This window comes from Rhipicephalus microplus, unplaced genomic scaffold (assembly GCF_043290135.1).
Source record: "Rhipicephalus microplus isolate Deutch F79 unplaced genomic scaffold, USDA_Rmic scaffold_15, whole genome shotgun sequence".
Lineage (NCBI taxonomy): Eukaryota > Metazoa > Arthropoda > Arachnida > Ixodida > Ixodidae > Rhipicephalus > Rhipicephalus microplus.
This window is the reverse complement of record NW_027464588.1, coordinates 22,296,429-22,440,607: the sequence shown is the minus strand read 5'-3', so window position 1 is coordinate 22,440,607 and position 144,179 is coordinate 22,296,429. Positions and strand designations below refer to the sequence as shown.

Below are 144,179 nucleotides of genomic sequence, written 5' to 3'. Positions count from 1 at the left end.
TTATGTACGTAGTACCGTGTAACATTAAAAGGTCATTGGTCATTTTCTTTTTCTTTTGGTCATCTTTCCTTTCATTTTACTTTATTCAGGAGGGTTTCGCAAGCGAGTGTGATGATGCTGTTGGAGTATTGGCTGGTGCTATCAGCCCAGGAGTGCTAAGAATGTTCTGCCTTTTGATAGTGAGCATTCAAAATTAATAGAAAGAGGAATTGATATCACATGTACTCAGGCCACCCTTCAGAAATCAGAAATCAGAAATCAGAAATTTTTATTAATAAAATTCGGTACAAGCGACAGGAATTTAGTATACAGAAGGAGGTCCCATAGTCAAGTGACTGTATCGGGACCTCCTGTACAAATGCAATGAGTTATTAAACACATTAAAGCATCAGCGTAAGTAGAGCGTAAGTATAAATCAAAGCGTACAACTGAACGCATAAAAAATAGAGAAAACATAATAAATAAAGGTGTGAAGTACAAAAAAAAAAAAAAGCGATAGAACAGTTTAACAATCTATATAAAAAACTAAATAATACAAAGAGATAAAAAAAAAAGAAAAAAAAATAATACAAAAAAAACAGACCAAACAAAAGCATACGTCAAATAAAACAAGCAGTAAGTCTTATGGTTAGTCCGCATGAAGCAAATACAATTTATACTGTTTCTTAAATTGATGAAATGAGCTGATAGATTTTATGTTAAGTGGAAGAGTATTCCACAATGAGATAGAAGTGAATTTAACAGTTTGTTTGCCATAATTAGTACGTATACTGGGTAGAAGGAAGTTGTTGTTTAGTGCAAATCGGGTATTACTATAAATAACAAGATCAGAAGATGGGAAAATGGTAGGGGGAAGTTGATTATTAAGAAGTCTGTAGAAAAAAATGCCAAGGTTGAATTTAGTAAGTTCAGTGAGAGTAAGGATGTTATTTTCATGAAGTAAAGTTTTAGCATTAGAAAAACGTGGGCTGGATGTAATTAGTCGAATAGCATGATTTTGGACGATTTGAAGAGACGAAATGTGAGTATTGTAAGTATTGCCCCAACATGTTATACCGTAGGTAAAATGAGAATGTACGAAAGAGTGATAGAGAGATAGTAATGTGCTGCGTGAGAAGTACGGGCGCGTTTTGACCAAGACTCTTATACCAAGACTCTTATACACAGAAGTAATATTAGCACAAGGGTGAGGTCAGGCTTAAAAACCAGATTAAAAGACTAAAAGATGCTGGATATACCAACAGAATCATCACACCCGTTTGCAAAACCCTCCTGCAGAAAGTAAAGTTAAAGACAGGACCAACAAAAAACAATGACCAAAACTTATGCATGTTATGCCACACCACGTGTCTCACAATTAAAAAAATTGCCAGCAGGTATGATATTAACGTGTTGTTTTCCACCCATTGCAAGCTTTCAAAAGTGTGTGTACTAAACAGCAACAGGAATAGTCAATCTTGCACCAATCGTCACGAGAATAGGTTTACTTAATGCCAATTTAACGTTTGTAGAAGTATTTTTCATCAGGTAAACCAATGATCAGTGCATCATTACACGTTCACTTATCCTTTCCGAGAGGGAGTATTTTCACAGTTAAGATTATTTTGTAGTGCTCACACGTGTCGTCGCGCATGAACACGGTTCTTGCACTCCGTATAAAAGCGCTCGTAGCACATTCATTAAGTTCAGTTGACAGTCGGTGCTCGTTCCTGTCCTTTCTGTCTCAAGTTGTCGCGTTGTGACTAGCACACAAGCACGATGAACGAACACGCCCAAATTAAGCTCTTGTTACGTAACACGTAGACCAAGTTTCGTGTAGAAAGAAGGAGCGGTGCTTTTAAAATAAAAATTTTCACATACAATGCCTAGACGGCATTCCAGGAAGTTTAGAAGGCAGCCACGTGACCAAATATTTTTCCCCTCCTAAATATTCCAGATACTCACTATTTTCAATGCAGCGCGAGTTTTTCAAATGCATTTGAGATGGTTGCCAAAATAGCTGGGACATTTTGCATAATGTGACCCAGCTGTGTCATTAGCCATAATTATACATTACTTCTTTTGTTTTTTGTGTGTCCTGACTCAGTTTTGTGTTCGTTTTTAGCTTATTTTGTTTCTGATCATTGTATTGGTTTTTTAAGTATTCGCTAAAGTTATATGTGCGAAAACCCGTATATGTTTGCATGTACATAATTTCTCATAACCAATGGTTACACATCCAGGAATAGAAAGCTTAAGCCACTGTGATTGTATACATTTAGTAGTAGTAGTAGTAGTAGTAGTAGTAGTAGTAGTAGTAGTAGTAGTAGTAGTATTTTTATTTACAGTAAGCCGCTTACAGAGCTCACTGCAGGGGCAAAGGGCTAAAGGCGAACAGCCTGACAAAGGCCCTTGTCACTCCGCAGTCCGTGACAGTGCAAAGCCTAAACAATATATATATTCAATACATTGGTTTCAATCAACCTGAAATTGTAAACACAAAATTCAAACATAAATAGCATAAGAAGTTTACATAACACATTTTAAGAATTAGAGGTCACTCTCGTTATAATTCACAACTAAACAATATCAATGAAACAACTCAAAAACAGACACAAAACACTATCCGTATATATTTTTGTGTGCATCACTTCTTGGGAACGATTGTGTACATGAAGGCGTATATAGTGAAATCATGGTGATTGTATATATTTGAAAGAATTATACGTATATAATTGCCTGTATTTCATTCCTATTAACCGATTGTGTACATGAAGGAGTATTAAACTGGAAACCACTGGAATTGTAGATACTTGAAAGAATTATAGGGATATATTAGCGTGTATTTCATTTGTAGTCTCTATGTACTTGAAGCAGTATACTAAACTGAAACCAGTGTAATTGTATGTTGCAAAGAATTGTCAATAAAGTGAAACTGAAAAAAATATAATAAACATTTGAGGTGTTGCATGTGTAGTGTACGTATACGTGAACAAGTTACACATCTGGTGAAAATGTTGTGTGGCAGAAGAAAAGTTTGTAAGTTTTATTTGCCTATTAAATAAATGCAATACGCAAGAGCATCAAGGCTTCGTTTTCTGTAACGCGCATTATGCATATACTGTGAAGTATATATAGATCCAGCACAAGTTCATACAGGATTGTACGTGTTTATATTTTTGCCCTGACGCAATGAATGGAGCTCGACAGGTGGCGCACTATTGATAATCAGGACCACTTTCTTCAAGTAGTGTGTAATCAGTGCATGCTGATATCTATTAGTGCAGCCTAAAAGAATACTGGCACCCCTGCCATGGGCACTCAACACCCTTGTGAACCCTTCTCGCACCCTCCTCAGAGGCTGCTAAAAAAGTGAAGGACATCGAAGGCACCCTTCCTTAAGGATGTTTTGTAACACCCTACAGTTTTTTACATGTACACCCTATTCTGAGGGTGCAAAGAAAAGCATTCTGTTCGAAAGGGGCTGAATTAACACCCTTAGGGTGTCGTCCACGGGACAAGCTGATTTACACCCTTCTTGGTGTAAAAATTTTTAAAGTGCACTTTTCAAAATTTAGGTGGAGGTCTAACTTCATCTGCATGTTCTGGTTGCATGACGCAAACTATAAGTATATATTTTGTTATACTAATATATTTTCTATTATGTTTTTTAGTTATAATACATCAAGAGAGTAAATAAATCTTCTTCATGGCACGTTCTTGGTGAACTCTTTCATGTAAATAGGAACATCATCATCATCATCACCATCATCCATAAAAACGCATGCTGCCATCGGTCGACCGGCCAGTTACTCTCATCGAGGATTGTAGCAACGCGCGTCGGGGCAGCTTCTCAAAGCCCGTCCGCTCGCCTGGCTTCCCGTGTTGCTGGTGTCGGCGCTGATTTCCTGTGCCTACTACGCCTATGTTCTGGTTTTCTGCCGGCTTATTGTCGGAGAGGAGAGCACAGCCAAGGCCGTAGCGTTCGGCGCCGGATTTTATCTGCTTCTGTCCATGTGCATCTGGTAAGTCGCAGAGTACCTAACCGGGACGTTCGTTTCTCTGGTGCTGTGCACATGTTCTAGGTGTCGCTCCTATAGGTCTTCTTGCGCTTTGTTTTGCGCGTGCATGTTTCTACGGGAGTGAGAATATTCCAAATAAATAAATACTTAACGCAATATATTTACAAATGTACACAGGGAGTCCTCCAGCCGAGAGGGTGGAACACCGCAACCAACAACAACACGAGTAAAATTGCAATCGTTATCTTCGGCGCCTCGATTGATGGAGCATTCTTTCTTGTTCGATTCGACTTTTAACAACGTTAACAAGCTTATGGCATCTGATATCAGAGTAACTTGAGGAAGAATGTCATTGTCAACGTCACATAGCTCATTGCCTTTGCTATACGAGAACGTTGAGATCAACTACACAGATCCTGGGGAACGTGGTGCGATCGCTTTCGCATCAGGCTGATCACCTGCTCTCGTACCATCACTGCGTTCGTACGGAGCAAAAGCTTAACTTCGTAACAAACTTTAATTTGCTGTGTCTCACCACCACCGTTTAGCATGCGCTTCAACTTCTTTCTTAGGAATTCAAATGAACGTCATGTTTGTTTCCATAGTCTTTGAAATCCAAACAGCCACCTCATAGATCATCTTTCCCCCCCTCAGTCAACTATACTCTGCACAAGTGTTTTGCGCTGTGGAATTTAGTATGATTTGTTCTTTACGTTGTACTGCTCACGTTTCATTTTACAGGTCGTACGCGACGGCAATTCCCAACGTTCCACCAGCGTACCTGTTGAGCGTGGACCAGGAGCAGGTTCTGGCCAACTGTCAAAACGAGCGCACGCGGCATGGTCTGCTCGAGATGCGGGCATCGCAGAAAGGCGTGTTCACTCGGGGGCCAGGTGGTTCCGCGCGTTACTGCGTGTTATGCCATCTCCTCAAGCCGGACAGATGCCACCGCTGCTCCACGTGCCGAAGGTGAGCCCGCGTACACTGTGCACTTGCACATGGAACGTCATCTGGTGGCTATAAAAGAGATTACTGCATCAATAAAAGATTTTGTTAGCGATGCATGTTAGCGATGCATGCTGCTTAAAAAAAAGAAGTCAAGAACCTACCCTTCGTGTGAGTCTCGTGCTCCTTTGATGTGAGAAAGCTTTCTGTTCATAAAGTTTTCTCGTTCTGAGGGGCATGTCACCTTTTTAGTCCTACAGTAAATGTGTATATGGACGCGTGCGTGAAATTAGTGACTCTTATAGAATGGTTTTCCTCTTTGTCTGTCATTCCTAAAGTGCCTACAGTACACATAACTGAGGATGAAAATGTTTTACGACCTCTCTCACAGTTTATCGATATGCCACAAACGCAGACCTGCTATAAATATTTTCGCAGATGCATCATCAAGATGGATCATCACTGCCCGTGGTTCAACAACTGCGTCTGCTTCAGCACCTACAAGTTCTTCTTGCTCACTCTCTTCTACACGGTTGCACTGTGCCTATACGGCTTGGCCACCCTGACAGCCCACTTGGTTGAATGGTGGTCGGACGCGTGGCTTCGGAAGCCGTACGCTTTCCACGTGGGCTTCCTCCTTGTCGTGGGCACCGTGCTGGCCGTCGCTCTCGGCTCCTTTCTCGTCATGCACCTTTTCATGGTGTCAAAGAACGAGACGACGCTCGCGAGGCTGCGCGACGCGACGTTTCAGAAACTCGGGGACTCGTTCGATCTCGGGAACCGCTACGAAAACTTCGTAGAGGTATTCGGTCCGCGAAAAATCACTTTGGATGATTCCAGTATTCACGAGTGTTGGTGACGGCGTCCGTTTCCCGACCCGGCTGCACCCCACGCGAGACACGGTGAGCTTCGGGCATCTGATTGATTGATATGTGGGGTTTAACGTCCCAAAACCACCATATGATTATGAGAGACGCCGTAGTGGAGGGCTCCGGAAATTTCGACCACCTGGGGTTCTTTAACGTGCACCCAAATCTGAGCACACGGGCCTACAACATTTCCGCCTCCATCGGAAATGCAGCCGCCGCAGCCGGGATTCGAACCCGCGCCCTGCGGGTCAGCAGCCGAGTACCTTAGCCACTAGACCACCGCGGCGGGGCCTCGGGCATCTGCCGTCATGGTGAACTATTCTGCGGCTACCTACTCGATGGGGTCATCCGGTTTCGATAGCAGAGCTGACGTCGTGAATATAGAACGATAATCGATTGAGGCCTCTAGAGGCTCCTCTAAGAAACGTAACACGACTGCATTTTGATGTTTTTTTCTTTTGAATTACGTTCCTATATGGCTCACAATAAGCACATTACGTGCTCTTTATTTCCCGAGTGTGGCGCTCCGTCTCCTTTTGTGCCAAGCTACACCACATCTTTTCATTATATTTATCTTTGTTATAATATTTTGGTACATCTGCGAATCGAATAAAGGTCTCTCATAACCTTTCACGCCCCCCCCCCCTCTTCCCCCTTCTACCGCTTACACCACCCCGAGCTTCACACAGTACCAACTGAGCACAAATAAGGATTAATTTCATTTAGTAAAAATGACACCTCATTTAGGATTCCCAAGATAGCCACACCACTATCTCGACTCCACCTCATATGTCAAACAGGTGCCATGCTGTGATCCTACGACATGCGCAGACCAGTACTCTACTCGTACGTAAAACCACCTTTATGATAGGCCGCAATGAATACAGAAATGCACAATGAACTTATATGAAGTGACTATTTAACAAAACTTTGTATATATATATATATATATATATATATATATATATATATATATATATATATATATATATATATATAGTAGTGAAGAGGAATGCCCACTACCCAAGCGACATGACACGTTCGCGCGAGGCGCGAGCTGGGACTGCCTGGTTGCTGCTGCGACGATGCCCGTTTATTCGGCCAGCTCTTGCTGCTTCTGTCCTGACGCTGCTACCTCTTATCGTCTTGCATTTACATTGTATTTTGGTGGAGGCTGCTGCGGTTTACGCCGACCATGGAATTGCGTAGCCGAAAGCTGCCGTCCGTCATGCCTGACGACGCTGTCTCCACTCCCCCCAGGCTTCGCCACCCAGGGGCTGTCCCGGTGCCCAGCTCCTGCGTGAATCCGACATCTTCAGCGGCACAGACGAGAAAGACGTTGAGGATTGGCTGGAATCCTACGAACGAGCCAGCGCTACCAACAAATGGGATGATGCCATGAAACTGGGTACCGTGATGTTTTATTTAACAGATGTCGCCAAGCTGTGGTACAGAAACCACGAGGCGGACATTCCTACTTGGACGACCTTCAAGACCTGCATCACAGCTGTTTTTGGACGCCCTGGGGTGCCCAAACTTCGCGCAGAACAACGCCTACGAAGCCGGTCGCAACAAACTGGTGAGACATTCACCAGCTACATCGAGGACATCCTCGACCTCTGCCGGCGTGTTGACCCGACGATGCTGGAAACTGACAAGGTACGACACATTATGAAAGGCATTTCCGACTACACCTTTAAAATGCTTCTCTCGAAAAACCCGGCCAGTGTCTCGTAGCTCATCGAGCTGTGTCAGAGTTTCGACAAACTCCGACGACAGCGTCTTCTCATGCGACACCCTAACGTCCCGGATGACACCCTCTCAAGCTTGACAACCACCTTTGACCATCACTCGCTGCTATCGCAGATCAAGTAGTTTGTTCGCGCTGAGGTCGCTCGTCAGCTGTCGCTGCTATAAACCGCCGGCCAACCACCATCACATCTGCCAGCGAACATTCTTGAGGTCATCCAGGAGCAAGTTTGCGCGGCTCTGCCACCTGCCCGTGACACTTTGCCGTTGTCGACCCCTGTGGCCTGTGCCGACGTGAATGCACCTCTAAGCTACGCTGAGGTTGCCGCAAGGCCACTTCTCCAGACATTTAGGTCACTACCATTGGCTGTGCCCACTCCTCGGTTCACTCAGCCAAGGTCCCTCCAGAGTAGTGGACAATGGCGTACACCCGACAATCGGCCGATATGCTTTGCCTGTGGGTTGCCTGGCCACATAGCGCGATACTGCAGCCGGCGTGTCCCTGCCTATCAGCAGAACTACCACCAGAGCTTTGAACCTGTCTCTTATGTGCCACAGCGCCCTTCGTTCGCAGGCTCTCAGCATCCCGACCAGATGTCATCGTACTCCGACCACCACCCACCTGTTAACTGCCGCTCGCCATCACCTCGACGCCGCTCGCCATCGCCGATGCGTCGTCGTCCGTCATCGCCGGAGCGGGAAAACAGATTGCCGCAGTTCCAGAGGCAGGAACTGCGTCGCCAGCGAAAAGACCAAGGCCTCTCTCTTCACCGACGAATGTACTGGGCGTATATGTGGACGGCGTCGCTGCACTCGCTCTCGTCGACACTGGTGCTGCAGTTTCAGTGATCAGTGCCAAACTCTGCCGCTTGCTCAAAAAAGTTATGACACCACAAGCACGTATATTGCTTCGTACAGTAAGCGCAGAGCACGTCACGCCGGCCGCTGCCTGTACTGCTCGCATTGCGATTGACGGCCTTATCTATGTCGTCGAATTACTGGTGTTAGATTCCTGCTCCCATGACCTCATTTTGGGCTGGAACTTTCTCTCCGCTAATAAGGCCGTCATCGACTGTTCGCGTGCTGAGGTGGCATTTGAAGTGTTTAGCGACACTACTTTACACGACGCTGTTGAAACTGGGGACAAACTATTTGTTGCTGAAGACGTTACGATACCGCCGCCCTCTTTCGCCCTTGCCATGGTGTCTTGCAACGTGCTCGCCGAGTCAAGTGCCCTTTTCACGCCATCTGCCGTTTTCGTTCGTCGCAAATGTTCGCCGCTACCTCATGCCCTTTTGGAACTTCATGACGGTGTGAGCAGAATGCTCATCTCGAATCTGCTGTCATCTCCTGTAACACTACTTCAGGGCGAGTGCGTCAGGCGTGTTTACAGTCTCGACCCTTCTGCAATTATTGACATGCCAACTGGTTCTTTCGCCAAACACGAAGTCGCTGGAATAACGTGTGCCTCTACGCCGCGGAACACTAGACCTGACATACTGAGCAGCTCCATTGCCGACACGTTAACCGTTTCGCAACGTGCTCAGCTTCTACGACTCCTGAACAAGTTCCGTTCTTCCTTTGACTGCCAGCATAGTCCCCTCGGCCGCACATCGGCTGTGTGTCACCGCATCGACACGGGCATCAATGCACCACTGCGCCAAAGACCCTATCGCGTGTCCGCGACAGAGCGCCAGGTTATGAGTGACCAAGTAGCTGACATGCTCAAGCGTGGCGTCATGCAGCCTTCGAATAGCCCCTGGGCATCTCCAGTCGTTCTCGTGAAGAAGAAGGACGGGTCAATTCGCTTCTGTGTTGACTACCGTCGTCTTAAGAAGATAACTCGAAAGGACGTTTACCCCTTACCGATAATCGACGATGCCCTTGACAGCCTCCAAGGTGCGGAGTTCTTCTCTTCTATTGACTTACGGAGCGGCTACTCGCAAGTCCCTATGGCGCCTGAAGATTAGCCTAAAACGGCCTTTGTCACACCTGATGGCCTTTACGAATTCCGCGTCATGCCTTTCGGTCTTTGCAATGCGCCCGCAACATTCGAGCGGATGATGGACAATCTTTTGCGTGGCCTGAAGTGGAAAACATGCCTGTGCTACTTAGATGACGTGGTTATATTTTCACAAGATTTTCCCACGCATCTCTGCAGGCTAGATGAAGTACTACAGTGCCTGACTAACGCCGACCTTCAGCTCAACCTGCAAAAATGCCGCTTCGGTGCTAGTCAGCTCACGATCCTCGGCCATGTTGTCTCTGAAGATGGTATTCTTCCTGACGCCACTAATCTTCAGACAGTTGCAGAGTTCCTAAACCCTCATCTCTGAAGGATCTGCGAAGCTTCCTTGGCCTCTGCTCATATTACCGCCGCTTTATTCAGAATTTCGCGATGATCACCGCCCCCTTGACTAAATTTTTACGGAATGACTCGAAAAGTTACACTTGGTCACCCGCCTGTGATGATGCCTTCAAAAAGTTGCGCCACCTGTTAACCTCACCGCCAATCTTGCGTCACTTCGACCTGGCTGCTCCGATTGAGGTGCACACCGATGCAAGCGGTGTTGGACTCGGCGCCGTTCTCGCGCAGCGCAAATCGGGATTCCAGGAGTACGTAGTCGCTTACGCAAGCCGTACCCTTACCAAAGCGGAGAAGAATTATTCTGTAACAGAGAAGGAGTGAATGGCAATTATTTGGGCTCTAGGTAAATTTAGACCGTACTTATATGGTAACTCTTTCGACATTCACCGATCACCATGCACTTTGTTGGTTATCCACGTTGAAGGACCCCTCCGGCCGTTTAGCTCGCTGGGCTTTGCGGTTGCAAGAGTTTGACATGCGCGTTGTCCACAGGTCTGGCCGATGTCACACTGATGCCGACGCGCTATCGCGTTCACCTGTATCATTCGACAGCTCTGCTTGTCTATCTGCCGTGGACGAAACGGTTGCGTTTCCAGCAAACTGCGACATGGTGTCTGAGCAACGTAAGGATGACTGGATCAACGCTCTTCGGCGATTTCAATCAGACCCATCGACTTCTCCATCTTCTCGAACATTGCGCCGTCAAGCGGTTCCCTTTGAGATCCGCGATGACTTTCTTTACCGCAGGAATTACAAGTATGACGGCCGAAAGTGGTTACTGGTCATACCTCGCCATCTTTGTGCTGCAATATGTTCAGATTTCCACGCTGACCCTCAGTGCGCCCATGCGGGCATCTTCAAAACATATGCTCGGCTTTCCTCCCGGTTTTATTGGCGAGGCATGTACACCTTTCTGCGCAAGTACATTCAGTCATGCCCGCAGTGCCAACGACGGAAAGCTCTGCCTCATCACACCTCTGGTCCGATCCAGCCAATCCAGCCCAGCCAGGCCTTTCGACCGTATTGGAATCGATCTGTACGGACCTCTTCCATTCACGGCTTCCGGAAACCGTTGGATCGTTGTCGCTGTTGACTACTTGACGCGATACGCAGAAACAGCCGCTTTGCCTGCAGCACGCGACGTATAATCTTTCCTCCTGCGGAACTTCATTCTCCGTCATGGCGCACCACGTGAACTTCTCAGCGACAGAGGACGTGTGTTCCTCTCTGAAGTCGTCAACGCACTCCTTGACGAATGCCGTATCATTCACCGGACTACCACCGCCTACCATCCCTAAACGAATGGCTTGACGGAAAGATTCAACCATACCATTGGCGACATGATATCTAAATATGTTGCCTCAGACCACTCCGATTGGGGCCTCATTCTGACTTTTGTAACATACGCCTACAACACTGCTCCACAGGCGACTACGGGCTTTTTACCATTTTTCCTGTTATATGGCCGAGACCCTTCCACCACACTAGATACCATTCTGCCCTACCACCCCGATTCCTCCGAGTCTACGCCAATCTCTGAAGCTGCCCGCTGCACCAAGGAATGCCGTAAGCTCGCCCAGTTGTTCACAACCATTGACAAATGGAGACAAAAATCTCGGCGTGATGACAACCACCTGTACCCTAACTTCGTTCCGGACACCCTTGTGTGGCTTTGGGTTCCAGCTGTCCCTACAGGTCTTTCTTCGAAACTTGTTTCAAAATACCAGGGACCCTACCGCGTTGTCTCACAGACTTCACCTGTTAATTACATCATCGAACCCGTGACGCCATCCACAGACCAGCGCTTTCGGGGTCGTGAAACTGTTCACGTACAGCGGTTGAAACCATATTAGAATCCGCTCGTACTCTGTTCTCCGTGAGTTGCCAGGATGGCTCTTTTTCTGACGGGGAGGATATGTAGTGAAGAGGAATGCCCACTACCCAAGCGACATCGACACGTTCGCGCGAGGCGCGAGCTGGGACTGCCTGGTTGCTGCTGCGACGACGCCCGTACATTCGGCCAGCTCTTGCTGCTTCTGTCCTGACGCTGCTACCTCTTATCGTCTTGCATTTACATTATAATATGATGTCACACAGCAAAGGACGAAGCAGTTGTCTATAAGGAAAACAAGTTTATTGGAGCGAACTTGTGCTGCCCTACCAACTGAAAGAATACACAGGCGGCGAAGCAGTGGTCGGCAAAACAACGTGCACGCTAGTGAGCGTCGGCGATCGAATGTCGCGGCATCGGCTGTGCGGGAATTTATATCCCTCGGCGCGAGGGTTTCTCGAATAGTCGAATTGTATCGAGAACGCTGTGATAGCGTTTGTTCGAAACGCTGTTTGTTCGGAACGCTCGAAGCGCTGTTCGATAGCGTTTGTTCAAAACGCTGTGATAGCGTTAGTTCGAAACGCTGTGATAGCGTTTGTTCGAAACGCTGTGAAACAGTGATCCGTGTTGCTGTAGCGTAAGATTCCTTGCATGAGCTCCGCAGTGAAGGTCGTTTCGCGGTCCGTGATTAGGACCTCGGGGGCTCCATGTCGCAGCACAATTTGGTTAATAAAGAACTTTGCAACTTCTTGTGCAGTTCCCCTCGGAAGAGCGGTGGTCTCTGCGTAGCACGTCATGTAGTCTGTCGCTACGACAATCCATTTGTTCGCGGATCGGGATGTAGGGAATGGGCCCAGGAGGTCCATTTCGATCTGTTGGAAGGGCCTTGTTGGGACGGCGATCGGCTGCAGAAGTCCGGCGGGTCTCGCCGGTGGTGTTTTTTGTCACTGGCAGTCACGGCAGCTCCGGACGTAGTGGGTGACATCGGATGTAAAGCGGGGCCAGAAATATTTCGCCTTGATTTTTGTAATCGTGCGAGCTGTTCCGAGATGTCCAGAAGACGGGTCGTCGTGGCACGCTTCCAAAATTTCGTCACGAAGGTCTGCGGGGATTACAAGTAGATAATTCGTTCTCGTTCCGGGGTTGAAATTCTTTTTTACTAGGATGGAGTTTTTGAGGCTGAACGCTGGTAAGTTGCGCTTGAACGCCCTAGGCACGGCAACGTTGCGTCCTTCGAGGTAGTCGATCATGGCGCGGAGGTCAGGGTCGGCACGCTGCTGGGCGGCTAGGTCGCTCTCTGTCACGACTCCGAAGAACGCGCTGTCTTCATCGGAGTCCCGTGGTGGTGGGTCGACGGGGGCGCGGGACAGGCAGTCAGCGTCGGAATGTTTCCTGCCGGATTTGTAGAATATTGTAACGTCGAACTCTTGCAGGCGCAAGCTCCACCGACCAAGACAGCCAGAGGGGTCCTTCAAATTGGCGAGCCAACACAGCGCATGATGGTCTGTCACAACCTTAAACGGTCTACCATATACGTATGGGCGAAATTTTGAAATGGCCCATATGATGGCCAGGCACTCTTTCTCGGAGGCAGAGTAGTTTCTCTCCTCCTTCGACAGACCACGGCTTGCATAGGCGATTACCTTTTCGTAACCGCTTTGCCTTTGGACGAAGACGGCACCCAAACCGATATCACTGGCGTCCGTGTGCATTTCCGTTTCGGCGTTTTCGTCGAAATGAGCGAGCACGGGCGGGTTTTGCAGGCGTTGTTGCAGCTCGCAGAATGCCTTTTCTTGGTTGTTTTCTCAGCTGAAAGGGGTGCTTTCTTTCGTCAGGCGCGTGAGTGGCTCTGCAATGCGTGCGAAGTTTGCGACGAAGCGCCGGTAGTATGCGCACAGTCTGAGAAACCTTCGCACACCCTTCTTATCTTTCGGCCTTGGAAAGTTCGCAATGGCTGATGTTTTTGCCGGGTCAGGTAGAACTCCTGCGGCGTTCACGACGTGACCCAAGAACTTGAGTTCCTCGTACGCGAAACGGCACTTCTCAGGCTTCAGCATTAACCCCGACGTACGAATGGCCTCGAGTACAGATTCCAACCTTGTGAGGTGTTCGTCGAAAGTCCGGGCGAATACGACAACGTCGTCGAGGTATACGAGGCAAGTGTGCCACTTCAGGCCTGCTAGCACAGTGTCTATGACTCTCTGAAACGTTGCGGGCGCCGTGCACAGCCCAAACGGCATCACCTTGAACTCGTATAGACCGTCAGGGGTAATAAATGCAGTCTTCTCTCGGTCTCTCTCGTCCACTTCAATTTGCCAGTGGCCGGTCTTCAGATCCATGGATGAGAAATACTTGGCGTGGCAGAGGTGGTCGAGGGCGTCGTCGATTCGTGGCAGGGGGTACACGTCCTTTTTAGTGATTTTGTTTAGTCTCCGGTAGTCAACGCAGAATCCTAAAGTGCAATCTTTTTTCTTCACGAGTACAACCGGCGCAGCCCACGGACTTTTTGATGGCTGTATTATGTCGTAGCTGAGCATGTCATCTACTTGAGTCCGGATGGCTTCACGCTCGTTTGAAGAAATGCGGTACGGTGACTGTCTGGTAGGTCGGGCTCCATCTTCGGTTATTATCCGGTGCTTCGCCAAAGGTGTCAGACGTAACTTCGAGTTCGAGGAAAAACACTCGCTGTAGCGACGGATCAACTCCAGTAATCTGTCCCGATTTTCTTGCGACAGCGCCGGGTTCACGTCGAAAGGATGTGGCAGCCTGGAAGCATCTGCGCATGCGCGTTCAAGGGTGGCGGCCGCGATCACTTGACTCGCTTCTTGCGTTTCTTCGAGGAACGCAATTGCAGCGCCCTTGTTTAGATGCTGGTAGTCCTCGGTGAAATTGGCGACCAAAACGTGGGATCTGCGTTCCTTAAACCGCGCAATGCCTCTTGCGACAGACACACCGCGGTCTAGAAGCAACCTTTGGTCAGTCTCCACGATAGTGTCGACGTCAGGAGCAGCACCTTTACAATAGACGGCGATCATCAAGCTTGCGCGGGGTGGCAGGGTGACGTGGTCGTCGGCGATCCTTACAGCAGCACGGTGTCCGAGGTTCGGCTGCGGCGTCGTGGAGTGATCGGAAGAAAACGTTATCGACCTGGTCTGCAGATCAATTATTGCGCCATTTTCCGTCAAAAAGTCCATTCCGAGAATTACGTCGCGGGAGCAGTTAGGCAAAATGACGAACTCCGCAGGGTACGTAGTGCCGTCTATGGTGACGCTCGATGTGCACATTCCACTTGGGGTCACGAGGTGGCCTCCTGCTGTGCGTATGTCGGACCGTCCCATCTGGTCGTAACTTTTTTCAGCTTGGACGCGAATGACCCGCTCATGACCGAGTAGTCGGCTCCCGTGTCGATAATGGCGACTACGTCAAGGCCGTCGATGAACAACTAGACGTCGGATGCCGCTTTCCTCGAATTTTGGGTGCGTCGGGGCGTCGCATCGTGGCTTGCGCGTGTTGATGGTCGGGCACTATGCGTAGTCATCGTCGTCTTCTCAGCGGCAGGCTTCGTCATTTCGGGTACGCGTCGCGCAGCGTAGCTGTCGTCGTTTTCGGGGGTCTCGTCAGGGTGTCGTCGGGTCGTCGGGATGAGAGCAAGTCGTGAATCATGGTATTGCGTCGTTGGAGGGTTTTCATTTTTTCGTCGTTGTGCAACTTCACCTCCAGAAGTTGCTGCTTTTAGTTTCCCCTTCGTGGGCTGGGGGACCTTCCACGGGCGAAGTCAGTATTGCTGCGACGGTTGGGGGATTGGTACGGGTAGGGCGACGGCGAATGGTTGAAGCGGGATGGTCCACGGCTGGTGTTCGACAGGTATTCTTCGATCTCAAATGGGCGCTGGCCGGCTCGCGGGCGGGGTGCGTCGACGGAGAAACCACGCAAACCCAGCCTCTTGTACGGGCAGCGGTGATAGACGTGGTCTTTTTCCCGGAAGGACCCATGGCGGCGAGGAGGAGTGTGTAATAGATCCTGATGTCGTTCCATGAGACACTTGGCTGAGTGATATTTGGTGATGGACCCCTATAATTCAAGAGATGTTCAGGCGGAACAATTGCCGGTCATTTATGCCAGGCTAACCTCGCCTTTGCAGCATATCACAACCACCATCTCCTCCATTACATCATACCGCTACCCGCGAGCACGTCAGCAGGGCTGCCCTCAGGCCACAGGATACCCAACCCATGGCCGAAGAAATGGAGGTTGTACAAAACGCCTGTTTGTCACTACCTCAATACTAAAGAATGGAGCGACGGGTGTAACCTCCAACCCACCCAAAACCACCTGAAGAAGGAAGCGTGTCAGACGCCCGAAAGCTACATACACGAAACATTGATGCACCACCTCTATCTAACGAAATATAAATAAACGTGCCCGCTCTGCAACGTACCGGATGTATCGCACTTGCTCTTGGAATGTCAATGCCATGCAAACAACACAATGCGACCGAAGAGGATGGTGAACTAAGCACCAAAAACGAATCACGACCACCTAATCGAAACATATGGGAGGCCAAGCTCGTCCTCGAGGACCCGGAAGACCAGTGACAACTCGTCGCCAGTGCCAAGAGGGCAGTCGAAGCCAGAGGTTTCCGGGACTATAGGGAACCCGTAGGGTGGTGGGCAACACTGCAGGTTAGTGCAACTATGTACTTCGTTCTGTCGAGCACTAGGCAAGACGTGCGACTGAACATGTTTAACCAGTGCCTGGCGGCTGAACTTCTCTGCCTGCCACAGCAGCGGCAGATGCTCAACTATTTCACCAAGGCTTTGGTGAATTAAGGTACGCCCCGGGGCCTTCGCAGAACCTTATGGGGCTACCTTTCCGGATGAGCAACCAGAAAGAACCGAAAACCACGTTGGTGTACTCCTCTACCCATTAAGAAAAACGGGTGGGTTCTGCGGTCGGCACTGGGAATCGAGCACGGTACCTCCCGCATTGGTAGCGGACGCTCTAACCATGTAGCCACCACTGAGGGGAATGACATCGGGCATCGCTTGGAACACTGTTTCGGCATTAAATGTTTATTTCTCTCTGTCTCTCGGGATCAATGGAAAATGCAAAATCTGGTTTCGAGGGATTTTCATTTTTCCGAAAAAATTCAAGCACTTCATCAGAGTTCCGAACCACAAAAGGATCAGTGGCATTTATAGCTACACAAATGTCGCTGGAGTAATCCAGAAGTTTCATTGTGCCGCTTAACCTCCTCTGTGACATTGTGACAACTGAACGGCCGGGAACATGGTCTTTATGAATTTTTACCGTGAAAAAAAACTCATAGGAGTCTTTGTTAGCAGCAAGTACTTTTTTCAGACATCACAAATTGAACTCATAGCACTATGCAGCTGTCTCGTGCCAGCGGCAAGTTAAATATTTATCAAGTTTTGTCCACATTTACAATACATTTACTTCTAGTATCATCCCCTATACTTTCCCTGGCATCATTATCTGTCAGTTCTCATTATTAATATGTGTTTGACAGAGAAAGCAAGCCCTTAAACTTACACTTCTTTCTTACGATGCCAGCGCCTGCTTTTTATTCTTGGCTTAGGCAATGTTTGCAGCTTTGAAGTGCTTCGGAATCGCTTCTTTTGCTTTCTCACAGTATATTGACATATATATAACGACAAATTCACCTTTTTAACGCCTAGCAGCCGGGAAAGCAAATATTTGCAACTGTAATATTCGTTCCGACGCTCTAATGATGCTTAAAAAAAACCGCGATGTGCACTTAGCACAAATTTAACAAAATTTGACAGTACTGTGGCTTGGCGACCCTTTACGGAGTAGGAATGTCCAAAGAAATGGAGCAGAGTTTGACATTGAGTGTTCCATTTCTTCTATCACAAAACGTGCTGAGTGAGCACTCTTTTTCCTGATGCAGGTGAAGGATCAGGAGAGAAAGAACTATTTACTGAAAAGCAGAGAGTTTAACCGGGATATGCGAATGGCTGACTCGGCGTGGGGAAGGGAATTGAAAGTAGGGAGAGAGAGAGAAAATCACATAAGGTGTTGAAATAGAATAAAAGATGATACAAGACGTCCTCGTCTCATGTGGACGCAGCTGTTGTTATCTTTTCAGGCCTCCCTGTGTGTTTCTTTGCACAACTGCATCAGCAAGAGAAATGTATATGCATATAATGAAGACAGAAGGGCCTTATTGATGCCTTTTTTTGCTGTCAAAACTTTACGTATGCAGACTTTTCGGGATACGACTAAGATAGGAAGTGTGCAAGCTTAGACGATGTCTATGCAGCTTTATTTTTTGCAGTAATGCGCCCAAATGCATTGTGACATTCACTTTATGAAGATAGTTTTTGTTTAAAACGTCTTATGTGACCATTTTACTCAAAACCGAGTTTCGCTTTACACATTTGAATTTCGTTCGTAAGAAACACTGGTCTGGAGGGCATCATTGCATGAAAGACCACGGTTTTTCCTATGGCTTGCGACAAAGTAGACTCACTGCTTTATTTTAGGCACTGTATTACTTTATTGATAAGCATTTTTGAGTACGGCGTAGCGGGCGGAACAGGTGCTTAGAGGACAGTTGATTGAAAGACAGGGCCTTTGAGATTTGTATTTTTATACAGGACACCGCAGAGAACACAGAGTTTCATACAGTAATACCTAGAGGGCAATCTGGCGATAGTGTCTACGCGGGCCTTTTCAGCAGCGCTTGTACCCTCGTGGGAGTATAGTGTACTAGAATATTCTAGTACACTATAATGGGACTTATGGGAAGTACAGGCTTCGGATCTGCTTCGAGTGGATCACGTTCTTGAAATTCCCGACACTTGTTTGCTGTATGTAAAACAAGGTAATTTGAATGCATGTCTAACCAAAACTCGCTAAATTTTTTCTACACAAACTTTATTGCAAAAGGTTCTTGTGACTAGGTGGCAAAAAGTAAAACCTGGACAAATTTAACCACTACGGCGCGCATTGCTCTGCCATAGCGTTTGAGATTTGGCATCAACAAGTGTAAATAATTATTCTTCAAAACATTTCAAAACGAACACTTTTGTTTTACCTTCGAAAGTACGTAATAATTATTTATGTAAATAACAGTGCAGTATTAAGTGAGAAACACTTAACGTTTTTTCTGCTGCGATGTCAAGTGGTCTGCCCCCAACGCACCTCTCGTTTTGTTGTGAAGTCGAATCGGAAGAGAGTGTTGGTGCGTCCACTTTATGTCGCCATTGTTTGCAGTTTATTCATAGAGAAAGGAAAAGACAAGAGAGGACACTCCGCGAAACCTGGCCTCAGGAAATGCGTCACGGCAACGTAACGAACTAGTGCTCTCACCAAACGTCAGAGGGCGCAAGCGCAAAAAAAAAGTTATAATCAATGCAACAGAATTGTTTTTACAAAATAATAATTATACGCCCAATCTGGTATGTTCTTCACACATAAAAACAATTTATTCAACACACCTTACGCGATTATTTTTCTGCAGCCGTACTGTCATAAACACCATCCACCCAGCGACAAGCCCATGCATGGGAAGCTTTCGTCGCTTTCGTCAACGTCGGCTGCGTCGGCGTTTTCGAGCGTGAGATAACTGGCGAGACACGTTTTCAAGCGAAGCTTGTTGAATGACATGTTGTTGGGCTTGTTGGGTCATTTTTTCAGAAAACGGTTACACCTGCGCGAATAAGACACCATGCAACAATCATAGAAAGATGCATACACACACGTTGCGCTTCGTGTGTGCGAGTTTGTTTCTTACGTGGCGTCTCATTCACGCAGTTGTAACCTATTATGAAGCTTGTAAGGACGGGGAGGTTCGCTAAAAAGAATTTTTGCGGCTCTATGCGGTGGCTAGACGGGAACATTGTGCAACGTATGCAGTATAGCAAAGGCGGCACGGCGTCAAGCCGAGGCGACGCGTGCTGCGTCTGCCATGGACGCGAGTGTCTGTGCGCAGAGCATAGCTGGGCAGCTAGGTCATAGGCTCGGTGCAAAACATTGAGAAGCGTTGGCTGGGCCTCGCATGCTTCACGACGCGTTTCCCGAAGGCTCGGAACACGAATAGTTCTTGGTGTGCCGGAGGCAAATCTGGACTAGCCAAGTGGCCATCATCTTCGTTTCTTCGCTAGCCTCGGTCCACTAGTGCAAGCTGCCCACAAATTTTTTTGACGTTTCCAATATAATTTTACCCCACAAATTTCAACTACGATTTTTCTTCCCAATTTACTGCTGATACTGCGTACGCACGAAGGTGTTCTAAAGTTCCCAGGCCGCGATACCATTGCATTACAAGGGATAGCGGCCTGGAAAATTCTGAAGATCTTTGTACGTGGTCTTGACGTCTATCTTTGTAAGTCAGAGTTTTATGGGTCAGAGATGTATCACTGGTTTTGTATTGGGCATCGATTAGCTAATCATTCAAAGGGGTTTGCTGGTACACTTATGACGTGCACATATCTTTTTTCGTAATTTGACAGCGAAGCATCCACTTACTAACATTTTCAGACCGCGCTGATGCCACCGTTCGGCCGTCCAAGCTAAGGCAGCTACTGCTGTGTATCGCGGTGCTTCAACAATGGCAGAACCCACAAGAAGCCTGGGACGAGTTTCTTCCGCATACCGTGGGATGGCAGGTGTGTTAAAGCTTTTGTATGGTTTGCATGTCTCTAGACTTACTGTTCGTACTTGCTCAGTGAGGGTAACAATAAAAAATCACTATTCAAGCACTTCCCCTTTCAGCTGATAGTTCATTGCCTATGCAGGATGAAAGCATGGATGCAGTATGGTGGACGCGATGATCTCCTTAGTAAGCCGGCCAGCCTATTGTAGGCAACGCACAGGGTTTGTAGCGACCATTTTACTGCTTAAAGTTTCATGGACCCTGGGCACACAAGGCTTACAAGAATGGCTGTTCCCAGTGTGCAACCAGCTGCACCATGTAAGTGATTGACTGAAACTCAAATATGTGCAATAGCAGCCACTTGTATTGAATCAGTGGCGACAGTTAACCGCGAAGATCTTTGTAGCCGATGGAGAAACCTCACTATAGAAGTAACACTTGGAAAGTTTGAAATTTTGTGAATTGTGGGCTATTACCTTCCTAACAGCAGCTTTACATTTCTGCCGTTTTTTGATGCTCTTGACCTGCGCAACTTGTTTTGAAAGACTTTGAAGGGCTATTTCACGTTATCTTCAAGCCTGAGTGCACATGTACATATACCTTTTATCGGTGAAAGCTGGCACTGTTGATAATTCCAAAAATCACAAATTACTTGTTTCCTAGTTGGTGCCTTCTCTTTTCTTCCACGTTCGACCAATTTATGCGTCTGAAAGAGCTGTTTAAGTTTCCCCATGCTACAAGCTTTGTAACTTGTACCAACTGCACATATATGCAGGTTCTCTGAGCGTCCCTTCAAGTAGTGACTGTGACATGGCTGCAGAAGCTGCACTGCAAGGTGCGGATGAGCCTCAGTTTGTGTTATTTTAAGCCTCTTGCTGACACATTGTCGTAATTTCATTTCTTCAGGACCTGCGGTAGAGGCTTCAAAAAGCGGCTCCTAAACATTGAGGTGCCCCGATGAGCAGGGTGCGTTCAGTGTCGCAATTTCTTTTTTTTACCCAAATTGACTGTTGACCAAACCTCTGCAGGTGGCAGCTCCCTTGTAGCTGGTGAAAGAATTTCTGCTGACTTCGTCTTGCCGGAGAAAACCTTAACCAGTCGTTCAGCTGTCACAAAAGGAACTTGTGTGACCGGTAAATTATATGTTCACTTCAACACCAGAGTGGATTGATATAGAGGCTTTCGCAGGCCGCTCGCAAGATTGTTCTGACAGCACTGTCCGAGGCACTGAACAAGCTTCAATAGACCCTCCAGAAGACGTCTCCGCCAACAGCTCCACGCCTGAGTGCCCAAGAGAAAATGGTGACTATGCTTTTATTGCAGCTGTTTTTAATGTGCTATTTTATGTTTAGGACATTCTGAGAAAACTATCCTCAAAAGGACACTACGTGTGCACTTACAAAATGTAAGGGTGGGCTCTCAGTGATTTTCATTTTTTTTGTGCATCGTCAACATTGTGAATGGTTTGTTTTTAGGTAGTGGAACCGAAAACTTTGCACCACAGAAAGTTGTGCACCATGGGTTTGAAAGAGCGAGAAAAGTGCTCGTATGGGATTAGTTGTTCTTCGCTTTTACATCCATTTTTTTGTTTATTGCAGTGCGTTTTTGTGTGCCAGTGACAATGTCTCCATCAATGAAGTACAAGCAAACCATTAAACATCTGCAAGCCAAAGTAGCAGCACAGCGGAAAACTATCAAAAGACTGCGGAGACAGCCTGACCAAGCACCGTCATCGACTTGAAAGGCCCTTGGAGTTATCGGACCGCACGTCACCGAGGAGGTTTTTAAACTTCTTTCTGCACATGTTCGCTTGAGGCCCAAACGCGAGGGCAAGCGTTTTCCCGTGTGGTTCAAGAAATTCGCTCTTTACTTAAACTTCCGAGGTCCGCGAGCATACCGATTTCTGGCTCCATATTTTTCTTTGCCCTTCCGGCGTTCATTAAGGAGGTGGCTAGCTAGCTTAAAGATGACTCCAGGCATAATTCCAGGAATCCTTTCTTCCATTGCAACAAATACTCAAGCTTGGAATGAACGGGACCGAGTGTGCGCTTTAGTTTTCGACGAAATAGCACTCAAAAAGAATTTGTACTATGATGCTGCAAGAGACGTTGTCCAGGGTTTTACAGATGATGGCACTCATCGCACTTCAACCATCACTGATCGAGCACTGGTTTTTCTTCTTGTTGGTGTTTTGAGAAAGTGGGTTCAACCGGTTGCTTTTACTATAGGGCACACATCAACACCATCATCTGTTATGCATAACTTGCTGGTGTCACTCATTTTGGAGCTTAGGAGCATTAATATTGCAGTGAAAGCAGTCATTTGGGACCAGGGCAGTTTTTTTTTTTTTTTATTTGAAACAAAACCCGCAGCGCCACTTAGGCATTATTGCGGGGGGCACAGAGCCTCATAAAATGAATCCGCAGTCTTGCGGCCAACTACATCGGCTGGTAACGTGTTCCATTCAACAATGGATTGCGGAAAAAAAGAATGCTTAAAAAGATCCGTTCTGGGGTTGTATGGCCGTACTTTAAATTTGTGATCATGACGGGAGGATTGATAATACGCTTTTTTTTAAATAATCTGAAGCATTAATGCCCGTTTTATTGTTATATATCGAATAAAATAGTTTTAATCTTAGATTACGTCTTCGATCTTGTAAGTATTGCCAATTAAGTTCTCTTTTCATACAACGGGAGCTTTCAGTTCGGCCATATTTTCCCAGAACAAATCTTGCTGCCATCGTCTGAATGCGCTCTAATTCATGAATATTCATGAAGTTCAAATGTAAGTCTCGCTAACCAACTAAGAGTGACTGTAGCAAAGCCTTTTTTGAGGTTAATGGTGAGCGGGTGTAATACACTTTTGATGTTCCGCATTTAATTAAAACAACGCGCAATAATGTCCAAGCACACAAGTTATACATTGAGGATGACATCGTTAACTGGTCGCACGTTGTAAGCCTTTACCAATCCTCACATGAGTTGCGGTTGCGATTGGCTCCAAAGTTGACGGAACGGCACGTTCATCAGAAACCTTTTTCTAATATGAAGGTGAGCAGAGCAACTCAGGTCCTCAGTGCATCCGTTTCGATTGCTATCGCGGCAATGGTGTATGTGAAAATGCTGCTTGCCTCGGCCATGACTACAGCTCAATTTTGTGATCGTATGGACAGGATTTTCGATGCCTTGAACAGCTCGAGTAAAAAAGAACTTCGCAAAAGCTGCGGCATGCAATCATGAAAAATGATTCAGAGCCGATTGACTTCCTCCGAGGCCAGCTTTCCTGGATTGCATAATGGTAGTTTGTTGGCAGACGTCAACCACAAATCATCGTAGGTTGGCAAATTACAATTCAGGCAATATGTCAACTATGAGACGACCTCTCCAAAATTACAATTTTGAATACCTGTTAACACGCAGGCTTCAGCAGGATCCTCTGGAGAACATATTTGGCCATATTAGGCAAAAACAGGGTTGCAACACCAACCCCAATGTAGCACAATTTATTTGTGGCCTGAAGCACATCTGCATAAGAAAACTCTTCAAGCTGTCAGAATAGAGAAATGTCGAGGATGATGAATGTGACCTCCTCCAGGAGCAGCTCTCGCCATTATCCCTTACCAGTGAGTCTCTTGTGGATAATGAGGAGTGTGCACAGCCACAGCCTGACTTTCCCGGTCTCCCCGCAGGGGCGCCTGCGTAAGTAGGCGTTTGGTGTGTAGCGACACCACGGACCCGAGCTAACGGGGGAGTTTCTACTCCCTCCCACGCCTAGCCGTGCGTGGCTTTGCCGTGTCCGGGGAAAAGGGGATACTGGGGGTTGAGCCGACGCTGGGTGATTGGACCTTTAAGGCCCCCCGGCAGAGACAACACACCCCTTTGGCCCCGGCTTCACGTAGACGGCACCCCTGGGCTGACCCACCCAGGGGAAATCGGCAGTCGCCTTTTCCTATCTCTCTCTTCCTATATCTTCGTCTTTTGTTCTCACTTTACATCTTTCCTGTCTTCTCCTCACTTCATTTTACTTCCAATTTTTCCTGGCGGCAAGGGTTAACCTTGTGTGGCTATCCAAACTAGGGTAAACTATATTGGGTTATAGTAACTGCGTACTGCTGGCGTTGCGCAGACATGCCCACATGCTCTGCCACGTACCCTCGTTGGACTCCGTGGTGGGTGGTAGGCGCCGTTACCGAAAAATACACATTTTCTCATGGGATCCCCGAACCCCTCTTTAACTGATCGTGCTTCGAATAGGGTACGCACCGATGCAACTTTCCTACTTTGGCCCAAAAACAGAGAAACTTTCCCAAAATACCATGTCCTCCACTGCGAACAATCATCTACAAAAGCTAGAGCAATCTCACCCTTCCTTGTGGCCAAGTGCTTGAGACAGACAATTGGAACCGGTTATAAGGCCACGAAGATGGCAAGTGGAGATCTGCTTCTCGAATTAAAAGACAAGGAACAGTACAATAAATTCTCGCACCTCGTAGCCTTTGGTAACATCCCCGTCTCTGTGAGCACACACCGTACCATGAATACAGTGAAGGGCGTGGTATCGGACGAAAATTTGATGACACTGAGTGAAGAAGAGCTCTTTGATGGATGGAAGGACCAAGGTGTAATACATGTCCAGCGCATTAAAATCAGACGTAACAACAATGAAATAGCAACAAAGCACTTGATACTCACCTTCAACTCAACCACTTTACCTGAGACTCTCGAAACTGGCTATGTAAAACTCCATGTCCGACCCTTCATTCCAAACCCGAGGCGTTGTTTCAAATGCCAGCGATTTGGTCATGCATCCCAGAGCTGCCGAGGACAGCTGATGTGTGCTAAGTGTGGCACAACCGGCCACAGTGCTGATGAATGTAGTCATGAGGAGGTCCTCTGTGCAAACTGCGAAGGTAGTCACCCCGCATACTCCAGAGCGTGCCCAGCCTGGAAAAAAGAAAAAGAAATAATAACTATAAAAGTTAAGGAAAATATCACATTCAGGGAAGCAAGACAACGAGTCTCGTTATCATTAGCACTGAAAACACCTTTTGCCGAAGTGGTGCAACGAGGGGCGGCACCACAAAGGCCCTTGGCAGTTGCCCAGACCGCGCCTAGCGTGCCTAGGCCAATGCCACAAGCCCCTGCGGTGGGAGCAGCCAGCGCTGCCCTGCCCACATTCAGCCTGTCCACACCAGCGACCTCTACAAGCTCTGGCAGCAGCCAGGGCAATCACGAGGCCAAGGGGGCTTCATCAACCCCCAGCTCGGTGGGGACAAAGACTTCTTCGATCGAGGCGAAGTCTAAGCGACGCACAGATCGCTCTTTAGAGCGGATGTCCAGTGCCTCGCAAGAGGCTATGGACACCAATTCAAGCCAAATGGCGCAGGAAGCGCCAAAGGAGCGGCGAGCTTCGCTCGACCGCCCCAAAAAGGAAAGAACGCCGATTACAGGGCCTGACAAAGGCCCTGTAAAATGAGTTAATCCCCGTCTTTGCACACGGCACTTTCTCCCTTTTTTCCACTATGGACAAAATCATACAGTGGAATGTAAGGGGAATACTTAGAAATCTAGATGACGTCCAAGAACTTCTGTGGAAGTTTGACGCGAAAGTGCTATGTGTGCAAGAAAGGCACTTAACTCCTAAGCACAAGGACTTCCTACGACAATATATTATTTTCCGAAAAGACCGGGAGGATCCTGTCGTACCATCTGGTGGTGTAGCCATTATAGTCGATCGTAGTATAGCATGCCAGCATTTGAAGCTCCAAACGGCCCTTGAGGCAGTGGCGATTCGAGCTGTACTTTTTAACAAACTCATTACCATATGTTCTGTGTACATACCACCACATCAACAGCTACACAAACGTGATCTGGAATCATTAATAGATGAGCTCCCAGAGCCGTTTCTGGTTCTAGGTGATTTTAATGCACACAATGTCCTGTGCCCGTGTGCTCAGATTTGGGTGCACGTTAAAGAACCCCAGGTGGTCTCAATTTCCGGAGCCCTCCACTACGGCGTCTCTCATAATCATATAGTGGTTTTGGGACGTTAAACACCACATATCAATCAATAAATCAACAATGTCCTGTGGGGCGATGCTCACTGTGCTGCGCGAGGACGTCTCATTGAGCAGCTCCTTTTCTCTTCTAGTTTATGTCTTTTAAATATAAAGGAGCCTACGTATTTTAGCCTTGCAAACAACACATACTCCTCCATAGATCCTAGCATTTCATCACCGTCCCTTTTACCTGTTTTTAAGTGGAACGTTCTTAAAAACCCTTATGGAAGTGATCACTTCAGAATCATCCTGAGTGCGCTGAACAAAGATCAACTACCCCCGCAGGTTTCTCGATGGAAGATTGACTCAGCTGATTGGGAAGCGTATAGAATTCTTACACACATGACATGGACCGAGCTGTCTGCCCTGACCATTGATGACGCTGTCACGTATTTTACAGCTTTTATACTTGATGCCGCATCTAAATGTATAGCCAAAACGAGTGGCATGTCTTCTAAACGGCGAGTCCCATGGTGGAACGACGCATGCAGGAAAGCACGGACCACTCAGAACAAAGCATGGGCGTTGCTTCGCGATTCCCCTACAGCAGAAAACCTGGAAAATTTCAAGCAGGTCAAATCGCAGGCACGGAAACGCGTCGACAAGCTAGACGAGAGAGCTGGACAAAGTTTATATCGAGTATCAACTCGTACGCAGATGAGGGGAAAGTCTGGAATAAGGTAAAGAAAATTAAGGGCCAACAAACTTATTCTCTTCCACTAGTAAATAGCCTCGGGGAAAGCTTGGAGGATCAAGCCAACTTTCTTGGCACACATTTCGAACACATATCGAGCTCCTCACACTACTCCGAATCCTTCCAGAATTACAAGGCACGAAAAGAAAAACAAGAGTTAGAAAGAAAATCCCTAAGAAATGAGGCATATAATGCACCATTCTGCTTAGCAGAACTGCGAACAGCACTCAACTGCTGTAATACATCTACCCCAGCTTCTGACAACGTAATGTACGCGATGCTGAAGGAACTACCCTCCGAAACTGAAGAAACTCTCCTCTCTCTTTATAATCGCATATGGTTTTCAGGCGTGATTTCCTCCTCCTGGAAGGAGGCTGTTATATTTCCAATTTTGAAGCAGGGAAAGGATCCCTCTACTGTATCAAGTTACAGACCTATAGCGTTAACAAGCTGCCTCTGTAAGCTATTTGAAAAAAATGATTAATTGCCGCTTACTCCACTACTTAGAAACAAACAATTTGCTCGACCCATTTCAGTGCGGGTTTCGAGAAAGTAGATCCACCACAGACCACCTTGTTCGTATTGAGGCACAGATCAGAGACGCCTTCGTCCATAAACAATATTATCTCTCTGTGTTCCTCGATATCGAAAAGGCTTATGATACAACATGGCGTTTTGGAATTCTAAGAGACCTGTCCCACCTTGGTGTGCGCGGAAGAATGTTTCACATAATTGAAAGTTACCTGTCAAACCGAATATTCCGTGTTCGTGTGTGCAGTGTTCTCTCCCGAACATTTGTCCAGGAAACAGGCGTGCCACAAGGTGGTGTACTTAGTTGCACACTTTTTATTATCAAAATGAATTCCTTGCACTTGTCCATCCCCCGCAATATGTTTTATTGTACATATGCCGACGACGTTCAGCTTGGCTTCAAGTCATGCAACTTGGCAATGTGTGAGCGGCAGGTTCAGCTGGGTTTAAACAAGGTCTCCAAATGGGCAGTTGAAAACGGATTTCGACTTAACCCACAAAAAAGCACCTGTGTCTTGTTCTCTCGAAAGAGAGGCATGCATTCGGAACCTGACATTGAACTGAACGGTCAACGTCTGTCTGTCAATGCGGAGCATAAATTCCTAGGCTTAATCTTGGACAAGAAGTTGACCTTCGTACCGCACATCAAGTATCTAAAAACAAAATGTTTAAAAGCCATGAATGTTATGAAAGTGTTGTCACGTACTGCGTGGGGTAGTGACAGGCAATGTCTCATCAATTTGTATAGAAGCCTCATTCGCACCCGCTTAGATTATGGGGCCATTGTTTATCAGTCTGCGACTCAAAATGCTTTGAAGATGCTGGACCCCGTGCACCATTTGGGCATCCGCCTTTCTACGGGTGCTTTTCGCACCATCCCCGTAGAAAGCCTTTATATTGAGTCAAATGAGCGGCCGCTTCATCTGCAGAGAACTTGCATGTCCTTTGTATATTTCCTGAAGGTGAAAGCAGACAAGAAGCACCCTTCATACTCTACTACTAATGATCTGTCGAGCTCCATTCTGTTCCAAAACAGGCCTTCGATGAGGCAGCCCTTCTCAGTACGCCTGAAGGGTCTAGCTGAAGAAACTGGAGTGTCACTTGAACACAGTTTAATGGCTCCTGTAGCATACCCGCCACCGTGGCAGTGGCAGATTATAGACTGCGATGTCTCGTTCCTAGAAGTTACAAAACATGCGCCTATTGCCCATATCCGAACATACTTCCTGGAACTTCAACACAAATACACACGTCCTGAGTTTTTTACAGACGCCTCAAAGTCCAACTCCTCTGTGTCCTACGCAGCTGTTGGCCCTTCCTTTTCGGATGCTGGCCTTCTACATCCAGGCACAAGTATCTTCACAGCGGAAGCTTACGCGATACTTGCGGCAGCTAAACACATCAAACAGTATGAAATACAAAAAGAAGTAATTTATACAGACTCCCTCAGTGTGGTAACGGCTCTGCACAGTAAAAAAAACAAAAAAACCCTGTTCTCGTCTCACTTTACTCCATTTTACCCACAGTCTACACACTCAACCAACATGTTGTAGTGTGCTGGGTGCCAGGGCAGCGTGAGATTCAAGGCAACGTGATGGCGGATCAGCTTGCTGCATCCGTCCACGAAAGCACCGCCACTACACCCACATCAATCCCGGCCCTTGATCTTAAGCCGTCTCTCAAACGAAAGCTCAGGGACTACTGGCAGAGCAATTGGGATACACACATACAAAACAAACTACACGTTATCAAGCCACACCTTGGCCATTGGCTACCAGTATCAAAATCACGTCATACACAGGTAACATTAACGAGGCTGAGGATAGGACACACATACACGACACACTCATATCTTTTATCAGGTGGCGATCCACCATTGTGTGACAGATGTGGTGAAGCACTAACAGTTCTTCACATTTTAATTCAGTGCAAACAATTGAACACTATAAGAAAACAACATTTTCCATTACCCTACCAACAACATATACCTTTACACCCTGCAATGTTCGTCGGTAGGGACCCGCTTTTTAGTCATAAATTGTTGTTAGCGTTTTTAAAAGAAATTCATAGTTTTCCATTATATACGACCTCTCTAGAGAGGTTTTCGCTGCGGTGGCTACACAAGAAAGCACTTGCCTCACGGCCCTTGGACGCAAGGGTATGAACGAGTGAGGCACTTGTGCTAAAGCCATACATATCCACCATCGTCTTTTATTATCACCAACTTTTGTCATCTGTTCACACCACACACACCTTTCACGGCATGGTCATGATTTTATTACTTGTATGTTCTTACCCGCCTTACCGCGAGGAATTTTATGGCCCTTATACAGCCGCTAATCACAATCATTTTCCACATCCCATGTCCCAGGAACTGGCGCTCTTTGGCCATCGAATGGCCCTTGCGCCAAAAAACACCATATATCGTCATCATCATCATCATGACTTTCCCGGTCTAGATGATCTCTCTGAACTTGCGACCAACATTCTCTCCCATATTATCGATGACTCCGCTGCATATTATGTAGCTGGTTTTGTCATCAAACACTTCCTTCGGAATGCATGTGACGGTTGCAGTTGCCCACAGTTACTGAAAGACGACAGTGAGATGCTTAAGGGTACCCACCAGTATTTCACAATGCTCAAAGCATACCACGTCCCCAGCAAACTTTTTGGGAATCCCACTGTGCCATCAGAAGCAGCTTTTGCATACCTACAACAACTTGAATCTCGCTTTCTTGCCATAATTGAGGCCACCGCACATCACCTGAAAGTGTGCGATGTTTTGTATCACCATCTGTCAAGTGTTGGCGATTTTCATTTCTGCTCTGCTGGGTGTCGCGCGAAGTTTCTGAAAATGTTTTGCCGGGTTCGTTTATGTTGGCATGTGCGTTTTGTTAACCGAAACTTAGATAGGGTTAGGTTCCAGTCTTCAATCTCAGGCATACAGCTTGACAAGTTCAAAGGTTAGCAATTAGCGGCGGGTTTACCCTAAAGTATTCGAGTTGAGCCGAATCCTGCAATAGATTTGTTATGTTATTACTTCGTTACAGCAGACTTCATACTTCATTATGGTCTTATATGCTTATATTCAGTTCAACTGGACTAACCACTCCTTCGTTGCATACATTGTTTTGGTTACCCGCTATGAGGAGTAGGGACACTGTGTATTCGCTCGAGTGATTTGTATAACCTTAAAAAGAATGTTGGGTATCCTGTCTGTATTTTTGTAGCAAATGCGGGCAAACTGTACACTTTACTGTGGGTCGCTTGGTCTCTGTGTATGCTTTATCTCTCCAGCTCAAGTAATATATCGATAACAAAACCGCTTGTTGAAATGTCTTCGAGCGGGTAAGGAACACAGTATGAAGTGGGCACGGTTCACGTTATCACGCTTTTCGTATTTTAGCTTCTCATCAACCTCCTCATCTCGCCCATCAAAATTTTCAAAAGAATACCCAAACTTGTAGCGTTTGATAGGGCTGCTGACGCTGCCATTTTATTTTTATATAGCTTGTGAGTGATAACGTACGATGTAGAGCCTTAGTGAAAAATGATGAGCCAAAGTGGTTTCCTTCTGCTATTTATTAGCCCTGTAATACCGCTCTCGTAGCACCAATTAAGGTCCACAATTCTGGATAAGTGATGACTACAATCTATTTTAGCTCGCAAGCGTCACAGCAACACCCAGACGCAAATCACTTGGGATCTTAAGTTTTTGATGAAGGCGACGCATAAGAAGAGCCACAAGACCTGCCAGTGTTGTAGCATAAAGTTTGTCTTTCACGTAGTGAGCAAGCTGCAAAGCCCTACCTTTCTGAGGACAAGCAGGCATCAAGTCTACTTTTTTTTAATTTTGGGCTAGCTGTTCGTAAGCACAGCCAGCACACTGCACCTTTGCCTTTCTTCTATATTGTGTCGTGTGGTTTCTGTGCGCTCTTTTTTTCTATGCATTATTTCGGTTAACCCCAGGCGTGATTCGCGACTTCATTGCTGTGTATATGTCACTTCTTCCTTCTTCATCAGCATTGTGCGCTGTGTTTTTGCCATAGATCCTTACTTACCCACTGGCCCGGTGTGTCATACTTCACCAGCTTCTCAGCTTCTGCCAACTCTAGCGATGTGTGCGTTGCCTGTGTTCTCTCTGTATTTGTTACAATATTTGTTACAATTTATTTGTAAGGCGAGATGTATTTGTTGTCTACCTCTGTCATATTGTGCTTTTTTATATTATCAGACTCTACCTTGCCTTTGAATAAAACATTGCGGATACTCTGTCTCTTTGACTGATATATACATTGATCACTTGTTCAAAAAGAAAAACACAAGCGCGATGAATAAAACCGTAGTGAATTATCATTACCTGCATCTCTTTTTATTATAACTTAATCGAAATAAAAATTACGTCACGACCAATTCGCACGAACCACTGAACAAAACAAAACAGGGAATCGCTAAATCAAAACGACCTACAAAAACTATCCATTTAGGCGATGAAAAGTGGTCTAAAATCATGAACTTTCGTCATAGCCAAACGTCGGTTACGCAAAGTAATTCAAAATTTGCGCTAGTGAAACCGAAACAGGAAGCGCACGTCACTTGCTCTCACCAATCACCAGGTGTGCTAGGGTCGATTGGGCCGCTGGGGTCTGCGGGAGTGTCCATTTTTAACCTTTTTTTTATTTCTTTATGGTTTATTTCAACGAGTTTTGACCAGACGCACTAAAAACAAACGTGAACGCGATGTAATACCCTGCACTAGCATGGGACGCTACATCTATGCACAGCAGTGAGTAGACGACGCTTCGCTCATACTGTCAACTGTCAATCCAGCGTTGCAGTGAATTGAGAGGCCTAGCAGTTTTCAGCTTCTTTTAACAACAAAGGCGCAGCTTCAGTCAATCGCACCCACCTACCAACTCCACACAAAGAACGAAACTGAAACTGTTGAAAAAGATTTGTAGACAGTTTGCTGGCTAATATGATCCTATTCGAAGCCTGTAAATAATTCCTATGAGGCACGCAGGAAGGAAAGGTTCCTTTCCTTTCTCCGTGCTCTGAGGGTACACGATTGCAGCGCCAGATTCCTCTTAGGTATCATTGTATAAAACTCTATGACAAAAAACGCTGTTTCATCGAAAAAAAAATTAGAAGAGAAAGTACAACTGTTGAAGTATGCATTTTCTATTATAAAAATATTGATATTGTAGGCACATACACAATGTCACTTTTTTTAAAACTAAGAGAAGTTTTGGTTTTGAAGATGACAGCTAGCGCCAATATAACGTCACGGTAAACAATTATAGAGGGCGACACCTGAACCTCGTGGAGTCGTGGGCCACAGCGCGCGCGCTGCAAAAACAGAAGTGTGGTCGCCGGAAGTATCGCTGTTTGAACAAAATATGAATCAGCCGCTGGCTTCCACGGGAGTTACCTCGGTGCCTCAGAAGTGACTTGGTAGCCCACAAACTCCTCATTCTCGTTTAGGTGCTTCAGCATTCGATTCCGTTGTTGCGTTGCTCCTTGGGCCAATGAAACCAAAAAGCGAGCACAAGTGGTAGTGTGTTCTGTGGCGAGCAGTGAGCGACCACTTTGCAGCGGCTACGGTGTAAGGTTTGTCAGCTTTCTTTTCTCTTTTAGTTCATTGTTTTTTCACCAATTGATTAATTGATTGATTGATATGTGGGGTTTGTTCTCCCAAAACCACCATATGATTATAAGAGACGCCGTAGTGGAGAGCTCCGGAAATTTTGACCACCTGGGCTTTAACGTGCGCCCAAATCTGAGCACACGGGCCTAAAGCATTTCCGCCTCCATCGGCAATGCAGCCGCCGCAGCCGGCATTCGATCCAGTGACCTGCGGTGCTTTTTCACCAATTGGCAAGCGTTTTTCTGCGCGCGAAACCGCTCTCATTAGACATTGTTTGGAGTATAATGCCCCACAAAATTATCTTTGCCGGCCAAAGCCGAGTACGTACGGCAAAGCCCGTCTTTGCTGTACGTACTCGGCTCTCCAGAGCGGAGAGAGGGACTAGTTAGGCTAGATCACTTCGTACTTTGCAGAGAGTGCTCTACAAAGTGCTCTCTGGCACTGAGTCCCTGTCGAGCTCGAAGGAGCGACCTCGACAATCTCGTAGCTCACTCGGCCGCTGTACTTAGTAACCTTGCCTGTGCTCATTGGTGCTTGTTTTCTTGGTGTCTGTTGGTGCAGTGACCTGGCTGTACTCGGACCATTTCGGGCTTGCAGCTTACCTTGGTCGCGACTTGATCTGCCAGTGATGCCAAGGACACACCAGGTGAGCTGCTTGAAAATTCCAACTTTTCTTGCTTGGTTGTGGCAAGCATCGCCGGTTGGACCTCATGGCGAAATGTTTGCATAATAGCGGATCTCTTTGTTTTCGTTTTTCTAACACATCAGAAATTAAATCAGTATACGATTTCAACTGTGTTACTCATTCGACAGTAGTATGCAAAGCATCCACCACATTAGGGCACCGAATGTGAGAGCGGAACAAAATTTGCTTTAGGAAATATGGTACGATACGAAGAATTGGTAATGACCATTACGTAAACATGAAATAGATATGTTCCCATTCAACGTGTACTTGGTTTACAGTGCGACACCAGAAACACAGACACAAGGAAGCAGGCAGGCAAAAGAGAAAGAGACTCCGGAGCCCTCCACTATGCCGTCTCATAATCACATGGTGGTTTTCGGATGTTAAACCCGACATATCAATCAATCTATCGCGAAAGAAAGGCAGCATTTTGCACTAACGAGCTCATACCAGTGCCGTCCTGTATTTTCTTTTTTTTTCTGTCTTTTGCTCCTTCCTTGTGTCTGTGTTTCTGATGTTTCACTATAAACCAAGTTCACGATAATTCCCAACCAACTGGCTCAACTTTCTGTCTTGCCAAGATATGTCCCTAAATGGACTGATTTTCTGTGGCTCGTCTATCTTTGCTTATATGTTGCTTTGTTGCACATTGTTCTGTGTATACTTTCTGTGTACTTTCTTCTTAACTATTAGCATTCTTAAATGCATCTTGAGATGCGCAACATTACTGCCTCCACGGTAAATGGGTTCTGCGGAAGCTCACAAGGCCGGAAGAGGCTCATTTTAGGCTAAAATGAATTTTCTTAACACCAAAGCTGCTTAAGCCTGCCATAAAAGCTTTGGACGGCACAAAAAGCTATCCTCCTCGTTAACCATTGACTCGCCTAAAGATAAATACCGTGGAGGCAGGTTTCAACTTTGCTGAAGCATCTGTGCGGAGCGCTTCAGCGGTGCATACGAGAGAATAACTAGGGAACTGGAAAGGCAGCGGCCACTGTGTGGAAACATCTCACACTCCCCCCCGAAGTGACGGAAGCCCTGAGCGAACGACGACATGCCCATAGATTTATGGGAGGTGCGAACACTGTATTTCAGTGAGAGTTTCTGTCCCTGGAGCTAGGGCATCCGTTTTGTGTCTGTGACTCACTGTGGTTTAACTCGCTCAAGCCTCTCTTCGTGGAGAAGCAGCCAACAACACATAGCCTTGCAACTACCTACAAGGAAGCAGATCAAACTTAAGAACCAGCCAGATTCACTGTTTCAGGCCTTGCATGACTTAGCGGTAGCTTTGCCACTTTTTTACACTTCAAACTTTTATTTTTCTGGTGGTGGTCATCGTAGCTTCATGCTGCAAGTGGTAGGTCACAATCTTATCCTTTCTGGTTGAAATGTTTTGACGAACTTTCAACAGAGGAACTTCTGTACTCTGCCACCTGAGCCTTGGTTTAATTGAAAAGTCCTGCTTGAGATGGTTTAAATACTCGCGGTGGCTGGTGATCTTCATATAGTCTGCTAGAACATGTTTGTCATGCGACAAACCTTTAGTAATGGCAATGCGAGATGGATTTGTTTAGTATGTGTTGCTTCTACACTTAAAATGTTGACAAATAATGATTTCTTGTAAATACTTACTTCTTTCTCTCTGTGGTATTTTTCTTTGTGATGCAACGCTGCACAATAATTTTTTCCTTTTGACCGTGGAAAAAATCTTTGTACTCGGCTGTGATTGGGGACAAAATTCTTGAAGTCAAGTTTAATAAATGTTCAACCTGAGGATTTCTCGTAGCACCGATATTAGCATGTTCCTCCATTAGGCTTGCCTCTCATGACGCCAATTATATGTGATGTATTAATGTAGTTTACTAGCAGCTTTGCAAGTTGAGAGTAAACTTTGCAAGTTGAGAGCAAATCAAACACTCTACATCGACGAGCCACCGAGACAACCTTGCGACTTGTGCGCACTTTCACTGCAGTCTGAGAAGCTTAATACATTAAATTTGTTTAAGTCTTTATTGGTGCTAAGTTCATAATTGGCCATCGTAAATATTCTGTAGTGTGGAAAAAAGGCTTCAAGGACAGTAGAGCTTCCTATTCACAAGTAGAACAAGAGAGATAGCATGATGAGTCTCTCTTTGCATAGTTTCCTCATTGGCCTTGGCTTTGCTTCTCATTTTACGCCACAGTTGTTGCTACTAGAAAAGGAACATATGTGTCCCTAACATTGGCTGTAAATCATAAAATCGCAAACAAATTTAAGAAATTTCTGTGGGCTTTTGTAGGTACAAGCTTGACTGCTGACCCGAACGTGGCGGGATCGTAGCCTGGCCGCGGCCGCTGCATTTCTGATGGAGGCGAAATTGTTTAAGGCTTGTGTACTTCGATTTAGGTGCAGTTTAAAGAAATATAGGTGGTCGAAATTTGCGGAGCCTTCCACTACGACACCCCTCATAATCGTATAGATTAATATTCTATGCACAGATGCACTTCTAGCTGATTTAAGCGCATTGTCATCAAGGACTGCTATAACGAGTGTATAGCCACTCCGGGTTAGACCAGACATCCTCAGTTCTGAACTGATTCACCACCTTCTGAGGGCACGTTCCTGAACATTATGGACATGCCATGCCCTCTCAATCGCTGCAGGCTCCCCAAGGTGCTGCTGCCTCCAGCTCTGCTTCAAAGACGGCCGACTGCCAGCACAGCCTCGCACATCGTGGTCGCCTGGCAAACGAGCCAGTTAATTTGTACGTCGCTTCAGCATGGCCACTGCCGAATGGCTCACCTCATTGCCTGGAAGACTCTGAAAAAGACAGGCTAGGTCACGTAAGTAAACGCAGTTTGCACTAACAGCTTCTGTTCAGGTACTACCAGTTGGCTTTGCTTTATGAGGTTTCTCATGTCTGCATCTGCTAGTTGGCAGTGTCGACATGAGGACTTAGTTCGTTTCTCTATTCATGAAGTCAAAGTTTTTCCTAAGGGAAACTCTTTAGTTTGTTTTAACTTTCAATGAGTGTGTAAAAAAACTCTCTCAGGCAGTATAATTACAGTGGCATTCCAGAATTCTTGTTTAGATTGGTTGAGAGAAGTTGCTACTGGGGGAGTGTTGCAGTATGTGAATGTGCACAAGCTGCTAACCTACAGAGAAACCCAGGTTATTGAGGGGTTCTTTTTATGGCAAGTTAGTTAATGTGTGATGTCTGTGATCCTACAAAGCAAATGGGTGTCCAATATGATGATTGTTTGAGAGTGCTTTTTTTATCCCGCACAATACATTTGAATGAACTAGCGGGGGTTTTTCTTTATACTGTTCAATACTCTGATATTTGTGGTGCATTAAATTTTCTCTGCTTAGAACTACAGTATACTCATTTTATTTGTAGCATCTTTTTATTGTCCACTCTGCTGCATTCTAATAAAATCTGTATCTTGAGTTTTGTATTGATCATTAACCTTTCTTTGTTCAGTGGGCTTTAATACTCGGACTGTGTGCTACTATATTATGGGAACAATGCACATAAATCTATCATTTCCTTGCAAAGCAGTTCTCCTTGGTGTAAATGAAACGTTAATTTTAGGCTTGTGTAAATTTTCAAATGGTTCGAATATTCGAATGAATAGTAGAGTATTTGAATTCACTTCGATTCGAATTTAAATATAGAATGTTTTGAAGTATTCGCCTTGCCGTTGACCTGCCTTACCAGAGAAGACATCGCATTCGTATGGAATGAAGAACAGCAAAAATCGTTCGACGAGCTGCGGCAACACCTTCAGAAGCCACCAGTCCTCGCACACTCTGATGATGACGCCCCGACAACAGTGCACACCGACGCTAGCAATGTCGGCTTGGGAGCTGTACTCGTGCAGTGGCAGGATGGCCCTGAACAAGTAATTGCTTACGCGAGCAGAACTTTTTCACTTGCGGAAGAAAACTATTCCACCACAGAAAAGAGTGACTTGCGGTTGTGTGGGCCGTTATGAAATTCCACCCATATCTGTATGGCCGTCCTTTTAATGTTGTCAGCGGCCATCACTCCCTCTGCTGGCTGACAAATTTAAAGGACCCTTTAGGACGGTTTGCGCGCTGGAGCCTGAAGCTTCAAGAAGTTGACATGACGGTGGTCTACAGATTGGGGAAGCGACACTCAGACGCCGATTGCTTTTCTCGTGCGGCATACGAACCTGCAACAGCAGATGATGACGATACAGTCTTTGTCGGGTTGTAAACACTGCTACTATCGCACAGCTGCAACGAGCCGACCCGGAACTAGGACCCGTATTTCGTTTTTTGGAAGGTCACGCTTCAGCTGTACCTAGACTGTTTGCGAGAGGGCTTTCGTCGTTTTGCTTGCGCAACGACGTCCTGTATAAAATGAACTTCACGTCACACGAAAACGGCTACTTACTCGTCGTGCCAACATCTCTAAGGAGTGAAGTATTACAAGCATGCCACGATGAACCAACCTCCGGCCACTTGGGTTACACGCGTGCGCTGTGCTGAGTGAGGCAGAAATACTATTGGCCAAGACTGACGGTGACCGTTCAACACTATGTTCGGACGTTCCTTGATTGCCAGCACAGAAAAGTCCCACCCGTAAAACCAGCAGGCCTCCTCCATCCTATTGACGTGCCTGTTACTCCATTCACTCAAGTCGAAATGGATCTTTTGGGCCCATTTCCCGCCTCATCGGCAGGTCGCAGATGGATTATAGTAGCCACCGACTACCTCACTCGTTACGCCGAAACCAAGCCTCTGGAAAGGGGCACGGCAAGTGAAGCAGCCCAATTTTTCGTTGAGAATGTGGTGCTGAGGCATGGCCCTCTTTCAGTGGTAATAACTGACAAGGGAACTGTATTCGCAGCCAAACCATTACGGACGGTTTTAAGACTTAGTGGCACATCCCACCGGCAAACAACAGCGTATCATTCGCAAGCAAATGGTCTTACGGAGCGTCTCAACAAGACACTTGCGGGTATGCTCTGCATGTACGCCGATGTCGAGCATAAAAACTGGGACGAGATCTGGCCGCATGTCACGTTCGCCTATAACACGGCTTATCAATAAACAAGAACGCCATTTCGCCTTCTTCATGGTCGTGAAGTCACCATTATGCTGGATGCTATGCTGCCGCACGAGTGCAAAAAGGTTGAGACTGATGCTGATTATATCACCTAACTCGCCGAAGAAGCCAGACAACTTGCACGCCTACGTATTACTAGCCAGCAGGACTACGATTCAAGATGGTACAACCTTCGTCACCGTCTAGTCTCATACAAGCCAAGAGAGAAAGTTTGGATGTGGACTCCTATTCGGCACCGTGGCCTCTCGGAAAAGAATGTTATGACGGTACTTTGGGCCCTATAAAGTTCTACGACGTCTCAGTGACATTAATTATGAGGTTGTTTCTGATACTGCGCACTAATCCTTAAGGCGTCGAAGGTGTGCTCCAGAAGTTGTGCACGTTGTTCGGATTAAACCTTATTTCTTTGAAAGAACTCGTGTGTTTCCAATGAGTACAAACCACTTTGATCATAAAGCATTGGGACGATGCTTTCTTGACTGAGAGGCTAATGTCACGGCTAAAGGCCGGGCAAGAAGACGGAGGACTACGAAGTGATGAGCGTAGACAGCACCCACGGTTGCTCCAAGGAAGACGACGTCGAAGTGGCTGCTTTTTGATCTGTTAATACAGACCTCGTTTCTTTTGGTCGCACCGTCCTGTATCCTATTATTTTCATGTCGCGACAATATGAACGAATAGATCTATATTTGTCCCCTTGTAACCGCTTGTAATGGTAGTTTCACTGCAATGTAGTGGTGTTAGGCCGTGAAATCGCTTTGCTAGGGGAATTTAGCTTTGCCGCGAAGTCTAAGTTTACAGGGGCCCTGCAACACTGGTTAAGCATGGCCAGCTGACGCTGCTAATCGGTAGTCGAGGCAACCGAGAACATGTGAGCTTAATATTATTGCGCAGCACGCGACCTGGAATTCACAAATTCTCAATCGGATAAAAATTGCTCTCTTCTTTCAGCAAATGACGCCACTATGTCAAAAATCGCTCGTCACAGCCATTGTACCAGCCATTGGCTGATTTGAGCATGGTTGTTATTGGGGCCGCCGTGGGTAGCCACGTATTCACAGAAAAGAAAAAGAATGCACAAGGTCACGACACACACCCGACATATTTTCTTTCCCTATGCCATCTCTCGCTGCTTTGCTTCAAGTGCTTTTGTCGAGACAAGAAAAGAGAATGAAGTTGTAGCATGTGGGAAATGACTAAACTCCGTTCATACTGGACAGGCTCTAGAAGTTTTTGCAGCGGTTAATTCGCGAGGCAATAAGCTTCTTTAGTGAATCCATTCCATGGCTACTTGAAAAGTTGTTGAAAAACCCTTTAAATGAACACATGATCCTCAAATCGATTGGGCATTTTTTTTAAGCTTAAAAGCTTGCTTGGTTGACTTATAGATTCTAACTGTAATGAATAATGTTAAGTATTTTACAGGTTATCACTTGCATCCTACTGAAAGTCAAATCCTGCTACTTCTCTAAGTTCTCTTGACTTCATTTGAACGGGAAAGAAAACAAAGCACTTTTGCATAGAGGCCTTATTTATATTTTTAAAAAATTGTGCAGGACAGTTAGGTCATGCTAAATATGCCCATTTTCTTTATACATCGTATAGTCTATTTGATTCGAAATAATTCGACCAAAATCACTATTCGCTTCGAACCTAAAATTCACTATTCGCACAAGCCTAGTTATTTTTGTTGTAACACCTTCTACGGAGGTACTCTTGGGCAAATCGTAGGCTACGAATGAATGCATGACTCATGTGTTAATGAGTGCAAAAAAATTAGATGCTTTGTCTCTAGGTCTTAATTGCTGCCACCCCAATAATCCTGTTAAACAAGGCAACAAGAATTTCTCAGTGGCAGATTACACTTCAAATTAGGTGTGCATATGATTCTTATTAAAATTATGTACTTTATCCAACTTGTAGCAACACCCCTCATCTTGGCACTTCAGACCGAAGTTTTTCTAGACTCCGTTTGTAGTACGGCACGTGGAAATGAAAAATTTATCATTGAACCCTTGTTTAATTGTGCTAATCGAGTGTACCGATTTATGTGTCGTGATATCAGAGAAAAAAAAAACGTGCATTCCATTATTGTAACAGTTTTGTAGCAGTCAGACCTGGCCTGTTGAGTCAGACGCGTGTGGCCATCGGAATATTGGCATTTTTTTGCTGCCACTGTTAAGCATGGTGGCTTACAGCTTGCGCAATGGAAAAACCAGATTGCCTGAGTGCATGTCGAGACTGATTTCTTTAGTGCTTTTAGCCGCTTAATGGAATTCACCACCTGCCCCGATGACCTGGCCAATAACGAGGGCTTACCGTAACTGCGTAGCTGAGCCAAACCCAGTTTAAAATTTGCACGTTCGCAGGAATTGTTGGTCCAAATTGCAGTTTCTGAATTTAAAATTGATGTTGTCACGTGCTTGCGTCGGTGATGAAGGAAATACTCAAACTGGTGCAGATGGAACTGCATATTTTAAAACCTGTGTCCAGAAAATGAGACAACCTGTGCAATGAAACGATAGTCAAGCATAGTTGTCAGTTTTTGTTCGTAATCTTATTATCGATGGAACATTTCTTCTATGCATGCATGGTCAACTATTGCAGTGTTATCCCTGGAATGTTCGATAATGTATATATAATTGCTGAACTCTTGTTGCTTGCATACATTGGAACAGCATAAGCAATGAAAGGTTCCAGAATATTTCGGTGTGATATGTCGCCATAAGCGGTTGAAAAATATATACTTTACTAATATAAGAATACCTGCACTCTAACGTCCCAAAACGACGTTATGATTATGAAGAACAGTGTAGTGGGGGCAAGTTGGGCCAGTTGGATTACGTTCATAATTGAAAATTTTGTTGAAGTGCACTGAAGTACGGACGCACAGAACGCTGTACTTGTCAGCCTCTTCTGTCCGTCCGTTTTTAGTGCGCTTCAACAAAATTTTCAAATGTGAACGTAGTGGGGGCTTTGAAAATTTTGACCAGGTTCTTTAATGTGCTCCTAAAGCCAAATACTGGAGCCTCGCACATGTTTGCATTAATTGAAAGTGCGGCCAATACCGCTGGTATTCGGTCCCGCGACCTCAGAGTTAACATACGAGCATAATCGTCACTACACCACCATAGTGTGCATGTGTTGATTTTGTGAAGGAATTTGACTAGAGCAGGAAAATACAGATGCACCTGTGACAATATTAGGAACTGTACATTAGTCAAAAATGCAGTTAAATTTACATACAGTTAAAGGCAGTTAATTGTACGTACAGTAAAATGTATGTGCATGACACTCCAGTGAGGTTACTACAGTAATTCCTTAACTCGAAGCCGTGAAATCCAGGGAAAATTTCGAGATAAGCAATATTTCTACTTAAGCAAAACGTCGAAAATATTTGCCCAGGTCACTGCAAAAGAAAAGCCAGTGTTGTTGGGAAAAGCCCCACTGCACGAGAGAGCTACTGTAATAAAGGCACAAGAATTCGTAAAAAAAAAGAATTCCTCACCGAGGACCAAAAAACCGTGTAATTCTCATCTGTTCCGCATTCTTACTCAGTCCGAGAAAGGCAATTTACAGTTGCTGAACTCATCGTATGAGCCGTTGGTCGCCACCACTGCATTCGGCCTTGTTGCAGAGCAAGTGTAGTATGTTACGCGTTTCTGTCGTCGTAGTCACTTCTCGGGGCTCTTCCTCTTCTGCGTGGTCATCTGCATTGTTCAAGGCCATCTCAACGATATCTGCATCCGACAGCTTACTGGTAACGGGGACGTCCGCCTCGTTAGAAGCTTTGCTCAAAGCCTTCCAAAACCGTTTGCTTGTTTTTAAGCACTGTCGAGAGGATTGACAAGGGGGTGCCGAATTCTTTGGCGATGCACGACTTGCTTCGACATGCTTTTTCCACTTCCTTGATTAAAGCGACTTTTCTCTCCAACGTTAGCGATTTGTACTGCTTTGAGGGGCAGATCTTGGTTGATATTTGGAAGCATTCGTTGCACAGACCACGCACTGAATATTCGTCTCGCGCAGATTGCTGGGAACACAGACAACTACCTCGAACATGCAAAGGCTAGCTTACGTGCTGACGGCACGCTGCACACTGTGCAGGAGGCGTGCACAGGTGCACGCACTTGATCATTCGCATAGTTGCTTGAGAAGGCGGATAGCAAACAGCTGCGACAGCGGGAATTTCAAATTCACCCTTCACGACCGCGTTTAGCACGTATAGTAAGAGCTAAGCGTTTGCACAACGCCCTCGTTTCCTGTTGGGAGTGGTCTTTGCCTTCTTCCCTCCGGGTCAAGATTTGGAGATATATGCTGTCCCCTGCAAAAACCTTTCAAGAGGGGGCAAATACATGGGGCCTATGGTGGGCTGGCGAAAAGAGGTTTTGACTTGACCGAGATTTCGAGATATGCGAGTTCGAGTTAACGAGTGTTTACTGTACACCCAGATGTAACAAAATATCTCTTATGACGAAGTAAATAAAAATTGTCTTGTGATAGACATACTGTTAGAAATGAATTTCTTAACGAACTTTCAGATATAGCAAACTTAGTTTTCGTGTAAGATGCAATTTCGTTATGATGAGATTTGAGTGGTTTTGTTCGCATGCAATTTAGGTAATGTATACTGCACACAGGCAGCACCTTTTACCCAAGTTAAAATGGCACTGTCCTATGGCTTGCTTCAGATGTTAAACGCCTTTTCAGCTCTGATCAGGTTAAAAGTAACGCATGCGCCTCATTGACCTGCTTGTTGCTGCAGGCACATGCGAGCAATACAGTCAGCCCTGCATCCAAGACCACCAGTACCCAATTAAGCGAAGTCCATGCTGTGGGCCAGCCCAGGAGCTTTTTTGGGACCCCCGCAGGGCCCCTGCCAACAGCTTCGCCTACTTCTCGTAAAAAGGGGTCCGGTAAAGAGAGGCTTCGCCAGGTGAGTGGCTCATAAATGTACCTTAATGAAACGAAAATAAATTGCTATGCACTCGATCTGTAGCACTCACCTTCAAAAACGAATGCGCACTTTCTCAAACCAAGGTGTCCCAGACCTAGAGCCTTTTCTTAGGGGAGGCCCCCTTTTTTGGGAATGTAAATAAATGGACACTATAGAGAAAAGCAATTTTTCGCATATTAAAGAAGTACGAATTTTACAGTCTCAAAAACGCCACTCTTGCTGCGACACGACGCTTGGTAAGTGAGACAACTCTCGAAAAGAAAATATGGGTAGAGATGCCGCAACGAAATTCATGCACCAGACCGGGGCGTTGTAGATCTCGAAGGTTTCTACTGGGTCCTGCGTAGCTTCTAATAGGTAAAAATGAAGCACATTGTCATTTGCGAGTGCTATAGACCTAGCATACAAAGTTTCAGAATACTTATCTAGCCCATGTCTTGAAATTACGAAAAACACACTTGAAAATTTCTGACATCACCTGCCAAATTAAAAAATAATACAATCTTGATTTTCTCCACTAATAATGAACTTAGGTTAGTGAAACATATGGCATTAGACTTCTTTGAGTGCAGTTTGTCAATATAAACCAAACTGTCGCTTCTCTTTAGTGTCTCTTTAAAATGAAATGTTTAGAGTTATGTTATATTTAGACTTAGTTATATTTAGACTTATGCATAGCATTTGTCAACGTGAACTTCAAGTATTTAATCTTTCTAGTGCAACATGTAGGTTTCGAAACATTAATCAGTTTATTATGTTAGGAGCAACATCTTTTTTTCAGAACTGGAAGTTGCAGCAAATTGACAGGCAGTGTTTCAACAATGTGTAATTGGTACTGACTGAAAAAAAAAGAATGTTCAAAGTGCTCTTGAACAGAAGTTGTATTGCGAGCTCATCTTGATGTCATTTCCGATAGAGGCGGAAATGTTGTAGGCCCGTGTACTCGGATTTGGGTGCACGTTAAAGAACCCCAGGTGGTCGAAATTTCCGGAGCCCTCCACTACGGTGTTTCTCATAATCATATTGTGGTTTTGGGACGTTAAACCCTACATATCAATCAATCATCTTGATGTCGAATAGAGATCGGGTTTTTGAATTCAGCACCGCCTCCGTGCACCCGAACATGTGTGAAGCAGTCTACTCTTAGCTGAAAAAGCTAAAAGGTTGCAATTTCTGAAGTAATCATTCAGATTTCACAGGTTTGTGCTGTAAATAGGCTGATGCAATTCTTTCTACCTTTTGTGAATCTTTTGCCACATTGCATGCTTCTTTAAAATTTTACATTTCCCGATTATTTTAAAATACTGGTCAAGCCAGCTTAGGCTTTGCAACAGTTTTGCAAGCTGGCTGTCCAGGCTTGCAGCTGTCTCAAACCTTTCCCATGCCGGATGAGGTTTGCTACACTTGCAGTAAAGCTTGACATGGTGTTAGAATCGCAGTTCTACAATGAAAAGCGCGGCTCTAGCAGAGGCCACGCTTAGTGGGTGTACTGTATTTCTGCTGCTAGATTCGGTGACAAGTTCAATCTCTACCATGGCATCCCCGTTTCGACAAGGGGATGCCACGGCCGAGATGGAACTTGTCACTGAATGTAGTACCAGAAATGCAGCATACATGAAAATACAGTATAACATAAAAGCACTGAGGCAGCTTTATATTTTTTTTTTCTTGAAGGCAGATGAACATAGACTTGCACCCTACACCGACATGTCAATCGCTGTGCTATCTACCGTATATACTCGTGTAAGGGCCGCCCTCGTGTAAGGGCCGCACCCCAACTTTGAAAGCGGATATTTCGAAAAAAAAAAAAACAAAAGTTCAAAATGTCCCGCCAGAAAAGTGTAGTTAGTTCATTTACAGCCAGATGGCGCTGCACGCTTTTCCGCTTTTATTCTACTTCCGCCGACGCGCCGACCACGCTGTTGACAGCGCGCCGCCATATTTGCCTTGTGCGGCCTCTTTGTTGGCATGGTTCCTTGCATCGTGTCGATACGTTGGCAGCGCGACTTCAGATCGGTGTCGTCGGTGTCACTTTGTTGGTTGTAGTGAACCCTGCAGAAGCCAGCGCACGTGACGGACGATGGGCCGGCATCTGAGATCATTCACTGCAGCATTTAAGCTGCAAGTGATTGACTATGCCGAGGAGCACGGGAAGCGGGAAGCTGGACGAAAGTACGACGTCGATGAGAAGCGCGTGCGTTACTGGATGAATCAGAAAGATGCCCTCGCCGCTACTAACAGGAGCCGAAAGGCGTTTCGCGGGAAAAAGTGCAAGTACCCGCAACTCGAAAGCGAGCTCGTCAACTACGTCGTCGACACACGAAGGGACGGCTACGCCGTATCGACTGACATGATACGCGTCAAAGCCCTCAGCATCGCTCGCCACATGGAAATACCCCCGGCACAATTCAAGGCAAGTCGGGGCTGGGCTACGCGGTTTATGAACCGTAACCAGCTTTCTATTCGGCGCCGAACGACGATTTGCCAAAAACTGCCGCGCGAGTACGAAGACCACGTCATTAAGTTTCATCGCTTCGTGAATGCTCTCAGGAGGGAGCATGAATACGACCTGTCCCAAATTGGGAATGCGGACCAGACACCTGTGTGGTTCGATGCACCGGAAAGCACCACAGTGGATTTAAAAGGTGCGAAAAGTGTGTCTGTGCGCACGACTGGTGCAGAACGCCAAAGGTGCACTGTGATGTTGTGCATCACGGCAGACGGCAGGAGGCTTCCGCCGTACGTCGTATTTAAAAGGAAGACTCTCCCAAAAGAGAAGTTCCCTCAGGGAATCGTCGTACGTGCGCAAGAGAAGGGCTGGATGTCCGAGGAACTGGTCGTTGACTGGATTAAGACCGTCTGGGCAAACAGACCTGGAGGGCTGTTACAACGGAAAGCCCTCCTTGTTTTGGACAGCTTTAGGGGCCACTTGACCGACCGCGTCAAGAACCGAGTTGCCGCAACTCGTACGGACTTGGCCGTCATTCCCGGTGGCCTGACGAGTGTGCTGCAGCCGCTCGACGTATGCGTCAACAGACCATTCAAAGTGGAATTTCGCCGATGTTACTCTGAATGGATGGCTGGAGGCGTCCACGAGAAGACCCCTACAGGACGGCTGAAGCGGGCGTCGCTCCAACAGGTGTGTGAATGGATTTTGAATGCGTGGCGTGCCATGTCAGTAGAAGTAGTTGCTAAAAGCTTCAAGGTAACGGGAATTTCGAACTCCATGAACGGCACCGAAGATGACCGTCTCTGGGAAGACGCGGACGCCGAGGCGAGCTCCTCCGAGAACGAGGACAGCGAAATGGAATCCGAATAAAAACATTTCTGGCATGTCATTTGTGACTCTTGCACTCTGCTACTGTTGCATAAACAGTACAGACCTTTGGCCTGTACTGCCTGTACTAAATCGGCCTGATTCGTGTAAGGGCCGCACCTAGCAAAATTTTCGAAAAAAAAGTGCGGCCCTTACACGAGTATATACGGTAGCTCGTGAGTGGGACTAAATCTACATTCTACTTTAATTGTGGAGGCGATCTCCAGTTGCTTCTATCATCTGTTTGGGGCCTCTCCGACCTACCAAAGTTATTTCAGACTGTAATGTAGATTGTTTATTGCTTGTTTCAATTAAAGTCCTTCCACTGCAAGCTTTGAAACTGGTTTGCATTTTTTGCTCGTAAAATTCCAGAACTTGAGGTAGCAGGGACTTTACTTGGGCTCGTCTTTGGTAGCTCTGTTTAGCACACAGCTTGTGTGCTAGGCTTTGTTGGATTGTTCACTTGTTGTTATTTCAGTTTAGTTGACAGGGCTTATCTTTGCGAACCGTGAAAATGCTCTAGGCATGTGATTCACAGTGCCATACCTATAAGACCAGGGCACGCTATTATGTAAACATACCCAGAGTACTTCTTGTTATGCTAGTTGGTAAAAACATGGCTGAAAAATAAGGAATGCAAGGCAGAATATGGCTAAGGTTTTACTTGTATAGAGTCGAACCTGCATATATTGAGATCTCGAAGATATTGCAACTATACTCTGTTTCAGAAGTTCCCTTCAGCACTGTGAAGGCTGCAGGGCCCCCTGCCAATAAGAAAGGCGATCAGCCTCTCTACATGTATTTATCCGCGCTGTGTCGGCTCATTGAATTGTCCTTCCACGCTCATTGCATGTAACGTAGGTGGTTTATGAACTTTCAAAAATAAGTAATACTGTCAAACTGGCTATTACTCTTCCACTTCAGGAAGTTTGGCGTCTTAACTATATGATTTGTGGCTCTACGGAAGATCGGTAGACGCTCGTGCCAGCAGATACCTTCCCTTTGTGGCTCTCTGACGCTGTTCGTGGCTCTGGTATGACTGCTTCACTTTCAACGTGTTCCTTCTAGTCTCTCGCTGCAATGTTTCTTGTCTATCTTTTTTTGTTTCACCGAAAGAGCATCTGACACGCGCGGAACGCTGTGCGAGGTCGCATGTCTGATATTTGGCGATGCAGTGTTTTTCGCCTGGCGGCACAGCACTGGCATCGGCGCGTTAGGCTTATCAGATATGGCTACACAAGCAGCATATCTCACTAATAACGACAAAATGTACCTGATGCTTCATCCTCAGAGTAAGATCAAACAAATCGATGGCTCATTTGACCATTTATTTGTTGCTGTCAGTGCGGTGGGCGTTGCAGTTCGAATAAAGCGGGCGCTGCCATGTTGAATTGTAACCATAGTTCCTGTCGGTAGCTGACACAAAAAATTAGATGTTCAGGAAATAAATGCGATGAAGAAACACGTTGCACACACCAAGCAAATGTCAATTTTAGACAACCCTGCCAATTTCAAGGCACTTGTATGAGGGGCTACGTTTTGCTACGCAAGCGTGTGGCTTTCTTACACCCCGTAGCTTTGGTAGTGCTGAACCAAAGTGGTGTAACAGAGTATAGTTCAATATATCGTATGATTCAATAGGGAACTTTAAAAAGGGTCAGCCATATTTTCAGTGCGCAAGCTTATTTTACCGCACTTCTTTATGTTAATGCAAGGAAGGTAGCTTTACAGCAGTGTGTGAGGACTCTTTAAGCTCTTATTTTTCAGCATTCAGTAGTTACATGTGCAGGTTATATATGAAAGCAAGGGTCATGTGCAAAAGTAATACAGCATCTATGTAAATAGCACCACTACCTACATGTGCAGCTATGTGAGCTCTTTTGGCGCCAAAAAGCCATTAGTCTGCCTCGGCCTGAATTTCGGCCTTGTTCTGTTGGCATCGCTGAATGTCACTCTTCGGCTTGCTACAATTTCGCATGTGGCATGTGTTGTCTCATAGCATAACATGTGTTTAGTAACTCAGCCCTGCATTCTTTTTCGTGTGCACTTTCAGTTCTGGGCACAGGTCTTGGAAAAACCTGACACAGCACTTCTCTTGTCACCCAGCCGGCAACGACCACAGGTGGGTTTCTGCTCCTTGTGCCGTTGCTCTAAGGTTTTGGAAACATTTTGCAGTACAGTATCGTCGGGAGAGTGCAACGCTGTTTGCATTATGCTTCCGTGTTTGGGGCTTACGTACCAGTGCCTTGAAGAACTGTTTATTTTTCACAGCAACCAGTTCTAGGTACAATAAAATGAAGTTTATTGGACCACATTTGAGAGTACTCAACGTTGTTGGCCAGGCAATAAAGAGCACGCTGCGTGAAGTCATCATTGTACTTACTCAATCTCATTGTCGACTCTAATGTAGGTCGACCTTTTACAATTGCTCTGCATAACACACCCACAAAAGAAAATCGTGAGTGCATTCAATAGACATTTATGTACCATGTCACTGAAGAAAAACTGGGATTTCAGTTTAGAATGGTGGCTTCATGGCAGCACCTCAGACCTGTACAGACAAGCTAGCTTTAGGGCAATTGGCAGGGATTATCTGTAGAAAAGCTTCTGCGAATCATTGCTTAAAGTACTGCTTGCAGGCAAGGAAATGTAATATATTTCACAGGTACGTCCGGAAGATAAACTTAATGTTGTAACCATGCCACAGCATGCCCGATTTCTTGTTAATTTAGGTTTCGGTTGTAAGTCTACCATGGAAACTAAACATATTTTGGTTTTGATTGAAGTTAACTGCCCACAATGGATTTCAGATTTAGATAAAATGGGTATATCTACAATGGTATAAATACGGTGCTAGATAGGGGAAGGGGAAGAGATGCAGGTAAGGTGGGCATCGGGGTTTTTCGTGCCAGTGCAAAGGAGGCAATCAAAAGCGAGCAGCTAAGCTAAAACTGGGCTCTCCACATGGCCGATAACAAAGGCAGCTGGCGCTCCCCTTATCTTGCAGATAACATGAAATGATTGCCAAAGCTGGGCAAAATGACTGGCTACTAAATGTGTGTTGTCTCCACACACATGCTCAATATTGGAGGTGACACGACCGAAAGGTAGAGACATTGTGTATAGGCACTTGAGCTGCCTGTGCAGTTTATAAGCACTACGAAATTCTTTCAACAGCAAGTGTTTCACTTTTTGTTTCTGTATACGTTGCTCGGAACGGTGGCTTGACTGTAAAAGGAAAGTTTCGGGTGCCTACACCATAGGTCGGTAAAACAAAAGGGGAACTCGCTCACTCACTCGAGAGATACATCTTGTGTTTTGCACTCGGTCGGACCCAGACTCGCCAAAATATTGCGGACCGATTCGTAGCTCGATCTGTGTCTGAGCGAGTCCAAGTGACTCGACTTATGAGTGAGTTCGCCGACCTATGGTCTACACCACCATGCGCTTCTTCACATCTGTGCCTGCAATTTTTCTTTCCTCAGGTGGCTGATGGTGGTAGAGCTGATAAGAAGACAAGCAAGTGCTCGTCAACAAATATTAAATGTAAGCGCACACCTCTGTCAAAATATGCCGCTGTGAAGTGCAGGTTGAAAGAGAGTATGGTTTCGCTTAAATACTGTACGACATTGTAGAAAATAAAGGTGTTAGATAAGGGAAGCAGCATGGAAGGCAACCCCGTGGCAGGCTGGCAAAAAGGCAGAGCAAGGAGAGAACGTGCAGAGGGCGAACACATAAACCGAGCTTCGGCGAGACTGCTCTCCTGTGTTTATTGCAGGTAGTTTTATGGAGGGGAAAGAAGGGCGATTGGCGAGCGAGGCATGGGCAACATGACTGGCATGCCTTCACTGGGTTGGTAGCAGGAAAAGGGCATAGTGGAGGCCTATCTCTACCCAGTGTCATGGACAGTGTACTTGCATGACACCAGGGGTCTCATGACACAACAAAAGGGATTTTTACAAACTAAAAGTATATCAATTACGATGCCACATGGTTTGGATGAACAAAAGGAAATGCAGTCGGTAAAGATGGCACACTTTGTTGGCCAAAATTGTGCCCAATGAGAGAAACCAATGCTCAAAGTGCAATGAAAACAGCAGGGATAGACGCCAGTCACCTGAAATCTGAAAATCCGTCATTTCTTGCTCATCAGTGTAAAACTTTCTGTGTTTTTGCAGAGGAGTGGAAACATTCAGAGACATTCGCAACCTGAGCAGGCCAGTACCTACATGTGTAACAGGTCGTTGCCTAAAAATGAAGGGCTTGTGGCTTTACACTCTCAGGAAACATAGTCTTGATGTTTGAAACTGAAAATAGAAGCGAACCTTTCTTGATGGTCTAGTGGCTAAGGCACTCTGCTGTTGACCTGCAGGTCACAGGAACGAATTCCGGCCACGGCCGCCGTATTTTCGATGAAAGCGAAAATGTTTCCAGCCTGTGTGCTTAGATTCAGGTGCACGTTGAGAACCTCTGGTGGTCGAAATTTCTGGAGCCCTTCACTAGGGCTTCTCTCATAATCATGCGGTGGTTTGTTTTGGGACATTAAATTCCTACAAGTGGGCAATAAAAAAAAATCGCCACCATATCCACAAAGTGAGTCACCTTACAGGAGCTTACTCAGTGGTGCATGGGGCGTTTCTTGACGAGACCATTTCTGTTGGAACGCTTGTTAACGAGCCAGCGCGTGATGGGTACGCTGAAGGCAGCATTGTCGGGCACGTTAACCACCTGTTCCTTTATGCTATACTGGCCGCTGGCTAGAGTCGAATTCCTAACGCTCGTAAATAGCAGATGTGGAGCTATCTGGCGTTTTTCAATGGGGTTGAGAGCAGGCAAGTGTTTTTTTCTTTCCTTCCAGTTCGGAGGCGGCGCGAGTTTGCACGCGACCAGACCAAACACTACTGACACCCTCCTTTTTTCCTCTCTTTAACATTCCTTTCTCTCCTCCACTACTCATCTCCCGTGTGGTGTTGTTGAGGCAACCTCCTGAGAGAGAGACAGTTATGACGCCACGCTTTTCTCTTTACCCTTCTTTCTTACAAAGCAACTTTGTGGAGAAGAGTGGGCAGGTTATTGAAAACCGAAGCCTTGGGTGGCAGCTTACCATCTATTGAGCATTTTGGAATCGCCGGAGAGGCAACCTTAAGCGGCGACCGCAGAAGTGCACACACTGGCAACACTAGTGTACACGCCGGCAGCCGCCGTACATCAAGCCGTCAGCAAAAGGAGCAAGCTGCTAATAAAGCGAAATGTGTCCTCCAATACTCCAACGCCTACAACACTGCTCAAGGGGGGAGGCTACCACAGAAGGGGAACTTTTTTGTTTGTTGAGATCTCCCAACAAAATGTTTGTTGAGATCTCCCAACAACAGAGATATCACCAGACAAATCAGCCTCTCTGGCCAAAACAAGTCATTTTGAGAAAACGGGCTTTGAAAGTTTCGAACTCGTATTTTGGTCTAAAATTACCCTACAAAGTAGCTAGAAATGTTTTTTAGGACTCTTTTCCTCTTCAGCTTTTCCTGCTTGTGTTGCAGCCGTTCCTGAGCCTTTTTCACAAGAAAAGGGTCTTTCTCCGCTGCCCATTGGTTGCCGGCATAGCGCTGAGGTTTGGTTGCAAAGCAACACATTCGCTTTCTTCCGCAGCTAACTCCTCGCATGTCCAAGAACCTGTTGGCACAGTCGATGACGCCGTTGCACAGTTGACGACGCTGTTGCACTGTTCGAGGCCGTAATCGCTGCAGTTAGAGAGCGCAACTCGTCAGGCGCACTTGAGCACGAAACCCCAACACCAGCCTCACTTGTGACGACGGAGCGTTTCGCGGATGGTGTAGCAACGTCGACGTCATGATAAGCATCAATGCAGTCATTGTCTTGAAAAGACGAAGAAGAAGCTGCTCAGCATCTATGCGACTGTCGCCCAGCATTGGCACGTGAACAAGCCTCACCATGCAAACGAGCCTCATTGGACGCTTTCTTGAACAGAACGCGTGCAGAATCTCAAACTTTGCCCAGCTCACTCTTAGCGACAGAACAACAATCAGCGTCCCGTGAACAAAGTGAAAGGTCATCTCATAAAGGCGGTAAAAGATTTAAGAGCACATGTGAGAACCGAGCGAAATGATGGCAAACGGGACACACAAAGCACGCCCAGAGAACAGTGGTGCTTGCAAGGCCGCGCCGAGCAAGCACTACTGTTCTCTGGGTGTGCTTTGTTTTGCAATTTTTCGATTTTGAAAGAGCCCGTCCCTCTTAAGGCATTCCTTGTGAACAACTTCAGATCCTGCATGGTTTCACTGAGAGCTTGCACTGCCATCTGACATGCATAGCCGCGTAGTCTGAAGTGCCGAGGCGCTCTAGTGCTTTGTGTGGAACTATCGCTGTAGAAGTTTCACGAGCCCACATCTGCATCCAGACACTCGTTGAGCTTCTATTTCTCATGAAGTCATTGAAGGTGTTAACGACGGCAGTCAGTCGTTTGCTGGTTCTTGATGTCCAGATGGGCTAGTTGTCTGGCTTCTCAGGCACGCTGAAGGTACATGGTGATGTCAAGCTTTTCTTCGTCGGTGATGTTGGGTGGTATGACATCGAGCATGATTGTGAGACTATTATCATGAGACATTTTGAAAGGCACCATCTGGGTGGTTTCTTATAGTGCCGTGTTGCAGCCAAAAGTTGCACGGGTTCAGAGTGTCCCAATTTATGTATTCGACGTTCACTTACATTACTACCGTCTTGACAGCTTTCTACAACAATGCAAAAATTTGTGAGAGTTGGTAGAGCTTTGCTGTCGTTGAGTTTTTCTTTTTAGTCTGTGTGTGTGCATTGTTTTAAGACTTCAACTTTTCCTGTGAACCTGCGGCACGTTCTGTACAGGTCTGGCTTTTTTGGTGCAATTAACGCGAATTAAGTGCACTCAATTAGGGTTTCTTCTAGTATTACGTTGGTGGCACGAAAGAAAAAAGTAGCCTTTCATTCTTTTGTAGCACAAAGGTACAAGAAAAGCTGTCCGCATTTCTCGAATATGCCTCTATATTGAACTAGTTATTTCAGAGTGTCAGGCTCTAGCTAGGAGTGGTCAGATGTGCCTTGGACATTGTAGAACAACATAGTTCTTCTCACATAGTTACTGAGGCATCCTTTTTGACACGTCAGCTGGGGCTTGCATGGGGTGGGGAGTCCTGTTTGTTTGCAGCTCAAGACGTGGTGACAGCTCTGCTCTTGCAGCTCTTGATTGCTCTTTCTAGTGACAGCATATGTGTCTCTGGCACGTGTTTTGCAGTAGGGATTGTGAGCAGGTTCTGTACGGTTTAAAATCGCTGTTATTGAAAGTTCTGCAGCAGAGGAAAAATTCATACTTGTCCCAGATTTGAACCCGGGACTACCTTTCGAGGACTATCGCTCTTAATATCTGAGCCCGCAAGGAATCTAGTAGATATCGGCCTTAGAGTAAATTAAAAGCCGTTAGCACGGGATGCAGACATTCTAATTTAGCATCCCAGAGTTATGAGTTGACTATTGATTTTCGCTGATGCAATCAGTACCACTGGTCAGCATAGATAACAGCATTTTCACTTTCGCTCGGTAGTGAAGTGTAAATTAGTAGAACAGAACTGCTTCATATTTGCTTCATATGTCCACTGTGTGTACGGAGGGCCAGAATTTTAGCAGCTAATGGGTGCAATATGAGAATTCTCTTGTAAGCACATTGCCTGTAAGCATCTTGTGCTTCCTGTCAGCTGAGCCTGTTCATGATGGCCATCTGCAGGCCGTGCAGCTGCACTGACAAAAGACCAGTGTCGATCGCCGTTTACACTGGTCCAGCCTAAGGAAATCACCGGCTGCCAGGTTTCACGGTTAGCGCGTCTCGTCAAATCGTCTGTGCGGACAGGTGCCAGCAACGAGTCTGAGCAAGCGCGAGCGCTTCCACAGAGTAAGCAGTTATTGTCGTTGTCCCTAACACGTTGTGGTGGCTTAGTGGTGTAAGCACGACGGTGCCATTTTAACTCTTAAAAGGAACACTTGAATGAAACAGTGAAGTGGTCTGGATTAATAAAATTCAAGGACTCTGTAATGTCACGAGTATTGCGTTCGTAAGTTCATCATTAGGGGAAGAAAGCGAAGTAGAAGTGTCGTATGCAAATTTCTCGCTGAAGCCTCCGCCCATAACTTCACCGATTTCAAAACGATTAACAGCTATGCAGGATCGAGTGATGGTGTTTGGTGTGGAAATGGCAAGGCGGTTCCTGCACCTTCACTTTCGTTTCATGCTTTTTCTCACTTGCGATGCGTGGCCTCATGATCAAGTGGTGTCTTCAGGAATGTGGAATTGTACTTTACTGATACAGTAAACTACTTTTAAATGAAACCTGAAGGGACCAGGAAAATGTGTTTCCTTTAAGAGGAGTTTTGTTTATTGAGAGATGAACAAGGTTATAATATTGAAGTACAAAACCAAACATATTACTGGCAGTTGTTTCAATTAAGCAGCAATTTCATTTAAAAGAGTTTCGTGTGAAAAATAGTCTTTCTTTAGTGTCCCTCTAAGCTGGGGTGAAACCTTAAAAATGAGTTAGAAAATTTGGCTATAATGTAGTAGTATAAGCTATGGCTATGAAATTTGCAAGGAATCTTAAAGACAGATGCAGCTTGGCACAGGGGCTCAAAATCATTTCATCTTGTATTTTTTATTTTTATTTTTTCTACATAGCAAATTTTTAAAAATATAAGCTATCTGCAGAGCGTTGCAAAGTTGCAACAGTGTAACTTAAACACTGTACAACAAAAGCTTGATTTATGTTTTGCATATCTTATTGCATGAAAACTGCCACTTAGGAATGTCATTTTTTTATATACTAAAATTCAAATGCACGTATGCTACAGATTCTAGTTGCATCTATCTAAATGACTCAACACACATTAGAATTTTGTTTGCCTATGCTCTATATAGTTCCTGAAAAAAAAGGTACACAAGCCTCTGAAATCCTTTTGAGAGAAATGCAGAGACCACACGAAAATACATGCTCATTTCTCATCAACATTTCCAAGCCCAAAACTAAAAGTTATTTTTGAAAAAGTGAGTACCTAAGTGGGATAAATTTTTTGAAAGCTAAAGAAATTTTCCATCAGGTGATGGCAAAATCGAATTTTTCTACTGAACAAAGTCTCTCTGCACCATCGAGTGGAAGACTGTTTTAGACACAAGTTGCTTTAGTTAGTATGGTATATTTCCGTGAATATGAATTTTCGTGGGCTTATATCGAGCCCAATTGTTATGTATAAGGTGGAACTTCGACTGTATGTCACTCGGTTTGGCGACGACCCGCATTTTACATTGAATCTGTTTGGTCCCAGCAAAATTCTCATAGAAGCAATGTAAATAACCCTTGGTTATATAACACAGTTTTATGCGGACCCCGCAGTTTTTGACCACAAAGAGTAGCTTCAGCTGGCCGAAGAGCTGATATTTTTCTCGTTTTCAATCCGTAGAAACTTGCTTTGCTCGACATACAGCTGATCTCTTTTCTTTGTCGCAGTCACAGGCTCGCGCATGCATAAGGGGGTGACACAGCTGTTTTCACAGTGCAAAATTACTGTCACTTGATGTCCATCTTCGTGATAATAGCGAGAGATCACTAGTTGTACTTTACAAGCCAACAAATTGCAATGCGCACAGCTCAGTCGTGCACGAAGGCATTATACGCGAACTCATGGTCTGTCGCCATTATGTGATAGCGATGACACTGCGACTCTTCTGATGGGAGGCTGTTGACAACACTCTTTCAGTTTCGTTTTCTCGCACTGGCTTATACAAGTTTGATAATACGACGCCTGGATTATACAAGTATTGCATTTTCGCATGGTCCCCCGAAAGTTGTATAATGGTGGTTCCACTGCACCAGACTATTATTTTTAAATGATTCACTAGAATTTCATGGGATCATGTTTTTGATAAACTGGCCACTGATAGGTGGTATAGTTTAGCATGTAACGCAAGATCATCTCTTATCTGACAACCACTTGCGATCATCATAGAAACTGATATCGCTAAAAGGGCTAGTATCTTCCAAGTGGTCTCGATCGTCAAAGTGGTCTCTGTGGTCTCTGATGCTGGTTGTCGAGGTGTATAAATCGGCCAATTCCGCCTAATGCCGAAGCTAAGTTTAAAAAAACATTGCTGAAGAAAAAGGATATGTGCCCAGTCAAAGCACTCGTAACTGTAACACACAGAGTTTACAGCAATTTTTTTTTTTTTTTTTTGCTGAGTGCATTGCTACAACAACCCCGTAGGGGCGCCTGCGCAAGTAGGCGTTTGGTGTGTAGCGACACCACGGACCCGAGCTAACGGGGGAGTTTCTACTCCCTCCCACGCCTAGCCGTGCGTGGCTTTGCCGTGTCCGGGGAAAAGGGGATACTGGGGGTTGAGCCGACGCTGGGTGATTGGACCTTTAAGGCCCCCCGGCAGAGACAACACACCCCTTTGGCCCCGGTTTCACGTAGACGGCACCCCTGGGCTGACCCACCCAGGGGAAATCGGCAGTCGCCTTTTCCTATCTCTCTCTCCCTATATCTTCGTCTTTTGTTCTCACTTTACATCTTTCCTGTCTTCTCCTCACTTCATTTTACTTCCAATTTTTCCTGGCGGCAAGGGTTAACCTTGTGTGGCTATCCAAACTAGGGTAAACCATATTGGGTTATAGTAACTGCGTACTGCTGGCGTTGCGCAGACATGCCCACATGCTCTGCCACGTCCCCTTGTTGGACTCCGTGGTGGGTGGTAGGCGCTGTTACCGAAAAATCCACATTTTTACATGGGATCCTCGACCCCCTCTCTAACTGATCGTGCCTCGAAAAGGGTACGCACCGACGCAACTTTACTACTTTGGCCTAAAAACAGAGAAACATTCCCAAAATACCATGTCCTACACTGCGAACAATCATCTACAAAAGCTAGAGCAATCTCTCCCTTCCTTGTAGCCAAGTGCTTGAGAGAGACCATTGGAACCGGTTATAAGGCCACGAAGATGGCAAGTGGTGATCTGCTTCTCGAACTAAAAGACAAAGAACAGTACAATAAACTCTCGCACCTTGTAGCCTTTGGTAACATCCCCGTCTCGGTGAGCGCACATCGTACCATGAATACAGTGAAGGGCGTGGTATCGGACGAAGACTTGATGACACTGAGTGAAGAAGAGCTTCTTGATGGATGGAAGGACCAAGGTGTGATACATGTCCAGCGCATCAAAATCAGACGTAACAACAATGAAATAGCAACAAAGCACTTGATACTCACCTTCAATTCAACCACTTTACCTGAAAGTCTCGAAACTGGCTATGTAAAACTCCATGTCCGACCTTTCATTCCAAACCCGAGGCGTTGTTTCAAATGCCAGCGATTTGGTCATGCATCCCAGAGCTGCCGAGGACAGCTGATGTGTGCTAAGTGTGGCACAACCGGCCACAGCGCTGATGAATGTAGTCATGACGAGGTCCTCTGTGCTAACTGCGAAGGTAGTCACCCCGCATACTCCAGAGCGTGCCCAGCCTGGAAAAGAGAAAAAGAAATAATAACTATAAAAGTTAAGGAAAATATCACATTCAGGGAAGCAAGACAACGGGTCTCGTTATCATTAGCACTAAAAACACCTTTTGCCGAAGTGGTGCAACGAGGGGCGGCACCACAAAGGCCCTTGGCAGTTGCCCGGACCGCGCCTAGCGTGCCGAGGCAAACGCCACAAGCCCCCATGGGGGGAGCAGCCTCAGCTGCCCCACCCTCCTTGAATACAGCCCCACCGAAAGCTCCTGTGAACCTTGGCAGCAGCCAGGACACCACACAAACTAAAGAGGTCCCATCGACCTCTAGCCCGGTGGGGTTTAAGGCTCCGTCTGTCACGACGAAGCCTACAACGAAAACATCATCTGTCGCCTCTCCTGAGGCGATGGACACATCAACTGCACCGGCGCATACTGCGCCAAAAGAGCGGCGGGGTTCCCTCGACCGCTCTAAAAAAGACAAAACGGTAATTACAGGGCCTTCTAAAGGCTCTGTAAGATAAGTCACTTCTCTCTTTAGACACCAGCCACACTCATTTGGTACACACAGCACTTCTTTACTCCCATAATGGAGACACAAATTATACAATGGAACGTCAGATGACTACTTCGAAACCTCGACGATGTCCAAGAACTTCTAAACAAACATTCTCCAAAAGTGCTGTGTGTACAGGAAACACACTTAAAATCCAAGAATACAAATTTTTTGCGTCAATATGTTGTCTTTCGAAAGGACAGAGATGATGCTGTGGCATCATCTGGTGGTGTAGCCATTATTGTTAATCGAGGAGTAGCATGTAGCCATCTACCACTACTAACATCCCTAGAGGCAGTGGCTGTTCGAGCAGTTCTATTGAATAAGCTCGTCACCATCTGCTCTCTATACATACCGCCGCAACACCGCCTGGAAAAACATGATTTTCACTCTTTAATAGACGAGTTACCAGAACCTTATCTGGTTTTAGGGGACCTGAATGCGCACAGCGGTTTATGGGGTGACTGTCGATGTGATGCACGAGGTCGTCTCATCGAACAGTTCCTCTTTTCATCAGGTGCTTGTCTGTTGAATAGGAAACAGGCAACATATTATAACCTTGCAAACAATACTTACTCCTCCATAGACCTCAGTATCGCATCTCCTTCACTTGTACCATTACTTCAGTGGAAAGTCATAAATAACCCATACGGAAGTGACCATTTTCCTTTGGTTTTGCGTACACCAATAATACATGAATGTCCTCCACATGTTCCCAAATGGCTGATAAACAAAGCTGACTGGGAACAATTTCAAAAAATTACTCACTTAAGTTGGACCGAAATATGCGGATTAGGCATAGATGAAGCTGTGCAGTACTTCACGGCCTTTCTTACTGACGCAGCAGCCAAGTGCATTCCACAAACATCTGGACTTCCCGGCAAACGACACGTCCCGTGGTGGAACGCTGAGTGTCAGAATGCGCGAAAAGAACAGAACAGGGCATGGAGGTTGCTGCGGAACTCGCCGACAGCGGAAAACCTTGAGAGCTTTAAGAAAATAAAATCTCGAGGCAGGAGAACGCGTCGGCAGGCCAGAAGAGAAAGCTGGCACAAGTTTTTATCAGGGATAAATTCATATACACAAGAGGCCAAAGTCTGGAACATGGTCGGTAGGATAGCAGGAAAACAAGTACACACACTTCCACTCGTAAACACTCAGGGTGATACCTTGGAAGACCAAACAAACTTCCTCGGTGCACACTTTGAACGGGTATCCAGCTCGTCCCACTATACTGACACTTTCCAAAAATACAGAAGAAGAATAGAAAAGCAGAAACTAGAACACAAATCCACTAGATGCGAGGCATATAACCAAGCTTTCAGTCTAGCTGAGCTCCGAACATCTCTAAACTCCTGCAGTACCTCTGCCCCAGGTTCTGACCGTGTGGTGTATGAAATGTTAAAAAACCTACCAGCCGAAACACGAAAAACCCTACTTTGGTTGTAAAATGCTATCTGGTTTTCTGGCACTATCCCTACCTCCTGGAAAGAGGCTATTATTATTCCCATTTTGAAAGAGGGCAAGGACCCTTCTTTAGCTTCTAGTTATAGGCCTATTGCACTTACAAGCTGCTTGTGCAAAGTCTTCGAAAAAATGATAAACTGCCGACTTGTACATATCCTTGAAGCAAACAATTTGCTCGACCCATTTCAGTGCGGGTTTCGAGAAAGCAGATCCACCACAGCCCACCTCGTTCGTATCGAGGCACAGATCAGAGACGCCTTCGTCCATAAACAATATTTTCTCTCTGTGTTCCTCGATATCGAAAAGGCTTATGATACAACATGGCGTTTCGGAATCCTAAGAGACCTGTCCCACCTTGGTGTGCACGGAAGAATGTTTCATATAATCGAAAGTTACCTGTCAAACCGGACATTCCGTGTCCGTGTGGGCAGTGTGCTCTCCCAAACATTTGTCCAGGAAACAGGCGTGCCACAAGGTGGCGTGCTTAGTTGCACACTTTTTATTATCAAAATGAATTCTTTGCACTTGTCCATTCCCCGCAATATGTTCTATTGTACATATGTCGACGACGTTCAGCTTGGCTTCAAGTCATGCAACTTGGCAATGTGTGAGCGGCAGGTTCAGCTGGGTTTAAACAAGGTCTCCAAATGGGCAGATTAAAACGGATTTCGACTTAACCCACAAAAAAGCACCTGTGTCTTGTTCTCTCGAAAGAGAGGCATGCATTCGGAACCTGACATTGAACTGAACGGTCTGTCTGTCAATGCGGAGCATAAATTCCTAGGCTTAATCTTGGACAACAAGTTGACCTTCGTACCGCACATCAAGTATCTAAAAACAAAATGTTTAAAAGCCATGAATGTTATGAAAGTGTTGTCACGTACTGCGTGGGGTAGTGACAGGCAATGTCTCATGAACCTCTATAAAAGCCTCATTCGCACCCGCTTAGATTATGGGGCCGTTGTCTATCAGTCTGCTACTCAAAGTGCCTTGAAGATGCTGGACCCCGTGCACCATTTGGGCATCCGCCTTTCTACGGGTGCTTTTCGCACCAGCCCCGTAGAAAGCCTTTATGTTGAGTCAAATGAGTGGTCGCTTCATCTGCAAAGAACTTACATGTCCTTTGTATACTTCCTTAAGGGGAGATGCGGGTCGAAAAATCGCGTTTTTTGCGAAAATTTCCACTTTTGAGATATTGCTGCTAAAATCACTTTTGATCATTCAACTATCATTTCCCCAAAGGTCATAGCTGAATTCAAATGAGAAAGTGGTAAAAAATCGATCTGCGCTAGTGAAGGTAGCTGCCGAAGTCGCGAATTCACGCATCCGACGGCTATTTTTGAAAATCCGCCACTCGGCAACACGATGACGTCCGCCATCGGGGTTTGTTCGGTGGTGTAGATCAAGGCTCTTTCTAGTGTACAGGCGTCCCCCTAGTTTCGTATTTTAGTGAGGAATTTCACAAAACAGTCGTTTCCAAGTCGGTTTGCAGCCAAGCTGCAGCCGCTTCGCGCATCTCTACCGGTCACATGGTACGCTACCGAGGCCGCCATTGGCTACATCTGATCGGCCTCGCTCGCTGAGCGCTTGCGACGATCGGCACTTGCCGTGCGTTTCTATGTTTTTCCGAGTTCACCATGGATAACTCGAAGAAGCGAGACTTCCGAGCACGAAAGTTTGCAAGCAAGAACAAGTACCAAGGGCGTCGACGTAAACCGAAGCGCAAAGCAGCGGTAGAAGAATGCGAGCCGCGGGCCACTAGGCCTAATCAAGGCAGCGGGGATACGGCGGCTTGCGGGAACTTTGACGAAATCGACGCCGCGATCAAGTTCATCAGCGCATCAGAAAAAAAGATTGAACAGTTCGAAAGCGAAAGAACGAAGAGTGTTTGTGGCTCTGTGAGCGGAGTATTTTGTGACATCGGCGCACTGACATCGATGGTAAGCCGTGCTGTTTGTCCAACATGCCACACCGCTGGACTCGTCGTTCGCGACACCGCAAGTAAACGTAAGGGCCTCTCTTCGTTCCTCGAGCTGCACTGTGATAACAGTGAGTGTCCTGAGTCAGTGGTTTCTGCCGCGCATAGTTCGCGGCGTGTTCTGCCGGAAAGACAGCCCACCGATGCCGGTGATGACTGGAGCTACCGAAGCGGCAGCTCGCGCGACAGCTTCGCTGTCAATGTGAAGGTAGTTGTGGCTGCGCGTGCAATAGGCATCGGGCATGAACAGCTGTCGCGTTTTTGCGCTATTCTTGGACTGCCAATACCTATGCATCATAAGACTTTTATTGCAATCGGCAAAAAAGTTCATGCTGCAGCTACCAAAGCTGTGCAAGAAAACATGGCGAAAGCGCGGATGATAACTAAAGAGAAAGTGGATGGGGCTGATGTTGCTGTCATGTATGATGGCACATGGCAAAAAAGAGGGCACAAGAGCCACAATGGCATCGGCACTGCTGTGTCTGTGGACACTGGTTTGTGCCTAGATTTTGAAGTGCTATCGAATTACTGCCTTGCCTGTAGCCGGCACCAGGACTTGGGTGATGAGGAAGAAATATGGCAAGCATTCCACACACCTGTCTGCGAAAAAAATACAGAGTGCTCCTCTCATGCCATGGAGACTGAGGCAGCTTTGCGCATATGGGGCAGGACATCCTCATACACAACACCATTGCGCTTCACCAAGTTCCTCAGTGATGGGGACAGCAAAGCTTATACCGCTGTCGCTGAGGCCAAGGTATATGGTGAAGCTGTTGTGGACAAGGAGGAGTGCACAAACCATGTGGCCAAGCGTCTAGGCACTGCACTTCGGAAACTGCCAACAAGACTTCCACGAGGGGAAAAGCTGACAGATGGCACAATTCAAAAGCTGCAGAACTATTACCGTATTGCAATCACAAACAACAGAGGTGATATTCTGAAAATGCATCGTGCCATCTGGGCCTCATATTTCCATTCATCATCGAGCAACACAGCAGGCAGCCACCGATACTGTCCAGAAGGGGCGACTTCCTGGTGCAAGCATAGGCGAGCTGAAGCGCTTGGGGAGGCCCCACCCGACCACACACCAATCTTGACCAAGGCTCAAGGATTGGCTGTGCTTCCCATTTACAAGCAGCTCACAGATGAAAAGTTGCTGGTGCGTTGTATCCAAGGGAAGACCCAAAACGCTGCAGAATCTTTGAACAGCAAAATCTGGTTGTTGTGTCCGAAGAATAAGTTTGCCTCCCGGACAACAGTGGAAACTGCAGCTGCTATGGCCGTGTTGTGGTTCAATAAAGGACATTCAAGCTTTGAACACGTGCTAGAGGAGCTTGGTGTAGTCCCACCAGATCAACTGATCACCCTGGGCCGATCCCGCGACCAGAGGAGAATCGAAAGAATGTCTGCGTGTGAAACAGCCGAGGCAAGGGCCCATCGGCGGAACGTGGCAAAGAAAGCGCGCCTTGATGACTCCCTTCTCAAGCGGCGAGAAGGATCCACATATGGAGCAGGACAATTTTAGGTGCTCTAGCTGTGTCCCTTCTATGATATCACCAAGTTTTGTGCAAATCGCACTGTGTAATCATGAGTAAACATATTTACAACTTTCAAATGCATTTTTCTCGATTTCCATTTTGAGGTAATTCTCTCATCTTGTGCACAATCTTTTTTAGGCATAAAATAGTCCTATCTTGATGAAATTTTGCACAGAGCTTAATCAGCCACTCTAGAATACAAGTATCTACTTTAGGTTGCATTATACATCACAGATTTTTTGTTACACAACTTGATACACTGATAGAGAGATGTAAAATATGCATTTAGTACTTTTAATTTTTTTTTTTAATGTAGCAAATAAATTTTCTGTTTGAGGTACTTTTCTGTATTGTACTGCTCAAGTGCAGCAAAATGAGCCATTTTGCAATTCTGTGTGAAAATTTTTAGTAAGCTTTATTATGTGCACAAAAAACACTATATTTTGATATCAAAGTTGTAGTAACTCCGGAACTACTATAGCTATCAAACAAATAATTGCAGTTATGAAATCAGCACTGCAAGCTTTACTAACACCTAAAATTTCAAGGAGCTGGGTTATGAAATAAAAAAAAACCTTTTTCGAGTAGCATCTCCCCTTAAGGTGAAAGCAGACAAGAGGCACCCCTCATACTCTACTATTAATGACTTGTCGAGCTCCATTCTTTTTCAAAACAGGCCTTCAATGAGGCAGCCCTTCTCAGTTCCCCTGAAGGGTCTAGCTGAGGACACTGGAGTGTCACTCGAACACAGTTTAATGGCTCCTGTAGCATACCCGCCACCGTGGCAGTGGCAGACTATAGACTGCGATGTGTCTTTTTTAGAGGTTACAAAACATGCGCCCATCGCCCATATCCGAACATATTTCCTGGAACTTCAACACAAATACACACGTCCTGAGTTTTTTACAGATGCCTCTAAGTCTAACTCCTCTGTGTCCTACGCTGCTGTTGGCCCTTTCTTTTCGGATGCTGGCCCTCTACATCCAGGCACAAGTATCTTCACAGCGGAAGCTTACGCGATACTTGTGGCAGCTAAACACATTAAACAATTACAAATACAAAAAGCAGTAATTTATACACACTCCCTCAGTGTGGTAACGGCTCTGCACAGTCTTAAAAAACAAAAAAACCCTGTCCTTGTCTCACTTTACTCCATATTTTGCACACTCTACACAGTCAACCAACATGTTGTGGTGTGCTGGGTGCCAGGGCACCGTGAGATCCAAGGCAACGTGAGGGTGGATCAGCTCGCTGCATCCGTCCACAAAAACACTGCCCCTACACCCATATCAATCCCGGTCCTTGATCTGAAGCACTCTCTCAAACGAAACCTCAGGGACTACTGGCAGAGCAAGTGGGATACACACACACAAAACAAACTACACGTTATCAAGCCACACCTTGGCCATTGGCCGCCAGTATCAAAATCACGTCTAACATAGGTAACACTAACAAGACTCAGGATAGGACACATATACACGACACACACACATCTTTTGTCTGGTGGTGATCCACCATTGTGTGATAAATGTGGTGAGGCATTAACAGTTCTTCACGTTTTAATTCAATGTAAACATTGTGGGGATCTGAGGCGCGCCTGCGACCATTTCGCGGGCATTCCGCCACACGGCCACACCCTTTTGCTTCCCTGCTCTGTTGACATGACGTGGCGATAGATGGCGCTACGCGCGGGCACGGCGCGCGCCACTGCGCGCACCGAGGGAGCAGCTCTTGCTCCGTGGACAGCGCCGGGTAAGCACGTGTTTCCCTTCGTCCGCGTCCCCTTTGGGAATCGCGGACGGTAGCCTGCCTGGGGTGACCTTGGGCACCCCGGCAGGCGTGTTTACTTGAGTGCTAGCTTCGGTAGCGTACGCTAAGCCCAGAGCGGTGCCTAGTGCTTGAAGTGGTCGTACCACAACGAGCCGCACTTGCGTTAGGCCTACGCGTACGAGGTTTGCCCTAACACTCGCGACCAGGCCCACTGGCCATCGTGAGAGTGCGCAGCATAGCCGCGAGGGACCTTTTCCCGACCGGCGTGTCAAAGCTCGCCATTGCCAGCTGCGACGTGCTCGCGGTTTTCCCCTTATTGTGAACGTCCGCGTGCGGGTGCCTTTGCTACCCGCGTCCCGGGAGCGGACGTTGTACTGTTTGTTCGGGGTGCCACCAGAGGCAATAAAGTGTTGTGTACTTTTACATTAGAACACTGTCTGTTTGCCGCGCCGCGCTAAACGCCTTATCAGTTGAGCGCGCGCGGAGCGGTGCGCTACACGCGAGTGAACGGAGTAGCGGCCCTGTGGCTCGCTAAGCGTGAACCCGCGGTGATCGTCCGCTGCAGTTAGGAGCAGGGTCACTATAACATTTAGACACTCTAAGAAGACAACACTTCCCACTATCCTACCGACAACATATACCTTTACACCCTGCAATGTTCGTCGGTAGGGAACCGCTTTTTAGTCACAAATCATTATTAGCGTTTTTAAAGGAAATTCATAATTTTCATATCATATACCCGGGCATATCGTAGCACGAACTCTCTAGAGAGGTTTTTGCTGCGGTGGCTACACAGGAAAGCACTTGCCTCACGGCCCTTGCACGCAAGGGTACTAACGTGTGAGGTACTTGTGCTAATGCCATACATGTCCACCATCGTTTTTCATTATCACCAACTTTTGTCACCTATTCACACCATGCACACCTTTCACGGCATAGTCATGATTTTATTGCTTGTATGTTTTTACCCGCTTTACTGCGAGGAATTTTATGGCCCTTATACAGCCACTAATCACAACCATTGTCCACATTCCTGTCTCATGAACTGGCGCTCTTTGGCCATCAAATGGCCCTTGCGCCAAAAAACGCCATATATCATCATCATCATCATCATTGCTACAACAAGCTTTATATATCTGACCAAGTTTTTGGAGCAGCTTCGGTCGCCCATCGCTCAGCTACTAATGCCTAAAAATTCACAAGTTGATCATATTCCATGACAAAATTAACAAGTTGAGCAGTAAGGAGGGCGTGCAGCGATTAGAATGGAAAGGTGGGCTAGTTGGTAGTTCATAATTGTTCAGCCAACTGGGAGTGTGGGAGGAACACACACACACAAAGCAAAGAGGAGGCACGCAGCATGAACGCTCGTGCTGTGTGCCTCCTCTTTGCTTCGTCTGTGTCTTCCTCCCACGCTCACAGTTCGCTGAACAATTATGAGCAGTGATTAGTTTGAAATTTGCCCTCTTTCAGCTGCGCAAAGTGATGCATTGCCATTGTCAGCTTGAAAAACTCGAACATGGTAAGGTTCTCACAATGTTCTGGCATCAAGGGTGTAAATTGTAGATATCACACCCTTAGAGTATCCAGATTTATCTGCGATATCTAAACATTCGTCGCTCTCTACAGGTATTCCTGCCAGTCCTTTGTCTTATTACTGCCGGCAACGAATTACCGACATTCAGGCTAAAGGAATCTCGAGCAAAAAGGGGTCAGAGCTGCCACAGCACATAAAGCCATCTATACCACTGGCAGAGCATAACGACTCAGAGCGGAAGCCAGCACGCCCATTGCCTGTAGATGCACTTCCAACAGGTACGCAGACGTTTTGTTCATGCTTCTTGACATCAATAATGCATGGTAGGTACCCTGTTTATAAGAGACACCTTGTATAAAAGGCGTGAATCACTGTCTGGAGCATGCCTTATAAAGGTGTTCATCTGTATATTCAAATCATTGCAGCCACATAATGTCTCACTGAAGCATGCCCCACCAGATACGTTTGACAGAAAACAGTTTAAACTTTGTAGTTATGCAAAAATAAAAATTAAGTGAAGACAGTATTTCTCACAGCAGCCTGTTTTTGGTCCCCAACTTTCCGGGAGAAAAAATGGTACATACCTGTTCTTTCAATGCAAGACCACTGTTTCTCTGCTGCCGTTACCAAAAAATGCACGGGCCTAATCCTGTGCTTTAAACAATGGTGGGACAAGCAAACCTCTTGGAGCATATGGGGCAGACATGGCACCCCCCCCCCCCCCCCCTCTGACTCTTTCGTGCGTAGGCGGTTGTACTCTTTCCGAATTTCGTGGTAAAATTTTGTTTTTGTTTTCTTAATGAATATTATTGCATTTGAGTCCCAAGCTCACAGTAAATGATTTAATGATCAAGTACACACATTCTACTTAACCTTGCCCCTTCTGCCCACCATTTCACCAAACACTCAATCCCGCACTCACGTGCTTGGCACTTTTGCAAATGACTGAGAAGACAAACAGGCTGTGCTGTAGGTTTTTTGCCCTTCTTGTCCACAGGCAGTGCTATAAAGTTTCTTATCACTGTCTGCAAACACTTTGAAAGATGATAGTCTTTCTTGGGGACCTTCGACCGAAAAATTTTGGTCCGTCTGTCTGTACATTTGTCTGTTTTGCCCACCTATATTGGTCTGTTTGTCTGTACCTTTGTCTGTTTTGCCCACCAATATTGCTTAAGATTCAGCATTCATAGTTATGTGATTGTCAATTAAAAAGCAATTATTACGCATATCTGAGGTGCCATAACAACACATCGATGTTTTGTATCTGTGCCTTCATACTAGAAGAGGCACACACAAGTAACTATAAGGACTGTAGCGTTTATCGCGCTGCACTCACAGTGCAATGCGATGCTCAAAAAGTTAACTGTTTCCAGCACTTTGCCAAGACCACGCGGTGGTGGCACCTGCCCGTCACTTTGCGTTCTACACCTTATCACCTCCGAGACAGGCGCGCATCTTTCTCTGCAAGCGCGCACGCCTTCGTTTTCGAAAATAACTGCTAGATGGTGCTCTGGTCTAATATGCCTCTATGCACTCGTTCGCCTCAGCTACACGCTTGAGGCACTCTAACGCAGCGCCTCCAGAATACGATTCACCGGTTTTCTTGCGCAGAACATCAAATAAACGTTTTGTTCACTCTCTCCAGACACAAGACTATCGTCTTTCGACGACACTTGCAGTTAACATCCAGATTCGGGACCAATTTTTTTAGTCGTAAGCACCATCTTTGACATTTGACAGGGAAGTAGGTTCTCTCTACACTGCTCGCTCCCCTTCAGTAGAAAAGGTGAGATATCGCAGACGTCTCTGCTCCTCGTGGTTATGAATGTCTGCTCAGTTCAGAATAGGAGTAGCCTTTGCCACGGCAAGACGCACGCTCGTGATTCACACACACGAAACTACTCTGAATCCTCCTCGATGGTGGCTTCCTCCGCGTTGTTCTTGTGCTCTCTTATGACCCATTGCATCTTGTTAGTGTTGCATATTTAGTTGCCTCATTCGTGTCTCGGACTCCCTGGCGCTTCTCTCGCACCCCTTGTCTTCGACAACCAGCCCGGGCACCTTCGGACGCTGCCCCGTCGCAGTTGTCTTGTGGATGAGGTTTTCGGCTGCTGACCCGCAGGTCACGGGATCGAATCCTGGCTGCGGCTGCTGCATTTTCGAAAATGCTGTATGCCCGTGTGCTGATTTGGGTGCACGTTAAAGAACCCCAGGTGGTTGAAATTTTCAGTCCTCCACTGCTGCCGCTCTCAAAATCATTTGGTCGTTTTTGGACATTAATCCCCACATATCAACCAAATCAACCTTCGGAAGATGCGAGATGTGACACCTAGCTGAAGGCACGTGTCGCGTCTGCCACCTTCCAGATAAGTCACCCTGGCTTGCCCTAGGTAAGTCGCCCTGGCTTGCTTTTTTTCAATTCCATCACTTTGTTTTTCTTCCTCCTGTGCTCTCTCACAAAGGTGCTGTGTTCATTTTGTTTTTCGGCCGGGCCACTTTCGTCGACGCTGCGAGCCTCTTTCTCACTGCTCGTTCCATTCTCTTCCTTCTCCTCCTCTTTCTTACCTCTATCCTTCCCGTTGTCTTCCTTCAAATACGGATCCAAATGTGCAGCTTTCTAGCCGCTGATGTCTGCATTCTGCATGGTCTCACTTTACTTTTGCCCGACGTTGTTGTCGGCTGTACCTTCCCAGTTTTAAGTGCTGCTGTCGCCTCGTGTATTCTCATCTCCATTCTCTTCAACAACCACCTCTTCACCATCCAGGGACATTACAACCTCATCACCGTGCTGAGACTACTTGACCCAATTTTAGTAGTACTGAAACAACTCGAGCTCTTCACCTACTTGAAGTCATCCCCTTCACTCATTTCCATGCATTTCAGGCCACTCATGTTCGCTACACTCCCATCATCCCCTGACCCTGCCTCATAGCTGATATTCTTCATGTCAGTGGCGTCATGCAGGTTCGAAAACCAAGTTTTGGTAGGCATGGAATCCCTCTTGGCAGTGCTGCTGTATGTATCGTCATCTGACGATGCCTCATCGATTGTGGCCCGCTAGTTAAGACCCCTCTAGCCTCGAGCAATGTGTTGGTCCCTGTGTTGAGCCGTGAATGCCTCTAGCAGTCGTGCACACTCGAGATGTGTCTGTCACAAAAAGATCGCGCTGTGCGCCGGTGTGGGAGCTCCAAGCCCTGCCTGCCCACTGTTTCACAGGCTTCGAGTTCCATTGCGCCTCTCCCACAGGGACGCAACTTTACCATGCCGTCTGCGGTTAGAAGTAGCTCTCACGAAAGCGTACTCTTTTAGGGGCGAAGCTTCTCAAGGCGTGGGTCTGTCCATTCCTTATATGTGTGTATGTATTAGTAAGTAGCCACCGATGGCACATACCCACTCTAGAGTGGGTATGTGCCACAGGGGATGCAAGATGGGAGATGGCGGTACTTAAAGTGTTCACTAAATGGACAGACGGACAAACAGACTAGCAGACGGACGTGCGGACAGGTGGACCCATGAACAGACACAGATGGATGGACGGACTCGCAGACGGATGCATGAATGGATGCACGGATAGTCGCACAGACGAATGGAAGCAAGAACTGACAGCCTGAAGCACGGATGGGCTGATGGACGCTTCGCCCCACTCATCATCATTCACTCCGTAGATATGCTGCGATTTTTTTTTTGCATAGGAATGGCAGATGCGTCCAGGTGTGACTCGTGTGATAGTGATGACTCAACAGAACATCAACTGTGTTCTGTGATTGTTTTGCGTGTGAACGCAATGTGCTGCATAAAACGCTGAACAACTTGATGATAGACCTTTTTCCAAAGGGCAGATCCTCGGATCATAGCTCTACACGTCGCAGGCCAGCAAAGCGAAGCGGGCGTTGCTAGGTTTTTTAATGTCAACTGAAGTAAATGAGCGCTTGTGAGCGTGCAATGGACAGGCACATGTACTCGCATGGAAAGCATGGTTCAACAACAAAGGCATGGTTCAACAACATGGAAGAGCTCACCAGCTGGGACGTCTGTGAGGTGAAGTTGCGCGAGTTATTCGGTCAATCTGTCGGGAGCTAGCAGGCCGCTAAGAAAGAACTTGGTAACTGTGTCCAGACATCCACGGAGTCTTACCTGGCCTATATTCAAGATGTCTTGACCCTCTGCCGTAAGGCTGATACCACCATGACCGAAGCCGGCAAGGTTGCGCACCTACTCAAGGGCATCGCTGATGAGGCCGTTAGCCTCCTTGTATTTAAATTCAAGACGTCATTAAAGAGTGCCGACGCTTTCAAGAGGCTAAAAGCCGTCGCATTGCCCACCACTTCACCCGTCTTCCTAACATCACTGCAACGTCAACTTGTGAGGACCTCAGTTTTGAGACCCAGCCCAATCCACCCTCTGCTGACATTACGGGGGTCGCTCGACGTGAAATCGAAGCGATGTCATCAGCACCCTTGAGGGTCCCGACGCCGAACGATCCTCAGCCCACCATATCCCTCATACAGAGCGTTGTGCGCCAAGAATTTGCAAACACGGGCCTTCAAACGATTTGTTCTGTGCACCGATCTGATGTCTATCCGCCTATCTTGAACACCCGTCAGCACTACCGGCATCCCGCTCCACGTATCCAAGATCCAAACGCATAGAGGACGCCTGACTACAGGCCAATTTGCTTCCGGTGCGAGAAGTGGGACACATTTCGCGTCTTTGCCGAAGCACGTGAACCTCGCCCTCGTGCACAAGCCCAAACTTCACGAACTTCGATGCATTAGCCCGCCCTTCCAGCCAAGAACTACCCTGCCGTGATGACTCTGCCCATTACGACATGACCGGCACGACCAATGCCCAATACAGCCGCTTGCCTTCACCGCGATGTAGATTCTCGCGGTCTCCTCCGCTGCCACCCGCTCCCCATCCCCGTCCTTCGCCGGAGGGTTTCCTTCGTAAAACTAACTGGCGCAGCTCCTGGAGGTGACGCTGCTGCTACGATTTGCCAATTTCTCTGTTGACCCTCCCGACCAAACAGAACTTGATTGATGTAAAAGTGGATGGTTTATCTGTTGAAGCTTTAGTCGACACTGGCATCCAAATTTCTCTTATGAGCTCGCACTTTCGTGACCGCCTAAAGAAAGTCTTGACTCCAGCCCCTTCACGCTGTGTTCGTGTTGCTGACGGCAGTGCAGCTGCCGTCGTTGGTGTCTGCACAGCACACGTTACTATAGTCGGCCATCAAACCTCCGTCCTCTTCACTGTTCTCATCAACTTCACCAATGATGTTATCTTTGGTCTAGACTTTTTGCCCGCCCATTCGGCCTTCATTGACTGTTCAGCTAGCTCGTTGCAACTTGACCTGCCTTGTACGACTGATACGCTCACTCCGCCCCAAATTCGTCTCTGCTCTCCTGAACATGTCCATTTGTCACCGCAAACAGTTACGTGCATTGCTGTAACAGCGACGCCACCTGTACCTGATGGAGGCTACGTGCTCACGCCCATTGCATCCGTCCTTCTGACTCACAGTGTTACTTTTTCGCACACTATTATTCTGTTACTGAAAAAGCGTGCTTGCATTCCTTCGCTGAACTTTGCTCTGTGTCCGCAAGTGCTTCCGTGTCTAATAGCTGTCGCCACGCTGACACCCTCTGAGGATTGCACCATCTCAGCTTTGTACCCCAATAATGTGCATCGCCCCAACTGCACGCAAGTCTGTTCTTCGACATACTCCATCTTCTAATGTGGAAAAAATGATCGCGGTGGACCTTTTGCCGCATCAATTTGACGCGCTCCATCACGTCCTGGAATCGTACTTTGATGCATTAGACTTCTGTGACCGTCCGCTAGGTCAAACCAGCGTTGTGAAGCACCGCATGAACACCGATGAATCTCAGATGCAAGCACCGATGCATCTCTGGTACATCGATGGCCGTACCGCATTTCTCCTGCGGAGCATCAGGTCATTAAAATGGAAGTCGACAAGATGCTCGCCAAAGACACAGTTGAGCCATCTTTGAGTCAACGGGCTTCCCCTGTTGTTCTTGTAAAGAAGAAGGACAACAGTTGGCGATTCTGTGTTGACTACCAACATCTGAACCGGATCACTAAAAAAGATGCTTACCCGCTACCGCGCATTGACGATGCCCTGGATTGCCTTCATGGCGCTAAGCATTTTTTTTTCATCGACCTTCGCTCGGGGTACTGGCAAATTGCTGTCGACCACATGGACCGCGAGAAGACTGCTTTTGTGACCCCGGATGGTCTTTACCAGTTTAAGGTCATGCCGTTCAGATTATGCAATGCTCCAGCCACCTTCGAACAAATCATGGACACTGAATGATGGAAACAGTGGTCAATTTGCCTATGTTACCTCGACGTCATCATTGTATTTTCCCCGACCTTCGAAACACACCTCGACCGCCTTTTGTCCATTCTTTCTGTTTTTCGTAACACAGGACTGCAACTGAACTCATCGTAGTGCCATTTCGGATGCCAGCAAATAACCATCTTGGGCCATCTTGTCGACTCTGGCGTATGCCCTGATCCTGATAAAGTTCGAGCTGTGCAAAACTTCTCCGTCCTAACCAGCACTAAGGAAGTCCGCAGTACAATTTTGCGGACGTGGCAGGACCTCTTACGGACTTGCTGAAAAAAGATGTTCCACTCTCTTGGGGTGCTGCGCAGGCTTCGGCGTTCTCTAATCTCGTCGCGTTGCTCACAACACCACCTATTCCAGCCAATTTTGACATGTCTGCCCCAACTGAAGTCCGCACTGATGCCAGCGGCCACGGAATCAGTGCCGTTTTGGTCCAGCATCGAACTGGCTGCACCAGCGTTATCGCATATACCAAACGTCTGCTCTCTGCGGCCAAGCGGAACTACTTGATTACTGAAAGGGAATGCCTTTCTCTAGTTTGGGTGGTTGGCAATATTCGGCCCTACTTACATAGTCGCCGTTTCACCGTCACAACTGATCATTACGGTCTCTGCTGGCTCTCGTCATTAAAGGATCCCACAGGGAGTCTTGGTTGCTGGGCACTACGGCTCCAAGAATACGACTACTCAGTGTCTTACAAATCTGGTCGTTTACACCATGACGCTGACTGCTTGTCCCGTCATTCAGTGGACCCCCCTGAGACTTTAGATGATAGATGAAGGGCCGCCATGTGTGCTCTCTCTCTCTCTGCTTTCAGGAACATGCGTGATGAACAGCGCCGAGATACCATCTTGCGTGACAATATTGAGAAGCGCAACTCTCCGACGCCCCATCCGTTTACTGGACTGTTTGTGCTTAAAGGCACCTTGTACAGCTACAATGTCAACACAAATGAGTGCGAACTGCTCCTCGTGGTGCCTTCCCACCTATGTTCGAGTGTTATTGCCCAGCTCCATGACACCTCCTCTGCCGGTCACCTTGGTCTGTCTGAGACTTACGACCACGTTCATCGCCGATTTTACTGGCCGAGGCTTTATCGCTCTGTCCGCCGCTATTTTGTCGCATGCGACCAGTGCCAACGTCGAAAAAAAATTCCTTACGAGTCCTGCCGGACTCCTTCAGTCTCTTGATCTTCCTATTGACCCCTTCTTTCCTGTTGATATTGAGCTTGTGGAGATCTGAGGCACGCCCGCGACCATTTCGCGGGCATTCCGCCGCATGGCCACACCCTCTTGCTCTGGTAATGGCGCGTGGCGATAGATGGCACCACGCGCGGGCGCGGCACGTGGTGCACGCTGAGGGAGCTCTCTCTCTCTCCTCCGTGGTCGGCTTTGGGTAAGCACGCATTTCCTTCGTCCGCGTCCCCTTTGGGACTATAGCCTGCCAGGGGTGGCCTTTGGCACCTCGGCAGGTGAGTTTACTTGAGTGCTAGCTTCGGTACCGTATGCTAAGCCCACAGCAGTGCCTAGTGCTTGAAGTGGTCGTACCACACCGAGCCCCACTTGCCGTAGGCCTACGCGTACTAGGTTTGCCCTAATACTCGCGACCATTGTGAGTGCGCAGCATAGCCGCAAGGGACCTTTTCCCGACCGGCGTGTCAAAGATCGCCATTGCCAGCTGCGACGTGCTCGGGGTTTCCTCTTTTTGTGAACGTCCGCGTGTGGGTGCCTTTGCTCCCCGCGTCCTGGGAGCGGACGTTGTACTCTTGTTCGGGGTGCCGCCAAGGGCAATGAAGTATTGTGTATTTATGTATTGGAACATTGTCTGTCTTGCTGCGCCGCGCTAAATGCCTTATTAGTTGAGCGCTAATAAGGTGCTAATAAGGCGTAGTGCAGCTGGGACGCGTCGTCCCAGCTGCACTGACTGACATGGCGGCCAGGTGGCATTGGCTTTCCGGCCACCGAGCAGCAACCCTCGATGAGTTCCGCGCGGCCTTCCTGTGCGAATTCTTACCCGCTGACTACGAGAGTAGGATGCGGCGCGAGCTCGAACTCTGCACACAAGGGCCTAATGAGTCGCTTCAGGAGTACGTACGCGCGATGGAAGACCTTTTTTTTTCTATCGCTGAGCCCAGAGCCTCGAACGAGGAGCCCGTCGAACAAGTGATCAGGCAGGCACACCCGACTTTTTTGGCATACCTGCTCAGCAGTCGCTTCCGTGATTTGGAGGAATTTGCCGTCGAGGCAAAGCGCATTCAAGGCGACGTTCTCGCCGCGCATGCCAATCGCCCCCAGCCAGCGAGGCCATTGAACCGCGCTGCGCGTGGGGAGGGGCCATGACCCTTCCTCAGAGGCAACAGCCCGCCGGAGCTGCCTTTGCGGCTACCGCTACAGGTGGGCGCACGTGAGAAACAAGCGATCTGGCTTTAGATTCCTACACGTACGAGAGGCGTGCAGCCGGTGCTGCATCGCAACTCGACGCGCGCGAGCAGGGACGAAATTCGACCCAGCGCGTCACCGGTGGTGACGGTCGTCAGAGCGGTTCCTTTGATCACGCGGCGAACCGACCCCTGCAGCTCGAAGCTGCTCCGTCTCGGGAAAGGGACCGCGATGGAGTGCGCTGGTTCTGCTGCCGTCAACGAGGGCACATAGTGAGGGAGTGCTCCGTGTTTGTGCCTCCTGTGAGGCAGGGAAACGCGAGCGCGGGCCGTTCGTGAAGGGACGGGCGGCCGAACTCTCGCTTCGCCCCTCTGCGTACCTGGCAAGCAGTCTTGCTGGTGTGCACGCGCCGTTTATTTCGGTCACCATTGTCGGTCGCAAATTCTCGGCAATGCTGGACACGGGTGCAAGCGCTTCGTTGTTTGGCGCACAGGTGTTGTCCCACTTGCAGAAGCACTCGGTGCGCTTGCGGGAGAGCCGAACGACATTCACCCTCGCGAGAGGTGTGGCCCAGTCGGCGGGCGCCGTGAGGTTGACTGTCAGATGGGGAGGCAGAATGAGACCCAGGCATTTCGTTCATCTTCCAGGGCTCAGTGTTCCTGTAATTCTCGGTCGGGACTTTTCCTAAAAACCGGTATCGTAGTGGACATTGCGAATGGAGGCTATCGCGACGTACCTTTTTCTGAGCTAAAGCGGTTCATCAGCCCACCGGCGCTTTCTGTTGCCTGTGCAGTTAAGCGTCGAAACCGTGTCACGTGCAAACTTCGGGGGCAGGCCCCTGCGCCATGCACTCGTCGGCTCAAAATCTTCATCGGGATCTGGCAGTGTACACAAAGAGGCTCCGCATCCTTTGATCGCCTGTGCGACTCAATTGCATGATACACAGAAGGCTCGTCTGGCGGCAATGTTATGCGAATACGATGAGCTCTTCACCGATCAACCAGGCTGTACCGATTTGGTGAGCCATTCGATCGAAACTGGCGATGTGCTTCGTTTGAAGTGTAACCCCAGGCCCGTCAGCCAGGCCAAGAGGCAGGTAATTGATGGCTGACTGGACGAGATGCTCTCAGCTGGCATTGTTCGCCGTTCGTCCAGCGCCTGGGCGTCTCCAATTGTGTTGGAGCCTAAGAAAGATCGCAGTCATCGCCTGTGTGTAGACTACCGCCGTCTGAACGGAGTGACTCGTAAGGATGCCTATCCGCTCCCCACGATTAACTCCATCGTAGGAAACCTCGGCACTGCGCGGTATTTTACATTAGATGCCTCCAAAGGTTACCTACGGGTTCGGATGGATGAGCGTCACTGGTGCAAGACTGCGTTCACGTCCCATAGAGGGTTATTTGAGTTCACTCGTATGCTCTTTGGTCTTTGAAATGCTCCTGTGACTTTTCAGAGACTCATGGACCACGTCCTCGGGGAAGCAAAGTGGTCTTACTGCATGTGCTATCTCGACGACATCGTGATTTAATCATGAGCATTCGAAGAGCACTTTGCCCACATTGCCGATGTGCTCGAATGGGTGAGAGCTGCCGGGATGACGTTAAATCCCGCAAAGGCCCAGCTAGCGCAAACCCGAGTTCAGTTACTTGGCTTCACGCTGAGCGAAGGTTCCATTGAGCCAGGTCGGGAGAAACTTCGAGCAATCCTCGATTTCCTTGCGCCCAAGGACGTACGCGGCCTGCGCCACTTTCTCGAAATGGCCAATTTTTACCAGTCGTTCATTCCGTCCTGTGCCCGAGTGCAGGCGCTTTTGACCAAGCTCCTGGGTAAGTCAGCTGAGTGGCGATGGGGACCTGAGCAACAAGAGGCGTTTTGCCGTCTGTCTAGCGCCATTGCAGAGACGGCGCAGCTCAAGCTTCCCGACCTGACCAGACCATTTGTTCTCCAGACTGACGCAAGCGATCTGGTATTAGGAGCAGTTCTCCCTACAGGAATATGATGGTGTGTTGCAGCCGTTGGCCTCTGCCAGCCGCTCGTTGATACCCGCGGAAAGGAATTATTCCCTGACCGAGAGGGAGTGTCTCGCCATCGTACTTGCACTGCGGAAGTTTGATGTCTACCTTGATGGGACAAAATTTGTGGTGTAAACAGATCACAGCGCGCTTAGCTTGCTGATGTGGCTCCGTGAGCCTGCAGGCAGGCTAGCGCGCTGGGCTCTCCTAATACAGCATTATGACTTTTCAGTGCAGTATCAGTAGGAAAGCAGTAACGTGGTAGCTGACGCGCTATCTCGTGCCCCAGTGTCTACCAGGAGGCGGGATCCCGGTGCGACAACCGCTAGCGGTGCCCTTGCGCAAGCGAGTGGCGCGGGCAAAACTGCAGCGGAGCCATTGAGTGGAGAAAAGGGTGAGTGAGCCGACGAGCAAACCCTTTCCACGGGTCAGGCAAGCAGCGCGCTGCGAAACGGGTGAGAGGGGGAGCGAAAGGGAAGCGAACCCATGACGCCAATGCGAGCAAAGGCGATGGCTGAAGTCCTTAGTGGGAACGATACCAGGCTTTCCTTTGGGAGAATGGAAATCGCTTTCAGCAGACGAGAGCTACTGAAAGCCCAGCAAGATGATCCGTTTTGTCACGAGCTGAGCAACGGTCTCGGGGAGACGGAGCGCCGAGACGCTGCTGGTAGTGCGGTGGGCGCAGGGGGACGGGAACCGACGTGTGTCGCTGGGTCCCCCGCGGATACATACTTGCTGAACCATGATGGACTCCTGCTGAAATACATAGCCACCGATGAGGAGTCAGTGGACCCGTTTAAGGTGGTTGTGCCCAAAAGTCTGAGAGGTGCACTGTTGCGAGCCTCTCACGATGAGCCCACGGCCGGTCACCTGAGTGGCTCTAAAGTTCTTGCGAAACTGAGCAAGGTTGTGACTTGGCTTGGCATGAAGCGTGACATTTTTCGCTATTGCCGTTCCTGCCACGTCTGTCAAGCGGTGAAATCAAGGGTTGGCAAGCCGCCCGGCTTAATAAAACAGATTGTCAGTGAGCGTCCGTGGCAAGTAGCCACCTGCGATCTAATGGGGCTGTTCCCCAGGAGTAAGCAGGGGTTCATACATCTGATGGTAGTCGATGATCATTTTTCCAAATGGGTGGAGTTATTTCCGCTGCGGAAAGTGACAGCGCGAGCGGTGCTTGAGAGGCTACAGGAAGTGTTTTGTAGGTTCGGCTTTCCGAAAAGATTGATCACGGACAACGCGTCGTATTTCACCGCTCGGGTGTTTGGTGATACGTGCCGTTCCCTAGGAATAGATCACTGCACCACTTCGCCCTACCATCCCCAGTCCAGTTTGACGGAGCGAACCTATCGTACGCTCAAACCGATGTTGGCGGCCTTTGCCGAAAGTCAAAAGGACTGGGCAGACCATTTGAGTGAACTCGCGTTTGCAATCCGAACCTTTGAGAGTCGCTCTACTGGTTTCTTTCCCGCCTTCCTTAATTTCGGAAGGATGTTGGCAAATTCGGTGACCAGTGTCATGCATTGCCAGCTCAGGGACGAGGAAAAACCGGCAGACTGTTCTGCTTACGCTTCAACACTTCGGGACAGGCTTTGTCGAGCTCTCAGTAGAGCGAGGCAGAATTTGGTGTGGGCCAGGGCTGAGCAAAAGGCCCAGTACAACCGAAAACGTCGCCACCTTTCATTTACGGTAGGTGACCTCGTCCTGAAGCACAAACCACGGTCTTAGCGACGCGAGCAAGGGTTTCTCGGCTTCTCTCGCTCCAAAGTGGCTTGGTTCATACCGAGTGGAGAAAGCTTGGACTCCACTCGCGTACTTGCTGAAAGACCCGCTTTCAAGAAAACTCGGCCGTTCCCACATCGCAGACCTGAAAGCCTTTGCGCCAGCGCCCAGTGGCTCTTCGCGCAAGCAACGGCGCACACCCGGTGCGGCGGACCGCATTCAAACACGCACGGTTATAATCTGAGGAAGTGGTCACCTGAGTGATTTTGCGCCGGACGGCGGGCTTATTTCCACAACCGAAGGCCCTGATTTTTACTGTCTAGTCTCAGTTAGCGAACTTCTTTACGGCCAGTGCATGCAAGGAAGTCTACTCCGCCCAGTTGCTGCTGCTGATTTTCATTTGAGTGTTCTTGTTTACTTGATGTTTTTTTCCGTGTTTTTTTATTCTCCTCGCTGGAGGAGGGGATCGTGAATTGGTGCTTTAGCATGGGGAGTGGGACGAAGGGCACTCTGCGCCTTCCTTTGCGGGGCGCATTTGGACAGACCCGACTATCGGTGGTGTGTGTGGTTGTGTACGTGTGTGTGGCGACAACAACTTAAGAAGTCACCGACCCCTACACCACCTTGGACTCTGGAGGTGTTCGGAGAGCTGCGGTCGTTAAGCAGCCCGGTTGCGCCCTGCTCCCGACCGTCGCTGATAAGCTCTGCTGGCCTTTCTTATCACGGCTCCTGCAAGAGGCCATCTGTCGCAGACGCTGTGCACGACTTGACCGACGCCACAGGATGCCTCGCAGCCAGTGCATTTGGCGACCATGATTCAAGCAAAAGGGCCGGCTGTCGCAGCGAGGTCCATCCGAACCTCGACCGAGGCGGCGTTTGTCGGACTCGCAGGGCTGTCGTCAACATCAACGAGATGAAGGTGAGCCCGTTCCTCGCATGAGGGCCTCAACCAGAACTCTCGCCTTGCGCTCTCGCATTCACGCAGTCACCCAAGTCAAACTTTACGTGATGCTTCCCCTCCGAGCCGTGGACGCACTCTTGCGTGAGCATCATGAACTCCCGTTACCCCTCTTTCGTGGCGCCATTGTATTTCTCAAGTGTATTCTTGTGTTCTTTTTTTTTTTTTCTTCAGCAGCGGTTGCAGAGCGAGGCTGAGGCTAGCTGTTGCCCATTGCACGACGTCTTTGCATGCATGGGCGATGACTGGCTGCCTTTGCGGACTGGTATATGGTGTGAATTAAGGAGAGGAGGATGTGGGGATCTGAGACGCGCCTGCGACCATTTCGTGGGCATTCCGCCACATGGCCTTTTTGCTTTTCTGCTCTGGTAACGGCGCGTGGCGATAGATGGCACCACGTGCGGGCGCGGCACGTGTTACGTGCGCGTTGAAGAAGCTGTCTCTCCTCCGTGGTCGGCACCGGATAAGCACGTGTTTCCTTCGTCCGCGTTCCCTTTGGGAATCGCCGTACTGTAGCCTGCCTGGGGTGGCCTTTGGCACCTCGGCAGGTGTGTTTACTTAGTACTAGCTTCGGTACCGTACGCTAAGCCCACAGTGGTGCCTAGTGCTTGAAGTGGTCGTACCACACCGAGCCGCACTTGCTACAGGCCCACGCGTATGAGGTTTGCCCTAACACTCGCGACCAGGCCTAGTGGCCATCGTGAGAGTGCGCAGCCTAGCCGCGAGGGACCTTTTCCCGACCGGCGTGTGAATGCTCGCCAATGCCAGCTGCGATGTGCTCGCGGTTTCCCCTTATAGTGAACGTCCACGCGTGGGTGCCTTTGCTCTCCGCGTCCCGGGAGCGGACGTTGTACTGTTGCTCGGGGTGCCGCCAAGGGCAATAAAGTGTCAGTGTATTTCTGTACCCTGTCTGTTTGCCGCGGTGTGCTACACGCGAGTTGGTGACGGAGTCGCAGCCCTGTGGCTCGCTAAGCGTGAACCCGCTGTGATCATCCGCTACGGTGAGTAGCGGGGTCACCATAAGTTTCTAAGGATAAAGCAGACAGAATTATATTGGACTAGCTGAAGAGCAGAGGTTAGTACAACTGTGGACTGGTCCCAAATGAATGCAGCATATTTGTGTTTACTTTCTACTAAAGTTTTGTAAAAAAGTTTTAAAGGGACAGGGGTTAGCATTACTAATGGTTTCGTTAATGTTAACAGACTAGGTAAGAGTACTAGTTACACCCAGGTAGTGATGGGATGGTATGAGCTCGAGAGCGGAGTTGTCAAGCAGATAAGCAGTGGAGAAAGGTGTTCGGGAAATGTTTAAGACTTTCCATTCAGTAGTGTTTAGGGTGTGGCTGTACTAATAGAGTAGCAGTCAAAAGCACTGCATCATGTAGCATACTTCTGGAGGTGAAAAGGACACGTGCGATAGACGGGGTGGATCTTGAAATCGAGTGAACTCGGTATGCTCCGTTTCTGATTCCATGTGCAGGGGACCACATGCGTCAAACCTCAGAAGCTCCGACGGCTGGTATAGAGTCAAAAATGCACACGTCGATGAGGTGAGTTTTCAAAGCCATTTTTTACAGTTCGACGGAATACTTTAGTCTTTACAGTGATGTAGAATACAATATACTTGGTTCTGTGCTGAGAGTGATGAAAACTGGCATAGTATGCTGCTGAATGCTTTAATCAGTAGTTCTGAACTCCGAAGTAGTAAACTGCATTAGACCTCTTAGAGGTGTCTGTAATATAATTTGTGTTTGCATGGTTAGTGTGTGTGTACAAGCACTGACCAGTCATGTAAAATCAATGTATCAATGTAAAAAGTCTGTTAGGAGATGACTGTGAGCTGTGTCATTTGATTAAGCTATTCATGTGTGAACTTTTTCTTTGTAAGAATAAAAAATGAAATTATTGTGAGTCATTTCACTTTGCGAAGCTGGCTTGTCATGCAGCAAGGTGGTTACATGGTGGAGGCCAGACTGGTATGAAAGGCTAGGTTGCGAACGTGTCCATTAAAGTTAAAACCACTGTGACAAGTCTACCATGACACATCAACGATGAATTTGCCGTGGTTATGAATACACTCAAACCTCGATATAATGAACCCGGATATAATGAAATATCGGTTATAACGAAGCAAATGAAAAATTATCTTGCAATAAAGTGTTTACAATATATACCTTTATAACGAATTTTCGAATATAGTGAGCTTTTTTATGCAAGATTATAACTTCATTATAATGCTGTTTGAATGTAGGCTTCATTGCAATGCGTAACATATGAAAGCCAGCTTACAAAAATAAAGGCTATGCCCATCCTTTTAAAGCGGCCTTCGCCTGTAAACACAAACGCTTACTGGGAAGAAATGGCTTCCGGACAATATTGCCACGTTCCATTTCCCAAGTTTTGTTATCGTTCCAAAACACTACACAATTCTCAGCGCAAACCGCGCCTGCAGTTTTCCGAAAGCTTCCGGACTGTAGTAGATCATTTCGATAAGATCACGCCCACTCTGCGAACTGTACAGATTATTCTGGAACCTACGCCACCGCCAGCGATAACGCTAGAACATTCGACGGCAAGAGTATAAATGCCGACGCGCTTCGCCGCTTGTCAGTAGTTGATCGACGGCCGATGTTCTGTTCGCCGCTATCAGTCCAAGACTGCTACTGTAAATGGGCTTTCCGTTTACCGGGCACAGGTTCGCCCAAACCAACAGTTAAATTCCAACAGTCTCCTGTCTTCGGCCACGTCACGATCCCGTGACAATATAACCCCTTCAGCAATGGTGTGTGCAGCTGTACACGTCAACTACGCGAGCACATCGCGCACCGCGTGTTTCCCCCACAGGGGCACCTGCGCAGGTATGCGTTTGGTGTGTAGCGACGCCACGGACCCGAGCTAATGGGGGAGTTTTGACTCCCTCCCACGCCTAGCCGTGCGTGGCTTTGCCGTGTCCGGGGAAAAGGGGATCCTGGGGGTTGAGCTGACGCTGGGTGATTGGACCTTTAAGGCCCCTCGGCAGAGGCAACACACCTCTTTGACCCCGGCTTCACGTAGACGGCACCCCTGGGCTGACCCACCCAGGGGAAATCGGTAGTCGCCTTTTCTTGTCTCTGTCTCTCTCTCTCCCCTGATCTTCGTCTTTTTATCTCTTTCAATCTTTCCTGTCATCTCCTCACTCCTGTTTTCTTCCATCTTCCAGGCGGCAAGGGTTAACCTTGGGTAGTTATATTCGTTTATAGCGGCAATGCATGGATGGTGTCTCCAAGTGTTTACTATTCAACCTTGTAGCGTCCCCTTGTTGGGCTCGATAGTGGGTGGCCACCATTGCCGCCGAACTTTAAACAATCTGTATGGCTAACTTTTTCCCCCTCTTCCTGATCGCCGCCCGAAAAGGTGGCGCACCGAAGACCCGTTCCTCCTTTCAAAACCAAAGCAGTCTTTCCCCAAGTTTCATGTCATACATAGCCAGAAAGAAAACAAAACAGTCCGAACAATCTCGCCCTTTCTTGTCTCAAAAACACTCACAGAAGCGATCGAGCCAGGATATCGTGTAATCAAGTTGGGAAGCGGCGACCTCCTTTTGGAGGTTCGCGACAAGCTGCAATATGACAATTTACCTAAACTTGTAGCGTTTGGGAATGTCCCAGTTTCCGTAGGCCCCCACAGGTCCTTGAACACAGTCTGTGGTGTCATCTCTGATGACGACCTTCTTGGATTATCAGAGAGTGAATTATTGGAAGGCTGGCAAGACCAGAATGTAGTGAAGGTTCAAAGAATAGTAATACGATGAGACAAAAAAAGAAACACCAACGAAACATATAATTATCACCTTTGGTGCTAGCGATTTACCCGATTCAATCGAAATTGGTTACTGCAAGCTTCGAGTCGGGCCCTACATACCAAATCCTCGTAGGTGTTTCAAATGTCAGTGCTTTGGACACGGTTCACAAAGCTGCAGAGGGCGCGTGACTTGCGCTAACTGTAGCTCCAACGAACGCCCATCGGACAATTGTACTGCTGCAGCCCGCTGTGCGAATTGTGAAGGAGACCATTCCGCCTACTCACGAACCTGCCCATCCTGGAAAAAGGAAAAACAAATTCTTCAACTCAAAATTAAATTCAATCTGTCTTTTCAAGAGGCGCACCAGCGCTCCTCCCTCCATAAGAAGCACTCTCCTTCTTTTGCAGATGTGACGCGACAGGGCGCCGTGCAACATCTTTCCGCGTCTGCGAATTTCACACGAAGTGCGACTACAATCCCGGCATCTGCGCCCAAGGCTGGAGTAGCCTGTGCTGCTCCGCCTCCTGCCAAATAGGTTCAGCAGACTTCAGAGTCTGCCGGACCCCGGACCACTGCACCTGCAGTTGCGTCCGGAACTTCTGTGAATGTGCCTGCTCATCAGGCACCATCCGCCACCTCGCAGGAGGTGATGGATACAAGTCCCATTTCTCCGGCGCCTCATACGCCGAAGGATAGGCGCAACTCTTTGGAGCGTGCCCAGAAAGAAAAACGTCGAATTACAGGGCCCCAAAAGGCCCTGTAACCTGAAGTGACACTTCTTGTACACACAGCACCACACATCTTTAAAATGACACATATAATACAGTGGATTGTGAGAGGCCTACTGAGGAACATCGACGATATCCAAGAACTTCTACACAAACGTACACCAAAAGTGCCGTGTGTGCAAGGAACACACTTAAAATCAAGACACACTAACTTTGTTCGAAATTACGTTATCCTTCGAAAAAAAACGAAATGATACTGTCGCCTCGTCCGGTGGTGTTGCCATAATTGTTAATCAAGGAACAGCCTGTACGCATTTACTCCTTCAGACATCCCTGGAAGCAGTAGCTGTCCGAGCTGTCATCTTCAACAAATTCGTAACATTTTGCAGTATATACATACCGCCACACCATCAACTGACTAAACACTAGTTTTAGTCGCTGATAGCAGAACTTCCAGAACCGTATCTCGTCCTAGGGGACTTTAATGCTCACAGTAGCTTGTAGGGTGACTCTCGCTGCGATGCGCGAGGTCGCCTCATTGAACAGTTTCTTTTTTCTTCCGGTGCGTGCCTTCTGAATCGGAAAGAGCCAACATATTACAACATCGCTAACAATACGTACTCAGCCATAGACCTCAGCATAACATCTCCATCACTCTTGCCTCTACTTAAATGGAAGGTCATTAATAATCCATACGGCAGCGACCATTTTCCTATCGTTATCAGCACATCAATAACAAATATATGTCCTGCACACGTTCCCAAATGACTCACCAACAAAGCCGATTGGGAACAATATCAAAAAATGACTCTCCCAACTTAGACTGACATGGAGGGGTTAAGCGTAGAAGCTGCTGTGAGCTTCCTGACAGCATTTTTGATCGATGCTGCAACGAAATGTATACCACAAACATGTGGACAGTCAGGCAAACGACAAGTCCCATGGTGGAATAATGAGTGTCGTAATGCGCGAAAGGAGCAGAACAGGGCATGCAGGTTGCTTCGGAATTCACTGACAGCCGAAAATCTTGACAGCTTCAAGAAACTAAAGTCTCAAGGCAGGAGAACGCGTGGGCAGGCCAGAAGAGAAAGCTGGCACCAGTTTTTATCAGGGATAAATTCATATACAGAAGAGGCTAAAGTCTGGAACATGCTTGGTAGGGTAGCAGGAAGACAAGTACACTCACTCCCACTCGTAAACACACAGGGTGACAGCCTGGAAGATCAGGCGAACTTCCTCGGTGCCCACTACGAGCAGGTGTCTAGCTCATCGCACTATACTCAAGCTTTTCAAAGATATAAAGCAAGGATAGAAAAGCAGAAACTAGAACACAAGTGTACAAACTACGAGGCATACAACCAGCCTTTCAACTTAGCTGAGCTACAAACGTCGCTAAACTCCTGCACTAATTCTGCCCCAGGCTACGATCGTGTAGTGTATGAATTGTTGAAAAACCTGCCGCTCGAAACGCGAAAAACATTACTCTCCCTATACAATGCTATCTGGTTTTCTGGCGTCATCCCTGCTTCCTGGAAAGAGGCTATAATTATTCCAATTTTAAAAGACGGCAAGGACCGCTCCTCAGTTTCAAGTTATAGGCCCATTGCACTTACAAGCTGCCTTTGTAAACTTTTTGAAAAGATCATAAACCGCCGACTTTTACATCTCCTTGAAACACAGTCTGCTCGACCGGTTCCAGTGTGGATTTCGAGAGGGTAGATGCACCACCGACCATGTGGTGCGTATCGAGGCATAGATCCGAGACGCTTTCGCCCACAAACAATACTTCCTCTCTGTGTTCCTCGATATCGAGAAGGCTTACGAAACAACATGGCGTTTTGGCATATTAAGAGACTTGTCTCACCTGGGTGTGCGCGGTAGAATGTTTTCCATAATCCAGAGTTACTTGTCCAATCGAACATTCAGTGTCCGTGTAGGCAGTGTTCTCTCTCAAACATTTGTCCAGGAGACGGGAGTACCGCAAGGTGGTGTACTTAGTTGTACACTTTTTATTATCAAAATGAATTCTTTGTGAAACGAACACGCCAGGGCCGTGGCTGGGCCAAGACAAAAGCTTTATTGCGATAGCGCGGGTTAATGTAGCGTTGTGCGAGAGGGGTTAAGGGGAAGGGAAGGAGAAGAAGCAGTGGTGATAACGGCGGCTTCGGCTGGCGTGACGTCACGGATACATCATTCCGCTTCCCCTACGGTGAGTAACGGTCTGGGGGTTTGCGTTGCCGGCCCGAGCGACGCAACACCGGAGTTGAGGGGCTCCCGGCGATCTCGCTCCTTGTTGGCGCTCGCCTCGGTGTTCCTCCTGCTAGGGCCCCGCCGGCAGTTTCGAGGCACCGAGAGTCACCGACTTCTCCCTGGTCATGCTCCAACTCCCGTGGCTTCACCTGGTCGCTGTGGCGCCTAATGGTTTCCCCCTCCGGACCATCGGCATTCACCAGGCGGGCTCCGTCTGTCGATGTAATGCTGGCTGGAGTCCACGGCTCGCCTCGCCCGAAGTTCCTCACCCAGACTGGCTCCCCGGGCTGCCACCCATCGAGGGGGGGACGGTCAACTGGTGAGGGCGGAATGGACACTGCGTTGTCCAGCCTGGAGCGAAGATCGTAGCCCATTAGGAGTTGCGCTGGTGTCCGGCCCCCGGCCTGCGGCGTCCTGCGGTACCTGTGCAAAATCCTAGCCAGGCGGGTTTTCAGTGACCCTTGTACATTCTTCAATTAATACTTCACAGTACGAACCGCCCGCTCCGCGAGCCCATTGGACTGGGGGTGATACGGTGCTGTTCGGAGGTGTACTATGTTATTCAGCTTCGTAAAGGTGTTAAATTCCCAACTCGTAAACTGTGGGCCATTATCGGATACCAGCGTCCGGGGCAACCCGAATGTACTGAACAAGGTGCGCAGAGCCTCTATGGTGGCGTGTGTGGTGGAACTCTTCATGGGTATCGCTTCTATCCACTTACTATGTGAATCCACCACAATCAGTAGCATGTGACCATCGATCGGCCCCGCAAAATCGATATGCAGCCTCGACCAACGCTCATCCGTTTCTGGCCACGCAACAGGGGGTTTCTTTGGGGGCATAGGGGCAGCTTGGATGCAACTGGTGCAGGACTTAACCATGTGCTCAATGTCATTATCGATCCGGGGGTACCACATCAAGGAGCGCCCTAGCCGCTTCATTGAGCAAATCCCTTGATGAGTATCATGCAGCAGACGTAACATCACTGCTCGGGCACTCTTAGGGACGATCACTCGATGGCCCCAGTATAGAAGCCCATAACTCCCCGTTATCTCAGCTTTCCGGTTGAAGTATGGCATCAAGTGCTGGTCCTTAGGCCCCAAATTTCTTGGCCATCCCTCCTGCACCCATTTTTGCACCTTTGCTAAATCGTCATCAAGCTCCGTGAGAGTGCCCAGTTGCTTCGCAGACATGACACCATCATTGAGGGTCTCCGTGAGCAGGACATACTCACCGTCCACAGTTTCTTCCTGCGTCTCTGGCTGGGAAGTTGCTGACGTGGGGAGTCGGCTGAGGGCATCGGCTGGAATGTTGTCTTTCCCGGGCTGGTGTTTGATGACGTAATCGTAGGCGCTCAGCAGCAGGGCCCACCGCTGGATTCGCGCAACGGCCATCACGGGCACTGGCCTGTCTGGGTGAAAAAGTGCAACAAGCGGCTTATGGTCCGTCATCATTGTGAAAGTATTGCCGAGCAAGTATTGTCGGAATTTCGACGCACCAAACACAAGTGCCAAGGCTTCACGCTCCAGCTGCGAGTAATTTTTCTCAGCACCAGTCAATAACCGAGAGCGGAACCCTATGGGCCGAAGTACCCCGCCCCCGACATCGTGTGAAAGCACTGCGCCTATTCCGTCCGGGGAGGCATCGCATTCCAGGACTAGCGGCTTGTGTGGGTCAAAATGCGCCAGAAAGTCTGCGGATTTCAGAAGGTCTTTCACACTGCTGAATGACTGCTGTTGAGCGGTATCCCACTTCCACTTAGCTTCCTTCCGGAGTAGTTGATATAGGGGTGCCATGGCGGTCGATGCATTGGGAAGAAACTTGTGGTAGTACGTTACCATGCCGAGGTAGGACCTTAATTCTGCGGAATTCCGTGGTGCCTGAACCTTAAGGATGGCGTCTATGTTTTCCGTCTTTGGTTGAAGACCTCGAGCGCTGATTCGATGCCCCAAAAAATCCACCTCTAGTTGGCGGAACTTGCACTTGTCTGCGTTCAGGCGCACGCCGTATTCCCGGAAACGCTTGAATACTTCGTGCAGGGTGGTGCAGTCATTGCGTTTCTCTGCCACGATGACGTCGTCTAGGTAGACCTGAACACCTGGAAGTCCCTGCAAAATGGTCTCCATACGCCGTTGGAACACGGCCGGCGCGGACGCCACTCCAAAAGGCAGGCGAGTAAAGCTGAACAGTCCCTTATGCGTGTTTATGGTCGTGAGTTGCATGGCTTCCTCATCCAACGGAAGCTGGTTGTATGCCTCCCGTAAGTCTATCGTGGTAAAAACTTCACCGCCATTTAATGTAGCCAGGATATCCTCCACCCGTGGCAACGGATATTGCTCAGTGCGACAAGCTTTGTTGACCGTTAGCTTAAAATCGCCGCAAAGGCGGATGCAGCCATTCCGTTTCACTACCGGTACCACTGGCGCCGCCCACTCCGCATGAGGCACCGGTACAATAATACCCGCGCCCGAAAGGCGGTCCAGTTCCGCGTCGACCTTTGGCCGAAAAGCATACGGAACTTCGCGTGCTTTCCAAAACTTCGGCACCACGTTTTCTCGCGTCTCGAAGTGTACCGGTGGCCCTTTTATGAGCCCTAAACCTGGCGCGAACACATCAGCGAATTCTGCTAGCAACCGGTCCACGTTAACGTCGTCAGCACCGAGTAACGGCAGTTGCTCACCTGACGTGTTCACGTTCATTACCGGTGCCTCGAGCATGTGGAACGCTTGAATCAGGTCGCGTCCGCAGAGGTTTGGGCCGGAGCAACCAAGGACTTGCAAAGATCCAGCCGTCGACTTGTTTCCGCACGAAACCTTGAGCTGAAGTTGTCCCCGCACTGGAAGCCGTCCCAGGAAGCAGGTGAGTTTCAATGGCGAACCACGCAGCTTCGGCCACACTGTTTTGTTCCGCTCATATGTGGGCCACGTGATGACCGAAACCGGCGAGTCTGTGTCGACCTGCATGTTCACTGGAACCCCACCACAATCCAAGGTGCGCACGATGGGTTGCGTAATGCCGACGTGGCCGATGTGACTGTCCGCTGCCTCCAGCGCGAACATACCGTCCGTGCCAGTGTCTTCCTCCCGCGACAAGGCGTGTACTTGGCGTTCTGGTGGTACCACCCCGAACCCACTCTCACGGCGGCAACAGGCTCGAGCGATATGACCTCGTTGTTTACACTTGAAGCATGACGCCGAGCGGAAGCGGCAATCCTCGGGTCCGTGCCCTTTTGCTCCGCAGCGGTAGCACCCAACAATCTGTGGCCGGCTTCGTGGACGATAGGACTGGCCTCCCAGCGCATGCACACTTGCCTCAGCGGTGGGGCTTACTATCTCTTGCGCGTTGGCCTCGGCCATTTTGGTAGATATCGCAATTTCTTCCGCTTCGCTCCTCGTCAGCTGTGGTTTCGCGAGTAGCTGCCGACGCACTCCGACGTTGTGCAGACCACACACGATGCGATCTCGTAGCATTCTGTCCAACGAAGCACCAAAATTGCAGGTGTCCGCTATCTGTCGAATCGCCACGACAAAATCCTTGACCGGTTCGCCGGGCAGCTGATTGCGGGTGAAGAACTTATAAGACTGTGCTATCTCGTTCGGTTGCGGCGAGAAGTGCTGCTTAAGCAAGGCTATCACTTGTGGGTACGAAAGTTCATTCACCTTATCCGGAGCACAACGTCCGCTCAGTACGTCGACGGTGTGGGTGGACAGTGCAGTCACCAGCAGGGCCCGCTTCTTGTTGTCTTCCGTGATGCCATTTCCCTCAAAGAAGGCTTCCAGCCGAACCTGGTACGCGGGCCACTTGTCGCTCGCCTCGTCGAACTGCGGCGGGCTGGCGTATCCTCCCGTGGGTGCGGCGGTCATGACGGACGGAGTTGCCGCATTGCTTTCATCCCATCCTCGTCGCCACTGAAACGAACACGCCAGGGCCGTGGCTGGGCCAAGACAAAAGCTTTATTGCGATAGCGCGGGTTAATGTAGCGTTGTGCGAGAGGGGTTAAGGGGAAGGGAAGGAGAAGAAGCAGTGGTGATAACGGCGGCTTCGGCTGGCGTGACGTCACGGATACATCACCTTGCACCTGTCCATCCCCCACAACATGTTCTATGTACATATGTCGACGATGTTCAGCTTGGCTTCAAGACATGCAACTTGGCAATATGTGAGAGGGAAGTTCAGCTGAGTTTGAACAAGGTCTCTAAATGGGCAGATGAAAACGGATTTCGACTTGACCCACAAAAAAGCACGTGTGTCTTGTTCTCCCGAAAGAGAGGCATGCACTCGGAACCTGACATTCGACTGAACGGGCAACGTCTGTCTGTCACAGCCGAGCATAAATTCTTAGGCTTAGTTTTGGACAAATTTACCTTCGTACCACACATGAAGTATTTAAAAACAAAATGTTTAAAAGCCATGAATGTTATAAAAGTGTTGTCACGTACTACTTGGGGTAGTGATAGGCAATGTCTCATGAACATGTATAGAAGCCTCATTCGCACCCGCTTAGATTATGGGACCATTGTTTATCAGTCTGCGACTCAAAGTGCTTTGAAGATGCTGGATCCCGTGCACCATTTGGGCATCTGCCTTTCTACAAGTGCTTTTCGCACCAGCCCCATAGAAAGCCTTTACGTTGAGTCAAATGAGTGTTCGCTTCATCTGCAGAGAACTTGCATGTCCTTTGTATATTTCCTTAAGGTGAAAGCAGACAAGAAGCACCCCTCATACTCTACTATTAATGATTTGTCGAGCTTCATTCTATTTCAAAACAGGCCTTCAATGAGGCAGCCCTTCTCAGTTCGCCTGAAGGGTCTAGCTGAAGAAACTGGAGTGTCACTTGAACACAGTTTAATGGCTCCTGTAGCATACCCGCCACTGTGGCAGTGGAAGACTATAGACTGCGATATGTCTTTCCTAGAAATTACTAAACATGCGCCTATTGCTCATATCCGAACATACTTCCTGGAACTTCAACACAAATACACACGTCCTGAGTTCTTTACAGATGCTTCTAAGTCTAGCTCCTCTGTGTCCTACGCTGCTGTCGGGCCATCCTTTTCGGATGCTGGCCCTCTACATCCAGGCACAAGTATCTTCACAGCGCAAGCTTACGCAATATTTGCGGCTGCTAAACACATCAAACAACTACAAATACAAAAAGCAGTAATTTATACGGACTCCCTCAGTGTGCTAACAGCTCTGCACAATCTTAAAAAACAAAAAAAACCCTGTCCTCATCTCGCTTTACTCCACTTTATGCGCACTCTACACACTCAAACAACACACTCAAACAACATGGATCTCACGGTGCCAGGGCACCGTGAGATCCAAGGCAACATGATGGCGGATCAGCTTGCTGCATCCGTCCACGAAAACGCTGCCACTACACCCATATCAATCCCAGCCCTTGATCTTTAGCCGTTTCTCAAACGAAAGCTCAGGAACTACTGGCAAAGCAAGTGGGATCGATACACACAAAACAAACTGCATGTTATTAAGGCACGCCTTGGCCATTGGCCGCCAGTATCAAAATCGCCTCGCACAGAGGTAATACTAACGAGGCTCAGGATAGGACACACATACACGGCACACACACATCTTTTGTTCGGTGGCGATCCATCATTGTGTGACAGATGTGGTGAAGCACTAACAGTTCTTCACGTTTTAATCCAGTGCAAACAACTAGACACTCTAAGAAAACACTTTTCATTACCCTACCGACAACATATACCTTTACTTCCTGCAATGTTCGTCGGTAGGGAACCACTGTTCGCTCATAAATCGCTGCTAGCTTTTTTTAAGAGATGTTCACTTTTATCATGTCATATACCCAGGCAATGCGTAGCGCGACCTCTTAAGAGAGGTTTTCGCTGCAATGGCTACACAACAAAGCACTTGCCTCGCAGCCCTTGGACACAAGGTTGCTGATGAGGCACTTCGGCTAGTGCCAAATATTTTTACACATTTTTATTATCAAAACCTTTGTCACCCTTTTTTACTATGCATATCACGCCACTGTCACGATTTTAATACTTATGTTTTTACCCGCATTATCGCGAGGAATTTTAAGGCCCCTATACAGCCACGCAACATATCATTGTCCACATCTCTACTCATCGAAATGGCACTTTGGCCATGAATTGGCCCTTGCGCCATGAAGCGCCACACATCAATCAATCAATCAAACCGCGTGTTTCTTCAAACTGCTTAAAACTTAGTGTGTGCATTTGCACAGGCTTTGTTATGGACAGCTAGTTAAATGTCGTTCTTCTGCGTGTTGTCGAACAGGATCACTGTGCCGACGTTTCCATGTCTAGTGATTGTTTGACATGCGTCATTCCGGGACCAATGTACACAGCTGCAAAGCAAACTGAGCGTTCGTATATTTTGAGCCTAAAGTTTAGTTCTTCTTGTGCAGCAATAAAACATAGCTAATTGTTTTTTAATTAGATATACAATGATATGCCAACAATGATTAATTACAGAAATGCACACATAACTGCTGGTTACCTCGTTTTCTCTACTAAAATGCGATATAGTGCATTGAAGTTGAGTGTGTCTAGTTGAGACACATTTTCAGTCTATCATAATTGTCGTCTGAAGGGGATCAAGTCGCATGGAAATGGGACGGCACTAGAGTGTTTTTGTTTTATTGTTTGATGTTTTCTTGGGGCACTGTTTGACAAAACAACACTTGGAAAACCAATGACGCGATTGCTCTGCAGGCGGGCGAGCCATGGCGGTGGAAGACTCAAGGCATTTGTATAGTTATGCTGTATTCACATTTTGTAAGCGTGGGTGTGCATTCTAGTCGATGGTAGTTGCCAGGGGTTCCTTGTCTGCTTCAAAATGTTTTAATTAGTTTTTCCTTCTGAGCACAAACTTGCTCTCAATGCATATAAGGCTTTACTGTAAAGCAAAATGTGCCCATTAGTGGTGGCAGTGGCTTGATTTCCAACATATGGCTGCGCCAGTGCTTCGAAGTACCTTTCTTGGAAGCCTATATAAAAGCCTTTCACTTCACTTTTTTCACTGAATCTGTGGCAAAATCCTTTCTTCAATGAGCTACACAGTGTGCATTGATGAGTACGTAAGTTTATGGATTTATGCGCATTGTGCCTTGATGAGTACTCAAGTTGATAGAATTATCTGGTCTTCAAATATGTGATTATTTTGCTCATTTGTGTGGTACAGGTCAACGCTATATCAAGCGTAGAGCCAAAGACTCTTCAGGCAGTCATACACACAATGCTTCATCCTCTGTCAGATCCAAAACCCCTGCGGCATTGCAGTAATTGCCAACAAGCCCAGCACGTAGCATAGTCATGCCATCATGTCATTACTTGCCATGGCAGCTTTTAACGCTAAGCATGAATGCATGGGTCCGATTTCGGGCCACGGAATCTGCACTGCAGTCGAAGTTAAATGCGAAAACAGCCATGTGTTTAAATTTAGGTGTGTATTGAAGGACCAAGAATAGCGAACAGTGATCCGAGATGTCCTGCTATGCCATGCTTCGGAATAGTTTTTTTTCAAATGGCACCACAGGTTACCACGTGCTTGTGATGGCACAGTAATGCTAGTGACCACTCTCAAGTGATCCTTATTCGCGTGAGCTAGGATTGGGCTGCACGTTTGGTTAGGTGAACTTCAGCTGTTCAAGCTGGGGATTTCTCCTTGACGTAGCAACTGTGTAGATGCACAGCTCAGTTTTAGTGTGCATTAGCTGTGCCTGGGTGTCATACAGTAAAACATTGGCGATACGAATGTTGCGGTGTCACCAAAAATATTCGAATCATGTGAACTTTGTATCGCCAGACAATCAAGAATATGAGCATCAAAAAAAAAATCTGGCATACATTTCTATTACTGCGTCTTGGGGCCACAATGCCGCGAACTGCTTTGAATACTTTCCAGTGAAGTTTTTAGGCAGGGAAATGCATGGTACCCTGCATGTAAAAGACACCTCGTGTAAAAGACAAGAATTGCTGTCCATTGCACGTCCCTCATAAAGGGGCTGAACAGTATTTTCTTACCGCGGTGGTGTTGATGTTTTTTTGGAAGATTTAGGGCAATGCGAGCACCATGGGAGAGTTTTCAGGTCTGCATGTCCCCAATAGTCGTGCATGTTGGCGTTCCGAGGCCTAGCTCTTTCGCAGAGACCGTCTTCTTCATCTTTCAGGCCTCGTCCACCATTCATAGCATGTCTCGATGCTCGAGGACACGGCCCCCATTGTTATCCGCACGTGGCTGCCACATCGACAGCACAGCATTCCTTGACGTGTAAAAAAAAAAAAAGAGTGCGACGTCAATGTTATCTGTAATCTACACATGAAGGCATACGAAAGTGCATTAAGGCTTTCAAAATTGGTGCATGCAATCTTGGAGGCTACGACATGTCACTGAAGGCATAGTTTACTGAAATGGACGAGAGAGGACTCTGGCACTGCGATTGTTCAACCCCCATGGTAATGATGGATACTACACGAATTTCCTAGGCTTTTTGCTTGCGGGCTTCGAACCCACTTGTGGATTTTATCGGGGTTTTGGTTTTGTTTTGAATGAAAAAAAAAAAATGAAGGGACCCTTGTGGGCTTCTTGAACAGATTTGAATTGGTGAGCCTGAAAAGTCGGAAAGGTGTAGCGCAACAGCTTGACCTTTGCTAAATTTTTTGCGGCAAAGTGGATTGAGGCCACATGAAGCCAAATTGTGCTGAGATAAATTAGATTAGACAAATTTATGGACTACCCATCATTTAAACTCTGGCTAAAGCGCCGTGTGTTACATCTCCCATGCACGCTAGCACCAGAGTCACCTTTAGTATAATAGCCCCGCCGCGGTGGTCTAGTGGCTAAGGTACTCGGCTGCTGACCCGCAGGGCGCGGGTTCGAATCCCGGCTGCGGCGGCTGCATTTCCGATGGAGGCGGAAATGTTGTAGGCCCGTGTGCTCAGATTTGGGTGCACGTTAAAGAACCCCAGGTGGTCTAAATTTCCGGAGCCCTCCACTACGGCGTCTCTCATAATCATATAGTGGTTTTGGGACGTTAAGCCCCACATATCAATCAACCTTTAGTATAATAGGACACTCCGTGACTGAAGGTATATTCTGACGAACTGGCGGTGTGGCACTCTAGCCCGCACTTGGGTTTCCGCACCCGTGCATTCTTGTTGCGCATTCTGTGACAGCAGGAGCAGCTCCATGTCTTACGTATTTCGTAGCGGAGGTTCATATCAAACGCCCCAGGGCGACAATCGGTACACAACCATCCTAGAATACATTGTGGGCTAGTAAACCTCTGCCGGACCAAAAAACAATTCCCATCACCCCAAAATTTGTACATGCACTGTTCCTACCACCACAGTTTTACGGTACAATGGGTTTTCTGTGGGAGGCCTCAGAATTTAGTTTTGCTTCTTAATGATATGAACTTACTCACCCCTCACCTCTTTGCTTGTCACTGCTACTGTGAACCTTCAGGTCAAAGACCAGCCTGCCTCCAACCGACCGTAAAGGCAGTGACACGAGCCTTTCAAGTGGCTGCTCCTACAGCCCGTTGCCCCCATCTGTAGTGCCAGACTTCAAGACTCCTGACTTTGAGCAGTTCCGCAGCCCTTTCAAGGACTGCACCATACACAGGAATCCCAGCAAAGGTCTTGCCATGCGATACGGTATGTACATGCTGCATACTTCGATGTCAATGCCTAAGAAGCACAAAAACTGCCAAAAGTTACTCAGAAAAATGTGGTTGCAAAAATTTAAGCATATTTCTGATGACCATGGAAGCTCTGAGTGGTCTGGTGAGGGACAATCTTGGGGTGACAAAAAATTCAAGTTCGAGTGCTACATATCGAGTTTTAGACAGTGTTAAATTAACGGAAAAATCAAGGTAGCAATAGCCTTCTGTAACTTGAGTGTGCTTTAAGGGAGGATGGGGGATAAAATTTAGAAACTTTCTGAACAAAAAATCCCTTTTAGATTTGAGTTGCTTTGGATTGGTGGTGCATTAACGATGCTGAGGATGCTTGGTTGTTTGTGCGGCAGAAGACAATAAAAAAATAATTTTTTCTCGAGATGTTGGCGTGGAGGTCTCTTACAAAGTCACGGCTACAAAGTGGGAAAGATGCCAATTGTGAAAGGAACATGAAAGAGCAAACTGTTTTTTCACGCATTAGTAAAGCACAGTTTTGCTGTCCTGAAAACACTACGCTTGCCGCGACATGAGGCCTGTTATGCGAGAAAGTGTGCGAAAAGAAAATGCGGGTGAAGACGCCACAGTGTGAAATTTTAAAAATGGCACTACAAGCTTAATTTTCACTGCTAATAATAATAATGAACTTATGACAGTCAAACTTAAGGCAACACAGTTCTTAGAGTGCAGTTTGTCAATCTAAATGAAGTCATCAAATTTACTCATGTCAAGATTTTTGCATCAACGAGTAGCTATCGACCCCCTAGTAGCGATTTGCGACCGAAAACGCATCTGAGTGATGAATGAGTGTCTCTAATAATAATATATTCACTATCGTAAGTGGTTCAAAATAGGTGGAAAACCTGCCAAATTGTAGTGCTGGCAGCGCTACCTCGCAGTCACGTCGAGGCCGCTGCACAGCCAAGGAGGATTAAAAAAAATGCTGGAGTGGAAATGATTGCGCAGAAGTGAAGCCGTTCCTCTGGCAAGATGGCGATTAAAAACGAAGCGTTTCCCTTGAACGCCCAACGAGTTTAATGTGGAAACTTTTCTGGGTCACATAAAGCTCCAAGTGCGTCTTACAGTTACTAGTTTTCCTTAGTGAGCCTCTAATTGGAGGCAAAGTTCTTTAAAGATTCAGTCATCCATACTCGTTTCTGTGTGTAATTTCGTCGGGAACAACCATCTTTCAATATAGAACTGACGTAGCATATACATCAATCAATCAATCAACTTTTATTTCTCATAGAGAAATATGGGGGGTGACGGAAAAAAAGCCGCAGTACTGCGGCTTGACAAAGCTCCGGCCCCCTACAAAGTCCAGCAGTAACAATGATCAACCACACAAAAATTGATTTTGCTGGAAATAAAACATTTGATTTGAATGCACATTGACAGGAAGAGGCAAATGTAGCGATTTCTAGGAGAAACATGGGAGGACTTGTCTTTATACATCATTATACATAGTAATACACATTCATAAGACTTATGGAAAAAAGGACAAAAAAGAAAAAACACGAACAGTTGTAGGTAATGTTACGTGTACAACAGAAGTTGATAAATAGTCCAACAAAAAACTGCAAAGGCAATAAAATCAGTATTACACTGAGAACATAAAAAACGTTAAAAAACATGCCGTAGTCATTGGTAAACGACATGAACGTAACAGTCATTTGAACGAAATCTAAAACAGGTAGTAGTTACCAACACTGAGCACATTTCTCTAGTATGAGAAATGTTATAGCCTCGGTTTATTATGTGGACCATGATAATAAGTCCTATTGGTGAAAAGAAGATTACAATTTCAACGCACAGTACAAAAAAAAAAAAAATTCATATGAAAAAAAAAAAAAAACAAAAAAAGTAAACAATTTCCGAAAGAGAATGAGCAAGCCAAACGCACGCAGTCAAAAAGAGAAAAAAAGAGAAAAAAAAAACGCCATGTGCAAACAGATGAACCGTGCGTATCATTCTGCGACTGATGAATACGACTAGATGTTAGTGTGAAATGAAGTCTAAACTTCACCCGATAAGAATGAGCGAAAGGTGCGTGCTGAGGCCGACTCAGCGGCTATGCCATGTTTTGTATATTTGTTTAAGATTACGGCTAGTTGATACGATACAGACTGATTGCCATAATTTGTGCGGCATATTGGCTGGAACCAGTCATCCTGACTTCTTGTGTCATATGTATAGTGACGTCTTGCTAGGCGAAACGAACTGATGAATTCGGTGTTATTAGTCCTCATGGCGAGACGGTATGTACAGGAAAGACGGAATGCGTAGACGAATTTAACTTTGAGTATATTATATGCTTCAAAATAAGGGGCAGTATGAGTAGCATACGAAACGTTGGCTATTGCACGAATTGCGCGTTTTTGGCATATACCGAGTTTTTTCAAGTTGTCAGAGGATGTAGTACCCCATACAAGATGACAATAATTTAATGTCGATAAAAATAATCCATTATATATCAGACGTTTAGCTTTTACTGGTAATATTTGACGGTTTTTATTAATTAATGCAGTGACGGAATTTAACTTGTTGCAAACATTTTGCACATGCTTATTCCACGACAATGTTTCTGTGAAAGTGACACCCAAAGCTTTGATCTCTCTAACAACACTAATTTCGTCATTATCAAGATACAACTTTTTTGTCAGTTCAATAACTCTGTTTCTAGTGCGGAAAATTATGGCTTGAGTCTTTTTTGTGTTAATTTTCAAGGAATTTCTTTTTGACCACGCTGATACTTCTGCAAGCGCATCATTAGCTAAAGATACCAACCCATCCGGCTTTACTCCGCTGAAAAAAAGGGCTGTATCATCGGCGTAACCTACCCACTTACAATTAGTAAAAGAGGAAAAAATGTCGTTTATGTAGACGATGAATAGGAGCGGGCCGAGTATACTGCCCTGGGGCACCCCGGACTTCAGGCGTTTAGTCTTTGAATCGAAAGTGTCATTTGTGACAAATTGACTTCTATGGCGAAGGTATGAACGCAGAAGGTCATTGGACCTCCCACGCACGCCATAGTGTTCTAGCTTATACAGTAGTAGGTTATGTTGCACACAATCAAAAGCTTTTGAGAAGTCGATGTATACACCTAGTACTATATTTTTATCTTCAAAGGCATCTATTATACATTCTTTTTGAGCAAGTAGTGCTTGTTCTGTGGATTTTCCTTTCAAGAACCCGTACTGGGCCAATGAAATGAGAGAGTGTTTATTTAGGAAGCGAACAAGTCGTGCGTGAATAATCTTTTCCAGGCCTTTTGATAAGATTGGGAGTATAGAAATTGGTCTAAAATTTCCCAAATCATTTTCATCGCCCCCCTTGTGTATGGCAATTACCCTTGCTGTTTGCATTTTTTCTGGAAAACAGCTACTTTCAAGCACTAAATTGTACAGTGTTGCCAGAATAGGAGCAATAATGTCGATGATGTGCTTTATAGGGCGGATTTGCATGTCGTTTGCATCCAGTGATCTAGAAGTTTTTAAGCTAACATATAACATAACATATCAAAACCACTTGATCTTTAAGTAAGCACTATGAGAAAAAAAGCATGTTTCCGCCGTCTTGGCAGAGGCAAAAACTGGCTTCACTTCTGCCGGCAAGGCGTTGCGGGAGCTTCCACTCCAGCAATTTTTTCTTTAATCCTTTTTGTGCACAGCTGATGCCGCTTTCACAAAAAATGGGGACGTCACACTGGCGTTTCGTCTGCTAGGAGCGCACGTACAGTCGGTCCAGCAGTGTCACTGAATGCTTAGACATGCCTGTGTCGCCAACATCGTCATCCTCGCCGTCCTCGCGGTCAACATCGCAAGTGATGATGACAGCGACCTGAAATTGGGTATCGCCGTGATTTGCGACGATCCTTGCTTGACAAGCTCCGCGTTAAATGCTATGTATTTATCAGTCTCGGCCGTTCTGTCGGAGCTCAGGAACACCAACTACACACCTCATGTCGCGGATGTTTGGCGAGTGAATGGCTGCTTTCAGCTACAGCAGGGCACACGGTAAAAATAGCCTCGGTTGGAGAAAAAGCCTCATACTGCCAGTCAAACCCAACTGGTTCATCAACACAGGATTTACCCTGTAGCAACTAGCCACAAAGTGAAGGGAGCAAACGCGGCTGTTCTTCACAGGCGTCTAGCCCCTCTGTCCAACGGCGCATATGAAGTCAACACACTGGCTGCATTGGGGTTCGTGTCTTGGAAAGGCATGGAACGCCACGCACTTTCCGCTTTTTCCGCGCCTCGACTCGGGTTCTCAATACGCAGTGGTTCGCTGACATTCTGGCACGTATTGTCGCTCTGAATGATCGTACTCACACGCAGTGGAGCACAACGCAAATCAGTCAATGTGACACGATGAGTCGCACGCATGCTTCAACACAGCAAAGATAGTGACTAGTGAGAATATGGCTGGGAGTCTGCTCCAAACACACTGGGAGATCGTCGACGTCATTATTACTAGCGTATTGTCACTCAGGGTGGTATTTGTGGAACGTATCACACCGAACACGTAGCAGTAGTGTATGTCGCAGGGCAGTCTATTTTTCGTTTTTCTCCTTAGCTTTTCTACGCTGTTTGACCTCGAAGCAAAATAACTTTTATGTGGCGGACGCCATTCAAATTTGGCCAAGAAGACCTGTGCATACCAAGTGATCGAATGATGGGCACATCTGAATCTTGAAATTTGATGTCAGTGCTGCTTTAAGTGAATGTGTCTGTGGGGGAAAACTTGTTTCCAGTGATTTTAATTTATGGGAGACTTTCTGTTCGGGTTGAACCAGAGGACAATCAAATTAAAAGGACAGAAATTTAGCCTCGCTAACGAAAGAGTCACTTGCTCATTGGTAACGAGGCTCGAGTGGTTGGGAACGTATCAAGTGATTACCCACCGCTGCTTTAATGCCAATTCTGAGTAGCTCGTGGTGTTTTTGTGTGCTGCTTGGCCGATATATTACTCCATAGAGTTCATTGCAATTAGCGGGGAATCTCTTTTGTGACCAACACTTCTAGTGAGCAACATTCACACCTCGAAAACTGCGAAAAATTGAAGATGATTGGATGTGATTGTCACAGAGTAGCAGCCCTGAGTACGCAGCAGGTCACTTTGATTTTTTATTTTTTTGATAATCGACAAACAATGTTATAAAATCATCGAACTCTTGCTTCTCAGTTCAAAGTACGTTAGGAAAACTATGATTTCCTAATTGTTTTGCCAATAGCTGCATACATACAAGGTTCGATTCTATATAAACTTTACAGGATCAAGGTAGGGTACTTTTCTGATCACAAAGTACTTTCAAACACATTAAAAAACTTAGATGTCTGACATCCAGTAACAAGGAACAAAAATCTTCACTCTTTGGCTTACACCTTTACAAAAATGTCATAAGAGGCGTGTGACTCTCCTTAGCCTGTACTACAAATCGCTTGAAATGGACATAGTTAAAAAAAGTTGGATATTTTTATTATTTTTCAAATGACAGTTCTCCTAAGCTGATATACCTGATCAATCACTATAACAGCTGCTTTTTTTTTCTAATAATGCTAGGTTGTTAAAATTCAGAGGTAATCTATCTCTGCAGTTTTCATGAATGTTTGTAAAGCAGTTCAATAATTGACTTCAGCTCTGCAGAGCCCGTTAATTATGTACTCAAACCTTATTACAACAAAGTGTCATGCTACAGAAAAAGTAAGTTTGTGATATATGAAAATTCGTTATGAAGGTGCATTCTTTACACTCTTTATATTGCAAGTTTACTCTTAATTATTTTCATCATAACTGATACTTCATAATGCCAGTGTTCGAGTTTTGAGTGTAGTTGACCTCTATCGACTTTCCATTGGTGACAGAGCCATATTGCTAAGCCTTTAAGGCAGTCTTTATTGAAGACTATCGATAACTGGCTATGAAACGAGACTCCTTTGTGGTCTTCATTCCTCCATTCAGATGACAGCTCTTCAGAGCTCGATTCTCCGGTAAGCGCTACGATCGACGTCAAGAAAACGGTGGCCTTCCCGATCCCCGACACGCCAGCACATTACAGTGAGTACTCCTTAATAAGGACCTCGTAGTGTCAGTTTTTCATGTGCTGTTCTTTCTGGCTGTTGCAAATCAAGGCGTGAGCACGGCCAGGCGATTAAATTTATTTTTGGGACACGAAGTTCTTGATAATAAAAAAAAAGCCACAAGAAATAAGGGCGAGGTGCAAGTGTTAGTCTCGATAATGCCAGTACTTGAGAGCGATAAAACTGTCCTGTGCGATCAAGACATTCTTCAAAACAGTACCGCTCTGATGTCTCCTGTGTAACTCCGCCAAAAAATAGTTTTGGACTGAAAACATAAAGTTGACTGACTCCTGGTTTGACTTGTGTGGTTTTACTCTGGCACAACTATACGAGCAACGAGCAGTGTATAATTTTTCATATTATGGCGTTTCACAGACAAAGCCATAACGGTTTAGGACATCTTACTGCTTTTATTCATGTCGCTATAGTTATCTCTCATGGAAATAAAAGTATAGGCATGCATCATGTGCAGGTCTGTTGTTAGTTTTCTGCCATGACTGCGGATAATCTCAGTAATGTTCAGCACTATTGCAAAAGTGTAAAAACTGTGATTGGCTCCGAACCTTTCGAATGAGATCTTTAATTTGGGTACAAGAGTATTAACAAAGGAGAGAGCCACTGTGAAGGGAACTCGGATGACCTACACAGCATTTTCTTCAACCACATCATGTTCAACACCATAAAGTCAGTACCCCCCTCCCCCCTAATTGAGCTGTTTTCACGTCGGGTTTTTCCTCCACACCCTCAAACTATTGCGATAGCCTACGAATTTTGAATAAATTTAATGCACATTATTTCGAATGACAAAAAATGCGGGTATAATGAGCACTATAGGTGGTGCTAGCAGGTGGCACGGTGGGGCTGGAGCTTTTCCAGTGGTGCAGCTGTTACCCAGTCTCGGTGTCTTGTGGCGAAAGCTATTGACCCGAGGGCATTATGACTAGACTGCTTCAGTAGTTTCATTCCTAGCAGGCAGTGTTGCTTCGCTTCAGCAGCAGTTAGCAACTTTGATTGTAAGAGCGCAGGTTAAGCGGTGTTGTGCACACGCCTTTTCGACGGGCGTAGCAAGTGGCTAGTATACCCTTTTACATGCTGTACTCTGCCATTTATGTACTTCATGTTGAGATGACGCACCACAAAAACTTCTTTGTGCTCTGGTGCAGCCGTGTTCCTTTAAACGATTGCTTTGTGGAAATAAAACAATCGATTCAAAATAAGTTCACTGCCAAGTCTTAATTCTATAACGTCATGATTTGTTGCGACTGCATTCATTGGTTCACCCTTGTGGTGAAACTTTTTTTTTATTGTCGGGTTTTCATTAGAGGTGTTGTTTATATGCAAGAAAAATATAGCAGTTACTTAACTAGGTTATACTATGTTCACTTGCAGCTGGCACACCTGAACTGAGTGGCAGCCCTGAGGTGTTCACACTTCCCGTCAATGTGAACTTGAGGCGGAAGCGTGCAACAAGGAATGTGTCTCCTCTTGTTCTACCGGAATCATTGCCGGAACACCTTACGGAGTATGTCTAAAATCTTTTGCTTCGGTATCCAATGATTATATATATATATATATATATATATATATATATATATATATATATATATATATATATATATATATATATATATATATATATATATATATATATATATATATATATATATATAGGAAAGAAGTGTATACTTAAGGGCTCGTTTTTCAGTGTTTTACACAATTTTAATGACATATATAACAGACAATAATGCCAAGGAAAGTATAGGGAAAGATATTAGATCGAATTTTAATGTAAATGTGAAGAAAAGTGGGTGAAAAAAAAAATATATATATATATATATATATATATATATATATAAGACGCTGGCAGCGCGTCTTACCTATACCCAGTAACAATGCCAGAATTACCCGCTCGTTTCCGGCGGCTCTCCGTCGCTCCTTTCTAGTTCCTCTCCTTCTTCTGCTTCTTGTTGTCTGTTGCTACCTCGTTCGCCCGTTTTTCTCGGTTTTTTTTTTTTTTTTTTGAGGCTCTTCAAACTGTGAGGGAGGGTGACTCTCTGCTAGGGGAACTTGTACAATTTCACTCAGATCCTCCGAAGAAGGCTGGTCCACCAGCCGAAACTGTTAGGATTAAATAAATATTTTATTGTTTTGTTTCCTATACTGCACTATTCTCGAAGTTTATAACTTTTATTACGATAGCCGGAAGAAACTCTGATCATCTATTTCATCTATTTTATACTCGTGGCTACTGCAAGTGCTGCAAGGAAACAGTTAACATGGAAGTTCCCCGACCATCCCTCAACGACAGCCATCATCGGTGACTCTCAAGCAAAGTATCTCTACAACCATTTTGACCCCCGTAGAACAAACACGCCCATCTTCGTGACTCAATCTGGACTGTTTATGCAGGAAGCACTCTCACTGCTGGACTTTATTCCGCGCGCAGTGACCACTCAGGTGTTACACGTGGGTACGAATGACATAGCCTCCTTCCAGTCACTGCAGTGTTTCAAAAATACAAGGACATGGTGAGCCGAATCGTGGAGCAGCGGCCGGAGATTAAAAAGATCTTCACCACATTGGTGCTACCGAGGGCCCCAGACCACAGGCGCGCGTGCCTCAACCGGCCCTTCGTACGGTTCAACAGAGAAGCGGGCCACTTCAACCACCTCCTTCGATTGCACTGTCGTCGAAGCGGGACTCTCTTCTACATCGATCACGCCTTGGAATGGCTTCCGCCTGGCCGGGTTCTGGCGGCAGATGGTATACACCCAAGTTTTGAGGGTGTTGCCCTCATCGCCAGCCACCTGAGATCGCTGCTTCTGCGAAATATGGTGAGGTCGCCGTCAACCTGGCTTGACCATGCACCATTAGGTCTGCCGGGCCCACCGAGAGAACATTGTCATTCCCGGATTGAGAACCCCAGCATCCGCGAAGCAAGCGGGATCCTGTGCTGACGATCATCACCACGAGCGCCGAGGGGTGCTCCTCATAGATCAAGAAGCAAAAGCCCCTACAACACGACTCGGGGCCACCCAGAGGCTTCCGGTGACAGTGGTTCTCCCCCACGCAGGGACTGACTCAACAACCCGTCAAGTACGGCCCGCTCCAGCACATGTTGGTCTCGTGATTTCATGGCCTCAAGAAAGAATGTTGATAAGCGTGTGAGGTTTGAAATGCATGCTTCAAACCTTAAAACATATATTTCATCGGGATTCGCACCAAAGGGTCTCACTGTTCAACTGCAACCCGCAATGAATAACTTCAACAAAAATGAGCAGCGGCAGTGTAGCAATATCTTAAAAGATGCATCTATTAGGCTTACACAGGTCGTAATACAACACAGTACACATAAGGCCGTGGAACTTAGAGGAAGAAAAGGCGCGACTAAAACAGTCAAGCTTGACGCAGTCAGAAACAGAAGAGCTGGCCAAATACAAAGGAAAAAGAGATTGACAATTCAGGGCAAGAAGGACAAGAAATAGAGGCGAGACGGTGCGTGGCCAACTTTAAAATACTCCGCCAGCAATCCTCCCACAACGTATACAGATCAACCTGTTACCTCTCGTCAATCTTCACAAAAGAGCACCGATGTCACCAATGTGGTTAACCTTTCCAGCAAATCTTTGACACCTGCGCAAACAAAGCTGCTATCAAAAGGTCTAACCTTCTGCCCCGCCTCTGGCGAAATTGATGAGTTTAAACTTTACCAAGATTTGGACAACTTTGTCAGAACCATGCGTCTAAAAGAATATTTTCATGATCGAAGCAGCACGCAACAAAATCAATTTTCAGATAAATCTTGGACTCCAGGTGAACAACGAGACAAATATCTAGACATGTACATTTCAGCCGTCCAAGGTGATATAATCATGAAATATGAAAAGCACCGACCCATTCGCGCCCCGCCGCGGTGGTCTAGTGGCTAAGGCACTCGGCTGCTGACCCGCAGGTCGCGGGTTCAAATCCCGGCTGCGGCGGCTGCATTTCCGATGGAGGCGGAAATGTTGTAGGCCCGTGTGCTCAGATTTGGGCGCACGTTAAAGAACCCCAGGTGGTCGAAATTTCCGGAGCCCTCCACTACGGCGTCTCTCATAATCATATAGTGGTTTTGGGACGTTAAACCCCACATATCAATCAATCACCGACCCATTCGCAACAATCTGTCCAAAGAGGAGCGGGAGGCTTTGCGCAGTTTAAGTGACAGCCAGAGCATCGTTATTAAACCAGCTGATAAGGGTGGTGCTGTGGTTGTACTCGACAAGACTGACTACATCAAAGAAGGGCTTCGCCAATTGGCAGATGAAAATTTCTATAAACAACTCCCTTGTGATCCGACAGAGGAGTATGAAAGTACTATTAAGGCCTCACTAATATCATTACTTGAAAGTGGTAAGATAACCTACCCTATGCTTAAAATGATGTCACCTGGCAAATCGTCTTCCGGGCGTTTCTATTTACTACCCAAAATTCACAAGATTAACAATCCCGGCCGACCCATAGTTTCCAGCAACGGTACTGCTACTGAAAAAATCTCTAGTTTCATTGACTCTCTGATTAGGCACATCCCACAATCATTCCCATCATACATCAAAGATACCAGCCACTTCCTTTGAGAAGTCTCAAAACTTGTGGTACCTCTAGAGTGCTATTTGGTCACCATGGATGTCTCATCACTGTACGCAAACATTCCCCACACCGAAGGAATCGCCGCCACAGTCGACGCCTATGGAAAAAGTAAATCGACGAGTGAATTCGACGAAAGCGCTTTAGAGGTGCTCCTAAATCTTGTACTTAAACATAATAACTTTGAATTCGACCAAAAACATTATCTGCAAGTAAACGGAACTGCCATGGGAACCAAAATGGCCCCAAATTACGCAAATATTTTCATGGCCTCTTTGGAGATTCCTTTCCTCGAAAATTCTCCATTCAAACCTATATTTTACCGACGCTTCCTCGATGATATATTTTTCGTGTGGGCCGATAGTGAACATAATCTTTCCAAATTAATTTCCGGTTTCAACTCCCTGCATCCTTCGATAACATTCACGCACACGTATTCGCAGAATAGTGTTCACTTTCTGGATGTCACTGTATCACTCAGTGGCACCACCATATCTACTTCTCTGTATAAAAAACCAACTGACCGCCAACAGTATCTGCATTTCCATAGCAGTCACCCCCATCACTGCAAAACAGGTGTTCCTTACTCTCAAGCCCACAGATACAGAAGAATTTGCTCTGAAATTATGCAATTTGACACCCACGCACAGTAATTGAGAGCAGCCTTCTTGCGTCAAAAGTACCCAGAAAAAATAATTGACAATGCAATTGAGCGCGCTCGCTCTTTGGACCGAGAATCTACAATGGGAGAAAAAGGCGGGAATAAAGATGATATAACTTCAGGGGCAAATTTAATCCTCACATACTGCGCCACCGCCCCTCAGGTGAATTCTATACTAACCCACCACTTCAACATACTTAAACAGACTAGTCGCCTCTCTGCCGTTTTTCAGACTCCGCCCAAGGTGGTTTACCGAAGAAATAAAAACCTGAGAGACTTACTGGTCAGGGCGAAAACACACAAATCCGACCACCATCAGAGCTGTAGACCGTGCGGGAAACCTCGCTGCAGGGTGTGCACACACATGGTGACCACAGATACGGCCGAAGCCTCCTGTTCAGACTATGTGTACAAAATTAAAGACGACCTTAACTGTGACTCAGCCAATGTGGTATACAAAATTCGCTGTGAGGTGTGCAAACAGGAATATATTGGACACACGGAAACCGCGTTCCGTTTGCGTTTCAACAACCACAGGGCACACGTAAAGGGCCTCCCCAATTTGCCGTTCTCCAAACATATCAATCTTCCTGGTCACTCTTTCGAACGCGCAAGTGTCATACCCCTACAATCCGGCTTCCAGAACACACGGGAGCGCGAACAGCGGGAGTCATACTTCATAAAGAAATTCAGATCACTTACCCACGGAATCAACGAGAGCCCTGGGCGACTGACGTGCCTCCGCGACATTTCGTGAAACACGGAAATTGAATTACTCAATTTATTTATACATACGTGAAGTCGCACACGTAAGTTGGTCAATATAGCGCGTGAAACTAAACCAATTCGATGCTACGTGAACCAAAGGGCGTATGTTAGTATTATTAGACTTTATTTTCATTTCTGAGTACTTTTTGGTATTTAATTTTTATTTTTATTTTTGTTTACGTTTTTGTTTGTTCATCCTTTACAAGAATACCCATTCATTTATTTTCAGTATGACTGGTTGTACAGTTTTCTGTAAGAGAGGGCAAGTGGAGGGAGGGGGAGAGGGCACATTAGCTTTCCAACGTGGCCATTATTTTCCGAAAGCTGGAGCGGGTCGTATGCTTCTTGTGTGTGTGTGTGTGTGTGTGTGTGTGTGTGTGTGTGTGTGTGTGTGTGTGTGTGTGTGTTGTGTGTGTTGTGTGTGTGTGTGTGTGTGTTGTGTGTGTGTGTGTGTGTGTGTTGTGTGTGGGGCCCGATGCCGCGGGCCAGCCGCCGGACCTCTTACTTATACCCAGTAACAATGCCAGAATTACCCGCTCGTTTCCGGCGGCTCTCCGTCGCTCCTTTCTAGTTCCTCTCCTTCTTCAGCTTCTTGTTGTCTGTTACTACCTCGTTCGCCTGTTTGTCTCTTTTTTTTTTTTGGAGGGTCTTCAAACTGTGAGGGTGATCCTCTGCAACGGGAACTTGTACCATTTCACTCAGATCCTCCGAAGAAGGCTGGTCCACCAGCCGAAACTGTTAGGATTAAATAAATACTTTATTGTTTTGTTTCCTATACTGCACTATTCTCGAAGTTTATAACTTTTATTACGGTAGCCGGAAGAAACTCTGATCATCTATTTCATCTATATATATGTATATATATATATATATAATGTGTGTGTGTGTGTGTTGTATGAATATTGCGTGCGTTAGTAAGTTTTAGTTGGTTAGGGAAGTTTTTTTTCTGTGACAGCCGAGAAAATGACTAGTTGCAAAATGAGTGTGCAATGCCTTTGCATGCTATGAAGTATTTCGAGAGCTTGAGGGGATTTGAGAGAGTAGTTGCAAACATTCTAAAATCCAAATGGTTAGCACACGTACACACACACACACACACACACACACACACACACACACACACACACACACACACACACACACACACTTTGTTCAACATTTGAGAGAAGAGATGTAGTTAAGACATTATTCTGTAAAACTAAACTGCTTTATTGTGGCTGGGACAAGATGTCAGAGCACAAGTGGACAGGATGAACACAGATCGATTTGGAAAGCAAGAGAAGACAATTACCTGTTTGTAGCAGGAAGCCACAAGGAAATCCTTGTGTCCATATGTTTCGAGTTGTCGATGAATTAGCTCTCACGGTGCCAATTGCTAGCTTCCTGGAAGAGCGACCGCCCCGTAAAGGCGTTGGTCCCGAGTGCGAATCTCGCACCAGGACGAATTTTTTAGGAACTAAGAAACTTTTCTTTCTGACAAATCCTTACGGATTTTCTTATACCTTCATGCTGCAAATGGGTGATTGTCTTTTTCCCCTTTTTTAATCCCTCCGCCACCTTGCGGGTTTCCGCCGAACTCATCTGTAACAGACTGATTTATTGAAATCACACCAACTTGCCTCCTGTAACAGTGCACGTGCTCATTAAGTCATGACCTCGTGCTGACAGAATGCTCCGTGAAGGCCCCCTGTGTACTTTTAAAACCAGCAGGTGTTCAGTGTACAAATAGCTTCTTAGAAATAGGACTCAAACGACTATGTGCCTGCCGCTCTCTCTGCTGGCTTTCTAGAAAATGGTAAGGTGGCGAGCGGTGATGCGGCGGGGACATTCGACGGTGTACATGAAAGGGATCGCATGTGCACGAGAGAGATCCAGTGCAAGATTAGCCTTTCCTCGATGAGATTCAGCCTCGGCAATTATTGCGGTTTTGGCGAGTAGCAGAATCCGTTTGTTACTCCAAAAGCCGGCACGTTGTCGAGCATGTATCTCTTGCACGTCCCGCGCAATTCAAACTCGGCGTGGTCGTCAGCACTGGGAAATGCTTTTTTGAACGCTCGGACTGCGTGTTCTGTTCGTGTTTTGTCTCATTGCAAGGAACCATCGATGCGAGACAGATTGTTCTTGAACCGAAGTCTATCGTGTACGCGGCCACTGTGTCCAGAAGTTCACTCGATAAAATCTCGTTCGTAACTGCAGTCAGCACCGATGTTGAGGTGCTGTGGCCCATTTTGTTATTTTACAGTATGTTGACGTGCTCGGTCTGCCTGCATTCTTGGATAATGGCCTGCATCTCTTTTGTCTGAAACAAGCGTGTCACAATCTGCGCACGTTTGCACAGGTCTTCGTTATACAGACGATGAGCCCGCTGACAAAGGCTTTCTTTGTGCGATTTCAAGGAAGTGCCCTGCAGACTTGTGCTTTTTTCACGTACAATGGCATTAGAGCACTGAAGTTCATGTAAAGAGAGTGTCTGCTGCGCATGGTGGTGGGAACCATTGATTAAGTGAGTGCACGCGCCATCTGACGCCGCGCCCGCGCAGCAGCTGTTTTGCTTGGCACGCTTGCCTGGTCTTAAGAGCTTCGCTTGGTGGTGACGTTGAAGTGCCGGGTTAAGGAGCTTCGTGCCTAAAAATGATGAAGCTCTTTCTTTGCATAAAACGCTCCTTTCTTCCCTGCAGAATGGGAGTGGTGTGTGTGGCCGAACGACCTATGTGTGGCAGACCGGGTTATCTATTAAGCGTTTAATAGAGCTTTCCAGCTCACTAGGAGGTGAGTGGGAAGCACCTGCTGTTTAATTGTAGGACATGTGCCAAGAAGTAGAAGTCAGTTTTAATGTGATAACTTTGGAGAGCTCATTTTGCAAAAATCGGGACATCGGAGTCATTTGTTGAGAGTGAAAAATCACTTTATCCGTGACCGAAAGAATAAGATGCAAATAAAATAAATATTTCAGGGTGCAAGTGGCGAGCGATGCTGTCTGCATGGCAAGCAAGTGTCACACTACCACAGAGTCGCAATATTTGTCAGAATAGCCTCGGAAAAAAAAAAAGCACTATATCAGTGTCATGTAGTGGAAAGAGCTTACGCTTCATATATTGCGTGGCAGAAGCATACAGTCTCGCCAGGCATCAAAATATGTGAATTTAGCAAAAAGTGGGTGCTCTAAAAGGCCACCCATTATAAGGTCCTCGCACATATTTAACCATAATCAGCAGCAGAACCATCAACAAAGTGAACAGCTGGGTAGGTTCGCGTGTTGCCCTACGGACACGTAGTGGGCCCTCCGCTCATTCACAAAGTAAATATGGCCTAGGGGCACTTAACAGTGGGGCTTGTAACAGGCATTCATCGATGCTTTGAAACGACCAATGTTACGCACACAGCCATTTGGGAAAGGGAAGGAGGTCTCGGATTTCTCGTTACAATTCATCGTCGCTCCACCTAAACCATTCTGACACTCTGGGCTTGACATATTCTGTGTTCAGAAGACTACTTAAAAGGAGTGGCATGTCTGCTGTGCTTGCTATTCTCTTTCTGGATCGATCTGTGTAAATACACTAGCAAATAGTTATGTTTCATCTCGTTTTACATCACAGTATCGTGGTTCGTTGGCGTAAAACCACAAGTAATAACTGAATGGTGGCAGAAATCCATCCTTATTTGTGGTGTGGTGTACATTGGTGTGCAAGAGTCTTCTTCAAGTTTCAGTTTGCAGTCCACACTTTCGTTTTTCTCGTTGCAGGAGATTAGAACAGGAGCCTGAAAGTGACAAAGGTGATGAATCGAATGACAAAGATGATGAATCAGGCGAGTCTGACTATGGCGAGGACACGGGGGGCGCCACAGAAATCCCCAGTGCTCGAGCACCGGCAGTGCCGCTTTTCCCAAGCCCGGACTTGGCAGCCTACAGGCGCATCATCCACGAGGAGATGGCCAGGTGTTACGGTGCACACATAGTGTCACCAGTCTCAACAGCCGATTCTCCGGCAAGCACGGGTGAGCATACTAGTAAATATAGACTGTGATGAACACTGGGGAACAATTTAACCTCCACTATAACGGAATTGTCTGTATAACAAACTACAGAAGGCTTTCAGTATACGGGAAATCTGTTGAATGGAACTGCTGCTTATTAAATGAAACTGCCTCTGGTATCATTGGTCTCGTACTTGAATTCTACACGCTTGTTTGTCGCTTGGTAAATGGAACTCTTGTTAAACGGAATATCCTGGTACCTTTAGGTCTGTTTGATAAGCTTCCTGTAACATGCTGCCCATATGAAAGACTGTGTTTTCGAGTAGTGGAGTTTGCAGGCCTTGCTGCCAGAGGAATACATAGAACAGTGTTTTTTTTTTTTTTCAGCTGCACTATAGCAAGCATACGCACAACTGAAAAGGAAAGCAACTGCGCATTTTGCTATAGAAGTTTAACTCTGTGAGGGTCAAATTTTTTGTGACATAGCCTCCAAAGATGTTTATTTTTTTTATTCCTGAACTAAATTTTTGGGCTATTCTATCTTTTAAAATAATTCTCATTGTTTTGAGGGACCATAAAGCATCAAGCAAAATCCTAAAAAAGAAACTCGTATGATTTTTTTAGAACTACCGGAATTACTCGAATCTAACACGCACCTTTTTTTCCAATTAAGCGAGTTCATAAATCGCATGCACGTTAGAATCGAGTACGAAAAAAAAAATGAATACGGTCATTCTATTGCCATCGACATTTCCAAAATGGCCGCCCCCTTCGTGCGTTGGCATGGCGCGTCGGCCATTTCTGCCTATGTGTTTCCCATGTGCAGCACTTCGTACGTGTGCTGAGAAGTTCGTCATCTTGTAGTGCATTAGCATCCACGGCATGGAAGGGCCGACTCCAAAAACTCGAGTGCACTACGATGCCGCTTTTAAAAGAAACGTCATCGCGGGTGCAGAAACGGACGGAAATCGGGCCGCATCGCGGTCGTTCGGAGTTCCCGAAACGTACGTGCGGGACTGGCGGAAACAAAAGCAGAAGATTGTCGACAGCAAAGCTTCACGCAAAGGCTCCAGTGGACTACTGCAGGGTCGGTTTCCGCAAATTGAAAAACTGCTCGGCGAGTATGTGCTTGAGCAGCGAGCGGCACAGTGACCCGTGACGACAGAACTGCTCCAAGTGCGGGCTATGCAATTAGTCTTAGAAAAAGGTCCAACGCGGAGCTAGTTTAAAGCGAGCGGGTGCTGGCTAACTAACTTTATGAAGAGGAAAGGCTTTTCCCTCCGAAGGTGAACGGGCATATGCGAAAAGTTTTGCGGAGGAGTACGATGAAAAGCTTCACAGTTTTCAGAGGTTCGTCCTAAACTTGCAGCACAACAACGGCTACCTGATTGGGCAAATCGGGAATGTCGATCAGACGCCTCTTTACTTCGACATGCCTGGCACCACAACCGTCGAGAAGAAGAGACGAAGGAAGTTCGCGTGCTGACATCGGTCCACGGTAAAACTACAGTGACGGCAATGCTCTGTTACACGTCAGATGGGCACAAGCTTGCCCCGTACCTCATATTTAAATGGAAGACGCTCCCGAAAGGAGTTGTTTTTTCGAGTGGTGTGATCGTTCGGGCCAGCGAAAAAAATGGGTGCGCTTTGCAATTGATGTCCTACTTTTTTTTTTTTTTTCGTTGTGGAAATCGGGTGCGCGTTACAATCGAGGGCGCGGTAGAATCGAGTAAGTACGGTAAGTTACTTTCGATAAACATAGCTTGCAAACATACAAAAATAGGCACACCAGAGTACTATTTTGCTGGACTCGCAAGCAGCAAATAAACTGGCGCACACTTTAATAGCGTAAGTGAAGTGAGTAAAAGTGCGGAAAAAAATCCTTATGGTCGTGCACCTATAAAAAAAAAACGAGAACAAGTGAAAAAGGTAAAATAATTATTCGTTTTAATGGCAAAAAGAGAGAGTTAGCATTTCAGAGTCACCAAAACAGGAAACACAACCAGGGCGGCATTGTTTGTGTAATGTAGCGCCTCATAAAAACAGATGTAATTGTGCTCTGGGGAGCAATAAAGGAGAAAGTAACAAGCGGTCACTCTTTAAGAGATTATAAACCACACAGCCATCAGTTTTGCGGGCGCAAGAAGCGAAAAGCACCCGAACGATGAAACCAAACTAGCTGCACTGCTAGAGGCACGCTCGGATGCGCAAGCAAAAGCCGATGCAATGCCATACACTTACGGCGTAAACCCTGAAAGAATAAATGTATTGCAGAACTTGCTACTCTCCTCATTAGCCGTCAAGACAGCTCTTAGTCATGAAACGTTAGTTCGGAGGCTCTAGTGGGAAAAAAATAGAAGCCAGTGTGCTGTGTGATGTCGGTGCGTGTTAAGAAACATCATATGGTCAAAATTTTTGAAGCCCTTTACAACGACATGTCTCGTAACCATGTCGTGGTTTTCGGACGTAAAACCACAGGTATACTTTATTGCTGGCCCCAGTGACATTGAAACATCTTTGGTGTTCCTGCTCCCAAGCTCATGTAATCTGCTCACAAGTTCTTGTGATATTTTGTATATTACTGTCACTGATCCTGTATATAAGGAGGCAATCGCCAGACAGGTACCAAGGGCCAACAAACCGGCCCCTTCTACATGCACTACAAAAGCACAGATAATTTAGGGTAGGCTCTTTTTGGGCAGCAACGAATGATAATTGTTGTCCAAAGACATTCAGAGCAGTTAGTTCCTAACGCAAAGTATAATCTTGGTTAAGGCTGCAAGCATCACACGAACCTACACACTCGGTTATCAAAAATAGTTACTCATAACTCGCAGTGTAACTCGGATGGTGTTTAAAATAACGGAAACAAACTGATCGCTCTACATATGCAATCTCCTGCATTGAAGAACACTGTTTTGACCATTTGCAAATGTATCCAGCCCACAATTCTTGAGACGTATCTCGAATGTTTCTCTTTCACGAAACATTCTCACAAACTGCAGCGCTGATGGTCGTTGTTCTCTTCCGCTATCGGCCTGTTGGCAACGCTTCTCAATTTTTCACTGTTTTCTCAGAGTCATCATTCTATTATTTCAGATCAATTGACCACCCCACCAGGATCACTTGATCAACATAACTTCTTCATTGGTGTCGCTATCCTACTCACCTACTCCCTCCGCCACCGCTCGCTTTTATCCTCTCGCTTCTGGATTTGCAAATACACTCAAACCTGGATACAATGAAATATCGGTTATAGCGAAGTAAATGAAGGATATTCTTGCAATAGAAATAGTGCTAAGAATGTACCTTTATAACAAATTTTTGGTTATAACTAACCTCTTTTCATGTAAGATGCCTCTTTGTTATAATGAGGTTGGAGTGTATTTTCCGTGATTTGTCTGTACGTAGCACAGCCAAAGCGAAGGAAAGGGCAAGATTTTACAACGAAAGGTGTTACAAGATCACAACAAGGGTAGCGTGCGCCGCCACCGCTTGGGTCCATGACCACTAATGTGCTGAAGAAGGAAAAACACTCTCTAAATTAAAAGACAAGGACATAATTGAATTCGAACCAGGGTACCCTGCGTGCCAGCCCAGTATTCTACCACAGAGCCACGCTGCTGCTTGGAACTTTGTTGCAAACTAGCTTTAGGCAGGCTTGATGTCGGGAAAGGAATGGCGTTTATATGAATAATAAAGTGCTTCAGAACCAGGTGTTGCACAATGTGAATTGCGTAACAAGTGAGATGTCGGTTGCTCCAACCCATTACTCAAGCTTCAGGCATAATTCTTTATCATAGTCAGTCACAGCATCAGAAAATTGAACAAAATTTTTCGCAAGTGCGTAGAGGGTACCACTCTTCTTCGATGAAGCATAAGAATCTGTTTTCTTTTTTTTGAATACACTGTCTTCATTTTACAACTTTTTTTCCCCTTTTTTTGTTGTAAGCATTAGTGCAGTTATAGCCCATATAAGACTATATGTTCTCTTGGCCGATCCCCCAGAGTAGGTATGAGCCATGGATTCTAGGCTACAAACAAATTCCTGACCACTTTTCCACAGTGGGTATGAGCTGCAAGAGAAAGTGAACAAGAATGCCGGCCTACTACACACTTTATAGGGTGGTGGGTATTCTGTAAGTGGTTTTGCAGCAGCTACTCAAGGATTGTTTATAAAAGGCTCTAAATGGCCACTCCTCCAGCTTTCGGTGTGACTGTGCTGCGCATTTCGCACAGGCCTGGTGTTTTTTTTTTCTCGCTGGTTTCATTTATTATCGCATAGCTCGGCTTTGTATCGGGCTTTCTTTCACAGTGCTTCGAGACTTTGCCCGCGGTTTGATCAGAGACTGCTTTTGGTCACCCGCCGTTACGAGGGGCAGAGAAGGCGTACTCATGGCATCCTTTGATGGTTATTTTTTTAATGTGTCACGATGAACCGATGAACCGTCAGCGCCTGGAATTCACTCGGCCGTCTGAAGTCGGCAATGCGTGCCTAATTGAGCACCCGTTAGTAAGTTTCCAGTTGACAGATCGCATAGTTTGGTCATGTATGGTGGAAGGTCTCGGCTGCGAAAAGCATCCAGACTCCTGGACATGAAAGCCTCATCCTTTGGCATGACTTGCGATGATTTGCCGCTCCAGCCATTACTGAACAGTGCTGCACCAGCCATTACAAAACTCCAAACTTGCGTCGTGCTGTGCAGTACTTGCTTCTTCGGCGCAGAGAATGGCAGCCTTCTTGAGCACTGTTGTGAACAAGTGCAGTTTTTTGAGGCGAGGATGGCACTCATGATGGTCAAGCTCGACTGTTCAGAACATCGGTAGCACACAACAGCTGCATGAAAACATGCGAGAGCCAGTGGCGCTTCCGACAATTATTACCAGTACCCCTCAAACAAATGGCCACTGCCTGTTAGTACAGTGGCTCTTCAATCAACGGTTGCATTAATTACGACATCTGTGATCGTCATTTATCAATCTCATGGTGTCTGTATGAACTCAGTGGCATGTACCGTAAAAACCCGCGTATAGCCCGGGTTTTTTTTTTTCTAAAATTTAGGGTGCAAAATTTCAGCCTCTTACTATATGCGGATCCCAAAAAAAGTTTCGGCCCGAATTCAGTTTTGGTTTCGGCATGGGTTGGTGCTATCATCATTATCAGGTGTCTGCGCACTTCTACGTTAGGTGGCGTGGTAGCGTGAGCGGCGTTAGTCCTAGAGACCTACAGGTACAGGCGTGCATCAGGCGAGCAACAGTGGCCATTGCAATCACTTCGCGCACATCACGACGGCCAGCCACGGTTTTACGTGATTTTAAGCCATGTCGGGACCGCGCAGGCAGTACTCGGCTGCCTTTAAGAGGAAAGTTATTTCTGCTGCCGAAACCATCGGCAACTGTGCCACGGAGCGGCAGTTCGGAGTGAATGAGCGGAGCATTCGCGGTTGGCGGAAGCAGAAGGAAGCCCTTTTTGCATGCTGCGGCAAGAGAAAAAGTTTCCGGGGACCGACAAATGGAGCATTTCCAGACGTGGAACGAGAACTGACGGACTTTGTTCGGGAGCAACGAGCTGCACAACTCGCTGTGCACATGAGCCTTCAAGAAGTGCTCCATCTCAAACGCGCTTGATGGCACGGAGGATGAGGTGCTGTGGGAGGACATTTCGAACAAGGGAGATTCGGAAGACAGTGTGTCAGACAAAAACAACGACTAATCGTGCGCGCGCGTGCGTGCGCATGCAAGTGTGTAAATAAATGCATTTTTTCTGTTTTCCTCGAACAATATTCGCGTGAAAATGTTTTTTCTCGCGTTTGCTATCCCCGAGTTACACATCGAACTCTACGCGGGTCCGAATTATACGCGGGTTTTTACGGTAATAAAACTTATTGAGACATTTTAAAAGAGCTGCAGAACAGAATCCAATGAGTAACCAGAAAGCAAATTTTATGTTAAAAGCACACTGCAGTATCCAATGGCGCGTTTTACTGGTAGATCCAGAGCAGGTTTTCTTGCTTCGTTGCGACTCTGGATTTTGCAGGTAGATTTGGAGTGGGTTCGCTCTTTTTAATGGCAGTTTCAGAGCAACTCGCCCGGAGGCGGTCTTGCTCTCGCTGCTCCCCCGCCAAGTTAGATTTGGGCGGAAGTTCGAGGAGCAGCGTACGTCACTTCCGCCATTGTGCATGGGCTGAGCATTGCAAAATGGCTGCGTTCACTGCTGTGAAGCAACTGCGGTCTAGCGATAAGCACGCCCAGCAGCAGCAAGCGCACAGCCACAGAAATCTCCGTGTGCTCTTTTACATTTTTCAGTGCAGCACAAGAAAACGATACCCCTGCTTTCCGTGCACAGTGTGGTCGAAATGCATGCTCTGCAGAGGCGATAAGTTTGCCATGGAAACATAGAAAGCTGAAAAGGGAATCATTACCAGAACTGGTTTGGTGACCTGTACGTAAACAACTTGCGAAACGACCTACGCAGTGCATTCACATGTTTCACTGGCAGATTCGGCTTGGTGCAATCCAAGGGCTCGCTCCAGGACTTCTGTGGCTATTCCAGGTCTCCTAGTGAAAAACGCTTTTAGGTTTGTGATTAGTCTTGCTGGCGTTCGATGTTTCGAGTTCCAAAAATTGACTCTGCCTCTTCTTATGTAAAGTTTAAATCTCGTAAGTCAACAACATGCAGTCGCATAAACATGGTAAATACAGTTTATTTGAGACTTCACTTCAAGTTTCAACTGTATGGGCCCACTTTCATATTTTAATGCTTGCCAGCTGGATTGGGCTCAAATAGCCAAATGTCGTAAAGTTACAGTTCAACATAATGGCTATGCAGACGCTGCATGTGCAGTGAGAAGATTTTTTTTTTTTTTTTTTTGTCTGCCATTTTTTCTAAATACATTTTCACAGTGCCTCTGGCAAATAACAGCTGCACTGTTGTCCCCTTTTTTACTACTCTTTTCAGTGTCAGGAGTGTCGACTGGAGGCCACATTGCCTCATCTCCAGCTGTGGAGACTAGCCCTGCGTCCTCGCCGTCGACACTGGCCACTGCCTTCGCGGGATTGTCGGCACAGCCAAGGCTGAGCCCGATTCTGAAGTTGTCGTCGCAACAAAAGGGCTGCCTGAGTACTGTCTTGGAGTGCACGGAGACAAGCGACAAAGGGAGTGGGACAACTGCACTCGTGAGTCGTGTTTTTTGTGTGCCACAGTTGTATCCTTTTTGATGATCTCTTTTGAAATAGTCTGCATGCATCAAGTGCTTATCAAAAGTAGTTGCTCAGAGGAGCCAGACAGCCTGCCAAACACGCAGTACCAGTGCGTCTTTACAGCTTTTATACACATCCTAGCATGATGGCGAACCCGAGCACTTTCTTTGCAGCCTGTTCATTGGTAGGCGTCTAGCAATGTCCACAATACACTAGTATTGCAATGTCCACAATAGTCGTAGTATTGGACTTGCGGTAGAATGCAAGTGATGACCTGATATATATGTTATGTTTTATTAAAACTTCCTGTACTTTGAGTGCATCAGTTGGTATAAGAAGCTCTTACGCTTGGAAAATGATGAATCGACGCCAAAGCAATATGTTCATTTATCGTTAAAGTGGGGCTTTGCGGCAGTGTGGATTTTTTCTGGATAGGTGTTTCACGGCTTAGCCTTCTTTTTTTATTGCAGAAGAACCATCTTTTCAGGGAGTTACATGCAGTTAATACTAAGGCTGGGCAGAGATGCCCGAAAAAGTGTTCCGGAATACACATATTGAAATACACAGTGTGGAAGCCTAAAATACAGATACTGAGATACATTTGTAATTGACGTAATGGGATATTTCAGAGATAGTTTTGCAAAAACTGAAATACTTTTCTCTATGTCGGGGATAGTCATTCTTCGTACAGAGATTAGTCATGTGCAGCAGAGTATTTTAAATGCGCAGTGCATTGAAACTTGCTATTATTTTTACTCATTATTTTATCACCGTAGTCAGAGTTCCGTTAACGCATTACGAAGAGGCCTACACTGCACATAATTGTTAGACATGTTTACAGATATCAGTTGCAATAAAGAACTACGTATGCTGTATGAAAGCAAGTCAAATGCATTGTACACCAAAATCCAGATACTTGGCGGCAACACTATTAGCTATGCTAAAAGTAGATTAGTTCAAGCGAAGGGCTGGAACCATTAACAAACGAATCGAGGAAAGCTATGCTTTTATTTAACACAAGTCTGTTTAGTTTACACATTTGGCGCATCAATTTCACTTCAGCAGCAGCAGCTTCTCAGATAGGCCGTGATCTAGGCATCGTCAATTCGGCCTCAACACAAGACTCACAAACGAGAAGTCACTCTACTGCTGCAGAGGAGCACAAACTTGTGTTATAGTGGATACAATTCACATCGATACTCTGACCACAGTAAGCGTGGTGCGTCAGCAAACAGTGCCCAAAATGCAGAGCCAGTGTCGTCAGAGTAGGACCGCCACCTTAACGTATTTTGCCCGTTAGAGTTTTGAAATTGTAACGCGTACATTACTGAGTTACCTAAAAAAGCAATGTACTACCATTAATGCCGTTACTTGTCTACGGCTAATCCTGCACGAACACAGCGGTCAACATGTGTCTCTAACTAAAAAAAGAAATTAAGGCTCGTGAATTCCTTGCTGCCACTGTAACGTCGGGGCTTACTACTCAGTAGACTAACAGTTCAGGCTAGTTGGTTCTCAGTTTTGCTAAAGTGGGCCAGCGCAAAGCAAGAGAGGAACACATAAACAATGAAGACGAGCACTTACTTCCAGTTGAAGGTTTAGTATTTTCTAGAAACACAGAAAAAGCAGAAAGAAGAACGAACAAAACAAGGAATGTAAAAGGAAATGCAAAAAGACCTTCCTCCGATCGCCGTGTGGCGATCGGAGGAAGTATTGTTGATGGCACCTGGCACCACACACCAAATTCTTTGGGTGGTTTTGTGGCTTCCCCGATAAGCTCTTTCAATTGGCATGAGGGAACACATTTTAAAGATGATGCTGGTGGTTGGCGCTCATTGTGCAGTATACAATGCTGCTCATAATGAAAATACCGCTGCTGGAATTCGAAATCACAGTATAACAGTGTTGGGAAGCTCAAGCAGGCATTCAAACACATTCCAGTTCTGCCTGAAGGTGCACAATGAGATGCAGGTAGCAAAGCGACTAGCTCACTTTTAGGAATGTAGGAGTCTGTCTCACCCTCAGCAGAAATCTAGATATGGTGAGTGCATATCTCGCCGCGGACTGCCAAGGTCACAGCAGAAAAAAGATATTTTCCCATTGTAAACATGTCCTGGACAGTATCGAGATAAGGACAATACATCCTAAAGTATTTTGCTACTGAGATACAAATACATTTTTTAAAAGTATCTCGATACAGTAACACAGATACTCAAAAGTATCTCTGAAACACTATCCCTATACTGCCCAGCTCTGGTTAATACATACACTTGGGTAGGTGCTTTCAAGGCTTAGAACCTTTATCTTGCAGTAAAACAACTTTTACAGGAGGTTACATGTGGACCAATATTATATAGATGTAGTCATTAACTTCTAATACTTCGCAATTTCCAATTGAGGCAAATTGGAATTAGGAATATTTGCACAAGCCTTCACATGGAAGGTTAGAGATTTATATCTGAAAATGGACAGTTTTTTCTTCCTCTTTTCTTTTTTGCTCTTTCAGTGGGCTTATCCAGAAGAGTCTCTGATAACGAATGCCAGGCAGCCGTCATTGATTGATGGGAATTTCAGCTGTATATCACCATCGGTGGCATTTGGCCATGAAGAGCTGGTAAGTGGCATTGTTTTGTGAGTACTACTTGAAACTGTGCGCTCTTACCAGGTGGAAATTACACTTGCGCTAACTTTGTTGAACTTACCCATAAATGTCCTCGGGCTGCAGTTGAAACGCAGTGCACACTGCTTCTGCTTTTTTTTTTTTGCCCTCGTCTTTTTGCACAGAGTGCAGTGCTAGGTCAGTGAATGGTGAGGTGCAGACGCAAGTGTTTCGCGGTGTTCAGGAGTGCAACACCTGCGCCAATTTGATTCAATTGCCTTTTTTTGCGCTGAGCTGAATCAAAACCATGAAATTCTCCGGAATTGTGCCACACTGCACCAAAATGCCCGACCAGCCTTGAAACTTTCTCAGTTGCGCTACTTTCAGCGAGATGTGGAGGCCACGTTGGCCATCTATAGTTTGCGTCGTCAATCAACCCAGGGATCCAGGTGCACACACTCCAACCTTAAATTAGTTTACTAGGATAGGGGAGTGCCCGGAATGACTATAGCACTAATGCACAGAAAGTGCACGCCAAACAGAGTCAATCTGCATGCGGAACTTCGGTTGGTAGTCTGTGATTTGTCATTGCTTTAAGAGATGCGTGCGGCTTTGCTGAGGTAGTAGAGGGGCAGAATTCCCGTTTCCCACTCAAAAGACCCAGGAGCTGTAGGTAGTAGATTTGTATTCTTAGTGTCACTTGTACTGATATGTTGGTTTTCTTTTTTGAGCTTCAGTTGCTACATATTTCTACCGAAAATTCCATGAAATATGAATTTAAAAAAAATGTTTGATAGCAAGTGTATTCATTTGCAGTGCCACTGCATGGAATTCGGTAAACACTTTATATTTCACGTAACTTTTCGTAGCAATGCATACCAACTGAAGCTAGATTTAGAAAGAAAAAAAGCAAGCCAATACAGCTGTACAAGTTACACAAACAAAAAATTTCGACAGTCTACTGCTGCGATTCGAACTTGCATCTTTCGAGTGGGAAGTGTGGGCAACTACCCCTGGACCATTTTTGCTGAAAACCACAATAGATAATTTTCAAAAGCGAAACCTCAAAGTATGTCGCTTTATCGCACTACTCATGTAAAGTATGTACTACGTAGATAGACTCTCCCGGTACAGCGGTCTAGCAGTGAGCACCTCATCCAAACTTTATTGTTAGCAGCAATTTCGTAATGCTTTTCTAACTTTTGCTCACAAATCTTGTGTAAAAATTGAATATTTAATATAAAGACAATATCCGAGCTTCAGAGAGTCAAGCGGGCTTCACTGTAATCACCGTGAAACCTGCTTGTATTCTAGGGAACTTGGCCACACACTAAAACGCTGGATAACTGGCAGGCATTAAAGCAACTATTTCGCAATGAGCTGTGCTGATTTTACTGCTTGAGCAGGATATAAACGCATGCATTCATCGTTTAATACCCCTGTCACACGGGCACTTAAAAGTCTTTTAAGTAAGCGGTCTTTTTCTGGAAAGGAGTTCCTGACAGCTGACACACGGCACAGAGCGAACTCCTTTTCAAAAGCAGTCTTTTTCGTAAACGGCGTTCGTCGATCTCTTTTACGGCTCTGAATGAGTAGCCTCGAAATCAGTGGGCGCCAGCAATTTTCGAGTGGTGGGAAAAAAAGAGCGAATGCTTATTTTTCTGTCACCAAAACTCTTTGTAAAAACAAATTTCATATCCTGCAGAAGGTGTAATGAACTCCTTTATGGTTATTTGCTTTTCTACTCTCGTAAGCAGCTACAACACGTCGGCAATATCACGTGGTGACGCTCGGTCTTGCGCTGCTTTATCCTCTCCTTGGCGGCTTTTGCAGCGTCTGCCTCGCTTTCCAGAGCGAGAAGCAGGCCGTGAGGCTTGCGATCCTCGCTTTTTCTCCCGTACGGTCGCCCGTAACATGTCGAGAGCAGTCGAGAGCAGCGAAAAACAAATACGGTAAATAAAAGCACAGTGGTGCCAGACGGACATGTGCACGTCGCTAGTTATGGGAATGCTTCCTTATCTAGTGCAAAAAACTTTCACATTGGTGTTTCTTCATCTCTTATTCTTAAATTTATTTGAAGAAACGAGCAGTGCAACAAGTCTTTAATTTGTACATCGTGATACATCATTTAATTTTCATTGCTTCTCTCTTAACTGCTAGCGCCACGCTTTCGCTAGCGTCTTCGAACGAAAACACTAAAAGGAGATCGTTGCTGCCGTGTGTCTGCGCCGCAAACACCTCTTTGTTAAAAGTCTTTCAACTTCGTAAAAGACCGCTTACTTAAAAGACTTTTTGCGCGCCCGTGTGACACAGGTATAAGAGTGTGCAACTTTTCAGAACAGTCTGAAAAATCGCACGTAGGCTGTTGATTTACAATGCAGAAATTCTTATAGTAAAATTCCTGTGCAAATCAAAATGTTTGGAAGTTTGAATGTTCACATATTTCTAGTTTCACGTTAGTGACAACATTCAAATGTTCTAACTGGTTTTGTGCGACAAGTCCTAACTCTTTCCTTACTGCACGAAAATGGTTGCTTTTCATAAGTCTCGGGGAATTGTTTTTACCAGTTATAAAAGTGCTCCAGCATGCATTGCAGCATACCAAACTTCGCACAGTGGAATGCTGTTTTCGAAAAATATATGTTGTAGAACAACAAAATACTTTAGAATGAATAAAAATGTGAGAAGTGTGTAATTTTTGGTCATCACATGGTAAACAGTGCAAAAAAAAACACTATGTATGCAAAAATGTTCAAAACAAAGGAAATTCTGAATATAGGTTTTGTAGATAAAATGGCCCAGGAAAAATAGTCAATGTTGTACAATGTTTCTCTTCACATAAACAAAGAAAACCAGAACCAAGGGTTTGCTCCATCGCTCACTCGTGCAATGCAGTGAAATATTGCATGGTTTTTTTTGAGACACAAATGCACTCGTACACTTTTCTCTGTAAATTTTTGTTGTCTTGTGATAAGAGTCTCCAGGTGTTCCAATATATAGATGGATACCCGTGATGTGAATAATCCCTCTGTAAATGAGGTGTCCAATGAACTTCATCATTTCATCTAGCGTCGCCTCTCTTCATGAGCCACCTTACTCCGCATAGGTTGGCGTTACAATATATGCTTCCAAGCATATTTATTTACATTTTCGCGCATATTGTGCTAAAAAAAAGACAATATCGCACGCAGTTTTAAAACTTTTCACACTGCTTCATAGTCGGGGCCAAGATGTGCTCCGGGGGCCTTCTTGTCATTAGGAAAAGCTCTGCAGCCAGCGCCAGCACGCTGCCCTCCAGCAAAAGGTGGAGCACACACGTAACCAGAGTAGCTATAAGATTGCGCACAAAGCTCAGAAGCTCTACGCAGTTGCCGCAGAGGAGACAACTTGAGGATGTAAACAAAAAATCGATGAACGGCTGCGGATGTCTCGGGCTGATGCAATATATCGTGATCATAAAACTTGAAGCTGAGGTGCTGTTATCCTTGAACTCTAAGGTCGTCCTGACTCAATTCAGGTGGGGTTGCTAGACAGTTTCAAACAGCGCATGTGTTTTGTAGCGCTGGTGCGCACCCATGCGCGTGTCGTCATGACAACATTATAGGAACTTCTAGTGACACTAGATGCAACCCTGTGTCTAATATAACGATCCAAGCAAAGCTGAAGCTGCTGGAAACTGTCAGAGAAGGCCACCAGGACACTTTAAACATGCGGCAGACCTTCGTAACAATTTTTCGGAGAACAAATTTTCTCTGACTTTCAAGAACAGCTCTCTATTGAATATCTGACATATATTTCTGACAATATTACTGCTTAACATAGTCAAGTTGAGAAGCTGACACTTTAATTCAAAATTTGGCTCGCAAAGGTTCTTTTCATTACAGAACTTCTATGTTAGTGAAGCCAACATTTTTAGAACTAGGTAAGTTGCAAAACTAAGCCATGTTGCATGGCGCCGCCACTGCCAGAGACAAACATGACGCTGCTATCGCATCCAGATTCACTCGCAGCGTGCTCGCTCGTGTCACTCCCATACTAACCTCCGTCCGCTGTGCATGTTGCAGTGCGTCGCTACCGTGGAGGCTTTTTTCTGTGTGAACAGTCTTGTGCTTCAGCGTGCCCTGTTCTGCTTTGTATTTTTTGCGTGTTTTCATCATGCCCACACGTTGCGTTCCCGGTTGTACAAGTGGCTACAGGAAATGAGACATGTACCATGACATTTTTTTTGTGCCCCGTGTGTTCCTGAGCAGAGAAAGGCATGGAACCGCGCTGTTTCTCGTGTGGATAAGAAGCTGCGCAGCACATCAGGTGTGTGTGATATGCACCTTCATTAGGAGGACATCCTGGAGACTTTCACTCACGCCATCAATGGTAAAAAGGTACAAATCGTCAGAGGAAAGTGGGACCTTGTCAAAAGATGCGTTCCACAGATATTCCCGAATTCGCCCGCTTACCTTTCAAATACCCCCAACAAAGAAGCAAAAGCGGCCTGATAGAAGTGGGGTACTTTCCAGAATATCATTGGCGAAAAAGAACGGACTATCTTCGATCACTGAACTCGAAGACAGTGAAATTCAAGTCCCGACATGCCTTCAACGACTGGCGTCAGTTCACTTCAAGACATAGAAAACGTCTGTTTGTCCGCTTTGTGCTGGTGGAACGTTGTTGAAAATGGTAAGACAAGACGTTTCGTGGTGTTTATAGTGTTCAAAGAAGAAAAACGAGCGCCATTTGAGGAGAAATGCGTAGTCCTCGCAGAAGACATGACAGCCACCATTATCAGCCGTCGCCATCGCTTAGCCAAGTCGGCCGGCTATGCAGATACCATCAACCGTTTGGCCGAAATTCTGGAGGACATAAAAAATCTGAAAGTGTGTTTATGCTGTCCTAGTGCGTCAGCAAGCAGCCTCGTGAGTAATGACTATGAAGTGCTCACGAGGCTGCCAATGTGCGTTCCCTGCTTGAAGCTTTGACTTCAACTGTGTTAACAAGTTTCATTAGAAGAAATAAAGAAGTTGCAGCGGGAGACATGCTCAAGAAAAGGGTCGTACGCGCACATTTTCGACAGTCTAAGTTGCTAAAGAATGTGACTGACATAAAGAAAGAAAAAAATTAGCAGATCCCACTTACAGTGGGAATCGATGATAAGCGAAGCATGAATGAGAAATGTTGATGTGTCACTTTAAAATCAGCACAACGGTATGAGGTGGGGGTAAATGATGCCGTACATGACTTCGGTGTCATGATTATCATGTTTGGATTTGTCGTTTACCTTTGTCATATATTCAAGTCACGTGATACTACATTTAATAAATGTGGAGCGCATCATGAAGGGCTCAATATACTCCAATGTAGCGTTGATGCACGCGCACGCTGCACACAGCGACGGTACCTTAGCAAAACGCGAGCACTCTATAGTCTAACGCCTAGCGCGACCAGCGTCTGTCAGCGTGGCCCGATGGCAACCTGCGCGAAATGCGATATGCTGCATTTCGCACCAAAGGCATAGAGTAACATTACTCTATGCCGATGTGTTACCCAGACAACACTGCATCTCCCTGCGGCACGCACCTGCGAGTATATGGCAAGACCAGGGCCTGGCGTAGGAACGCTGGGGTGACGTAACGTAATGAACGCCAGCGAAATAATTGGGGCCTTGACTGTGGCATATAGTCATGTTCTCACATGGCAGGCATCTTATGATTAGTATGTTTGCACCAGTCACATTTTCCTCATTCATTGGCGTCACGTAATACCAAATTTGGCATATGTGAAGCTAGCGAAACGGCCGTGAGCGCATCATGAGTGTGGCATGTAGTACGCGACCCGCATGTCGTGATCATCATGTTTGGATTTCTCATTTACCTATGTCGTCCACTCGCGTCGTGTATTACCGAGTTTGGTACATGTGAAGCTAGCGAAACGGCCGCCTGCGTATCATGAGCAAGGATTGTAGTAATGTTGTTACATAACACGCATCTCATTACTGTCATGTTTGCACTAGTCAGATACCTTCGTCATTCATTCACGTATTGTAATACCCCGCAGGGGCGCCTGCGCAAGTAGGCGTTTGGTGTGCAGCGACACCACGGACCCGAGCTAACGGGGGAGTTTCTACTCCCTCCCACGCCTAGCCGTGCGTGGCTTTGCCGTGTCCGGGGAAAAGGGGATCCTGGGGGTTGAGCCGACGCTGGGTGATTGGACCTTTAAGGCCCCCCGGAAGAGGCAACACACCCCTTTGGCCCCGGCTTCACGTAGACGGCACCCCTGGGCTGACCCACCCAGGGGAAATCGGCAGTCGCCTTTTCCTATCTCTCTCCCTCTACATCTTCGTCTTTTGTTCTCACTTTACATCTTTCCTGTCTTTTCCTCACTTCATTTTACTTCCAATTTTTCCTGGCGGCAAGGGTTAACCTAGTGTAAATATCCAACCTTGGGTAGATATATTAGGTTATAGCGGCCATGTACAGCTGGCGCCTGCGCCTCCTTCGCGTCTCGCAGCGTCCCCTTGTTGGGCTCGGTGGTGGGTGGCTGGCATGGCCGCCGAATAAGCTATCAAATTTATGGGAACCCCTAGCCCTCTTACAACTAATCGCCCCTCCAAAAGGTGGCGCACCGATGCAATTTTTGAGTTAGTTCCAAACAAAAAAGATAACTTCCCCAAATACCACATTATTCACTGTGAAAGTACAGAAAAGAAAGCTAGAAGTATTTCGCCTTTCCTTGTGTCCAAATGTCTCATAGAAACGCTGGGCGCAGGCTACAAGGCCACAAAGACTGCCAGTGGTGACCTGTTACTTGAATTAAAAGACAACGCACAGTACCAGAGACTACATAAACTCACAGCATTTGGGGATCAGCCTATCACAATCACACCGCATCGAACCTTGAATACAGTGAAGGGTGTTGTATCAGATGGAGACCTGATGGACCTCTCTGATGATGAACTTCTAACAGGCTGGAAAGAGGAAAACGTCATTCAGGTGCAGGGTATCAAAATAAGAAGAGAAAATAAGGAAATCCCAACGAAGCACATCATACTAACTTTCGCATCTAGCACCCTCCCAACTGAAATAGCAACAGGATATCTTAAACTGCCAGTTAGACCATACATACCCAACCCGAGGCGCTGCTTTAAGTGTCAGAGGTTCGGACACGGCTCCCAGAGCTGCCGAGGACAGATTACCTGCGCGAAATGCGGCACCAAAGGTCATACCGCTGACGATGACTGTCAGCTACAAGTGCACTGCGCAAACTGTGAGGGTGACCATCCTGCATATTCCAGGTCATGCGTGGCCTGGAAAATGGAAAAAGAAATTATCAGTACAAAGTTTAAATTGAACATAAGCTTCCGTGAAGCGCGGCAGCGCGTTTCCCCGCATTTTGCTGGGAACACATCGTATGCCGAAATGGTGCGAGGGGGGTCAGCACCACTTCGGTTTTCGGCAATGCCTTGGACCACGCCCAGCGTGCCGAGGCAAACGCCACAAGCCCCCATGGGGGGAGCAGCCTCGGCTGCCCCACCCTCCTTGAATACAGCCCCACCGAAGGCTCCTGTGAACCTTGGTAGCAGCCAGGGCACCAGACAAACTAAAGAGGTTCCCTCGACCTCCAGCCCGGTGGGGTTTAAGGCTCCGTCTGTCACGACGAAGCCTACAACGAAAACATTATCTGTCGCCTCTCCTGAGGCGATGGACACTTCAACTGCACCGGCGCAGACTGCGCCAAAGGAGCGGCGGGGTTCCCTCGACCGCTCTAAAAAAGACAAAATGGTAATTACAGGGCCTTCTAAAGGCTCTGTAAGATAAGTCATTTCTCTCTTTAGACACCAGCCACACTCATTTCGTACACACAGCACTTCTTTACTCCCATAATGGGGACAAATTATACAATGGAACGTCAGAGGACTACTTCGAAACCTCGACGATGTCCAAGAACTTCTACACAAACATTCTCCAAAAGTGCTGTGTGTACAGGAAACACACTTAAAATCCAAGAATACAAGTTTCTTGCGTCAATATGTTGTTTTCCGAAAGGACAGAGATGATGCTGTGGCGTCATCTGGTGGTGTAGCCATTATAGTTAATCGAGGAGTAGCATGCAGTCATCTACCACTACTAACACCCCTAGGGGCAGTGGCTGTTCGAGCAGTTCTATTGAATAAGCTTGTCACTATCTGCTCTCTATACATACCGCCGCAACACCGCCTTGAAAAACATGATTTCCAGTCTTTAATAGATGAGTTACCAGAACCTTATTTGGTTCTAGGGGACCTGAATGCGCACAGCGGTTTATGGGGTGACTGTCGATGTGATGCACGAGGTCGTCTCATTGAACAGTTCCTCTTTTCATCAGGTGCTTGTCTGTTGAATAGAAAAGAGGCAACATATTATAACCTTGCAAACAATACTTACTCCTCCATAGATCTCAGTATCGTATCTCCTTCACTTGTACCATTACTTCACTGGAAAGTCATAAATAATCCATATGGAAGTGACCATTTTTCTTTAGTTTTGAGTACACCAATAACATATGAATATCCTCCACATGTTCCCAAATGGCTGGTGAACAAAGCCGATTGGGAACAATTTCAAAAGATTACACACCTAAGTTGGACCGACATATGCGGATTAGGCATAGATGAAGCTGTGCAGTACTTCACGGCTTTTCTTACTGACGCAGCAGCCAAGTGCATTCCACAAACATCTGGACTGCCCGGCAAACGACACGTCCCGTGGTGGAACACTGAGTGTCAGAATGCGCGAAAGGAACAAAACAGGGCATGGAGGTTGCTGCGCAACTCGCCGACAGCGGAAAACCTTGAGAGCTTTAAAAAAATAAAATCTCGTGGCAGGAGAACGCGTCGGCAGGCCAGAAGAGAAAGCTGGCAGAAGTTTTTATCAGGGGTCAATTCATACACACAGGAGGCTAAAGTCTGGAACATGGTCGGTAGGATAGCAGGGAAACAAGTACACACACTTCCACTCGTAAACATTCAAGGTGATACCTTGGAAAATCAGGCAAACTTCCTCGGGGCACATTTTGAACAGATATCCAGCTCGTCCCACTATACTGACACTTTCCAAAAATACAGAACAAGAATAGAAAAGCAGAAACTCGAACACAAATCCACTAGATACGAGGCATATAACCAAGCTTTCAGTCTAGCGGAGCTCCGAACATCTCTAAACTCCTGCAGCACTTCTGCCCCAGGTTCTGACCGTGTGGTGTATGAAATGCTAAAAAATCTACCAGCCGAAACACGAAAAACCCTACTTTGTTTGTACAATGCTATCTGGTTTTCTGGCAATATCCCTACCTCCTGGAAAGAGGCTATTATCATTCCCATTTTGAAAGAGGGCAAGGACCCTTCTTTAGCTTCAAGTTATAGGCCTATTGCTCTTACAAGCTGCTTGTGCAAAGTATTCGAAAAAATGATAAACTGCCGACTTGTACATATCCTTGAAACAAACAATTTGCTCGACCCATTTCGGTGCGGGTTTCGAGAAAGTAGATCCACCACAGACCACCTTGTTCGTATCGAGGCACAGATCAGAGACGCCTTTGTCCATAAACAATATTTTCTCTCTGTGTTCCTCGATATCGAAAAGGCGTATGATACAACATGGCGTTTTGGAATCCTAAGAGACCTGTCCCACCTTGGTGTGCACGGAAGAATGTTTCATATAATCGAAAGTTACCTGTCAAACCGGACATTCCGTGTCCGTCTGGGCAGTGTGCTCTCTCAAACATTTGTCCAGGAAACAGGCATGCCACAAGGTGGCGTGCTTAGTTGCACACTTTTTATTATCAAAATGAATTCTTTGCACTTGTCCATTCCCCGTAATATGTTTTATTGTACATATGTCGACGACGTTCAGCTTGGCTTCAAGTCATGCAACTTGGCCATGTGTGAGCGGCAGGATCAGCTGGGTTTAAATAAGGTCTCCAAATGGGCAGATGAAAACGGATTTCGACTTAACCCACAAAAAAGCACGTGTGTCTTGTTCTCTCGAAAGAGAGGCATGCACTCGGAACCTGACATTCGACTGAACGGGCAACGTCTGTCTGTCAAAGCCGAGTATAAATTCTTAGGCTTAATCCTGGACAACAAGTTAACCTTCGTACCGTACATCAAGTATTTAAAAACAAAATGTTTAAAAGCCATGAATGTTATAAAAGTGTTGTCACGTACTACGTGGGGTAGTGATAGGCAATGCCTCATGAACCTCTATAAAAGCCTCATTCGCACCCGCTTAGATTATGGGGCCGTTGTCTATCAGTCTGCTACTCAAAGTGCCTTGAAGATGCTGGACCCCGTGCACCATTTGGGCATCCGCCTTTCTACGGGTGCTTTTCGCACCAGCCCCGTAGAAAGCCTTTATGTTGAGTCAAATGAGTGGTCGCTTCATCTGCAAAGAACCTACATGTCCTTTGTATACTTCCTTAAGGTGAAAGCAGACAAGAGGCACCCCTCATACTCTGCTATTAATGACTTGTCGAGCTCCATTCTTTTTCAAAACAGGCCTTCAATGAGGCAGCCCTTCTCAGTTCGCCTGAAGGGTCTAGCTGAGGACACTGGAGTGTCACTCGAACACAGTTTAATGGCTCCTGTAGCATACCCGCCACCGTGGCAGTGGCAGACTATAGACTGCGATGTGTCTTTTCTAGAGGTTACAAAACATGCGCCCATTGCCCATATCCGAACATATTTCCTGGAACTTCAACACAAATACACACGTCCTGAGTTTTTTACAGATGCCTCTAAGTCTAACTCCTCTGTGTCCTACGCTGCTGTTGGCCCTTCATTTTCGGATGCTGGCCCTCTACATCCAGGCACAAGTATCTTCACAGCGGAAGCCTACGCGATACTTGTGGCAGCTAAACACATTAAACAATTACAAATACAAAAAGCAGTAATTTATACAGACTCCCTCAGTGTGGTAACGGCTCTGCACAGTCTTAAAAAACAAAAAAACCCTTTCCTTGTCTCACTTTACTCCATATTTTGCACACTCTACACACTCAACCAACATGTTGTGGTGTGCTGGGTGCCAGGGCACCGTGAGATCCAAGGCAACGTGAGGGCGGATCAGCTCGCTGCATCCGTCCACAAAAACACTGCCCCTACACCCATATCAATCCCCGTCCTTGATCTGAAGCACTCTCTCAAACGAAACCTCAGGGACTACTGACAGAGCAAGTGAAATACACACACACAAAACAAACTACACGTTATCAAGCCACACCTTGGCCACTGGCCACCAGTATCAAAATCACGTCTAACAGAGGTAACACTAACAAGACTCAGGATAGGACACATATACACGACACACACACATCTTTTGTCCGGTGGTGATCCACCATTGTGTGATAAATGTGGTGAGGCATTAACAGTTCTTCACGTTTTAATTAAATGTAAACATTTAGACACTCTAAGAAGACAACACTTCCCACTATCCTACCGACAGCATATACCTTTACACCCTGCAATGTTCGTCGGTAGGGAACCGCTTTTTAGTCACAAATCATTATTAGCCTTTTTAAAGGAAATTCATAATTTTCATATCATATACCCGGGCATACCGTAGCACGACCTCTCTAGAGAGGTTTTTGCTGCGGTGGCTACACAGGAAAGCACTTGCCTCACGGCCCTTGCACGCAAGGGTACTAACGTGTGAGGTTACTTGTGCTAATGCCATACATGTCCACCATCGTTTTTCATTATCACCAACTTTTGTCACCTATTCACACCATGCACACCTTTCACGGCATAGTCATGATTTTATTACTTGTATGTTTACCCGCTTTACTGCGAGGAATTTTATGGCCCTTATACAGCCGCTAATCACAACCATTGTCCACATTCCTGTCTCATGAACTGGCGCTCTTTGGCCATCAAATGGCCCTTGCGCCAAAAAACACCATATATCATCATCACGTATTGTAATACCAAATTTAGTATATGTGATGCTAGCGAAATGGCCGTAAGCGCATCATGAGCCTGGCATGTAGTCATGTCGTTACATGACATAAATCATCATCATCATCAGCCCGACTACGTCCACTGCAGGACAAAGGTCCATGTTCTGCTAGTAAACCGGTTCTGTGCTTGCTGCTGCCAATTTATACCCGCAAACTTCTTAATCTCATCTGCCTACCTAACCTTCTGTCTCCCCCTAACCCGCTTGCCTTCTCTGGGAATCCAGTTGGTTATCCTTAATGACCAGCGGTTATCCTGTCTACGCGCTACATGCCCGGCCCATGTCCATTTCTTCTTCTTGATTTCAGCTATGATATCCTTAACCCCCGTTTGTTCCCGAATTCACTCTGCTCTCTTCTTGTCTCTTAAGGTTACATCTACCATTTTCGTTTCCATTGCTAGCTGCGTTGTCCTCAATTTAAGCTTAACCCTCTCTGTAAGTCTCCAGGTTTCTGCTCCGTGGCTAAGTACAGGCAAGATACAGCTGTTATATACCTTCCTCTTGAGGGATAGTGGCAATCTACCTGTCATAATTCGAGAGTGTTTGCCAAATGTGCTCAACCCAATTCTTATTCTTCTAGTTACTTCAGTCTCGTGGTTAGGCTCCGCGGTTATTACCTGCCCTAAGTAGACAGTCTTTTACAACTTGACGTTCACTATTACCTATCTCGAAGCGCTGCTCTTTTCCGAGGTTGTGGTACATTACTTTCGTTTTCTGCGGATTAATTTTAAGACCCACCTTTCTGCTCTCCTTGTCTAACTCCGTAAACATGAGTTACAATTCGTCCCCTGAATTACTCAGCAATGCAATGTCATCGGCAAAGCGCAGGTTACTAAAGTACTTTCCATTAACTCTTATCCCTAACTGTTCCCATTCTAGGCTTCTAAAAACCTCCTGTAAGCATGCAGTGAATAGCATTGGAGAGATTGTGTCCCCCTGTCTTACACCCTTTTTGATTGGTATTCTGTTGCTTTCTTTATGAAGCACTATGGTAGCAGTTGATCCCCTGTAGATTTCTTCCAGGATATTTATATATGCTTCATCGACACCGTGATTTTGCAGTGTCTGCATGACGGCTGATATTTCTACTGAATCAAACGCCTTCTCGTAATCTATGAAGGCTATGTATAGTGGTTGGTTATATTCTGACCATTTCTCTATTACCTGATTGATAGTATGAATGTGGTCGATTGGTGAGTAGCCTGTTCGAAATCCTGTTTGTTCCTTTGGTTCATTGAATTCTAATGTTTTCTTTACTCTGTTAGCAATTACCTTTGTAAATAGCTTGTATACTACAGAGAGCAAGCTGATCGGCCTGTAATTCTTCAAGTCCTTGTCATTGCCTTTATTATGTATTAAGATGATGTTAGCGTTCTTCCAAAACTCTGGCACTCTTCCTCTCAGGAGACATCTCGTAAATAGGGTGGCTAGTTTTTCTAACACAATCTGTCCTCCATCTTTCAGCAGATCTGATGTTACCTGATCCACACCAGCAGCTTTTCCTCTTTGCATGCTTTCCAAAGCTTTTCTAACTTCTATCATTACTGGTGGGGTGTTATCTGGGTTACTGCTAGCTCTTATAGTATTAAAGTCGTGGGTGTCCCGGCTACTGAACAGGTCTCTGTAGAACTCCTCCGCTAATTTAACTATCCTATTCATATTGGTAGTTATTTTGCCTTCTTTGTCTCTTAGTGCATACATCTGATTTTTGCCTATCCCAAGTTTCCTCTTCACTGCTTTGACGCTTCCTCCGTTTTTCAGAGCGTGTTCAATTCTCTCCATGTTATACCTTCTTACATCAGATACCTTACGCCTATTAATCAACTTCGAAAGCTCTGCCAGTTCTATTTTGTCTGTTGTATTTGAGACTTTCATGATTTGATGCTTCTTAATGAGATTCTTCGTTTCCTGGGAAAGCTTGCCAGTGTCCTGTCTAACTACCCTGCCTCCAACTTCCACTGCACACTCTGTAATGATACTCGTAAGATTATCATTCATTGTAACTACGCTAAGGTTGGTTTCTTTACTAGGAGCCGAGTGGCTGTTCTAAAGCGAGACTCTGAATTCCTGTACTTTCCCTCTCGGTGCTAGCTCATTGATTTGTTCATGCGTAACATTTTCTGCCGTTCCTTTCTCAAGTCTAGGCGAATTCGAGACCGTAGCATTCTATGGTCACTGCATCGTACCTTGCCAACCACTTCCACATCCTGCATGATGCCCGGGTGTGCACTCATTATAAAGTCTATTTCGTTCTTATTTTCGCCATTAGGGCTCCTCCATGTCCACTTTCGGTTTCCTCTTTTTCGGTAGAAGGTATTCAAAATCCGTCAATTATTGCGTTCTGTGAATTCTACTAGTAGCTCTCCTCTGGCGTTTCTAGTACCGATACCATAATCTTCTACTGCCTGGTCTCCAGCCTGCTTCTTCCCTACCTTTGCATTAAAGTCTCCCATCAGTATAGTATACTGTGTTTTTACCTTACTCATTGCCGATTCCACGTCTTCATAGAAGCTTTCAACTGAAGCGTCATCATGACTGGATGTAGGCGCGTAAGCCTGTACCACCTTCATCTTGTATCTTTTATTCAGTTTAATTACGATACCTACCACTCTTTCATTAGTGCTATAGTATTCCTCTATGTTGCCAGCTATGTTTCTGTGAATTAGGAACCCCTCTCCCAGTTCTCTTCTGTCAGCCAAGCCCCTATAGCAAAGGACGTGCCCATTGCGTAGCACAGTATAGGCTCATCTGTCCTCCTAACCTCACTAAGCCCTATTATGTCCCATTTAATGCCCTCTAGCTCCTCGAATAGTACAGCTAGACTTCCCTCACTAGATAAGGTTGTAGCGTTAAGCGTTGCCAAGTTCAGGTTCGAATGGCGGCCTGTCCGGATCCAGAGATTCTTAGCACCCTCTGCCGGGTTGCAGATCTGACCGCCGTCGTGGTCAGTAGCTTCACAGCTGCTGGGGACTGAGGCCGTGGTTTATTTCACGTGTGCATGTCGGAGGTAGTAGCCTGATACTGCACCAGGGTGGACAATGCTTCTCTGGTGAGGGGGTGCGTTCCCGGTGGTGTTTTGCCGGTGAGGCCGCACCCCAGGCCTCTTAATGCAGTTCCATCACCACGCGGATTTGTTTTTATTCGGCTGGGAACTGCGCGGCACCGGGATTTGAACCACGGACCATTTGCATGCGAGGCGGATGCTCTAACCACTACGCCATCGCCATCATATACATGTCATGATTTTCATGGTAGGGTCTGTCGCTTGTATTCGCCATGCAATCATGTCATACCATACCAGTTTTGCAACATGCCATGTCAACAAAACCACCGCAAGAGCTGCAGGACCATGAAATGTAAATCATGACATCGATAACGTACATGTCATGATTTTCATGTTACGACTAGTCAATTATGTCCTTCATACAGTCATGTTATGCCATACCAAGTTTGGTATCGATACCATTATTGAAAAGGCCAAGAGAGCTAAAAAGTCATAGGCGGCTAAATAGATGGGTGGGTGGGTGGATGGGTGCGTGGGTGGGTGGGTGGCACACAGAGACGATGCACACAGAAGTATAAGAAGTATCACGCTATAAGAAGTGTCGCGCTATAAGATGTATCACGCTGGCTCTGATGGTGTAAAAAGAAACGTAATTCATACAACGAACGTTTCAGCACACATTAGACGAACGTTTTGGTCGTTGGACCGGCCATCCCTAGACGAAGGCCGGTCCCACGGCCGAAACGTTCGTCTAATGTGTGCTGAAACGTTCTTTGTGTGGATTACGCTTCTTTTTATATATATTTATATATACACACACATATATCGTTACGGGTATTGAAAGAGCGAGAGAGAAAAAAAGGTAGGGCGCTCTCGAGCGATGGTGATTCGGCAGTGACGGTTGAGCGCTGGCATTTTCAGTCTAAATAAACCCACCACATCCGTAACAGCTTTGGTGGAGGTGCTGGGTCCTGCGCCCCGCAGCAGAAGTTCTTCGAAGGAGCAGACAGTTAGCTGTCCTACTCCCGGACAACATCAGCATGAATTACGACACAGCAATCCCGTTGACGTACTACGCTGCTGCATCCACCAGTGCCACCAACATGGCTCAAGGTGGCCGTAGACCTTGACGACCAGACTACTGGGCACTTGAACCACGGATATTCTCAGGTAAAACTGACGAAGACTTGGATGCTTGGCAAAAACTCTACGACAGAGTGAGCTGCTACTACGGATAGGGCGCGCCGGCGAAGCTTGTGAACGTAGTATTCTTCCTTGCTGGGACTGCTTTGCTTTTGTTTGAGAACCATGAACATGTCCTCACCACTTGGAATATATTTGTTGAGGAACTGAAGGCCTGCTTTGGGGACACGAGTTCTATGAAAAATAAAGCTGAGCAAACGCTGTAACGTAGGGCTCAGTCACCCGGTGAAACGTGCACAACCTACATTGCAGAGATATGGAAGCTTTGCGGGATGGTCAAGGCAAATATGTCTGTCGAAAACAGTCGGTCATTTGTTAAAAGGCATCCCCGAGGACATGTACAATTTTCTCATAACGAAAGAACACTCCTATTTTCATAACGAAAGAACACTCCTATTTTCAGGCAACAGTGTCGCGCTTTTGAGGCGTTGAAGAGCCGGAGAATTTTACCCAAGTTCAGGCACTTGGACAATGTTCTTACTGTTGCAAGTATGGACGTTGCTGCCTTCGAAGACATTCTCTTCCTCGTACGTCGTGTAGTTCGCGAAGAGCTTGTACGGCTTCGAACAGGTGACGCTCATTACCAATGCTCGTTCGCCACGTGCCCCGAGCCACCTCCCTACTAGATGCGAGAGCGACACGTCGAAAACCAACCGCACTCAGAAACTGCAGATTTCGCCCTGCGGCTTCCATTTTCCCCGACGGGTCACGGCCACCACCGGATGTCATCGCCTCGACGTGCCGTTGCAGACCTCCGACCGTCGTCAACCAGGCCTCTACCAGAAGACTACTATGCGTCATCACGAAATGTTCTTACAGAACATGTTGAAATATATATGAAGCATCGTTTATCGTGGGCAGTTCAGAAAGCCATAATTATAATGTATTTGCCTTATGCTACTAAATATAGTGCAGTATTAAGTTTCTGCGGCAGCACAACAGCAAATCCCAATATTATACTGTTAGCAAAGCTCTTTAAGAATGGCCGCCACATCGTCTTGCCACGGCGACTACGTGTTTTCGTATGCTAGCGGGAGCTTGTTGCGCCGCCAGCGCCACCAAATTGGAAGCTGTCCTTGCGCCGTGTGACGGGTAGTCTGACTCGGGTAGTTTGACTCTTAGGACTTGCCTGGTTGTAGAAACGTTGACTGTAGCATAATCACGAGGGGCACGCACTTCCATCACGTTCCCCAGCCTAGTGCACTTTTTTAACAATACACGCGCATTGGTTTGCGCAAAGGTCTGTCAAAAATCACTACGTTGCCAAAACAGGAGTTCTAAATGATTCTGAAAGTTAAGTGGCTGGACTAACTACTAGAAAGCGCTGGATGCATGAGAAACAAATTTTACTTGCCAAAATCGATGACCCAAAAGTGTCGATCACTAGTGATAGATTTGAATAGGCCTGGTAACGAAACAGTTGAGTAACATTCATGCAAACCTAGCTAGGCCACACTTTTTGTGTGTTAAAATTTTAAAAAGCATTCTTTATATTACCTCTGAATACAGAAGACTTCTGATTGTTAAATACAGTCGAACCCCTTTATAGGAGACACTGATACAAGAGACAAATGGGTATAAGAGACACCAGTGTGCCTACAGTTGAAACCTGCCTTCGACGTCAATGGGCACGTTTTTTTCTTGTCGTCTGCAAGGGTTTTGAATTTTTAAGGTGAATAACTTCTGTCACCTTGCTCCAACTTCTGTATTTCTTGTTGTGTTCATCTCTGTATTCAGCACAACACACAGCCCAGTGCTTCAGAATGCAGGCAGAACAAGGAACATTGCAGGGCCCCTTTAAATCCAGAGTGATGTTGATAATAGGGGTGTTCAAGTTATTTACTGATGACTCTTTGTACTATATCTAGATGTTCAGCAGTACTCTTATCTCTTTGGCTTTTCTCTCGCAGGATCGACAGTTCGAACAGCCGCTTTCAGACTCTCTGCTTTCGTTCATGAAACACGAGCGAAGCATTCTGCAGGCTTCCTTGGACGAGGGTGCCGTCCTTTCCAATAGCTGAGCAAGACAACTGTCGAGTCTGACGGCAGTCTCTGTGCCTTCACTTTTGACAAGCGACACTGTTTTTGACAAATGTTTTAAATAGTGCGAATCATTTTACTTTGATCAGCCAACAAAAGACAGCAGGAGAGGGCCTGCACCAACTCTGGCAATGTGAAAACCTATTAACCTGCTCTTTCAGTTGGCAGAAATTGTCAGTTTTAGTGCTCCGCTTTTTTTTTCCTTTTTACAAGAGCTGCTGCATGCATGTAGGCTCGTACTTATGACCGTGCAGTAAATTATTGCACCAAAATTTTTTATTGTGGACAAATGGGCTGGCACACTGTATATACTACTCCTTGTCAACTCTGTTTGTATTGTATAGAGTTTCACGCTGTATAGATCTAGTTTTGTCATCCTGGTACTCCGGGAGGCTGCAAACATGACCAGCTTGATGGGTTTTTAAAATTTTGGTACATTAACGAGGTTGTCAGACCTCTTATCAATCCTTCAGATGTTGCATGTAAAAACAACCTGTATATAGTCAAATGTGTGCATAATTTCGAGGCTTTCAACATTTCATATCTACGAAAACATTATTTATATGTCTTGTAACAATAAATATTAAATTTACAATACTTATTGTCCGGTCCTGCTGTTTTAGATAAATATAAGAAATTGTAAGCTAGGAATACAGTGCCTATTCATTTTCAGCTTCTTTGTTCATTTTAAGAACGAGAAATTTTACTTCAGACGCTGCTTGACAGAAATGGTAGGGCCTTCAGCAAAGCCTTTACATTGTAACTGGAACACTGCAAAATGGTGTTTAATGATGCATATATGTGTTCTCTTAGCCATTTGTCAACATACCTAGCAAGAACAAGTGTACATAATTTTGTATGAAGTGTCTCAAAGGGCTAAGCCACCACAACTGAACTGTTTAACTATAAATGAATAAATGATAAAGTTGTCTACATTATTGCTATAAAAAAAGGGGGAAAAGGACCACAGGCCACAAGCTACAAAACTAGCTTGATTGTGCCTGAGGCCCAACTGAATACACTGATATGGTATACATGGCTAAAAAACTGCACCTAACAAGCAAAATTAATTTCTTCATGCTTCACAATAAAAAAAATTCATTACTTCAAAATAAAAAAAAAGCTAAATTTTTAAGTTGGAACTCGAATGAAATACTCAACCGGTACAATATACATTTAGAAAGCATACGCACTGCACATTACACAATATGTGTTTAGTTGTTGGTGTGTATGTAACAGTCATGTTCAGTGTGTCACCGTCCATAAAGTAATGGCATCCAGAGGGATGCACGCAGACGCACTTCACTTTAACTATTTACTTTCAATAAAACATGAAAATGAAATACACATGAAAAGGTACTGACAACAATGTTATAACTGTAGTGGCTGCTTCGAATTCGACATTGCTAATTAGGATTCCAACTAGTAACCTAACTTCGCTGCACGTTAAACAACATAATCCGAATATAGTACTTTTCTTGGTGGATGTTTGGGTCCGCAGTAGCAATTGACACCAGGCCCTAGAGCTTAGCCTATGTGGGTTCTGTCCAGGAGTCCATGCACATCTTGCCTTTGCCCGAACCAAGTCTCGACTGCCTCAAGCTCTAGGTCAGCTTCGTCGAAATATCGCGGCTTCTCCAGAGTTTTCTTCGGGGTCAATTGGAAGAGAGGAGCCTTTGTTCCTGCTGCGGCGGGGTGCGTGGTGTTTACACTGAACTTTGCCTGGCGCCGGGACTGCAGGGCCCACGTAGGGGGTGACTTTATGTTTCCTGGTGTGCGATATGGGACGCCCACCCTAAGTATGCACTGTCTGGTGTTGTATTTACTGGGCATAGATACACTTGAGTTCGATTATTCAACGAAATCCTTTTGTATACGCACGCCAGTGACAATGTGTAGATTGAAACCTGGATATAACAAAGCCAGATATAAAGAAATATCGGTTATAACGAAGTAAACGAAAGTCTTGCAATAGCCGGGAATATACCTTTATAACGAATTTTTCGATATAACGAACCTATTTTCGTGTAAGATCCAACTTTGGTGTTATGAGGTTTGAGTTCAGTTCTCAGTACAATGATGTTCATTATATGTTGTTAAACGAGCTGATAATTGACTTCTCCGCATGCCATGATGCCAGGTATGCTGTGGGAGCGCAGGTTGATATGTGAGGTTTAGCATCCCGAAACCAGCATATGTATATTGCCACCTACTTCTAGTAGTGGCTCGTATGCCAAGGCAAAGGCTCACGCCACAAAAGAGAAAGAAGTGCGCGTGAGGGGGCCGCTCTGGCAAACAAGCCCAACAAACTACTCCACCTCACAAATGAGGCACCATCCGTTTCATGGCCGATCCCCATGGTGGCCTGTGCCAGGACTTTGAGGAACAACCA

General features: G+C 46.4%; 2 protein-coding genes across 5 annotated transcripts; one reads left to right on the top strand and one right to left on the bottom strand.

Annotated features, from left to right (window-relative positions):
• The first annotated feature begins 33,057 nt into the window (after positions 1-33,057).
• LOC142784710 (uncharacterized) lies at positions 33,058-142,720 on the top strand. Of its 4 annotated transcripts, XM_075883214.1 has the most exons (16): positions 33,058-33,303; positions 33,902-33,986; positions 36,672-36,851; positions 43,872-44,042; positions 49,433-49,501; positions 50,865-50,925; positions 55,148-55,312; positions 67,850-68,035; positions 82,678-82,747; positions 97,434-97,624; positions 103,609-103,704; positions 105,117-105,249; positions 113,525-113,778; positions 120,716-120,933; positions 123,464-123,571; positions 141,658-142,384. In XM_075883214.1, the coding sequence occupies exons 2-16, from the start codon at positions 33,969-33,971 to the stop codon at positions 141,766-141,768; spliced, it is 2,031 nt and encodes a 676-aa protein (XP_075739329.1). In that variant the 5' UTR covers positions 33,058-33,303; positions 33,902-33,968; the 3' UTR covers positions 141,769-142,384. The 4 variants fall into 4 exon arrangements, with proteins under 4 accessions (XP_075739329.1, XP_075739326.1, XP_075739328.1 ...); XM_075883211.1 differs by lacking the exons at positions 33,058-33,303; positions 33,902-33,986; positions 36,672-36,851; positions 43,872-44,042 and adding an exon at positions 45,999-47,202 and having other exon boundaries at positions 141,658-142,720; XM_075883212.1 differs by lacking the exons at positions 33,058-33,303; positions 33,902-33,986; positions 36,672-36,851; positions 43,872-44,042; positions 55,148-55,312 and adding an exon at positions 46,002-47,202 and having other exon boundaries at positions 141,658-142,720.
• On the bottom strand, positions 87,765-88,424 carry LOC142784709 (uncharacterized). The gene has a single exon (XM_075883210.1). The coding sequence runs from the start codon at positions 88,328-88,330 to the stop codon at positions 87,911-87,913; it is 420 nt and encodes a 139-aa protein (XP_075739325.1). The 5' UTR covers positions 88,331-88,424; the 3' UTR covers positions 87,765-87,910.
• Positions 142,721-144,179: the final 1,459 nt, after the last annotated feature.

Excerpts from the sequence above, each read along its gene's own strand:
- LOC142784710 (XM_075883211.1), top strand. The coding sequence starts at position 46,144 with ATGGGCCGGCATCTGAGATCATTCACTGCAGCATTTAAGCTGCAAGTG. Across the intron at positions 120,934-123,463 it reads GGAGTGGGACAACTGCACTC|TGGGCTTATCCAGAAGAGTC; the intron begins GTGAGTCGTGTT and ends TTGCTCTTTCAG. Across the intron at positions 123,572-141,657 it reads CATTTGGCCATGAAGAGCTG|GATCGACAGTTCGAACAGCC; the intron begins GTAAGTGGCATT and ends TTTCTCTCGCAG.
- LOC142784709 (XM_075883210.1), bottom strand. The coding sequence starts at position 88,330 with ATGGGCTACGATCTTCGCTCCAGGCTGGACAACGCAGTGTCCATTCCG.